This window comes from Tachyglossus aculeatus, chromosome 4, assembly GCF_015852505.1.
Source record: "Tachyglossus aculeatus isolate mTacAcu1 chromosome 4, mTacAcu1.pri, whole genome shotgun sequence".
Lineage (NCBI taxonomy): Eukaryota > Metazoa > Chordata > Mammalia > Monotremata > Tachyglossidae > Tachyglossus > Tachyglossus aculeatus.
The window spans coordinates 133,700,595-133,840,007 of NC_052069.1; the positions used below are offsets into that span (position 1 = coordinate 133,700,595).

Consider the following 139,413-nt stretch of genomic DNA (forward strand, 5'->3'; position numbering starts at 1 on the left):
TCCAGTTCAATTCGTCACCAAAGGGTAAAAAAATATCATCGGCAAGGGTCGAAAAGACTCAGGTCACACTGGGAGATGGCGATCTGAACCTTGATCTTGGCTATCTAGCCGACGACCTCTCGCCCACGGCTCGCCTCTGGCCTGGAATGCCCTCCCTCTTCATAGCCACACGACAATGACTCTCCCCACCTTCAAAACCTTATTAATCAATCGTATTTATTGAGCGCTTACCGTGTGCACAGCACTGTACTAAGCGCTCGGGAAGTACAAGCTGCCAACACCTAGAGACGGTCCCTACCCAACAGCGGGCCCACAGTCTAGAAGGGGGAGACGGACAACAAAACATATTAACGAAATAAATAAAATAAAATAAATAGAACAGATACGTACCAGTAAAATAAATAAATAAAATGAATAAATAAATAGAGTAATAAATACGTACAAACATATATACATATATACAGGCGCTGTGGGGAAGGGAAGGAGGTAAGGTTGTAATAATAATAACGACGATGGCATTTGTTAAGTGCTTACTATGTTCTCGAGGCCCTTACAGTCTCTTAATCAACGGTATTCATTCTATTCAATTGTATTTATCGAGCACATAATAATAATAATAATAATAATAATAATAATAATAATAGCAATGACATTTGTTAAGCGATTACTATGTGCAAAGCCCTGTTCTAAGCGCTGGGGAGGTTATGAGGTGATCTGAAGGCCCATCCCCTCCAAGGGGCCTTCCCGGACTAATCCCTCCTTTCCTCTTCTCCCGCTCCCTTCTGCGTCGCCCTGACTTGCCCCCTTTATTCACCACTCCCGCCCCAGCCCCACAGCACTTCTGTACAAAGCTTTACAAAACTTCCTTTCTATTAATGTCTGTCTCCTCCCCTAGACTGCAAGCTTGTTGCGGGTAGGGCGTGTGTCTCTTCTATCGTTGTGTTGTACTCTCCCCAGTGCTCAGTACAGGGTAAGCACTCAATAAATACAACTGATTGATAGAAAGCCACGAATCCTTTCCCCCTCCCCCTACTAGGTCCTAAGTCCTCGAGGAGAAGGCTCATGTCCGGCAACTCTAGGATGCTCTTCCCGGCAAACGGTACAGTACGTGCTTCACAGCAGGTGCTCAGTAAATGCCAAATGTCTTTCCCATCACTGTAGACAGTACCACCATCCTCCCCATCTCACAAGCCGGTAACCTTGGTGCTGTCCCGGTCTCATCTCTCACATTCAACCCACGGACCCAATCAATCCGTCACCAAATCCTGTGGGTTCTACCCTCACGGTTTCACTAAAATCCACCTTTCCTCTCCAACCCAAACGGCTGTTCCGCTGATCCAAGCACTTATCCCAACCTGCCCAGACTACTGCATCAGCCTCATTCATTCATTCAATCGTATTTATTGAGCACTTACTGTGTGCAGAGCACTGTACTAAGCGCTTGGGAAGTACAAGTTGGCAACTGTGCTGCCCGGCTCGTTTTCATCAAAAAATGTCCAGTCGGTGACTCCCCGTTAATAATGACGGTACTTGTTAAGCGTTTACTATGCGCAAAGCACTGTTCTAAGCGCTGGGGGGGATACAAGGTGATCAGGTTGTCCCACGTGGAGCTCACAGTCTTAATCCCCATTTTACAGGTGAGGGAACTGCGGCCCAGAGAAGTGAAGTGACTTGCCCAAAGTCACACAGCTGCCAAGTGACAGAGCCGGGATTAGAAGCCATCTCTGGGCACTTTAGGGGGCCCCAGAAAGCAGGCCCTTCTGCTCTGATGTGGGTACTTGGTGGACGCACTTGTCAGCCGTGTGACTTTGGGCAAGTCGCTTCACTTCTCTGGGCCTCAGTGACCTCCTCTGTAAAATGGGGATGAAGGCTGTGAGCCCCACGTGGGACAACCTGATCACCTTGTAAATTCCCCAGCGCTTAGAACAGTGCTTTGCACATAGTAAGCGCTTAATAAATGCCATCATCATTATTATTATTAGAACCCATGACCTCAGACTCCCAAACCCGTGCTCTTTCCACTGAGCCACGCTGCTTCTCTAAGACCATTCCTCAAGACCATCCAGTTCTTGCCTCACCTCTGCAACCAAGAGAAACTCTCCTTAGTATTGGCTTTTAACACGATCATCTCTCCGCCGTCCTAAAAGAACCACAACCCTCCTCTGACCACGAGACTCCTTCCAGTGATCGCCCCATCTCCCTCTTCCCATTCCTCTCCAAACTCCTTAAGCGGGCTGTCTACACTCAGTCATTCATTCATTCAATCGTATTTATTGATCACTTACTGTGTGCAGAGCACCGTGCTAAGCGCTTGGGAAGTACAAGTTGGCAACATATAGAGACGGTCCCTACCCAACAGTGGGTTCACAGTCTAAAAGGCTCCCAGTCTCTTTTGTGGGCTCCTCCTCTGCCTCCCACCCTTTAACTGTGGAGGATCCCTCAAGGTTCAGTTCTGGGTCCCCTGCTAATCTCCATCTACACCCACTCCCTTGGAGATCTCATTCGCTCCCAGGGTTTCAACTACCATCTCTATGCGGAGGATGCCCGAATCTACATCTCCGGCCCTGATCATCATCATCATCATCAATCGTATTTATTGAGCGCTTACTATGTGCAGAGCACTGTACTAAGCGCTTGGGAAGTACAAATTGGCAACACATAGAGACAGTCCCTACCCAACAGTGGGCTCACAGTCCTTCTCTGCAGCCTCGTGTTTCCTCCTGCCTTCGGGACTTCTCTACTGGAATGTCTCGCCGACACGGGAAGCTTAACAAAACAGAACTTCTCTTCCCACTCAAACCCTGTCCTCCCCCCGACATTCCCACCACAGCATCTAGCCCCACCACCCTTCCTGTCTCAAAAGCCCCGTAACCTTGGCGTTGTCCTTGACTCATCTCTCTCATTCAAACCGCGCATTCAATCTGTCACCAGATCCTTTGCGACATCAGAATCGGAATCAGAACGGAATCACTTCTTTTACGGTATTTGTTAATCATCATCATCATCAGTCGTATTTATTGAGCGCTTACTATGTGCAGAGCACTGTGCTAAGCGCTTGGGAAGTACAAATTGGCAACATATAGAGACGGTCCCTACCCAACAGTGGGCTCACAGTCTAAAGGGGGGTGGGGGGGAGTAAGTTAGTCACTTACTATGTGTACTAAGTGCCAGCTCATCAGGTTGGACCCAGTCCCTGACCTGCATAGGGCTCTCAGTCATAATACCCATTCTACAGAGGAGATAACTGAGGCACTGAGAAGTGCAGCGCCTTGCTCGAGGTCACCCGGCAGACAAGTGGCGGGGCCGGGATTAGAACCCAGACCCGCGCCCTCTCTCTCTCCACTAGGCCCCGCTGCTTCTCACGCTGCATCACTGAAATCCACCCCCTCCTCTCCATCCGCACTGCTACCACGTTAAATCCAAGCACTTATCCTCTCCCGCCTTGCTACTGACCTCCCTGCCTCCTGCCTCTCCCCGCTCCAGTCCAAACGTCACTCGGCTGCCCGGATCATTTTTCTAAAAAAACCACTCCGCCCCGCCGCGATCAAAGCACGGCGATTGATCCACGTGCGGTCAACTGGGGAGAGGCGGGGGGACTCCCAGTCCATAAAAATGGTATCTCCCCTCACGCCAGACGGCAACTGTCTGCTCGGAACGGAACCATCCTGGAGAAAAAGACGACACATATATACAACAGCTCCAGCTAATTTCCCCTCTAACACCCAGGTCATTTCCTGCCATCATCCCCAGACCCGGTTGATAGGAACCCCCCAAGAGACACAGGAAACTATTAATAACGAACGGTGGTATTTGTTCAGCGCTTACTATGGGCCAGGCACTGTACTGAGCGCTGGGGCAAATCGGGTTGCACACAGTCCCTGTCCCCCACGGGGCTCGCAGCCTTCATCCCCATTTTGCAGCTGAGATTTCCAAATGGAGGCACAGAGAAGTGAAATGACTTATCCCAGGTCACGTAGCAGACAACCGGTGGAGCCGGGAATTAGAATCAATCAATCAATCAATCAATCGGTCCTTCCGATTCCCAGGCCGGGGCTCTATCCGCTGTGCCACGCTGCTTTTCTTTAAGAACATGTTTCCCTCCTGTTCTTAAAATTAAACTCCTTCCACCTGTCCTCTCTAGATCTTTACCCTCTCACTTCTTTCTTCCCACCCTCCTTTCCTTCCTCCTTGCCATTTTCCACCTCTCACTCCCCGTGGCTCCTTCCCCAGTGACTCCCCCCTCTCTATTCAAAGCCTCATTGAAGGCCCACCTCCTCCAGGAGGCCTTCCCTGACTAAGCCCCCCATTCCTCTTCTCCCGCTCCCTTCTGCCTCGCCCTGACTTGCTCCCTTTGTTTTTCCCCACAGCACTTATGTCCGCGTCTGTCATTTATTTGTTTGTATTAATGTCTGTCTCCCCCAACTCCAGACTGTAAGCTCACTGTGGGCAGGGAATATATCTGTTTATTGTACTCTCCCAAGTGCTTAGTAGTCCGCACACAGTAAGCGCTCAATAAACACGATTGAATAGCTGAATGAATGAATGCCTTCAAGCATGCTCAAGTCTCCCTTCTTCTAAATAATCTTTCTGGAGACACCACGGCCCCTCCAGGTGTCACCCCGGATATCTATTCTATTTATTTTATTTTGTTAGTATGTTTGGTTTTGTTCTCTGTCTCCCCTTTTAGACTGGGAGCCCACTGTTGGGTAGGGACCGTATATGTTGCCACCCCAAACTCCTTTCACATCCAAATTTGGATTCTCTGCTCCCGCTGCCTTAATTTCCTTTCCATCGTCTCTCACGTTGACCAACTACTGTCGGGTTCTCACAAAATCAATCGTATTTATTGAGTGCTTACTGTGTGCAGAGCACTGTACTAAGCGCTTGGGAAGTACAAGTTGGAAACTTATAGTCCCTACCCAACAGTAGGCTCACAGTCTCACTCCCTTCAGTCTTTGTTTTTTTTTTTATGGTATTTGTTAAGTGCTTACTATGTAGGTACAAGCTAATCGGGTTGGACGCGGTCCCTGTCCCACGTGGGGCTTGCGGTCTTAATCCCCATTTTTCAGATGAGGGAACTGAGGCCCAGAGAAGTGAAGTGACTTGCCCAGGGTCACACAGCAGACAAGCGGCGGAGCCGGAATTAGAACCCAGGTCCTTCTGACTCCCAGCCTCCTCATCTATAAAGTAGGCTACAACACGAACGTACTCTCCAAGGTTCGGCCCTGCCCTAATCCTCCTTGACCTGATCGAAGGACTTGTTTGTTGCCTTCCCTCTTCACATCCAACAGATTCATTCATTCAATCGTATTTATTGAGCACTTACTGTGTGCAGAGCACTGTACTAAGCGCTTGGGAAGTACAAGTTGGCAACATATGGAGACGGTCCCTACCCGACAGTGGGCTCACAGTGTAGAAGATGATCACAGATGATCACTCTCCCCACCTTCAAAGCCTTAATGAAGGGCCGACTCCTCCAAGAGGCCTTCCCAGACTAAGCCCTCCTTTCCTCTTCTCCCACTCCCTTCTGCTTCGCCCTGACTCGCTCCCTTTATTCATCCCCGCTCCCAGCCCCGCACCGCTTATGCCCATGTCTGTCATTTATTTATATTTCTATTACCGTCGGTCTCCCCCTCTAGACTGTAAGCTCCTTGTGGGCAGAGAAGTTGCCTGTTATACTGTTACATTGTGCATTGAGCCCACTCTTTCCTCTCCCCCTCCCCATCCCCCCGCCTTACCTCCTTCCCCTCCCCACAACACCTGTATATATGTATATATGTTTGTACGTATTTATTACTCTATTTACTTGTACATATTTATTCTATTTATTTTATTTTGTTAATATGTTTTGTTTTGTTGTCTGTCTCCCCCTTCTATACTGTGAGCCCACTGTTGGGTAGGGACCATCTCTATATGTTGCCAACTTGTACTTCCCAAGCACTTAGTACAGTGCTCTGCACATAGTAAGCGCTCAATAAATACGATTGATGATGATGATGATGATGTATATATGTTTGTACGTATTTATTACTCTATTTACTTTACTTGTACATATTTATTCTATTTATTTTATTTTGTTAATAGGTTTTGTTGTCTGTCTCCCCCTTCTAGACTGTGAGCCCGCTGTTGGGTAGGGACCGTCTCTATATGTTGCCAGCTTGTACTTCCCAAGCGCTTAGTACAGTGCTCTGTACACAGTAAGCGCTCAATAAATACGATTGATTGATTGATTGATTGACCGTCTATGTTGCCAACTTGTACTTCCCAAGCGCTTAGTACAGTGCCCTGCACACAGGAAGCGCTCAATAGATACGACCGAATGAATGAATTGTCCTTTCTTAAGTGCTTAGTACAGGGCTCTGCATACAGGAAGTGTTCAATAAATACGACTGGTTGAAGGACTGATTGGTTCCCGAAACCAGGAGAAGGCAAATGACTTACCCAAGTTCACTTAGTCGGCAGGCAGGCCCCACGGCTCGCAGGCCCGAACTCTTCCCCGTAGGCGACACTCAACCAGGTGGAGGAGGACTGTGGCTCAGTGGCTGGGAGTCAGAAGGACCTGGGTTCTAATTCCAGCTCCGCCACATGCCTGCTGTGTGATCTTGGGCAAGTCACCTTCACTTCTCTGGGCCTCTGTTAACCCGTCTGTAAAATGGGGATGAAGACTGTAAGCTACAGTGAGAACAGACTACGGAGAAACAGATTGGTTTCCCATCAGTAAGGGAGTAAGACAAGGATCTTATCGCCTTAACGGTTCACCCTTCATGCCGAATGCCTAATGAGAGAAGACGGATTGGATGAAGACAAACGGGGAGTAAAGATCGGAAGAAGGAATATAAACAACCTTCGTTATGCTGTTGATACAACCCTAGTAGCAGAAAGTGAAGAAGATGTGAAGGGCCTATTATTAAAAGTTATGCCGTATGCCAAAGATGCCAAAAGACGTATGCCAAAGATTAATGTTCAGAAGACTTGCCCGGAAGAAGTCATGAGCTATAACAATGGCCACAAATCGTCAATTTTCTGGTGTTTCCAGTGACAACGGATGGGTCCGAAAGCTGATCAGTGAAAAGGCAGGATAGAAAGAACATCGATTCTTTTGAAATGTGGTGTTGCAGAAGGCTTTTGCGGATACCGCGGACTGCTCGAAAAACAAACAGATGGATTTTGGAGCATTCATTCATTCATTCATTCATTCAATCGCATTTATTGAGTGCCTACTGTGTGCAGAGCGCTTTACTAAGCGCTTGGAAAGCACAATTCGGAGCAAAGAAAGCCAAAGTGGTCTTCGGAAGGCCAAATGACTCGACACAGATTAGTGTGTTTTGGACACATCATCGGGAGGACTAATTCTCTGGAGAAGACACTAATGCTGGGAAAAGTCCGGGGAAAACGTGGAAGAGGCAGACCGACAGTTAGATGGACAGAGACCATAATAATGCTAATGGAACAATAATAATAATAATGGTATTTGGTAAGTGCTTCCTATGCGCCAAGCACTGTTCTAAGAGCTGGGGTAATAATAATAGTACTACTGATGGCATTTGTTAAGCGCTTACTAACTGCAAAACACTGTTCTAAGCGTTGGGGAGGATACAAGGTGATCAGATTGTCCTACATGGGGCTCACAGTCTCAATCAGCAATATACAGATGAGGGAACTGAGGCACAGAGAAGTGAAGTGACTTGCCCAAAGTCACACAGCCGACGATTGGCGGAGCCGCGATTAGAACCCGTGACCTCTGACTCCCGAACCCGTGCCACGCTGCTTCTATCAGATTGTCCCCCGCGGGGCTCCCAGTCTTAATGATAGCATTTATTGAGCACTTACTCTGTGCAAAGCACTGTTCTAAGCGCTGGGGGGGAATACAAGGTGATCAGGTTGTCCCACGTGGGGCTCACAGTCTTCATCCCCATTTTACAGATGAGGTAACTGAGGCAAAGAGAAGTTAAGTGACTTGCCCAAAGTCACACAGCTGGCAATTGGCAGAGCCGGGATTTGAACCCCTGACCTCTGACTCCAAAGCCCGGGCTCTTTCCGCTGGGCCACGCTGCTTCTCGTCATCCCCACTGCCCAGTCTTCATCCCCAATGCCCAGATGAGGAAACTGAGGCCTAGAGAAGTGAAGTGACTCACCCAAGGTCACACAGCTGAGAAGGGACTAGCGCCCAGCCCGTAAGAAAGTTTGGGAATTATGGCCGTTGTTGGGTCAGGACCGTCTCTATAAGCTGCCTAGTCCAGTGCTCTGTATATATGTTTGTACATATTTATTATTCTATTTATTTATTTTACTTGTACCTATCTATTCTATTTATTTTATTTTGTTAGTATGTTTGGTTTTGTTCCCTGTCTCCCCCTTTTAGACTGCGAGCCCATTGTTGGGTAGGGACTGTCTCTATATGTTGCCAACTTGGACTTCCCAAGCGCTTAGTACAGTGCTCTGCACACAGTAGGCGCTCAATAAATACGATTGATTGATTGCTCTGCACATAGTAGGCGCTCCATAAGTACGGCTGAATGAATGGCCGAGGACAGGACGTTCTGGCACTAATAATAATAATAAATAATAATTAATAATAATAATAATAACCCACCCCACGAAGGCGCTGGGCCAGACCCAACGTCTCCTCACAGGGCCGCGCATGCGCAACGACAGCTGGGGTTGCCGGGCGCGCGCCGGCGGGGGGCGTGGCCTAAACAGGGGGCGTGGCCTGCGCAAGGGGGCGCTGTACTTTCCCAAGCGCCTAGTACAGTGCTCTGCACACAGCAAGCGCTCAATAAATACGATTGATGATGATGATGAATGGGAAACGACTCGACGGCACTAATAATAATAATTAATAATAATTATTAATAATAATAATAATAATAATAATAACCCACCCCACGAAGGGGCTGGGCCAGAGCCAACGTCGCCTCACAGGGCCGCGCATGCGCAATGGCAGCTGGGGTTGCCCGGGCGCGCGCCGGCGGGGGTCGTGGCCTAAACAGGGGGCGTGGCCTGCGCTAGGGGGCGCTGTACTTCCCAAGCGCTTCGTACAGTGCTCTGCACACAGCGCTCAATAAATACGATTGATGATGATGACGAATGCGAAACGACTCGACGGCACTAATGATAATAATAATAATTAATAATAATTAATAATAATAATAATAACCCACCCCACGAAAGGGCTGGGCCAGAGCCAACGTCGCCTCACAGGGCCGCGCATGCGCAATGGCAGCTGGGGTTGCCCGGGCGCGCGCCGGCGGGGGGCGTGGCCTGAAAGGGGCGTGGCCTGCGCAAGGGGGCGCTGTACTTTCCTAAGCGCTTAGTACAGTGCTCTGCACACAGCAAGCGCTCAATAAATACGATTGATGATGATGATGATGAATGGGAAACGACTCGACAGCACTAATAATAATAATAAATAATAATAACCCACCCCACAAAGGCGCTGGGCCAGAGCCAACGTCGCCTCACAAGGCCGCGCATGCGCAATGGCAGCTGGGGTTGCCCGGGCGCGCGCCGGAGGGGGGCGTGGCCTAAACAGGGGGCGTAGCCTGCGCAAGGGGGCGTGGCCTGCGCAAGGGGGCGCTGTACTTTCCCAAGCGCTTAGTACAGTGCTCTGCACACAGCAAGCGCTCAATAAATACGATTGATGATGATGATGAATGGGAAACGACTCGACGGCACTAATAATAATAATAATGATTAATAATAATTAATAATAATAATAATAATAACCCACCCCACGAAAGGGCTGGGCCAGAGCCAACATCGCCTCACAGGGCCGCGCATGCGCAATGGCAGCTGGGGTTGCCCGGGCGCGCGCTGGTGGGGGGCGTGGCCTAAACAGGGGGCGTGGCCTGCGCTAGGGGGCGCTGTACTTCCCAAGCGCTTAGTACAGCGCTCTACGCACAGCAAGCGCTCCATAAATGAATGAATGAATGAATGGCCGAGTACAGGACGTTCTGGAGAGAGTGTGTCTGCGGAGTCGGTGTGAATCGGAAATGACTCGACGACACTAATAATAATAATAATAATAATACTAATAATAACCCACCGCACGAGGGCGCTGGACCAGATTCAACATCGTCTCACAGGCCCGCACATGCGCAATGGCAGCAGGGGTCCCAGGGGCGCGCGCCGGCGGAGGGGGCGTGGCCTAAGCAGGGGGCGTGGCCTGCGTAAGGGGGCGCTGTACTTCCCAAGCGCTTAGCACAGTGCTCTACGCACAGCAAGCTTTCCATAAACGAATGAATGAATGACCGAGTACAGGACGTTCTGGAGAGAGTGTGTCTGCGGAGTCGCTGTGAATCGGAAATGACGGCACTAATAATAATAATAATAATAATAATAATAATAATAATAATAATAATAATAATAACCCACCGCACGAGGGCGCTGGACCACATCCAACGGCGCCTCTCAGGTCCGCGCATGCGCAATGGCAGCAGGAGTCCCAGGGGCCGGTGGAGGGGCGTGGCCTAAACAGGGGGCGTGGCCTGCGTAAGGGGGCGTTGCAACAATAATAATAATAATGATGATGGTATTTGTTAAGCGCTTACTATGTTCCAAGCACTGTTCTAAGCGCTGGGTGGGGGGGAATACAAGGTAATCAAGGTTGTCCCACGTGGGGCTCACAGTCTTAATCCCCAGTTTGCAGATGAGGTAACTGAGGCACAGAGAAGTTAAGCGACTTGCCCAAAGTCACACAGCTGACAATTGACACCGATTCAGGATTTGAACCCATAATAAAGATGGTATTTGTTAAGAGCATACTATGTGCCAAGCACTGCTCTAAGCGCTGGGGAGGTCACAAGGTGATCAGGTTGTCCCATGGGGGGGCTCACAGTCTTAATCCCCAGGTTACAGATGAGGTAACTGAGGTACAGAGAAGTTAAGCGACTTGCCCAAAGTCACACAGCTGACAATTGGTGCCGATTCAGGATTTGAACCCATAATAAAAATGGTATTTGTTAAGAGCTTACTACGTGCCAAACACTGTTCTAAGCGCTGGGGAGGTTACAAGGTGATCAGGTTGTCCCACGGGGGGGCGGGGGGCTCACAGTTTTCATCCCCATTTTACAGATTAGGTCACTGAGGCCCAGAGACGTTAAGTGACTTGCCCAAAGTCACACAGCTGACAGTTGGCAGAGTCGGCATTTGAACCCATGACCTCTGACTCCAAAGCCCGGGCTCTTTCCACCGGGCCACGCTTCCCCAGTGAGTAGTCCAGTGCTCTGCACACAGTAAGTGCTCCAGAAATACGACTGAATGAATGAATGAATGGACAGGACGTTCTGGAGAGAGCGGATCCGTGGAGTCTTTGTGAATTGAAAACGACTCGACAGCACTGATAATAATTAATAATAATAATAATAATAATAATAATAATATAATAATAACCCACCGGTCTCTCACAGGGCCGCGCATGCGCAATGGCAGCTGGGTGGGTCCGGGTCGTGGCCTAAATAGGGGGCGTGGCCTGTGTACGGGGGGCACTGTACTTCCCAAGCGCTTAGTACAGTGCTCTGCAATCAATCAATCAATCAATCGTATTTATTGAGCGCTTACTTTGTGCAGAGCACTGTACTAAGCGCTTGGGAAGTCCAAGTTGGCAACATATAGAGACAGTCCCTACCCAACAGCGGGCTCACAGTCTAAAAGGGGGAGACAGAGAACAAAACCAAACATACTAACAAAATAAACTAAATAGAATAGATATGTACAAGTAAAATAAATAGAGTAATAAATATGTACAAACATATATACATATATACAGATGCTGTGGGGAAGGGAAGGAAGTAAGACGGGGGGATGGAGAGGGGGGCGAGGGGGAGAGGAAGGAAGGGGCTCAATCTGGGAAGGCCTCCTGGAGGCCTTCTGCACACAGTAAGCCCTCCATAAATACGACTGAATGAATGAATGAATGGCCGAGGACAGGACGTTCTGGGGAGAGTGAATCCGTGGAGTCGCTGTGAATCGGAAACAACTCGACGGCACCAATAATAATAATACATAATAATCCACAGACTTAATAACTCACAGTCTTCATCTCCATTTTACAGAGGAGGGAACTGAGGCCCAGAGAGGTGAAGTGACTTGCCCGAAGTCACCCAGCTGACAATTGGGGGAGCCGGAATTTGAACCTATGACCTCTGACTCCAAAGCCCGGGCTCTTTCCACAGAGTCACGCTGCTTCTAATCAATCAATCAATCAATCGTATTTATTGAGCGCTTACTGTGTGCAGAGCACTGTACTAAGCGCTTGGGAAGTCCAAGTTGGCAACATATAGAGACGGTCCCTACCCAACAACGGGCTCACAGTCTAGAAGGGGGAGACAGACAACAAAACAAAACGTGGAGACTATATGTTGCCAACTCGTACTTCCCAAGCGCTTAGTACAGTGCTCTCCACACAGTAAGCGCTCAATAAATACGATTGATTGATTGAGAAGCGGCGTGCCTGGTTCAGTGGAAAGAGCCCGGGCTTTGGAGTCAGAGGCCGTGGGTTCAAATCCCGTACCCGCCACTCGTTAGCTGTGTGACTTTGTGCGAGTCACTTCACTTCTCATTATTATTATTATTATTATCGTTATTATAAGTCACAACTTCTCTGGGCCTCAGTGACCTCATCTGCAAAATGAGGATGAAGACTGTGAGCCCCCCTTGGGACAACCTGATCACCTTGTCACCTCCTCCGCGCTTAGAACAGTGCTTGGCACATAGTGAGCGCTTAATAAATGCCATCATTATTATTATTATAAGTCACTTAACTTCTCTGTGCCTCAGTGACCTCATCTGGAAAACGGGGATGAAGACTGTGAGCCCCCCGGGGGACAACCTGATCACCTTGTGACCTCCCCAGCGCTTCAAACAGTGCTTTGCACATAGTGAGCGCTTAATAAATGCCATTATTATTAAGTCACTTAACTTCTCTGGGCCTCAGTGACCTCATCTGGAAAACGGGGATGAAGACTGTGAGCCCCCCGGGGGACAACCTGATCACCTTGTGACCTCCCCAGCGCTTAGAACAGTGCTTTGCACATAGTAAGCGCTTAAGAAATACCACTATTATTAGTATTATTATTATTAATTTCTCTGTGCCTCAGTGACCTCATCTGGAAAATGGGGATGGAGACTGTGAGCCCCCTGTGGGACAGCCTGATCACCTTGTGACCTCCCCAAGCGCTTAGAACAGTGCTTTGCACATAGTAAGCGCTTAACAAATACCACCACTATTATTATTAACTTCTCTGGGCCTCAGTGACCTCATCTGTAAAATGGGGATTAAGACTGTGACCCTCAAGTGGGGCAACCTCATCACCTTGTATCCTCCCCAGCGCTTAGAACAGTGCTTTGCACATAGTGAGCGCTTAACAAATGCCACCATCATCATTATTATTATTATTATTATTAATAAATAGGATTGAACGAATGAAGGGAGGAACGAAAGCGCAGGGCCGCAGTCGACGTCGCCTCAGAGGGCCGCGCATGCGCAATGGCAGCGCGGGGTCGGGGGGCGTGGCCTGCGCGGGGGGTTGCCCGGCTCCCTGCCGCAGTGACGTCACTTCCGGCCGCGAAGGCTTCTGGGGGAGCATGGCCACGCTGAGCAGGACCGGCGCGTTGGCTCGGGTGAGGCCCGGGGTCACGGCGGGGTCACGGGGGGGGCAATCAATCAATCGATCAATCGTACTTATTGAGCGCCTACTGTGTGCGCAGCACTGTACTGAGCGCTTGGGAAGGACGAGTCACAAGTGCTGACAGCTTGACCTTCCCAAGCGTTTAGTCCAGTGCTCTGCATCATCATCACCAATCGTATTTATTGAGCGCTTACTATGTGCAGAGCACTGGACTAAGCGCTTGGGAAGTCCTAGAGTAATACTGCACACAGTAAGCGCTCAATCATCATCATCAATCGTATTTACTGAGCGCTGACTGTGTGCAGAGCACTGGACTAAGCGCTTGGGAAGGACAAATTGGCAACGTATAGAGACAGTCCCTACCCACCAGTGGGCTCGCAGTCTAAAAGGGGGAGACAGAGAACAAAACCAAATATACTAACAAAATAAATAGGATAGCTATGTGCAAGTAAAATAAATAAATAAATAGAGTAATACTGCACACAGTAAGCGCTCAATCATCATCATCAATCGTATTTACTGAGCGCTGACTGTGTGCAGAGCACTGGACTAAGCGCTTGGGAAGGACAAATTGGCAACATATCGAGACAGTCCCTACCCACCAGTGGGCTCGCAGTCTAAAAGGGGGAGACAGAACAAAACCAAACATACTAACAAAATAAATACGATTTCTTACCTCCCTCCCTTCCCCACAGCACCTGTATATATGTGTATATGTTTGTACATATTTTTTTACTCTATTTATTTAATTTATTTGTACATATCTATTCTATTTATTTTATTTTGTTAGTATGTTTGGTCTCTGTCTCCCCCTTTTAGACTGTGAGCCCACTGTTGGGTAGGGACTGTCTCTATATGTTGCCAATTTGTACTTCCCAAGCGCTTAGTACAGTGCTCTGCACATAGTAAGCGCTCAATAAATACAATTGATGATGATGATTGATTGATTGATTGACAAGCCTGCCCCCCCCCCCCCCCTTTCTGCAGGCCTTCGTCGCCGCCCGGGGCTCCGGACTCGTTAGGGGGCTTTTCACCTCCGCCCCCACCGCACGGGCCTCCCCAAGAAACCAGGTCAGGAAATCCGGGGGGCTGCCTGGAGGAGGAGGAGGAAAAGGAGGAGGGCTCCCGGGGAAAGGAAAGAGCCAGGGGCCTGCTCACCTTCATCATCATCAGCAGCATAACGGCTTGTATTAAGCGCTTACCATGTGCAAACCACTGTTCTGAGCGCTGGGGAGGTGATCATAATAGCATGGATTAAGCGCTTAGGATGTGCAAAGCACTGTTCTAAGCGCTGGGGAGGTGACGAGGTGATAATAATAGCATTCAGGAAGCGCTTACTATGTGCAAAGCACTTCTAAGCGCTGGGGAGGTGACAAGGTGATAATAGCGTTTATTAATTGCTTACTATGTGCAAAGCACTGTTCTAAGTGCTGGGGAGGTGACAAGGTGATAATGGCCTTTGTTAGGCGCTTACTATGTGCAAAGCACTGTTCTAAGCGCTGGGGAGGTGACGAGATGATAATAGCATTCGTTAAGTGCTTACTATGTGCAAAGCACTTCTAAGCGCTGGGGAGGTGACAAGGTGGTACCATTTATCAAGCGCTTACTATGTGCAAAGCACTGTTCTAAGCGCTGGGGAGGTGACGAGGTGATAATAATAGTAACATTCGTTAAGCGCTTATTATGTGCAAAGCACTGTTCTAAGTGCTGGGGAGGTGACAAGGTAACAAGGTGACAAGGTAACATTTATCAGGCGCTTACTATGTGCAAAGCACTGTTCTAAGCGCTGGGGAGGTGACAATAATAGTAACATTCGTTAAGTGCTTACTATGTGCAAAGCACTGTTCTAAGCGCTGGGGAGGTGACAAGGTGATGATAATAGCATTTATTAAACACTATGTGCAAAGCACTGTTCTAAGCGCTGGGGAGGTGACAATAATAGCATTTGTTAGGCGCTCACTATGTTCAAAGCACTGTTCTAAGCGCAGGGGAGGTGACAAGATGACAATAATAGCATTCGGTAAGCGCTTACTATGTTCAAAGCACTGTTCTAAGCGCTGGGGAAGTGACAAGGTGATAATAATAGTAAGTGCTTACTGTGTGCAAAGCACTGTTCTAAGTGCTGGGGAGGTTACAGGGTGATATAATAATAATAGCATTTGTTAAGTGCTTACTATGTGCAAAGCACTGTTCTAAGCACGGTTGTCCCACGGGGGGCTCCCAGTCTTCATCCCCATTTTCCAGATGAGGGGACTGAGGCCCTGGGAATAATCATGACATTTATTAAGCGCTTACTACGTACAAAGCACTTGGGAGGTTATCCCACGGGGGGCTCACGGGCTTCACCCCCATTTTACAGATGAGGGAACTGAGGCCCAGAGAAGTGACTAGCCCAAAGTCACACCGGTGACAGGCGGCGGAGTTGAGATTTGAACCCATGACCTCCGACTCCTAAGCCCGGGCTTTTTTTCCACTGAGCCACGCGGGCTCTGTGACCTTGGGCAAGCTACTTCAATCAATCAATCGTATTTATTGAGCGCTTACTGTGTGCAGAGCACCGTACTAAGCACTGTACTTCACTTCTCCGGGCCTCCGTTGCCTCATCTGGAAAATGAGGATTAAGAGTGTGAGCCCCCCGTGGGACCACCTGCTGACCACCTGTTCCCCCCAGCGCTTAGAACAGTGCTTGGCACATAGTAAGCGCTTAATAAACGCCACCGTTATCATCACTGGGGTCGCTTCCCGCGCACCCAGGTGAAGCCACCCCGCCGAGGTAATCCGAGGGAGCTGCCCCCAGGAGAGGTCCCCCGCCGGGGCAATCCGGAGGGCTGCTCGGAGGAGGGGGGGGGCGGGGGCGTCCCTCCCATCCCGCCCTGTGTCCGCAGGCGGAGCCGGTGCAGGTGGAGGGGGCGTTCCCGGTGACCATGCTGCCCGGGGACGGCGTGGGACCCGAGCTCATGCACGCCGTCAAGGAGGTCTTCAAGGTCAGTAACCGAGGCCCTTCTTCAAGGTCATCATCATCATCATCAGTCGTATTTATTGAGCGCTTCCTGTGTGCAGAGCACTGTAGTAAGCGCTTGGGAAGTCCGAGTTGGCAACATATGGAGGCGGTCCGTACCCAACAGCGGGCTCACGGTCTAATCGAGGCCCTCCGTCCCGGGGCGGAGGAGGTCGGGTCTCTTGGGGGGGGTCTCGAACCCAACACTCGCTTCCTCCCCAGGCGGCCAACGTCCCCGTGGAGTTCCAGGAGCACCACCTGAGCGAGGTGCAGAACATGGCCTCCGAAGAGAAGCTGGAACAGGTCCTGGACTCCATGAAACAGAACAAGGTGGCCCTCATCGGTGCGTAGCCCTCATCGGTGTCGTCTTCGTGTGCCGGGCACCGTGCCCAGCGCCGGGGTGGACACGGGCACATGGGGTCGGACCCGGTCCCCGTCCCGGGGCGGGTCGGGGGGGAGGCACCCGCTCTTAATCCCCATTTTACAGATGAGAGAACCGAGGCCTAGCTCCGTGGGAAGAGCCCGGGCTTTGGAGTCCGAGGTCATGGGTTCAGATCGCCGCCTCTGCCAGCTGCGTGACCTTGGGCAAGTCACTTCTCTGGGCCTCAGTTCCCTCATCTGGAAAACGGGGGTGGAGACTGGGTTGCCCCCCCGTGGGGCAACCTGCTAATAATAATAATAATGACGATGGCATTTGTCAAGCGCTTACTATGCGCAAAGCACTGCTGTAAGCGCCGGGGGGGATACAAGGTGATCAGGTGGTCCCGCGTGGGGCTCACGGTCATCATCCCCATTTTACAGATGAGGTCACTGGGGCTCCGAGAAGTTAAGTGACTTGCCCAAGGCCACACGGCAGACGTGTGGCGGAGCCGGGATTCGAACCCGTGACCTCCGACTCCAAAGCCCGGGCTCTTTCCACCGAGCCACGGTGATCACCTCGTATCCCCCCGCCCCCGGCGCGGAGAGCAGCGCTCCGCACCTAGTAAGCGCTCCATAAACGTCATCACGAAGGGAAGTGACGTCCCCAAGGTCGCGCGACAGACGGTCGGCGGAGCGGGGATTTGAACCCGGGGCCCGTCCACTAGGTCAGGCTGCTTCCCGGGGCTCCCCTTTCCACAAGCTGCTTCAGAGGAGCAGCGTGGCTCAGTGGAAAGAGCCCGGGCTTTGGAGTCAGAGGGCATGGGTTCAAATGCCGACTCCACCACGTGCCTGCTGTGTGACCTTGGGCAAGTCACTTCACTTCTCTGAGCCTCAGTCACCTCATCTGTAAAACGGGGATGAAGACTGTGAGCCCCGTGTGGGACAACTTGATCACCTTGTATCCCCCCGGTGCTTAGAACAGTGCTCTGCCCATAGTAAGCGCTTAATAAATGCCATTATTATTATTATTATTATTATTATAAGCCCAGGAGCTCAGACTCCCACTCGCTGGGGCGGTGCCCGCGCCAATGCCCACGCGGTGCCCTCCGGCCTTGCCCCCAGGGAAGATCCACACGCCGATGGAGTACAAGGGAGAACTGGCTTCCTACGACATGCGGCTCAGGTAGGGCGGCTCGGGGGGCGGGGGGGCGAGGAGGGTCCCGTCTCCTCCCCCGGCTACCAACTGACCGCCCCCGCGGCCCCCCAGACGCAAGCTGGACCTGTTTGCCAACGTGGTGCACGTGAAGAGTCTGCCCGGGTACAAGACGCGGCACAACAACCTGGACCTGGTCATCATCCGCGAGCAGACGGAGGGCGAGTACAGCTCCCTGGAGCACGAGGTGCGGGGCCGCCGGGGAGGGCGGGGGGGTTATCGGTCAATCGGTCGTATTTAGTGAGCGCTCACTACGGGCAGAGCGCTGTGCCGAGCGCTTGGGAAGTACAGGTTGGCGACAGTTGTCGCCGGGGGGGGGCCCCCGATCGTCGCCACCCCCCGCCCCGCCTCCGTCCCCAGAGCGCCCGGGGCGTGATCGAGTGCCTGAAGATCGTCACGCGGGCCAAGTCGCAGCGCATCGCCAAGTTCGCCTTCGACTACGCCACCAAGCAGGGGCGCCGCAAGGTCACGGCCGTGCACAAGGCCAACATCATGTGAGCGGCGGCGGCGGCGGGGGGCCGGCGGGTGGGTGGGTGGGCCGCCCGTCCCATCCCGGCCCCCCCAACGCGGCCGTGCTCGTCCGCGCAGGAAGCTGGGGGACGGGCTGTTCCTGCAGTGCTGCGAGGAGGTGGCCGAGCTGTACCCCAAGGTCCGGTTCGAGACGATGATCATCGACAACTGCTGCATGCAGGTCAGGCGCCGCCCCCCGCCCCCCAACCGGGCTCCCCGCGTGGCCGCCCCAGCTCCTCCATCCCTCCCCTCCCCGCAGCTGGTCCAGAACCCGTACCAGTTCGACGTGCTGGTGATGCCCAACCTGTACGGCAACATCATCGACAACCTGGCAGCGGGGCTGGTCGGGGGCGCCGGCGTGGTCCCGGGCGAGAGCTACAGCGCCGAGTACGCCGTCTTTGAGACGGTGAGTCGCCCCGCGACCCCGGGCCTCCCTCGGCCTCGGTCGGCTCGCCTTTGAGATGGGAACGGGGACCGTGCCCGACCCGGCAAAACGCCCGCGAGCAGCGGAGCGTCCCACGTGTCCATCAACGGATGCGTCTGGAAGTGCCGAGGGAGGCGGGAATAAAGGGAGCAAATCCCCCTTGTAGACTGCGAGCCCACCGTTGGGTAGGGACCGTCTCTATATGTTGCCAAATTGTACTTCCCAAGCGCTTAGTACACAGTAAGCGCTCAATAAATACGATTTCTGATGATGATGATGATGAAATCCAAGCTGCCACACCCCAACTCCCCTCATTTTCAAAGCCTTACCAGAAATCCCTTCTCTCGAGGAAGCCTGCTCTGACTAATCGCCCCCCATTTCCCCTCCGTTCTGCATCGCTTTATATACTTGGGCCCAAACCATTTAAGTCTCCCCCTTTTAGACTGTGAGCCCACTGTTGGGTAGGGACCGCCTCTAGATGTTGCCAATTTGTACTTCCCAAGCGCTTAGTACAGTGCTCTGCACATAGTAAGTGCTCAATAAATACGATTGATGATGATGATGAAATCCAAGCTGCCACACCCCAACTCCCCTCATTTTCAAAGCCTTACCAGAAATCCCTTCTCTAGAGGAAGCCTGTTCTAATCGCCCCCCATTTCCCCTCCGTACTGCATCACTTTATATACTTGGGCCCAAGCCGTTTAAGTAGCCTGATATCATCATCATCAATCATATTGAGCGCTTACTATGTGCAGAGCACTGTACTAAGCGCTTGGGAAGTACAAATTGGCAACATAATTCATCCCAACCCCTGCATCCTTAGAGCTGGTTGCCTCTATTACCTGCAATTTTTTTGCTCCTTGTGGGCAGCGAGTGCATCTGTTATATTGTAATAATAATAATAATAATAGCATTTGTTAAGCGCTTACTATGTGCAGAGCACTGTTCTAAGCGCTGGGGGGGAGATACAAGCTGATCAAGTTGTCCCACGGGGGGCTCACAGTCTTAATCCCCATTTTACAGATGAGGGAACTGAGGCTCAGAGAAGTTAAGTGACTTGCCCATGTGGCGGAGCTGGGATTCGAACCCATGACCTCTGGCTCCAAAGCCCGGGCTCCTTCCACTGAGCCATGCTGCTTCCCCAACTGCGTAGTACTGTAAGCCCAGAGTGGGCGGGGATCATCTCTTGTCATTGCTGAATTGGACTTCCCAAGCGCTCAGTCCAGTGCTCTGCACACAGTAAGCGCTCAATAAATACGATTGAATGAGTGAATGAAGAGCGAGGCAGAAGGGAGTGGGAGAAGAGGGAAGGGAAGCCTTCTCAGAGGTGGCGTGCCTTCGGTAGCGCTTAGTACAGTGCTCTGCACATAGTAAGCGCTCAATAAATACGATTGATTGATTGATTGGGTAAGGCTCTGAAGGGGGTGGAGAGGGATGGGTCAGTGGCGGGGCCCTTTCCGAGCGGCGTCGCCCTGGCTTTCGCCCTCAGGGTGCCCGCCATCCCTTCGCCCAGGCCGTGGGCAGGAACATCGCCAACCCCACCGCCATGCTGCTCTCCGCCACCAACATGCTGCGGCATCTCAAGTAGGTGCCCGGCCCCGGGGGGCACCGGGAGGGGAGGCCGGGGACGGATCGGGCATTTTGAGCACCCTCTCCCCTTGGAGCCGGTAAGCTCCTTGTGGGCAGGGGCGGGCCTCTCCCAAGCGCCCAACAAATAACAACAGCGCATTTACCGCTCCCGCAGCCTGGAGTATCACTCAAACCTCATCTCTGATGCCGTGAAGAAGGTGATCAAAGTCGGAAAGGTGAGTGAAAGGACCTGGGGGGGGGGGGGGGGGGGGGTCCCTTCCCGCCCCCCAACTCAGCCGGCTGCATCCGTGGGCCTCCAGGTGCGGACGCGGGACATGGGCGGGTACAGCACCACCTCCGACTTCGTCAAATCCGTCATCGACCACCTGCACCCCCAGTTTGGGCTCTAATCCGGGGGGCCGCCGCCCCCCCCCCCCCCCCCCCCCCCAACAGCGGTTTGGAAAGCAACACATTCCCGCCTAACCCTAAACCCCCCCTCCCTCCACCTACTACATTCCTCAGCTGGCCCAGCGTCTGCTCAGTCTCAATAAACTTATTTTTGACCAAGATTGCCGCCTCTTTTTTGCACATCACACCTTGAGCGTGGTCACAATGTGAGCTGGGATCATCATCATCATCAATCGTATTTATTGAGCGCTTACTATGTGCAGAGCACTGTACCAAGCGCTTGGGAAGTACAAACTGGCAAAATATAGATGGCCCTCCAACTCCCAGCAAGCCATGCCCACCTTGTTTGTACATATTTATTACTCTTTATTTTACTCTACCCCTCCTCCCCCTCTCCATCCCCACCTTACCTTACCTCCTTCCCTTCCCCACAGCACCTGTATATATGTATATATGCTTGTACATATTTATTACTCTATTTTACTTGTACATATCTAGTATGTTTGGTTTTGTTCTCTGCCTCCCCCTTTTAGACTGTGAGCCCACTCTTGGGCAGGGACTGTCTCTAGATGCTGCCAACTTAGACTTCCCAAGCGCTTAGTACAGTGCTCTGCACACAGTGAGCGCTCAATAAATACGATCAAAACTCATCTGTAAACTCCTCTACCCTCCTACTTAGTACAGCAAAAGCTCACCTCCAGGAAGCCTTCCCGAACGAAGCTCTCCCTCCCCACCCCACAGCACTAAGCACAAGTATACTGTGAGCCCATTTTAGACTGTGAGCCCACTGTTGGGTAGGGACTGTCTCTATGTGTTGCCAATTTGTACTTCCCAAGCGCTTAGTACAGTGCTCTGCACATAGTAAGCGCTCAATAAATACGATTGATTGATTGATATACAAAAGTACATCTTCTCCTAGACTGTGAGCGCTTTGTGGGCAGGGATTGTCTATCTGTTGCTGCACTGTACCTCCCAAGCGCTTAGTACAGTGCTAAGCACTCAATAAAAATGAATGTTAAGCTAGTAGATGAATACTATTAGATGAATACTAAGCTAGTAGAGGGCGGAGCAGTAGTGGGGGCCCCCCCACAGCCCCTCCAACAGCCCTGTCGTTCCCCTCCCGCAGGTCCGCACCACCGACATGGGCGGCTACGCCACAGCCCAGGACTTCACCCAGGCCGTCGTCGCCAGCCTGCCTCTACTTCCCCCCAAGACCTGAGGCGGACCGGGCCGCTGGGCCAGCAGCAGAATTCCAATAAAAGGGGGCTCCGGCCCGCACGGCCTACAGACTCCGGCGTGGTTTATTGACGGAGGGGCACGGCGCGGGAGGCGGGGGGGGAAAACAAGTCCGGAGGCGGCGGCCGGCCTCTTAATCCTCTTCCGACTGGGCCCGGGCCTTTTTCTTTTTGCTCTTCTTAGGAGGGGGCGACTCCGGGTCTTCTGCGGGGGGTCCCGACTTCCTCTTCTTCTTGGGTTTGGGGGTCTGCGGTTCCTCCTCCTCCTCCTCCTCCTCCCCTTCCACTCCGTTCTCCTCGGCCTCCGACCGCCGCTTCTTTTTCTTCTTCCGTTTCTGCCCCGGCTCCTGGGGCCGGACGATCGGAGCAGGGGTTGCGGAGGGGCTCCCCGCCTTCGGCCACCCCCCGGGGGATCGGCGAGGCCCTGAGCTCACCTCGCCGTTGGCCTCGGGGCCGTCCGCGTCCCCTTCGGCCGCGGCGGCCTCGAGCTTCCGCCGCTTCTTCAGCCGCTTCTTCTCTTTCTTCGCCAGCTTCCTGCGCAGCTCGGCTGCCACCTCCCCGGCCTGAGCGAGGCGGGCGGGAGGACGACGCTGAGTGCCCGGGGAGCCCCCCCGGACCCCCCGGCTCGCCCCCAGCCAGGGTGGATCAGGCTCATTAAATCAGCTTTCGCCCTCACGCCGGATTCAGGACCGAGTCGCTCATCACCTCCACCCGGGTCCTCGCCCCTTACGCCCCCGCTGCCCGCTGACCTCCACCACGGCCTCCTTCATCACGTCCAGGTTCTTGCGGGGCGGCTCTCCCGTCTCGTAGAAGGACAGCCTCTCCTCCACCTGCTCACGCAGCTTCTCCCCGAACACGCTGGTGGGCACCTCTGCCGGGGGCCCCGGGGGGCAGGTGAGCTCGCCGGCCCCGCGGCCCCCTCCCCGCGCCCGGTCCCCGCCTCCGCTCAGACCCAGGCTTGTCAACACTCACGGGGTGAACTGCTGTTGACGAAAAATCATCCCATCACGGCGGAAGCCCCCCCGGCCGTCCCCGTCCCCCTCCGCCCGCCCCGGCCGCCCACCCGAGAAGCAGTCGATGCGGGCGGCGATGCTGCACTTGTTGGCCAGGTAGCGGGAGATGCGGCCTTTGTTCTTGGCGGCCGCCCGGCCGATGAAGGTCGAGTGGAAGATGAGCCCGTACTTGGGGGTGTTCCCCCGCGTCTTCAGGGCCCTGCGGGGGAAGCCGGGGGGCGGTCGGCGACCGGAGCGGGAGGGACGGAGCACCCGCCCCAGCCCTCTTTCCACCCCGGCCGGCCCCCTAACCTGCTGGGCGTCGGCTGGGGAAGCCCGGCCGTCCCCCTCCCCGGGCTGGGTGGTCGCTCAGTGGCCGGGCCGGCCCGTCACGCCCGCGGCCGGGGGCCGGGGGTCGGGGCCCGGCGGCCGCCATCACCGCGACCACGCTGCAGCCGTACCTGAACAAGGCCTTCTCGGCCCCCAGGATCTGCACCGTGGACGCGGGGTACTTGGCCAGGCTGGTCAGGCTGCCGGCGTGGGAGATGAGGCGGGCGCCCACCTAGGGGGGACGTGCACGGTCACCTACCGGACGCCCCTCTCGTCCACCCCGCCCCCGGGCCGGCAGAGATCAGCAGTGACGGGCGTGTCGTTCACGAGGTCTCAGAGGATTGACAGATTTCACTGGCACATCACGTCTCCGCCGCGGCCCCCGGGCCCCCGGCCCCGGGACTCACCACCTCGCCGATGAGGGCGGCCAGGCTGGGAGCCACCTGGTTCATCTTGGAGCACAGGTACCGCAGGAGGCCGAGCCGGTACTCGGACAGCGACACGACCCGCCGCGAGAAGCTCTCGATGTTGATGAGGTCGATGGGGGAGACGTCCATGCCTGCGGCCGAGGGAGCCCAGGTGAGCGGGCGGGGGAGACGCCGGCCCCCCCGCCCGCCGCCCGGCCCCGGCCCCGGGACGGACCCATGGAGGAACGGGAGGCGTCCAGGATGGCCTGGGCCTTGGCGCCGTCCATGGTCACCTCCTCCAGCGCCTCCAGCTTCTCCTCGCTGAGCTCCCGCCGGCAGCCGATCAGCTGGGCCAGGCGGCAGTAAGTCGTGCTGTCGCTGACGAGGCGCACCAGCTCGGGGAAGTGATAGCCGTACCACTCCCTGCGGGCGACGCCGAGGGGGTGCTCCTCAGGACCGGGCCGGGGGGCACCCGACCGCGCGCCCGCGGGGACGGGGCTGTCCCCCCGATCACAGTCCAGTCGGGGCACGGACTCCGCCGCCGGGGTGTATTCGGGGCTGCCTGCTCTGCCTCCTCTTTCTGTACAGTCGGCGGGGCCGCCGCCGCCTGCGGTAAGCGAGAGGAGGGACCACCACCACCCCCGCCTCGCCGCGCCTCCGTACCGGACGCGCATGGAGAAGGTGTTGATGTCCTTCTCCAGCTGGTCCAACAGGCTGATGGCCTGGATGATCATGTTGTCCACGCGGTTGACGTTGAACTTGACCTTGGAGCGGGAGTAGCTGTGGCCCAGGCCCAGCTGGGCCTTGGAGGCCGACGTGGCCGTCAGTCCCTTCACCAGGGAGGGGAAATGCAGCCGGACGCCTGCGGGGGGGACGGGCGGCTCAGCGTCTGGTCATCAGCTGGCCCCCCAAGCTCGCCCCCGGACCTCCACCTTCGACAGGCCCCCTCACCTCGGAGGATTTCAGCCACCACGCCCCCCGCCTGGCACGGATAACCCAGCTCCTCCTGGATCGCCGCTCCGATCTTGGGATCCCCGACTCCCAGCACCACTTTCTTCTTCTTGGCTGGCAGGTTGGTGTCCAGCAGCAGACGCAGGTCTTCGTGCACCACGCCTGGGGGGGGCCGGGGGAGGCCGCCGAGACCCATCAGGGCCCACGCGGGGACTCGTGGATCTGGCCCGCGGCTCTACGGTCTACGGTGAGCGCTCACTATGCGTCAAACGCTTCAAGCGGCGGGGTCGATACGGGCGATCAAGCCCTCCCACGCCGGGGCTCCCGATCTCAACGAGCGGGAGAATGGGGATCGAATCACCATTTTGCAGTTGGTGACCTCGGGCAAGCTGCTTAACTTCTCCGGGCCTCAGTAAATGGGGATTAAGAGCGCGAGCCCCACGTGGGACGGGGACTGCGTCCAAAACCCATCTTCCACCTATCCCAGGGATTAGCGTAGTTCAGTGCCTGACATGTAGCCCTTAAGCATTAAAAAAAGAAAATGAAACAGAGGCACCCAAGTTAAGCAGCTTGCCCAAGGTCACACGGCAAATGAGCGGCGGCTATTATCAGAACCCAGGTCCTCCGTCTGTGCTAAGCCACACTGCTTCTCTTGGTGCCCTTTGGGTTGACGCTGCAAACACCCATCAGCGGTATTTATCGAGGGTTTAGTCTGAAAATCACTTTCCTAAATGCACGGGACTATGGACTGGAATCGACCCGATCCTTGCCCTCAGGAGCTTGTGAAAAAGTCATGAAAATAAACTACAGAAAGAGGAAATCAAGGAATTTTAAAGGTCTGCAGATCACTTTCCAGCCCATAATCCCGTGCGTTTAGGAATTGATCCGATCCTTGCCCCCAGGAGCTTGTGAAAAAGTCATGAAAATAAACTACAGAAAGAGGAAACCAAGGAAGTTTAAAGGTCTGCAGATCACTTTCCTAAACACACGGGATTATGGACTGGAATCGATCCGATCCTTGCCCTCGGGAGCTCGTGAAAAAGTCATGAAAATAAACTACAGAAAGAGGAAACCAAGGAAGTTTAAAAGTCTGCAAATCACTTTCCTAAACACACGGGATTATGGACTGGAATCGATCCCATCGTTGCCCTCAGGAGCTTGTGAAAAAGTCACGAAAATAAACTACAAAAAGAGGAAACCAAGGAAGTTTAAAGGTCTGCAGATCACTTTCCTAAACGCACGGTATTATGGACTGGAATCGACCCGATCCTTGCCCCCGGGAGCTTGTGAAAAAGTCATGAAAATAAACTACAGAAAGAGGAAACCAAGGAAGTTTAAAGGTCTGCAGATCACTTTCCTAAACCCACGGGACCATGGACTGGAATCGATCCGATCCTTGCCCTCAGGAGCTTGTGAAAAAGTCATGAAAATAAACTACAGAAAGAGGAAACCAAGGAAGTTTAAAGGTCTGCAGATCACTTTCCTAAACGCACGGGATTATGGACTGGAATCGATCCGATCCTTGCCCTCGGGAGCTTGTGAAAAAGTCATGAAAATAAACTACAGAAAGAGGAAACCAAGGAAGTTTAAAGGTCTGCAGATCGCTTTCCTAAACGCACGGGATTATGGACTGGAATCGATCCCATCCTTGCCCCCGGGAGCTTGTGAAAAAGTCATGAAAATAAACTACAGAAAGAGGAAACCAAGGAAGTTTGAAGGTCTGCAGATCGCTTTCCTAAACGCATGGGATTATGGACTGGAATCGATCCGATCCTTGCCCCCTGGAGCTTGTGAAAAAGTCATGAAAATAAACTACAGAAAGAGGAAACCAAGGAAGTTTAACGGTCTGCAGATCACTTTCCTCAACGCACGGGATTATGGACTGGGATTGACCCCATCGTTGCCCTCAGGAGCTTGTGAAAAACTCATGAAAATAAACTACAGAAAGAGGAAACCAAGGAAGTTTAAAGGTCTGCAGATCACTTTCCTAAACGCACGGGATTAGGGACTGGAATCGATCTGATCCTTGCCCCTAGGAGCTTGTGAAAAAGTCATGAAAATAAACTACAGAAAGAGGAAACCAAGGAATTTTAAAGGTCTGCAGATCGCTTTCCTAAACGCACGGGACTATGGACTGGAATCGATCCGATCCTTGCCCTTGGGACCTTGTGAAAAAGTCACGAAAATAAACTACAGAAAGAGGAAACCAAGGAAGTTTAAAGGTCTGCAGATCACTTTCCTCAACGCACGGGATTATGGACTGGGATTGACCCCATCGTTGCCCTCAGGAGCTTGTAAAAAACTCATGAAAATAAACTACAGAAAGAGGAAACCAAGGAAGTTTAAAGGTCTGCAGATCACTTTCCTAAACGCACGGGATTAGGGACTGGAATCGATCTGATCCTTGCCCCTAGGAGCTTGTGAAAAAGTCATGAAAATAAACTACGGAAAGAGGAAACCAAGGAATTTTAAAGGTCTGCAGATCGCTTTCCTAAACGCACGGGACTATGGACTGGAATCGATCCGATCCTTGCCCCTGGGACCTTGTGAAAAAGTCACGAAAATAAACTACAGAAAGAGGAAACCAAGGAAGTTTAAAGGTCTGCAGATCACTTTCCTCAACGCACGGGATTATGGACTGGAATTGATCCCACCGTTGCCCTCGGGAGCTTGTGAAAAAGTCATGAAAATAAACTACAGAAAGAGGAAACCAAGGAATTTTAAAGGTCTGCAGATCGCTTTCCTAAACGCACGGGATTAGGGACTGGAATCGATCTGATCCTTGCCCCTAGGAGCTTGTGAAAAAGTCATGAAAATAAACTACAGAAAGAGGAAACCAAGGAAGTTTAAAGGTCTGCAGATCACTTTCCTAAATGCACGGGATTATGGACTGGAATCGATCCGATCCTTGCCCTCAGGAGCTTGTGAAAAAGTCATGAAAATAAACTACAGAAAGAGGAAACCAAGGAAGTTTAAAGGTCTGCACATCGCTTTCCTAAATGCACGGGATTATGGACTGGAATCGATCCGATCCTTGCCCTCAGGAGCTTGTGAAAAAGTCATGAAAATAAACTACAGAAAGAGGAAACCAAGGAAGTTTAAAGGTCTGCACATCGCTTTCCTAAACGCACGGGATTATGGACTGGAACCGATCCGATCCTTGCCCCGGGGAGCTCGTGAAAAAGTCACGAAAATAAACTACAGAAAGAGGAAACCAAGGAAGTTTAAAGGTCTGCACATCACTTTCCTAAACGCACGGGATTATGGACTGGAATCGATCCGATCCTTGCCCTCGGGAGCTCGTGAAAAAGTCATGAAAATAACTACAGAAAGAGGAAACCAAGGAAGTTTAAAGGTCTGCAGATCACTTTCCTAAATGCACGGGATTATGGACTGGAATCGATCCGATCCTTGCCCCCGGGAGCTCATGAAAGTCATGAAAATAAACTACAGAAACAGGAAACCAAGGAAGTTTAAAGGTCTGCAGATCATTTTCCTAAACGCACGGGATTATGGACTGGAATCGACCCGATCCTTGCCCTCAGGAGCTTGTGAAAAACTCATAAAAATAAACTACAGAAAGAGGAAACGAAGGAAATTTAAAAGTCTGCAGATCACTTTCCTAAATGCACGGGACTATGGACTTGAATCGATCCGAGCCTTGCCCTCAGGAGCTTGTGAAAAACTCATGAAAATAAACTACAGAAAGAGGAAACCAAGGAAGTTTAAAGGTCTGCAGATCACTTTCCTAAACGCATGGGATTATGGACTGGAATCGATCCGATCCTTGCCCCCAAGAGCTTGTGAAAAAGTCATGAAAATAAACTACAGAAAGAGGAAACCAAGGAAATTTAAAAGTCTGCAGATCACTTTCCTAAATGCACGGGACTATGGACTGGAATCGATCCGATCCTTGCCCTTGGGAGCTTGTGAAAAAGTCATGAAAATAAACTACAGAAAGAGGAAACCAAGGAAGTTTAAAGGTCTGCAGATCGCTTTCCTAAATGCACGGGATTACGGACTGGAATCGACCCGATCCTTGCCCCCAGGAGTTTGTGAAAAAGTCATGAAAATAAACTACAGAAAGAGGAAACCAAGGAAGTTTAAAGGCCCGCAGATCACTTTCCTAAACGCACGGGATTATGGACTGGAATCGATCCCATCGTTGCCCTCAGGAGCTTGTGAAAAAGTCAGGAAAATAAACTACAGAAAGAGGAAACCAAGAAAGTTTAAAGGTCTGCAGATCACTTTCCTAAACGCACGGGATTATGGACTGGAATCGATCCGATCCTTGCCCCCGGGAGCTCGTGAAAAAATCATGAAAATAAACTACAGAAAGAGGAAACCAAGGAAGTTTAAAGGTCTGCTGATCGCTTTCCTAAACGCACGGGATTATGGACTGGAATCGATCCGATCCTTGCCCTCGGGAGCTTGTGAAAAAGTTATGAAAATAAACTACAGAAAGAGGAAACCAAGGAATTTTAAAGGTACCCACAAGGGCTACCGATTGTTGCCCGCTGGAGGGTCACCTCTTTCCTTGGCCATCAATCGATGGCACTTAGGACACCTTTACTCTTCCACGCTCGGGAGCGTTCACCAGACTTAACGGATACGACCCCTGCCCTTGGGGGTTTAATCTCGTGGGAAAAACCAAAAGGAAAATAAATTAAGAGGGAACCAGCAGCGCTTCGCGATAGGTCCGTAAGCGCTGGGGGGGTGGGCAGAAGGTCACCACACGACCGCCAAGGAATCGGGGCCGAAATGGGTCCAGGCTCACCCTCGGAGATGGCATTGGCATTGTCCAGCGCGCTTTGGGCCGACGTGAAGGGCGAGAAGGCCACGAGGCGGACGAGGTTGTGGAACTTGCTCAGGTTCAGCACGGACTCCTCGACCTACGAGCAAAGGGAATGAAGCCTTAAGGACTGGACAAAGACCGTCTCCCCGCCGCCGCCGTCGCCGTCAAACCTTTCCTGAAGGCCCACCTCCTCCAAGAGGCCTCCCCTAAATCATTCATTCGGTTGTATTTGAGTGCTTACTGCCAACTTGTACTTCCCAGGCGCTTAGTACAGTGCTCTGCACACAGTAAGCGCTCAATAAATACGACTGATTGAGTGATTACCGTGTGCAGAGCACCGTACTGAGCACAAGCTGGCAACAGAGACGGCCCCTACCCAACAACAGGCTCACAGTCTAGAAGGGGGAGACAGACAAAACATGCGGACGGTGCTTTTGCACCCATCATCGACATCAATCGTATTGATTGAGCGCTTACTATGTGCAGAGCACTGTACTGAGCGCTTGGGAAGTACGAATTGGCAACATATAGAGACAGTCCCTACCCAACAGCGGGCTCACAGTCTAAAAGGGGGAGACAGAGAACAAAACCAAACATACTGACAAAATTAAATAAATAGAATAGCTATGTACAAGTACAATAGAGTAATAAATATGTACAAATCAATCAATCATATTTATTGAGCGCTTACTATGTGCAGAGCACTGTACTAAGCGCTTGGGAAGTCCAAGTTGGCAACATCTAGAGACGGTCCCTACCCAACAGCGGGCTCACAGTCTAGAAGGGGGAGACAGACAACGAAATAAAACATATTAACAGAATAAAATAAATAGAATAAATATGCACAAGTAAAATAAATAGAGTAATAAATATGTGCAAACGTATATACATATATACAGGTGCTGGGGGGAAGGGAAGGAGGTAAGATGGGGGGATGGAGAAGGGGACGAGGGGGAGAGGAAGGAAGGGGCTCAGTCTGGGAAGGCCTCCTGGAGGAGGTGGGCAGAGATTGTCTCTATTGTTGTACTTTCCCAAGTGCTAAGTACAGTGCTGCGCACTCACGAAGCGCTTAGTCTAGGGCTCTGCACACAGTAAGCGCTCAATCAATAGGACTGAATGAACTAAGCGCTCAATCAATACGACTGTACTTCCCAAGTTTATAGTTCAGTGCTCTGCACACAATGAGCGCTCAATACGACTGAACTAAGTGCTCAATCTATACGACTGTACTTCCCAAGAGCTTTGTCCTGTGCTCTGCACACAGTAAGCGCTCAATAATAATAATAATAACGGCATTTATTAAGCGCTTACTATGTGCAGAGCACTGTTCTAAGCATTGGGGAGGATAAGGTGATCAGGTTGTCCCACTGGGGGCTCGCAGTCTTCACCCCCATTTTCCAGATGAGGGAACTGAGGCACAGAGAAGTGAAGTGACTTGCCCAAAGTCACCCAGCTGACAGTTGGCGGAGCTGGAATTTGAACCCGTGACCACTGACTCCAAAGCCCAGGCTCTTTCCACTGAGCCACGCAGCTTCTCTGAATCAATCAATCACAGTATCAGTCAATACTGTGAGCCCACTGTTGGGTAGGGACCGCCTCTATATGTTGCCAACTTGTACTTCCCAAGCGCTTAGTACAGTGCTCTGCACACAGTAAGCGCTCAATAAATACGATTGAATGAATGAATACAAGTGTACTTCCCAAGCGCTTAGTACAGTGCTCTGCACACAGTAAGCGCTCAATACGATTGAATGAATACGAGTATACTTCCGAAGTGCTTAGTACAGTGCTCTGCACACAGTAAGCGCTCACTAAATACGACTGAATGAATGAATACGAGTATACTTTCCAAGCGCTTAGTACAGTGCTCTGCACACAGTAAGCGCTGAATACGATTGAATGTATGAATGAATACGAGTATACTTCCCAAGTTCTTAGTCCAGTGCTCTGCACACAGTAAGCGCTCACTAAATACGATTGAATGAATGAATGAGTGTACTTCCCAAGCGCTTAGTACAGTGCTCTGCACACAGTAAGCGCTCAATAAATACGAATGAATGAGTGAATATGAGTGTACTTCCCAAGCGCTTAGTACAGTGCTCTGCACACAGTAAGCACTCATTAAATATGATTGAATGAATATGAGTGTACTTCCCAAGCGCTTAGTACAGTGTTCTGCACAGTAAGTGCTCAATAAATACGATTGAATGAATGAATACGAGTGTACTTCCCAAGCGCTTAGTACAGTGCTCTGCACACGGTAAGCGCTCACTAAATACGATTGAATGAATGAATACGAGTGTACTTCCCAAGCGCTTAATACAGTGCTCTGCACACGGTAAGCACTCAATAAATACGATTGAATGAATGAATACGAGTACACTTCCCAAGCGCTTAGTACAGTGCTCTGCACACAGTAAGTGCTCAATAAATACGACTGAATGAATGAATGAATACAAGTATACTTCCCAAGCGCTTAGTACAGTGCTCTGCACACAGTAAGCACTCATTAAATACGATTGAATGAATGAATACGAGTGTACTTCCCAAACCCTTAGTACAGTGCTCTGCACACGGTAAGCGCTCAATAAATACGACTGAATGAATGAATACGAGTATACTTCCCAAGCGCTTAGTACAGTGCTCTGCACACAGTAAGCACTCATTAAATACGATTGAATGAATGAATGTACTTCCCAAGCGCTTAGTCCAGTGCTCTGCACACAGTAAGCGCTCAATAAATACGATTGGATGAATGAATACGAGTGTACTTCCCAAGCGCTTAGTACAGTGCTCTGCACACGGTAAGCGCTCCATAATTACGATTGAATGAATGACTAAGCAGGGGGGCGCGCGCATGCGCAGCCGTTCCCACGTGGCGGCCGCCATTACGCAGGCACTCCCGCGGGCCCGGGCGCGCACGCGCGCCAACCTGAGCATGCGCAAAGGAGACCCCGCGGACGCGCGCCACACCGAGCATGCGCAGAGGAGGCTCCGCGCGTGCGCACGCGGGCCGGAAGGCCTAGGCCGACACTCACCTGCGGCAGCAGCAGGCCGATCTCCTCCACCTCCTTCAGGGCCAGCAGGGCGTAGCCCGCCGCGTGCTCGAAGAGCAAGTGCAGCAGGACCTGGGGGAGAGCGCGCAAAGGATCACGGGACGGCGGGGGCCCCGCGCATGCGCGCCGCCACGTTGGGGGGGGGGGGGCAGCCAGGCCGCGGCCTACCACGTGCCACTTCCGCCCGAGGCCCTGCCGCCCGCTGTATTGGACTCCCCCCCGCCCGTCCAGTACAGTGCTCCGCGCGGAGAAAGCGCTCAGTTTCTTTATATTTATAAATAAATAACATTATAAATAAATATTAAAGATATTATATTATACATTAATATATCACACACCATTATATATTATCATACTATAAATATTATATTATAAATAAATGATATGATAAATAAATAACATTATAAATAACTATTAAAGATATTATATTATATATTAATTTATTATATATTATTGTGCTATAAATATTATATTATAAATAAATGATATTATAAATAATTATTTATTTATCTATTTATCTTATTTTGTTAGTATGTTTGGTTTTGTTCTGTCGCCCCCTTTTAGACTGTGAGCCCCCTGTTGGGTAGGGGCCGTCTCTAGATGTTGCCAACTTGGACTTCCCAAGCGCTTAGTACAGTGCTTGGCACACAGTAAGCGCTCAATAAATAAGATTGATTGATTACTACTGGTTGACTGTGGCCTGTCCCCCCCCCCCCCCCCCCCCGGTCGTCGTGGGCGAGCGCTTAGTACAGTGCTCTGCGCACAGTAAGCGCTCAATAAATACGATTGATTGATTACTGCTGGTTGACTGTGGCCTGTCCCCCCTGTCGTCGTGGGCGAGCGCTTAGTACAGTGCTCTGCACACAGTAAGCGCTCAATAAATACGATTGATTGATTACTACTGGTTGACTGTGGCCTGTCCCCCCCTGTCGTCGTGGGCGAGCGCTTAGTACAGTGCTCTGCACACAGTAAACGCTCAATAAAGACGACTGATTGATTACTACTGGTTGACTGTGGCCTGTCCCCCCTGTCGTCGTGGGCAAGCGCTTAGTCCAGTGCTCTGCACACAGTAAGCGCTTAATAAATACGATTGATTGATTACTACTGGTTGACTGTGGTCTGTCCCCCCTGTCGTCGTGGGCAAGCGCTTAGTACAGTGCTCCGCACACAGTAAGCGCTCAATCAATCAATCGTATTTATTGAGCGCTTACTGTGTGCAGAGCACTGTACTAAGCGCTTGGGAAGTACAACTTGGCAACATCTAGAGACAGTCCCTACCCAACAGTGGGCTCACTGTCTAAAATGGGGAGACAGAGAATAAAACCAAACATACTAACAAAATAAAATAAATAGGATACGTACAAATAAAATAAAGTAATAAATATGTACAAAATGGGCAGGGGGCTGTTGGATTGTACTCCCCTATTCGTTTAATAATAATAATGATGGCATTTGTTAAGCGCTGACGATGTGTTCTAAGCGCTGGGAGGGATACAGGGTGATCAGGTTGTCCCACGTGGGGCTCACTGACTTAATCCCCATTTTATAGATGAGAGAATTGAGGCACAGAGAAGGGATTAACCCAGAGTCACGCAGCAATCAATCAATCGTATTTACTGAGCGCTTACTGTGTGCAGAGCACTGTACTAAGCGCAGCAGACATGTGGGGTAGCTGGGATTCTTTCCATTCAGTCGTATTTATTGAACAATTACTGCGTGCAGAGCACTGTACTAAGCGCTTGGGAAGTCCAAGTTGGAAACATACAGAGACGGGCCCTACCCAACGGCGGGCTCACAGTCTAGAAGGGGATTCGAACCCATGCCTCCCGACTCCCAAGCCCGTGGTCTTTCCACTGCGCCACCACAGTGCTCTGCACATAGTAAGCGCTCAGTGAACACCGCCCCGTCTAGCTCATGCCATTGTGGGCAGGAAAGTACTGTACTGGACTCTCCCTCGCGCTTGGTACAGTGCTCCGCACATAGTAAGCACCACTTTGGCTATAAGCGGTCCCGTCTAGCCCACATGGTCGTGGGCAGGGAGCTGTGCGCTTAGTACAGTGCTCGGCACATAGTAAGCACGACTGATTGACTATGGCCTGTCCCGTCTAGCCCATGTCCTCGTGCGCAGGAACTGCTGTACTGGACTCCCTCATGCGCTTAGTACAGTGCTGTGCATGTAACACGCGCTCAAATTAACACCACATTTTTGTCTTACGACCGGTCCTCGTGGGCAGGCACCCTGTCCATAACCGTTATGTGGGCCTCTCCCAGGCGTCTAGTACAGTGGACTGCACATAACACGCGTCGAATAAATACCACTGGCTACAGCCCACCCCGACTATAAAGCCGTTAAGGACAGGGACCTGTTGCACTGGACTCCCCCAAACGCTCTGCACAAAAAAGGCGCTCAATAAACACCATTATTTGAGACAGAACGGCCCCGCTCCCCTTTACCCGGTTGTGGCTTGGGGGTCGGAGGTCGTGGGTTCTAATCCCGCCTCCTATACTTGTCTGCTGGGTGACCTTAGGCAAGTCACTTCATCAGCATCATCAATCGTATTTATTGAGCGCTTACTATGTGCAGAGCACTGTACTAAGCGCTTGGGAAGTACAAATTGGCAACATCTAGAGACAGTCCCTACCCAACAGTGGGCTCACAGTCTAAAAGGGGGAGACAGGGAACAAAACCAAACCTACTAACAAAATAAAATACTTCTCTGGGCCTCGTGGGTAAAATGGGGATTAAAAGTGAGCCCCAGGTGGGACAACCTGATTCCCTTGCATCCACCCCGGTGCTTAGAACAGTGCTTGGCACATAGTAAGCGCCTAACAAATATATTCATGATTATTATTACTACCATTTTGCGGCCTAGGCCTCCCGCGCATGCGCCCCTCGCCCACTCACCATGTTGTCGGCTCCGCTCCCCGGGACGCAGTGCGGCGCATGCGCGGGGCGCGCCTGATCCCTCTCGGCTGGCCCCGCCCCGCGACCGCGAATCCACCAATCAGAGACGTTGGGCTGTACCACTGCATGCCGGGAGGGGGGGAAGGTGACGACATGGTTTGGTCCAAGAGTGGGGGGAGCCGCCGTTAAAGGCCCGACGCGCGCCTCTTTCCCGCCTTTTCGCGCGAAGGGAATTGTAATCATCATAATAGTAATAATAATAATAATAATAATAATAATAATAATAATAATAATATCATAATATCAATAAAAATAACAGCAATAATACTAATACTAATGACTGCTATGTGTCAAGCACTGTGGCCCAGTGGAAAGAGCCCGGGCTTTGGAGTCAGAGGTCATGGGTTCAAATCCTGCTCTGCCAACTGTCAGCTGTGTGACTTTGGGCAAGTCACTTAATAATCATCATCATCATCATCATCAATCGTATTTATTGAGCGCTTACTGTGTGCAGAGCACTGGACTAAGTGCTTGGGAAGTACAAATTGGCAACATATAGAGACAGTCCCCGCCCAACAGTGGGCTCACAATAGTGATGGCAATAAGCGTTTTATTACTCTATTTTACTTGTACATATTTATTCTATTTATTTTACTTTGTTAATATGTTTTGTTTTGTTGTCTGTCTCCCCCTTCTAGACTGTGAACTCGCTGTTGGGTAGGGACCGTCTCTATATGTTGCCAACTTGGACTTCCCAAGCGCTTAGTACAGTGCTCTGCACACAGTAAGCGCTCAATAAATACAATTGATTGATTGATTGATTCTAGACTGTGAACCCACTGTTGGGTAGGGACCGTCTCTATATGCTGCCAACTTGGACTTCCCAAGCGCTTAGTACAGTGCTCTGCACACAGTAAGCCTCAACAAATACGATTGAATGAATGAATGAATGTGCAAAGCACAGTTCTAAGCGCCGAGGAGGACACAAGGTGATCGGGTTGTCCCACGTGGGGCTCACAGTCTTCATCCCCATTTTCCAGAGGAGGGAACTGAGGCCCAGAGAAGTGAAGTGATTTGCCCAAAGTCTCACAGCTGACAACCGGCAGAGCCGGCATTTGAACCCATGACCTCTGACTCCTAAGCCCGGGCTCTTTCCACTGAGCCACTTAATGTCTCCAGGCCTCAGTTCCCTCATCTGGAAAATGGGGATGAAAACTGTGAGCCCCCCCATGGGACAACCTGATCACTTTGTAACGTCCCCAGCGCTTAGAACAGTGCTTTGCACATAGTAAGCGCTTAACAAATACCATCATTATTAGTATTCTAAGCGCTGAGGTAGATACAAGCTAATTCAGGTTGGATCTGTCCCACATGAGGCTCACAACCTTCATCCCCAAGTGCTTAGTACAGTGCTCTGCACACAGTAAGCGCTCAATAAATACGATTGAATGAATGAATCCCCCTTTTACAGATTAATTAAGGTATTTGTTAAGCGCTTACTACGTGCCGAGCCCTGCTCTAAACGCTGGGGAGAGATACAAGGTTATCAGGTTGCCCCACGTGGGGCTCACAGTCTTCATCCCCAGCACGGCTCTTCACGGAAAGAGCCCGGGCTTGGGAGTCGGAGGTTGTGGGTTCTAATCCTTGCTCCTCCAACTGTCAGCTGTGTGGCCTTGGGCAAGCCACTTCACTTCTCTGTACCTCAGTTCCCTCATCTGTAAAACGGGGATCAAGACTGTGAGCCTCACATGGGACCACCTGATCACCTTGTATCCCCCACCCCGCGCTAACAGTGCTTCGCACATAGTAAGCTCTTAACAAACACCATCATTTTTATCCCCATTTTACAGATGAGGGCACTGAGGCCCAGAGAGGTGAAGTGACTTGCCCAAGGCCACACAGCAGACATACGGCGGATCCGGGCCTAGAGCCCAGGTCCTTCTGATTCCCAGGCCCGGGCTCTAGCCAGTAGGCCACCTAATAATAACAAGTGTGGTATTTCATCATCATCATCATCATCAATCGTATTTATTGAGCGCTTACTATGTGCAGAGCACTGTACTAAGCGCTTGGGAAGTACAAATTGGCAACATAATATTGCGGAGTGCTTACTATGTGCCAGGCACCGTACTGAGCACTGGGGTGAGTACAAGCAAATCAGGTTGGACACAGTCCCTGTCCCACTTGGGGGTTGCAGAGTACGTATTTATTACTCTATTTATTTATTTTTTACTTGTACATATCTATTCTATTTATTTTATTTTGTTAATATGTTTTGTTTTGTTCTCTGTCCCCCCCTTGGAGACTGTGAGCCCACTGTTGGGTAGGGACCGTCTCTATATGCTGCCGACTTGGACTATCCAAGCGCTTAGTACAGTGCTGTGCACACAGTAAGCACTCAATAAATACGATTGATTGATTCCCCACAGCACCTGTATATATGTATATATGTTGGTACATATTTATTACTGTATGTATGTATTTGTTTATTTTACTTGTACATATGTATTCTATTTATTTTATTTTGTTAATATGTTTTGTTTTGTTCTCTGTCTCCCCCTTCTAGACTGTGAGCCCACTGTCGGGTAGGGACTGTCTCTAGATGTTGCCAACTTGGACTTCCCAAGCGCTTAGTACAGTGCTCTGCGCACAGTAAGTGCTCAATAAATATGATTGATTGATTCCCCACAGCACCTGTATATATGTATGTACATATTTATTACTCTATTTATTTATTTATTTTACTTGTACATATCTATTCTATTTATTTTATTTTGTGAATATGTTTGGTTTTGTTCTCTGTCTCCCCCTTCTAGACTGTGAGCCCACTGTTGGGTAGGGACTGTCTATATGTTGCCAACTTGTACTTCCCAAGCACTTAGTACAGTGCTCTGCACACAGTAAGCGCTCAATAAATACGATTGATTCCCCACAGCACCTGTATATGTATATGTTTGCACATATTTATTACTGTATGTATTTATTTATTTTACTTGTACATATCTATTCTATTTATTTTATTTTGTTAATATGTTTGATTTTGTTGTCTGTCTCCCCCTTCTAGACTTTGAGCCCACTGCTGGGTAGGGACCGTCTCTATGTGTTGCCAACTTGGACTTCCCAAGCGCTTAGTACAGTGCTCTGCACACAGTAAGCGCTCAATAAATACGATTGATTGATTCCCCACAGCACCTGTATATATGTATATATATTTGTACATATTTATTACTCTATTTATTTTACTTGTACATATCTATTCTATTTATTTTATTTTGTTAGTATGTTTGGTTTTGTTGTCTGTCTCCCCCTTCTAGACTGTGAGCCCACTGTTGGGTAGGGACCGTCTCTACATGTTGCCAACTTGTACTTCCCAAGCGCTTAGTACAGTGCTCTGCACACAGTAAGCACCCAATAAATACGATTGATTGATTCCCCACAGCACCTGTATATATGTATATATGTTGGTACATATTTATTACTGTATGTATTTATTTATTTATTTTACTTGTACGTATCTATTCTATTTATTTTATTTTGTTAATATGTTTGGTTTTGTTCTCTGTCTCCCCCTTCTAGACTGTGAGCCCACTGTTGGGTAGGGACTGTCTCTATATGTTGCCAACTTGGACTTCCCAAGCGCTTAGTAGTGTTCTGCACACAGTAAGCGCTCAATAAATACGATTGATTGATTCCCCACGGCACCTGTATATATGTAGTTACATATTTATTACTGTATGTATGTATTTATTTATTTATTTTACTTGTACATATCTATTCTATTTATTTTAGTTTGTTAATATGTTTTGTTTTGTTCTCTGTCTCCCCCTCCTATACTGTGAGCCCACTGTTGGGTAGGGACCGTTTCTAGATGTTGCCAACTTGGACTTCCCAAGCGCTTAGTACAGTGCTCCGCGCACAGTAAGCGCTCAATAAACACAAATGATTGATTCCCCACAGCACCTGTATATGTATATGTTTGTACATATTTGTTATTCTATTTATTTTATTTTGTTAGTATGTTTGGTTTTGTTCTCTGTCTCCCCCTTTTAGACTGTGAGCCCACTGTCGGGTAGGGACCGTCTCTATACGTTACCGACTTGTACTTCCCAAGCGCTTAGTACAGTGCTCTGCACACAGTAAGCGCTCAATAAATACGATTGATTGATTCCCCACAGCACCTATATATATGTATATATGTTGGTACATACTTATTACTGTATGTATTTATTTATTTATTTTACTTGTACATATCTATTCTATTTATTTTATTCTGTTAGTATGTTTGGTTTTGTTCTCTGTCTCCCCCTTCTAGACTTTGAGCCCACTGTTGGGTAGGGACCATCTCTATATGTTGCCAACTTGTACTTCCCAAGCGCTTAATATATATATAATATATAATAATATAATATAATAATATTAATACTAATATAATCAATATAATTTAATATATAATTAATATTAACACTGATATTATAATTTAATATATAATTAATATATTAATATTAATACGCTAATATTATATATAATATACGTGATATATAATATAATATATAATGATGGCATTTATTAAGCGCTTACTATGTGCAAAGCATACACATAGTACGGTGCTTTGCACACGGTAAGCGCTCAATAAATACGATTGATTGATTCATCCCCATTTCACAGATGAGGGAACCGGGGCCCAGAGACGTGAAGTGACTTACCCGAAGTCACACAGCAGACAAGTGGCGGAGTGGGAATTAGAACCCGGGTCTCCCGACGTCCGGGCCCGTTCTTGAGCCACCAAGCCAAGCCGCTTCTTCATTTGATTCACAGCACCCCAAGTCCAAGTCCCAAGTACGGGGGAGCAGCGTGGCTCAGTGGAAAGAGCCCGGGCTTTGGAGTCAGAGGTCACGGGTTCAAATCCCTGCTCCGCCACTTGTCAGCTGGGTGACTTTGGGCGAGCCACTTTACTTCTCTGTGCCTCAGTTCCCTCGTCTGTCAAATGGGGATTCAGACCGTGAGCCCCCCGTGGGACAACCTGATCACCTTGTAAACTCCCCAGCGCTTAGTCTCTAGATGTTGCCAGCTTGTACTTCCCAAGCGCTTAGTACAGTGCTCTGCACATAGTAAGCGCTCAATAAATACGATTGATGATGATGCTTTGCACGGAGTAAGCGCTTAAGAAATGCCATCGAAAAAAAAAAGTCCATCGGCCTAACGACCCTCCCTTAAGACTTCGGGATTTTATCCCTATCCCGAGCATTCGTGACCAGACGCATCTTTTACTCATTTTTAATACTTATCCCTATCTTTATTCACTCCGCCCTCCGCCTCACAGCATTTATCTACAATCCATTTTATTTATAATAATAATAACAATGGCATTTATTAAGCGCTTACTACGTGCAAAGCACCGTTCTAAGCGCTGGGGAGGTTACAAGGTGATCAGGTTGTCCCACGGGGGGGGGGCTCACAGTCTTCATTCCCATTTTACAGATGAGGGAACTGAGGCCCAGAGACACCTCCGTACTGTAAGCTCCTTGTGGACAGGGAGTACGTCTACCAATTTTATTCTATTGCACTCTCCCAAGCGCTAAGCAAACACTGAATAAACACTGCCCTGCACACAGTAAGCGCTCAATAAATACGATTGATGAAATACGATTGATGAATAAATGCAGTGGATTAGCTGTACCTTCGGTTATTTGTTCAGCTGTGTAGCCCCGATGCGTCTTCTGTACCGCCTCTCGATGATACAATAATTGTGGTATTTGTTAAGTGCTTAATATGAGACACACAACGAGAAGCCCCGTGGCCTAGCGGCCTGGGAATCAAAGGACGTGGGTTCGAATCCCCGCTCCACCACTCGTTTATTGCGGGACCTTGGGCAAGTCGTTTGATTTTTCTGTGCCTCGGTTACCTCATCTGTAAATCGGGGATTCTATTTATTTTATTTTGTTAGTATGTTTGGTTTTGTTCTCTGTCTCCCCCTTTTAGAGCGTGAGCCCACTGTTGGGTAGGGACTGTCTCTATATGCTGCCAATTTGTACTTCCCAAGTGCTTAGTACAGTGCTCTGCACATAGTAAGTGCTCAATAAATACGATTGATGATGATGATGATCTTTAATTGCCATCTTCCCTTCCCTCTTCAAACACCGGGGTCTCCCCCATAAAAAGCCTTGCCGGGCCCTTTCTAAACTGTGAGCCCACTGTTGGGTAGGGACTGTCTCTATACGTTGCCGCCTTGTCCTTCCCAAGCGCTCAGTACAGTGCTCTGCACACAGTAAGCGCTCAATAAATACGATTGAATGAATGAATCTAGATATCTGGAGAAGCAGCATGGCTTAGCGGATAGAGCTCGGGCCTAGGAATCAGAAGGACCTGGGTCCCTGCATCCCTGCTGTGTGAGCCTCAGTTCCCGCATCTGTAAAATGGGGATTAAGATTGTGAGCCCCCCTGCGGGACAACCTGATCACCTTGTATCCCCCCGGCGCTCAGAACAGTGCTTCGCACATAGTAAGTGCTTAACAGATGCCATCCTTGTTATTCTAGACTGTGAGGTAACAAGGCTACTGTGTCACCTTGGGTCACTTCACTTCTCTGTGCCTCAGTTCCCTCGTCTGTCAAACGGGGATAATAATTCATTCTTTCATAATAATAATAATAATGGCATTTATTAAGCGCTTACTACGTGCAAAGCACTGTTCTAAGCGCTGGGGGGATACAAGGCGATCAGGTTGCCCCACGGGGGGCTCACAGTCAACCCCCATTTTACAGATGAGGGAACCGAGGCCCAGAGAAGTTAAGTGACTTGCTCAAGGTCACACAGCTGACAATCGGCAGAGCCGGGATTTGAACCCACGACCACAGACTCCAAAGCCCGGGCTCTTTCCACCGAGCCACGCCGCTTCTCTTATGAAGCAGAATTCCTTCCTTCCTTCATTCATTCAATCGTATTAATTGAGCGCTTACTGTGTGCAGAGCACTGTACTAAGCGCTTGGGAAGTACAAGCTGGCAACATCTGGAGACGGTCCCTACCCAACAGCGGGCTCACAGTCTAGAGCAATAATGACGGCATTTGTTAAGCACTTACTCTGCGCGAAGCACCGTTCTGAGCACTGGTGTGGGGGGGGATAGGAGGTGATCCGGTTGGCCCGCGTGGGGCTCACGATCTTCACCCCCCTTTTCCAGATGAGGGAACTGAGGCTCAGAGACGTGCAGTGACTTACCCAAGGTCACGCAGCGGACACGCGGCAGAGCCGGGATTCAAACCCGTGACCTCCGACTCCGAAGCCCGGGCTCCTTCCCCCGAGCCACGCTGCTCCTCGATGGAGAGGGAGCCCCACGTGGGACAGGGACTGGGCCCCCCCGGCGCTTAGGACAGCGCCCGGCCCAATCTCACCGTCACTTCTGCCTCTATTCCGTTCTAACCCCGCCAGACCGAGGCGACCGGGTGGAAATCCCTCCTCCGCTCCCCCCCGTCCCCAAGACCAGGACGACGACGGGGGGCGGGGGGGGACACGAAGCTTTATTAGGGGGTCGGGGACGGAGAGGGCGGCGGCTCCGGGGCCTAGCGCCGCGCCCGGACGGGCCCTGGGGTGGCGGGGAGAGCGGGTGGGCACCGGGGAGGGGGCCGGGGGGCTCCCCTAGGCGACCAGGCGGCCGTGCAGCCGGTACAGCTGGTCCGGGGTCAGGACGAGGTGGTGCCGCCGCTCGTGTCCGGCCGCACAGGGGAAGGTCACTTTGCCCACGTAGACGGCCTCCGCCAGCTGCTCCTCCCGGGCCTGGCCAGAGGGGTGGAAGATCCAGCGATCCGGCCCATCCCTCGCCCTTACTGAGCGCCTACTCGGGGCAGGGCGCTGGACTAAGCGCTCTCCCCCTTTGTCCGCTGTCGGGTAGGGACCGTCTCTATATGTCGCCAATTTGTACTTCCCAAGCGCTCAGTCATCATCATCATCATCATCATCGATCGTATTTATTGAGCGCTTACCATGTGCAGAGCACCGGACTAAGCGCTTGGGAAGTACAAGTTGGCAACATAATCCAGTCCAGTGCTCTGCACACAGTGAGCGCTCAATAAATACGACTGATTGACGAGGATGATGGGAGGGCGGTCGCGTTCCCTGCCCGCCAAGGGCTCAAGGTCCAGCGGGACCGTCCAGAGTCGGCTCACGGCGGGACAGCGTCGGTAGACGACGCCGAGGAACAGAGTTGGTGGGCACGTCCCCTGCTCACGAGGAGCTTACGGTCTAGAGCGGGAGACGTGAATATAAATCGATATTTGCGGAGAAGCGGCGTGGCTCAGTGGAAAGAGCCCGGGTTTGGGAGGCGGAGGTCGTGGGTTCACCTCAAATATCTAAGACAAGGTCTTGAGCTCCTCAGGTGGAGTAATTAACAAGAGGGGTTTCTGCGGGAAGCAGACCCCACCTTTCTCCCCCCAAATATACTCTTTTCAGGCCCTCGGGGAGGAGAAATGAAAGCAGATTCGGGGGCACGAAAGCGGCGCGGCTCAGTGGAAAGAGCCCGGGCTTGGGCGTCGGAGGTCGTGGGTTCTAATCCCGGCCCCGCCAACTGTCAGCTGGGTGACTCTGGGCAAGTCACTTCTCCGGGCCTCAGTAACCTCGTCTGTCAAATGGGGATGAAGTCTGTGAGCCCTACCTTGTATCCCCCGGCGCTTAGAACAGCGCTTCGCCCCTCGTAAGCGCTTAACAGACACCCTCACTATTATTATTAGGTGACGGATATGGACCTAAGTGCTGAGGGAGGGCTGGAGAAAGGGAGCAAATCTGAGCGCGAGGGCGACGCAGAAGGGAGTGGGAGAAGAGGAAATGAGGGCCTGAAGGCTTAGTTCGAGCGCTCAGTACAGCGCTCCGCACACAGCAAGCGCTCCGCAGATACGATTGACGGAATAAAGGAAGGCCTCTTGGAGGAGACGTGCCTTCAATAAGGCTCTGAAGGTGGGGAGAGCGGCTGCCGGGCGCGTGGGAGCCTGCTTAGTACAGTGCTCTGCACACAGTAAGCGCTCACTAAATACGATTGATGATGATGATGACAGGATGTCCCCTGGAGTCCCCCCCCCTCCGCGGCCCGGCACCCACCTTGAGGAAGGCCGTGGAGGGGAAAGTGGCGAAGTCGGTGGGGACGCTGGCTCCCGGGCGCCGAGCGACCGTCTCCTTCATCACGACGTCCTGCGGTGGGGGAGGGAGAGGGGGCGAGGGATGGCCTGGGGATGACCAGGGGAGCCCCGCTCCCCCCGAGCCCACCTCCGGCGCCCGGGGGCCGGGCCCGCGGCCGACGACTGACCTTGAGCTGGTCGACGGCCTCGCCGAGGGAGCGGAGCTGGGCCACGCGTTCCAGGAGCTGGGCCGAGGGGCTCTTGGCCGCTGGAGGTGGGGGGTGACAGGTCAGGGTGGGGCCGGCCCCCTTTATCCAGCGGCGATCGTGGGCCGGGCGCCGGGCCGGGCGCTTGGGGAGACGCCCGCACTCCCTGCCCGTGCCCGTTGTGGGCAGGGAACGCGTCCGCTTTTCGTTCCGCCGTATTCCCCCAAGCGCCCGGCACAACCCACACGACCGCCGGGCGGGTGACGGCAAGGGGAGGGAGGCCCGGGGGGGGGGGGGGGGGGGACGCTCACCGGGCGCGGAGCGGCTGATGTCCACCACGCGGGCGCAGGCGCTGAGGCCCTGCAGGGTGGCCAGGAGCTGGCTGGTCTTGCGGTAGAGCGTCCCCGCTGCCACGTCGCCCGCCAGGCCCTCGCCGGGGGGTAGCGTCAGCCTGGGCACGGTGAGCGGGGGCAGCGCCGACAGGGCCGCCTTCATGTGGGCTCCCTGCGGGGGCGAGGGCGGCTGTGAGCCCACTGTTGGGTAGGGACCGTCTCTATATGTTGCCGATTTGGACTTCCCAAGCGCTGCACACAGTAAGCGCTCAATAAATACGATTGATGAGGAGGAGGAGGAGGAGGAGGGCGGCCCCCCCAGCCCCCCGGGCCCGGCCTCACCTTCAGGGTGCTGTTCTCTCGCTGCAGCTGGCTCAGGGCCAGGCGCAAAGCCGAGATCTGCTGCAGCAGGAGGGGGGGAGTCCCTCACCACGCCGGGACCCCCGTTGCTTCCCCCAGCCTGCCCGAGGCCCCCACCTGCGGGACCGGGGGGACAAAATGGGGGTGCTGGGGTCACGGGACACCGATCCCCACCCCCGTCTCTCCCCCAACCCGCCCACGACGGGGGGCGACGGGCACGGACTTGGTACCTCTCTGCTGTTCCTCTGTGGAGCAGGCGTGAGGAGAGAAGGGAAAGGACGCGTGAGGGCAAGGAAAAGGGGCAGAAGAAACATAAGGTCGGGGGCGGGGGGGGGGGGTGTTTAGGCGCTCACTACGTGCCAAGCACCGTACTAAGCGCTGAGGGGGATACGAGTCCATCGGGTTGGACGCGGTCCCTGCCCCACGTGGGGCTCACAGTCTCCATCCCCGTTTTATTATTACTGTATTTATTACTTTATTTATTTATTATTCTATTTATTATTACTCTATTTATTTTACTTGTACTTATATATTTATTATTCTATTTATTACTACTCTATTTTACTTGTACATATTTTTTTTATTTTGTTAATACGTTTTGTTCTGCTGTCCGTCTATTTTACTTGTACATATTTATTTTATTTTGTTAATACGTTTTGTTCTGCTGTCCGTCTCCCCCTTCTAGACTGTGAGCCCGCTGTTGGGTGGGGACCGGCTCTAGACGTTGCCACCTTGGGCTTCCCAAGCGCTCCGTACAGTGCTCCGCGCACAGTAAGCGCTCAATAAATACGACTGAATGAATGAATGAGGTGATTGAGGCCCAGAAAAGCCAAGTGACTAAATAATAATGATGGTATTCGTTAAGTACTTACTATGTTCCAAGCGCTGGAGTAGTTAATAATAATGACGGCATTTATTAAGCGCTTACTATGTGCAAAGCACTGTTCTAAGCACCGGAGTAGTTAATAATAATGACGGCATTTATTAAGCGCTACTATGTGCAAAGCACTGTTCTAAGCACCGGAGTAGTTCATAATAATGATGGCATTTATCAAGCCCTTACTATGTGCAAAGCACTGTTCTAAACACCGGAGTAGTTCATAATAATGATGGCATTTATCAAGCGCTTACTATGTGCAAAGCACTATTCTAAGCGCTGGGGAGGTTACAAAGTGATCCGGTTGTCCCACGGGGGGCTCCCAGTCTTCCTCCCCATTTTCCAGATGAGGGAACCGAGGCCCAGAGAAGTGAAGCGACTTGCCCCAAGTCGCACAGCCGACGACTGGCGGAGCGGGGATTTGAACCCGTGACCTCTGACTCCAAAACCCGCGCTCTTTCCACTGAGCCACGCCGCTTCTCAAGCAGTTACCAAGGGCTAGTTCCTGGTAACTACACTGCGAGTTACCAAGTAATCAGGTTGGACACGGTCGCGGTCTCACGCGGGGCTCCCGATTTTACTCCCAATTTGACGGATGAGGTAACTGAGGCCCGGGGAAGAAGCGACTCGCCCCGGGTCACTCGGCAGGCGAACGGCGGAGCCGGGATTAGAACCCACGACCCCCTCCACTACGCCACGCTGCTTCTCCGGGCCTCAGTGACCTCATCTGTCAAACGGGGATGAAGACCGTGAGCCCCCCGTGGCGCAACCTGATCACCTTGTAACCTCCCCAGTGCTTCGCACATAGTAAGCGCTTAATAAATGCCATCATTATTATTATTATTATTATTCTCTCGCTGCCCAAGGTCGCGCATGCGGCAGACAAGGGGCGGAGTGGAATTAGAACCCAGGTCCCCTGATTCCCGGGGTCTTTCCACTAAGCCACGATGCTTCTCTACGGGAGCAGGGGGAGGGGGCCCCCCCCGGCGGCCGCCCCCCCCGGCCCCCCGCCCCCCGCCGCCCAGGCCCGGGCCGCTGACCGCCTGCGATGCCCGACACCAGGGTGGCGATGCCAGAGGGGGGGCCCCGCTGGCCGTCGGCGGCGCGCTTGGCCTGGCTGCTCAGCCGCTGCTTCAGCTCCAGCTTCTCGGCCTCCAGCTGGTCGATGTCGGCCTGGAGGGCGTCCATGGTCTCCTCGAACTCCCTGCGTGGGGGGCGACCCGTCAGCGAGGGTCCCCGAGGCCACCCCCGCACCCACGGCGCCCCGGGCAGGGCGGGCCACGGGCCACTCGGGGACCTAGACCGGTGCTCCGCACGCACCGGGCGCTCAATAAATACGACTGGCCGACCGCTCGACTGACTGAGAGCGGCGGTCGGGGGGTCGGAGGGGCCGGGGCTCACTTCTCCTTCTTGCGCAGCAGGGCCTGGGTCTCGTCCAGTCGGGTCTGCACCTTCTCCGTCCGCTCGTCGGCCTCCCTGGCCGCCCCGTCCAGCTTCTTCTCCAGCAGGCTCAGCCGCACGTTGGCCTCGCTCAGCTCCTCACCCTGGGGGCGGCGGAAGGCCCAGGGTGGGCGGACGGAGGCGGCTCCGGGGGCCCGGGTGTCCGCTCTCCCTTCCCCTTCCCCTCGCGCCGCCCCCCCCGCCGCCGCCCACCTTGATCTTGAGGGACTTCTTGAGCTCCTTGATGGCCGTCTCCCGGTCCTCCAGCTTCAGGCCCAGGCCCTCCGCGTCCGTGATCTCTGCCCGCAGGGCGGCCGCCCGCAGCTCGGCCGGAGGGGGCTGCTGGGTCGGAAGAAGCGAGGGGAGGCCGAGGCGAGGGAGGAAGGGAGGGGACGAGGGGAAAGGAGACGAGGGGGGAAGGCGGAGACGAGGGGGGAAGGGGGAGAATAGGAAAAGAGACGAGGGGAGGAGACGAGGGGAGAAGAAGAGGGGGGAAAGAGATGGGAAGAGACGAGGGAGTAGGAGATGTGGGGGGAAGGAGACGGGGTGGAAGGAGGAGATGAGGTGGGAGGGAGGAGAACAGGAAAAGAGATGGGAGGAGACAAGGGGAGAAGAAGACGGGGGAAAGAAATGGGAAGAGAAGAGAGAGTAGGAGATGGGGGGAAGGAGGCGGGGGGGAAAGAGGAGAATAGGAAAAGAGACGAGGGGAGGAGACGAGGGGAGAAGAAGAGGGGGGAAAGAGATGGGAAGAGACGAGGGAGTAGGAGATGTGGGGGGAAGGAGACGAGGTGGAAGGAGGAGACGAGGTGGGACGGAGGAGAATAGGAAAAGAGATGGGAGGAGACAAGGGGAGAAGAAGACGGGGGAAAGAAATGGGAAGAGACGAGGGAGTAGGAGATGTGGGGAAGGAGGCGGGGGGAAGGAGGAGACGAGGAGGGAGGGAGGAGAATAGGAAAAGAGATGACGGAAGGAGATGAAGGGAGAAGAAGATGGAAAGAGATGGGAAGAGATGGGAAAAGGAGATGGGGGAAGGAGATGGGGGAAGGAGACGGGGGAAAGGAGACGGGGGGAAAGGAGACGGGGGGAAAGGAGACGGGGGGAAAGGAGACGGGGGAAAGGAGACAGGGGAAAGGAGACGGGGAGAAAGGAGACGGGGGAAAGGGGACGGGGGGAAAGGGGACGGGGGGAAAGGACATGGGGGAAAAGGAGAGGGGGGAAAGGAGAGGGGGGAAGGAGACAGGGGGAAAGGAGATGGGGGAAAGGAGGCGAGGGAAGGAGACAGGGGAAAGGAGACAGAGGAAAGGAGACGGAGGAAAGGAGACGGGGGGGAGGAGACGGGGGAAAGTAGAAGAGGGGAGAAGGAGACAAGGGGAGAAGGAGACGATGGGAGGAGACAGGGAGGAGAAGGAGATGAGGGGGGAGAAGGAGACGGGAGAGAATGAGACGAGGAGGGAGAACGAGACAGGGGAGGAGGAGACGAGAGGAGAGAAGGAGACGAGTGGGGAGAAAGAGACAAACGGGGAAGAAAGAGAAAAAGTGTGTGAGTTGCCAGGGTGGGTGCGAGATGGGACGGCAACTGTACCCACCCCTTCCCCCCACCCCCTCGTCACGCTCCCCGCCCCTGCCACCCCCACACCCACCTTTCCGGGGGCGCGGTCGGCATCGTAGTCTCCCTCCTGCATGGCGGTGGCCATCCGGTTCATGGTGGCCATCAGCGTGCCGCAGGACTGGCGCAAGCATTCGTAGGGGCTGGCCCCCGGCACCCCGTAGATCTGAGGGGAGGGAGGCGGGGTCAAGGCGACCCCGGACGGCGCCCCTGGCCCCCGGCCCCGGCCGAGACCCCCGCCCCGGGTGCCCACCTGCTCCCCGGCCGTGCGGGCCAGCTCCTCCAACGTGGCGGCCGGAAGCCCCTCGGTCTCGGCCAGCGGGGCGATCAGCTGGGCTCCCGCCGCGGCCACCTCCTGCAGCAGCGCCACTGCCCACGTCAGGTGCTTGCGGCACTCCAGCAGGCTGTCCGCCACCTGGGGGGACCCGAGCAGGGGGCGCGTGGGGCCGGGGGGCGCCGGGGGAGGGGTGGGCCCCCGGCGCCGCCCCCCGCTCCCCTCCGCCCTCCCGCTGACCTGCGGGCCGAAGCCCAGGGCCGAGGGGATGCCGGGGGCGTCGGTGCCGGGCATCCGGCGGCGGATCTTCTTGCAGAACTGGCGGATGTCGCCGCAGGACGTGTCCAGGTCCCGGAGCAGGATGGCCAGGTCCGAGGCCTCCTGCCCGCCCTGCGGGTACGCGGACGGTGGGACGGAGGGAGCGGGGGGGGGGGGCCGGGGGCACTGCGGGACGCCCGGGCGCGGTCTCACCTGCAGGAAGGAGCGCAGGCGGCCCACCTCCACGCCCATGCAGTCCAAGGCACTCTGGGTGAACTGGAGGGGAGCGGGGGGGAGGGAGGGATGGACAGGACAAGAGTGACGGTCCGCCCAATCCCAGGAAATCCTGGGTCCCGGGACTCGGATCCGGGGATGCGGCCCCCAGGGGAGTCAGCTACCTAGGACGGGGCCGGCCGGCCTGGTCCTCCCCCTTCTCATTCATTCATTCATTCCATCTTATTTTTTTTTTAACTCTATTTATTTATTTTACTTGTCCATATCTATTCTATTTATTTTATTTTGTTAGTACGTTTGGTTTTGTTCTCTGTCTCCCCCTTTTAGACTGTGAGCCCGCTGTTGGGTAGGGACCGTCTCTAGATGTTGCCAACTTGTACTTCTCAAGTGCTTAGTCCAGCGCTCTGCACACAGCAGGCGCTCAATAAATACGATTGATGATGATGATGATGATTTATTGCACGCTTACTGTGTGCAGAGCGCTGTACTAAGCGCTTGGGAAGTCCAAGTCGGCAACATCTAGAGACGGTCCCGACCTAACAGCGGGCTCCCAGTCTAGAAGGGGGAGACAGACAACAAAACAAGACATGGAGACAGGACGCCCCACTCCTGCGGCCCCAGGACGCCCCTATTACGCTCTGGCTTGGGCCACCCCAACCTGTCTACTGCCGCCACCCTGCTCCTCCGACCCCTTTCTCTACACTCACCTCCACCCCCGCCCCACTGTCTTTCCCTCCCCTGCTTCTCCTCCGCCTCAGTTTACAACATTCGCTGTGCCCGGTTCTTTGACCGTCACCTGCAGCTCGAGGGTGAGATAGCTGACACAACGCCTCGTGAACTGCCGCTGATTTTGTCCCTATATTTTGTTTTTACGGCATTTACTGGACACTTGCCGCGTGCCGGGCACTGTCCCAAGCGCTGGGGCGGATATAAGCGAATCAGGGTTGGACACGGTCCGTGTCCCGCTTGAGGCTCGCGGCCTTGATCTCCGTTTTCCAGGCGAGGGAACCGAGGCCCGGAGAAGTGAAGCGACTCGGCCGGGGTCACGGGGCAGGCGGGTGGCGGAGCCGGGATGAGAAGCCGGGTCCTTCCGATCCCCCCGCCCGGGCTCGATCCCGCCGGGTCCCCGGCTGTCCCGTGGGAGCGGAGGGAAGGGCTCACCTTAATGTGATCGGCCAGTTGCGTGGTACAGTCCTCGGCTTCCTCCGAGAGATGGATGCTGTACAGGTGCTGGAGGGGAGGAAAAGGACGGGGAGGACGGCAGAGAGGAAAAAGGGACGGGGAGACATCGACCCCTCCTCCGAGGGACGGACTCCCGACTCCCGCCCGGGCCGGGAGCCCACCCGGGCCGAGCCGCCGAGGAGCGGTGTGGCCTAGCGGGTGGAGCCCGGGCCTGGGTTCTAGTCCCGGCTAGAACTTGGGGTGAACCCGGGCAGGTCACTTCCCTCCTCTGGGCCTCGGTTCCCTTGCGGAAAACGGGGGTGAAGACCGTGAGCCCCGCGTGGGACGTGGACCGTGTCCAACCCCACTCGCCCCAGGGCTTAGTACAGTGCCTGGCCCACAATACGCGCTTAGTGGACACTACGGTTGGTAATTTTTCTTAATGATGGTATTTGTTAAGCACTTACTACGTGCAAAGCACCGTTCTAAGCGCTGGGGAGGATACAAGGCGATCAGATTGTCCCACAGGGGGACTCACAGTCTTCATCCCCATTTTACAGATGAGGCAACTGAGGCTCAGAGAAGTGAAGTGACTTGCCCAAGGTCACACAGCAGACATGTGGCGGAGCCGGAATTCGAACCCATGACCTCTGACTCCAAAGCCCGGGCTCTTTCCGCTGAGCCACGCTGCTTCTCACAACGGCATTTGCTGAGCGCTCCCAATGTGCCGGGCGCTACCCGAAGCACCGGGGCGGATGCGAGGTTGGACGCAGTCCCCGTCCCACACGGGGCTCGCAGTCTTCATTCCCGATTTTCCCCACGACCGAGAGGAGCGACGCGACCACAACCCCACCCAGCAGACAAGAGGCGGTGCCGGGATTAGAAGCCGGGTCCGTCTGGCTCCCAGGCCTGTGCTCTAACCACGAGGCTACACCGCTTCTCCAGCTCTTTTATCATCATCATCATCAATCGTATTTATTGAGCGCTTACTGTGTGCAGAGCACTGGACTAAGCGCTCGGGAAGTCCAAGTTGGCAACATATAGAGACGGTCCCTACCCAACAGTGGGCTCACAGTCTAAAAGGGGGAGACAGAGAACAAAACCAAACATACTAACAGAATAAAATAAATAGAATAGATATGGACAAGTAAAATAAATAAATAGAGTAACAAACATATATACATGTGCTGTGGGGAAGGGAAGGAGGTAGGATGGGGGGGATGGAGAGGGGGACGAGGGGGAGAGGAAGGAAGGGGCTCAGTCTGGGAAGGCCTCCTGGAGGAGGTGAGCTCTCAGTAGGGCCTTGAAGGGAGGAAGAGAGCGAGCTTGGCGGATGGGCAGAGGGAGGGCATTCCGGGCCCGGGGGATGACGTGGTTCGGGGGTCGACGGCGGGACATTTGTCTAGTAGGTTTTCCGGCTTTGGCTGGGAAGCCCTTCATTCTTTTAGACTGTGAGCCCGCTGTTGGGTAGGGACCGTCTCTATACGTTGCCAACTCGGACTTCCCAAGCGCTTAGTCCAGTGCTCTGCGCACAGTAAGCGCTCAATCAATACGATTGACGATGATGATGATGAAGCAGCAAACTCCTCGCTCCTCGAGTCCACCCCTCTAAGAGCCCGCCGCCTGCGGCCCCGGCCCCGCGGCCCCTGACCTGGTAGTACTTGATGGCCTTGGTCAGCGGCTCCACGTTGACCGTCTCGTCCAGCTGGTCCTTGTGCAGCAGCTCGATGAGGAAGTCCAGGGATCGCTCGTGGGCGCTCATCTCGGGGTACAGCCCCCCGACCTTCCTGTACACGTCCACGGTACACTGCCCCAGCGCCCTGGACGGGGAAGGGAGGCGGCGGGGAAGCGGCCACGCACCCCGGGGGGGAACGGAGAGGAACAGGAGGAAGAGTAATAATAACAACGATGGCGTCTGTGAAGCGCTTACTACGTGCAAATCACAGTTCTGAGCGCTCTTCCTCCCTTCAAGGCCCTACTGAGAGCTCACTTCCTCCAGGAGGCCTTCCCAGACTGAGCCCCCCCTCAATCAATCGTATTCATTCATTCATTCAATCGTATTTATTGAGCGCACTGGACTAAGCGCTTGGGAAGTCCAAGTTGGCAACATCTAGAGACGGTCCCTACCCGACAGCGGGCTCACAGTCTAGAAGGGGGAGACGGAGAATAACACAAAACATATTCACAGAATAAAATGAATAGAATAATCCTAGTATTTAAGCGCTTACTCTGTGCCAAGCACTGTCCTAAGCGCCGGGGGAGATACCAGGGAGTTGGGTTGATCATTCATTCATTCATTCAATCGTATTTATTGAGCGCTTACTGTGTGCAGAGCACTGTATTTATTGAGCGCTTACTGTGTGCAGAGCACTGTATTTATTGAGCGCTTACTGTGTGCAGAGCACTGTACTAAGCCCTCCTTCCTCCCCCCCTCCACCCCCCTGCCTTACCTCCTTCCCTTCCCCACAGCACCTGTATATATGGATATATGTTTGTACATATTTATTACTCTGCTTATTTATTTTACTCGTACATATCTATTCCATTGATTTTATTTTGTTAATATGTTTGGTTTTGTTCTCTGTCCCCCCGCTTCTAGACTGTGAGCCCGCCGCCGGGTAGGGACCGTCTCTATATATTGCCAACTTGGACTTCCCAAGCGCTTAGTCCAGTGCTCTGCACGCAGTAGGCGCTCAGTAAACACGACTGATTGATTGATTACAAGGTAATCAGGTTGTCCCACGGGGGGGCTCACAGTTTCCATCCCCGTTTTACAGAGGAGGGAACTGAGGCCGAGAGGAGTTAGGTGACTCGCCCGAAGTCACACAGCCGACTCCAAAGCCCGGGCTCTTTCCACCGAGCCACGCTGCCTCTCCTGAGCGCTTATCACAGTGTTTCGCACGTACTATACGGCAGTACGGCCGAATGACCGAAGGAGGAGGGGGAGACTGTGAGCCCACTGTTGGGTAGGGACTGTCTCTACGTGTTGCCAATCTGTACTTCCCAAGCGCTTAGTACAGTGCTCTGCACATAGTAAGCGCTCAATAAATACGACTGATTGATCGACTGATTGAGGCGGGGAGGGAGGGAGAGGAACTCACTGGTCGTAGCGGTGCAGGGTGGCTTGCAGGAGGCTGAGGGAGTAGACGAGGCCCGCCGCGAAGCTCAGCTGCTCTCCCGCCGCCCCTCGCAGTCCCGTGCGGCGGCCCGAGCAGCCTTCGCTCAGCTCGAACTTCTCTTGCGCCTGCTTGCTGATCAGCTCCGCCTGGCCGGGGAGGGGTGGGGGGCACGGGCGGGTGAGCCCCCGGCTCGGGGGGCGCGGGGAGGGGGGCATAAAAAGGAGTCCGTGAGGGGCCCGGGGGGGAGCGGGGCACCTTGCAGACGAGGCGCGGGACGAGGAGCAGGACCAGCAGGCAGTCGTGATCGCCGCCGCGTCGCAGGAAGCTGTCGGGCATGAAGGCCGTGAGGAGGGCCACGTGTCGGTTGGCCTGGGCCACCTCCATCTGCCGCAGCTCCATCTCGATGGCCTGGGGGGAGCAGAGCGGGGGAGAGGAGAGAATTACGGGGGGGCGGCACCCCAAGGCGCCCTCGCGGGACCCCGGCCCCCTCACCTTGGCGTGAGCCTTGGTCTCCGCGAACTTGATCTTGAAGTCGAAGGTCTCCAGCGGCAGCTGCTGCTGCCGCTCCACGGAGGCCTCCTGCTGATTCGTCAGTTCCCGGTTCATCTCCTGGAAGCGGGGGGGGACGGGGCGGGGCGTGAGGGGGCGGATACCCCCCCCCCCCCCAAGCGCTCGGTACAGTGCTCCGCGCACAGTAAGCGCTCAGTAAATCATCCATCGTATTCATTGAGCGCTCACTGTGTGCGGAGCACTGGACTGAGCGCTTGGGAAGTCCAAGTTGGCAACATGGAGAGACGGTCCCTACCCGACAGTGGGCTCACAGTCTAAAAGATCGAATAAATAAATCATCATCATCATCATCATCATCATCAATCGTATTTATTGAGCGCTTACTCTGTGCAGAGCACTGTACTAAGCGCTTGGGAAGTACAAATTGGCAACATATAGAGACAGTCCCTACCCAACAGTGGGCTCACATAATACGATCGAATGAACCAACGAATGACCCCCAAGACCTCCCGCTCCGTACCCGACGGTCCGCCGCCCTCCAAATCCCTCCCCGAAGATCGCATCTCCTCCGAGAGGCCTTCCCTGACTGAGCTCTCGCTCCTCCCAGCTGACCTCCCCTCGCCGTCGACCCGGCTGTGTGCCCCTTAATAATAATAATAATAATAATAGTAATGGTATCTGTTAAGCACTTACTATGTGCCAAGCACTGTTCTAAGCGCTGGAATAGTAATGATCATCATCATCATCATCAATCGCATTTATTGAGCGCTTACTGTGTGCAGAGCACTGGACTGAGCGCTTGGGAAGTCCAAGCTGGCAACATATAGAGACGGTCCCTACCCGACAGTGGGCTCACAGTCTAAAAGATCAAATAAATAAATAAATACGATCGAATGAACCAACGAATGACCCCCAAGACCTCCCGCTCCGTACCCGACGGTCCACCGCCCTCCAAATCCCTCCCCGAAGATCGCATCTCCTCCGAGAGGCCTTCCCTGACTGAGCTCTCGCTTCTCCCAGCTGCCCTCCCCTCGCCGTCGACCCGGCTGTGTGCCCCTTAATAATATTAATGATAATAGTAATGGTATTTGTTAAGCACTTACTATGTGCCAAGCACTGTTCTAAGCGCTGGAATAGTAATACTCATCATCATCATCATCAATCGCATTTATTGAGCGCTTACTGTGTGCAGAGCACTGGACTGAGCGCTTGGGAAGTACAAACTGGCAACACAGAGAGACAGTCCCTATCCAACAGTGGGCTCACAGTCTAAAAGGGGGAGACAGAGAACAAAACCAAACATACTAACAAAATAAAATAAAATAAATAAATAAAATAAATAAATGATGGCATTTGCTAAGCGCTTACTATGGGCCAAGCACTGTTCTAAGCGCTGGAATAGTAACGATGGTATTTATTAAGCCTTTACTATGGGCCAAGCACTGGGGAGGTTACAAGGTGCTCAGGTTGTCCCACTGGGGGCTCACGGTTTTAATCCCCATTTCACAGATGAGGTCACTGAGGCACAGAGAAGTGAAGTGACTTGCCCAAAGCCACACAGCTGACGGTTGGCGGAGCCAGGATTCGAACCCATGACCTCTGACTCCAAAGCCTGGGCTCTTGCCACTGAGCCATGCCTTAAGCACCCTAAGCCCCCCAGACTGTAAGCTCCTTGTGGGCAGGGAATGTGTCTGCTGTTCTGTTGTCCTTTCCCAAGTGCCTAGTCCAGTGCTCCGCACACAGAAAGCGCTCAATAAATACCATCGACTAACTTTAATCCTCACCCCAGCCCTCCCTGTCATTTAACATCTGTCTCTCCCTGTAGACTGTAAGCTCCTTAATGACAATATTAATAACGATGGTGGCATTTATTAAGCGCTTATTATGAGCAAAGCACTGTTCTAGATGTTGCCGTCTCTATATGTTGCCAACTTGTACTTCCCAAGCGCTTAGTACAGTGCTCTGCACACAGTAAGTGCTCAATAAATACAATTGATTGATTGATTGATTGACTGTTGTAAGCGCTGGGGAGGTTACAAGGTGATCAGATCGTCCCACGGGGGGCTCACGGTCTTCATCCCCATTTGACAGATGAGGTCACTGAGGCCCGGAGAAGTGAAGTGACTTGCCCAAAGCCATATAGCTGACAACCAATCAATTGTACTTATTGAGCGCTTACTGTGTGCAGAGCACTGTACGAAGCACTTGGGAAGTACAAGTTGGCAACATATAGAGACGGTCCCTACTCAACAGTGGGCTCACAGTCTGGAAGTCTGACAAGTAGCAGAGCCGGGATTTGAACCCACGACTTCTGACTCCAAAGCCCGGGCTCTTTCCACCGCGCCACGCTGCTTCTCCTTGAGAGCAAGGACTGCACCTACCAACTCTACTCTGTTGAACTTTTTCCCCCAGTGCTCTGCACGCAGTAATCAATTAATCAATCGTATTTATTGAGCGCTTACTGCGTGCAGAGCACTGGACTAAGCGCTTGGGAAGTCCAAGATGGCAACATATAGAGACAGTCCTTACCCAACAGCGGGCTCACAGTCTAAAAGACTTCACTTCTCTGGGCCTCAGTCCCCTCACCTGCAAAATGGGGTTGAAGACCGTGAGCCCCCCGTGGGACAACCTGATCGCCTCGGAACCTCCCGGCACATAGTAAGCGCTTAATAAACACCATCATTACTATCAATCGCATTTATTGAGCGCTTACTGTGTGCAGAGCACTGTACTAAGCGCTTGGGAAGTACAAATTGGCAACATATAGAGACCGTCCCTACCCAACAGTGGGCTCACAGTCGAAAAGACTGTGATTATTATTATCGCTACGGACCGTGAGCTCGTGGCGGCCGTTCGTTGTCGCGTGGCACTTTCCCAAGCACCCGGTGCAGTGCTCTGCACACAATCGGCGCTCAACAAATAGGATCGAACGGACGGGCGGGCGGGCGGGCGGACCTGCAGGCGAGCCGTGAGCTGCCGGTACTTGGAGACGGTCTGCTGGTAGTCGGCCACGGTCTCCTGGGCGGCCTCGACCCTCTTCTCCGCCTCGCGGACGCGGCCCCCGGCCAGGTCCAGCTGCTCCCGCAGCTCCAGCTCCGTCTCCCGCGCGTTCTCCTGCAGCTCGTCGTTCATCTCGTTCATGGCCTCCTGCCGCGGGCCGGAGGGGGAGGGCGGAGCGGTGAGCGGCCAGCCCCCGGCCCCGGGCCCCCCCGCCCCTCCTGGACCCCCCCCCCCCCCCCCCGCCCCGGCTCACCAGGTCGCTCACGGTCTCCCTCAGCTCCCGCACTTTCTCCTCCAGGTTGAGGTTGCGATCCGTCAGGGTCTCCACCATCTCCTCGGCCCCCAGGGCCGCGTCCACCTGGAGCGGGGGGACGGGCCGGGCTCGGGGGGCCGCGCGGGCCGGGGCCCCCGTCCCCCCCGTCCCCCCCCCGCCCCGGCCCCGCCCCGGCACCTGGTCCTTGAGCTCGTCGATGGTGTGGTCGGCCTGGCCCAGCTGGGCCTGCAGTCGCTCCCGCTGCTGCCTCAGGGCCTCCAGCTCCGCGTTCTTCTTCTCCATGAGCTTCTGCAGCTTCACGTGCTCCTGCTTCTCCGAGGCCGACAGGTCCCGCATCCTAGGCGGCACCCCCGGGCCGGGTCAGGCGCGGGCCACCCCCGCCGAGGGTGGGGAGGGGACGGGGGCCGCGGGGCGGGGGCCGCACCTGACCAGAGCTTCCTTCAGCCGGGCGTTCTGCTCCTCCAGCTGTTTGACTTGGTAACTGGACGCCGCCCCATCGGAGCCTGGAGGGCGGGGAGGGCACAGAACCGTCGCGAACCACCGGCCCCCGCCCACGGTGCCCACGCCACCCCCTCCGACCTCCAGGGAAGGGGGCCGGTGGGACCGCCGTCTCGCCCGTCTCTCTCGCCCACATCCCGCCTCCGGCCTGGAAAGCCCTCCCTCCTCCGTGACTCTCCCCGCCTTCGAAGCCTTATCGACGGCCCATCTCCTCCCAGAGGCCTTCCCTGACTAAGCCCTCCTTCCCTCTTCTCCCGCTCCCTTCTGCGTTGCCGTGACTTGCTCCCTTTATTCCCAGCCCCACGGCCCTTAGGTCCAGATCCGTAACATTCACATATTTCTACCTCCCTCGGTCTCCCCCTCTAGACTGTAAGCCCACCGTGAGCACGAAATGCGTCTGTTTCATTGTCCCATCGTCCCCTCCCAGGCGCTTAGTACGGGGCTCTGCACACAGTGAGCGCTCTATAACTGACTGACAGGGCCAGGGGCAGCAGGCGGGCGAGGCTGGAGGAGTCAGGTCTGCCCCTGCTCCCTCTTAGCGGGGGGAAGATGAGCACGGGAGGCATCCTTCCCCGGCACCAGGCTGCTGTGGCTGCGTCCCGGACAGGCGCCAGCGGAGAGGGGACGGGGTTGGGGTTCACAGTACCGGGGAAGGGGTGTCGCCGCAGGGTGAGCCTGGCACCCGTGGCCCCCTCGGACCCCCAGCACCGAGGCCCACGAGCAGAACCTGAGCAGAAGGCAGGAGCCGAACCCGGGGCATCCGAAGACCCCGCCGCTCCCAGGGGAGTCTGGGAATATCCAGGTTCGTGCCGAGTAACGGTCGCGCGGGGAAAGCCGGGGGGGGGAAGGGTGGGCCTGCCACTAATCCCCGAGGAGGGCGGAGAAGCGGCATGGACTAGTGGTTAGAGCCCAGGCTGGGGAGCCTGAAAGACCCGGGTTCCGACGCCGGCTCCGCCACCCGTCGTCTGGGTGACTTTGGACAAGCCGCCTGAACCCCTCCGGGCCTTAGTTACCTCGCCTGCGAGCTCGCCGCGGGCAGGGAACGCGTCCGCTTACTGTCAAACGGCACCCTCCCAGGCGCTCAGTACAGCGCTCTGCACGCAGTCCGCTCTCAATAAACGGACAGACAGGAAATGGGGATGACGACTCGCGGGCCCCACGCGGGACACGGACGGTGTCCAATCCGATGATCTTCCATTTCAGGGCGCCCGGCCCCGCGGTAAGTGCTCAACGGTGAGCGTACCCTAACGGGCGCCAGGCTCCTCCCGGGGGTCCCGGGGGTGGGACCGGCCCCTCACCTTTCTCCTCGATTTCGTGCTTGAGGATCTCCAGGTCGGTGGTGAGGAACTCGACGCGCTCCCTCAGGGCCTCCACCTCCTGCTGCAGCGACTCGGCCCGCTCCTCGGCCATCTCCTTGTCCAGCGTGGCCATCTCGATGGCGTCCGCCGTGTCGGCCATCTCCTCCATGTAGCGCTCCTTGGCCTCCTGGGCCTCCTGGGCCTCCTGCCCGGGGCGAGGCAGGGGACGGGGGGGGGGGGTGAGGACGGTCCGGCCGGGGGGCGGCGGCGGGGGGGGGCGAGGGGGGCGGGGGGGCCGGGCTGACCTTGCGGGCCTCCTTGAGACGGCGCTGCAGGTCGGCCTGCTGCTCCTGCATCTTGCTCTTCCACTCGGTCACCTGCTCCAGCTGGATCTTATGTTTCTCCAGCTCCTTCAGCTTGGCCTTGTCCTCCGCCCGCTTCAGCCGGAGGGTCTCCAGCTTCTCCTCCAGGTCCCGCACCTGGGCCCGCAGGCCCTCCTCCTCCTGGGGGGCGGGAGGTGACGGATTCCGGCCGGGGGACCCCACCCCCCCCCCACCCACCGCCCCGGCCGCCGTCCCGGACTCACCTTGGAAGGGGACAGCAGCGGCGGGGCCGGGCCGGGGGAGACCAGCGAGGGCGCGGGGACCACGGGGGCCGCCAGCGGCGTCTGGGCCGGCGTGCTGGGCTCGCTGCTGCTCATCTCGCCGGCCGAGGCCGAGGCCGAGCCCGAGGCCCCCGCCGCGGTCCCGGGGGTGGCCGGGCCGGACGGCCGGGTGGGCTGCGTCCGGGGACACGGAGCGGAAGGAAGGAGGGAGGGCGTCGGTCCCCGGCCCCGCCAGCCCCGTCTGCGGAGAGGCCGTGCGGCCTAGGGGACGGAGCCCGGGCCTGGGGGGGGGGGGGGGGGTCACGGGTTTTAGACTGTGAGCCCGCTGTTGGGTACGGACTGTCTTTATATGTTGCCAACTTGCACTTCCCAAGCGCTTAGTACAGTGCCCTGCACACAGTAAGCGCTCAATACGATTGATGGATTGATTGATTGACCCGGGCTCTCAGCCTGGCTCCGGGTGACCCCGGGCGAGTCGCCGCTTCTCTGGGCCTCAGTTCCCTCAGCTGGAAAGTGGGGATGAAGTTGGGACGGGGGCTGTGTTCAACCCGATTGCCCCGTCTCTCCCCCAGCGCTTAGGACAGCGCCTGGCACACGGTAAGCGCTCGACGGACACCGTTTTAAAAAAAAATCAATCAATCCCCCCACCACGTTTCGGCCCCCCGACTCACCCGGCGCAGGATTTCATCTCTCACGGTGTCACCGTGTCCCGGTGGCCCTTCTGGCCCCCCACCCTCGGGACCCCCCGATACCCCTGCCTCTCCCCTCTCCCTCCCGGTCTTTTCGCCCCGAGCCCCGCTGGGGCCTGCTGGCGTTTCCAACGGTGCGACTCCCTGGGGAAACCGGCGGCGAACTGTACCTTCCGAGCGCTTAGTACAGTGCTCTGCGCACAGTAAGCACTCAATAAATACGACTGACTGAATGAATGAGTGCTGGGGGAAGGGCAGGGTTCCTTGGGTTTGGTTAGACACTCTCACCCTCCCTCTTATTCGTTTCAATCGCGTTTATTGAGCGCTCACCGTGTACAGGGCCCTGTCCTAAGCGCTTGGGAGCATCCAATAAAACAATAATCGGACACATCCCCTGCCCACAATGAGCTAACGGTCTAGAGACGATCTTTATATCAAGAGCGGGCCAGGGAGAAGGGATGGCAACTCTCAGCTTAGGCCACCCCCCGTCTTGCCTTTTTCTTTTAACGACACGTATTAAGCTCTTGCTATGTGCCAGGCACTGTACTGAGCGCTGGGGTAGAGCCCCTATGCTCCTTGTAGGCGGGGATGAGGTCATTCGCTCGTCTTTGTACTGACCGAGAGCTTAAAACAGCAGGTTGCCTCCTGGGGGGGCTCAGTAAATCATCATCATCATCATCAATCGGATTTATTGAGCGCTTACTATGTGCAGAGCACTGTACTAAGCACTTGGGAAGTACAAATCGGCAGCATATGGAGACAGTCCCTACCCAACAGTGGGCTCACAGTAAATAACATCACCACTGCTACCCGCTACGCTGCAAGCTCGTTACGGGCGGAGAACGGATCAGTTATTGTTCTGTCGTACTCTCTCGAGTGCTCAGTACAGCGTTCTGCATATAGTAGACGCTCAGTACAGTGGAACTGAATAAACGAATACCGACCAATCAAGGGTGGAACGGGGTTCCTCTGCCCAGCAAAGGGACGGAGAGGCCGTGGTGAGACGGGGCTACTTGTTTGATGCCCTAAGGCTGTTTGCCCTGGGCCCCCTATCTGCCCCCCACCCTCAGGATCAGCCCTCCCCTTAGGACCCCCACCCACTCGTCCAGAAAATAGCCAAAGGCTCCCAAATAGCCCCAACGCCTCCGTCAATCCATCGGGGCTATTTACCGAGCGCTCACTGTGGACGCCATCCTAACCCCTTGGGAAAGGACGACACAACGGAGTCGGCCGACACGCTCCCTGCCCACGACACGCTTACGGTCTATAGGGACGGTCTGGAGCCTGTCCATCCAGCAGTGGTATTTACTGAGCGCTTACAGTGGGCAGAGCGTGGACTAAGCGCTTGGGAGAGTCCAATACGGCAGAGTCGGAGGACACGTTCCCTGCCCGGAATAAAACTGGCGGTCTAGAGGGACGGTCTGCCGTCAATCAATCCGTGGTATTTACTGAGCGCTCGCAGTGGCAGAGCGCTGTACTAAGCACTCGGGGGAGGACGATGCAACGCAGTTGGTATTCACACTCCCTGCCCACAGTGAGCTGACAGTCCAGAGGGACGGGCTCGAGTCGACCGACCCACGGCGTTTATTGAGCGCTTCCAGTGTGCAGAGCACTGTGCTGAGCGCTAGGGAGAGGACGCTGCGCCCGACTTGGTGGTTGCGTCCCCTGCCCACCATGAGCTTACGGGGTCTCCTAACATCTCTGGCGTCTCCTCCTCTGACTCCCACCCCCTTAACTGTGGGGGTCCCTCAGGGCTCAGTCCTGGGTCCCCCCCTCTTCTCCATCTACTCCCACAACTTCAACTGCTTTTTTATTTTTATGGTACTTACTAAGCGCTTACTAGTACCAGACGCTATACTAAGCGCCGAGGGCAGCCCCGACACGATTACCATCACACGAACAAGTTTGGCTGTTAGTTTCAGAGCCGATGGGGTCTGAAATCTTAAGTTGATTGGGAACGCTTATGTGCGCCAATTTGTTTAAATTCAAGTCTGTCGCCTCCTCCAGACTGTAAGCTCACTGTGGGCGGGGGATGTGTCTCTCAGCACACAGCGAGCGCTCAAAAAATACGACGGCTGAGTATTCCCGGGAGCCGGAAGGTCACGGGTTCTAATCCCGGCTCGGCCGCCTGTCTGCTGTGTGGCCTGGGGCGAGTCACTTCACTTCGGGAGCCTCGCTGACCTTTATTTATAAAACGAGCCTGAGCCCTTTGTGGCCTCCAACCTGACTAGTCTCCCCACCGGTGCTGGGAACAGCACTTGGCGCAGAGTGAGCGCTTAGCGAGTACCGTGATTATTAACATTAACAACAAGAGCTTCTCTGGCACCGCAATCCAGGGCCCCCTCCGAACACCCCCCGATTCCCCGCCGCGGACACCCGATCTTGACGGGGGGGAGGCCGAGAGAGGACGGGGGAGGAGAAGGCGGAAGCGAGAAGCGGCGTGGCTCAGTGGAAAGAGCCCGGGCTGTGGGGTCGGAGGTCACGGGTTCAAATCCCGGCTCCGCCAACTGTCAGCTGCGGGACTGTGGGCGAGTCGCTTCGCTTCTCCGGGCCCCCGTTTCCTCCTCTGTAAAACGGGGATGAAGGCTGGGAGCCCCCCGTGGGACAACCTGATCACCCTGTAGCCTCCCCGGCGCTTAGAATGGCGCTGTGACGTAGTAAGCGCTTAATAAATGCCGTCGTCGTCACGCCAGGTTTCCTCCTCTCCGGCCACGGTCTCAGAGTCCTCGGCTCGGCCCCCCCACAAGGTCCCCTGCGGCCACCGAAAGGGGACGGGGGAAGAGACCACCCCCCCCAGCCACCCGGCCCGCTCACCTTGACCCGCCGGGTGGTAGTCTGGAAGGTGGCAGGAGCAGAGACAGAGGAGAAAGGAGAGACGGGAGCAGAGACGGACGGCATCGAGGGGTGGGTGAGGGTGGGGAGGGGGGCGGTTGGAGAAGGACAGAGACAGGGCCGCCGTCAGGCTGCCTCCCCACCTCCCGGTCGCCCACCCCCTCCCCAGACTGCTGGGCATCTTTCTCCCGGGAGTTTCCCTTGAGCACCCTCTCCCCAGAGGACTCGGGGGATGGGGAGGGCGGCACGGGGGGCCCGGCGGGCAGCTGCTGCCCACCCCCGGTCCCTGCCCAAGGCCAGATCTGAGGTCCGGTGGGGCCAGCGCCCCGGATCCCGCCCCTCCAGGGGACGACGGGGGTCTGACTGGACGTTGCCAGGCCGGGAGAGGATGGGATGGAGGGGGCACGTCGTGAGCCCAAACCCTGGGCCCCCTCTCTCTGCTGCCTTACGGGGAGGGGAGAGGGAGTGTCCGGGAAGGGAGGATTGGGAAAGGCAAGGCGTGTGGCCGGAGGCCCTTCTGGGCCCGGACAGATGGCCGGGGGTCGGACCCCTGGCGAGCGAACAGCTGGGGTGGCAGAGGGTGGGCAGTCGTCTGCCACCCAGCCGCTCCCGGGAGCCCTGAGCTTGCCAACCGGGCCTCGCTCGGGGGACCGGGGCAGGTGCACAGTGGATCCCAGAGGCTTTCTTGGGGCGGGGAGAAGAGACAGGCACACAACACAGGGGACTCAGGGAGAGACACACACACACACAAACACGCACCGGAGAGGAGGTTGTGGGAAATACGTGGGACCCTGGGGGGAATGGGATGCACAGGCTGGGAGAGAGACGCCCAGGCAACAGGGTGGGGGAGACGCACATATGGAGCACGGGGGTGGGGGGCAAGAGAAACACACACACACACACACACAAGCAGCAGAGATGGGGGGGACACAAGCAGAAATGGGGGCCCTCAAACACTGGTGGGGAGGGGCTGGACATCTGGGGACCCAGCCGAGAAGGCCTCAGGATGGGGAGGGGGGAGGAGGGGGGGCAGGGAAGGGATGCTGCATTGACAAGGGTGGGGATGCTTACAACAGTGCTTGGCATGTAGTAACAGCCTCCCAAGGGCCATCCCACTATGGGCAGCCCGGACGCTCAAGGCCCAGCCCCGTCCCTCGGGAGAGGCGAGGGGTGGGGATGGGGAAGGGGATGGGGGAGCGGGTTATGGTCCAGCCCGGAGGGAACGTTACCGAGGCAACCCCCGCCGCCCCCTGCCCCCGCCACCAAGCCCCGGCCAGGCGTGTACCTTGCGGGGAGCCGGGGCCTGTCTCATCATGGTGGCGAGCCCCAAACGGACGGAAGGAGGGAGGTGAAGGGAATGAGGGGGATGATGGAGATGGAGGGAGGTGAGGGGAATGAGGGAGATGAGGGGAATAAGGGAGATGAGGGGGATGAGGGAGATGAGGGGGATGAGGGAGATGAGGGGGATGAGGGGGATGAGGGGGATGAGGGGGATGAGGGGGATGATGAGGGAAATTTGGGAGATGAGGGGAATGAGGGAGATGAGAATAAGGGAGATGAGAATGAGAGGGATGAGGGAGATGGAGGGAAATGAGGGAGATGAGGGAGATTGAGGGAGATGGAGGGGGATGAGGGAGATGGAGGGAAATGAAAGCAGATGGAGGGAGATGGAGGGGGATGGAGGGGGATGGAGGGAGATGAGGGAGATGGAGGGAGATTGAGGGAGGGGAGGGAGATGAAGGGGAGGGAGATGGAGATGAGGGAGACGATGGAGGTGAGGGGGGTGATGGAAAGGGATGAGGGAGATGAGGGAAATGACAGAGGGGGATGGAGGAAAATGATGGAGGTGAGGACGATGAAGGGGATGAGGGAGATGAGAGAGATGGAGGGAAATGATGGAGGTGAGGAGGATGAAAGGAGATGATAGAGACGGAAGGAGAGAGGCGGGAAAGAGGCGAGGCGAGGCGGCAGGAGGAGGAGAAGAGACAGAGCCGGTGAGCGGGTCCCGGGGCAGCGGGGACCTCCGCCACCGCCGCCACCGCCCGCTCCCCTCAGGCCCGGAGCCGCGTGACGTCACCGCGCCGGCCCCGCCCCGACCACCGCCCCTGACGTCACCGCGCAGGCCCCGCCCCGCCGCCCCGTGACGTCACGGCGCCGGGCGGGGCCGGCTCCCCCGTCACCTAGCAACGGGCCTCCGGTCCATCGCGGTCGTGGAGAAAGAGGCCGGGCTCGGGAGGCTGAGGGCCTGGGTTCTAATCCCGCCTCCTCCGCTTGTCTGCTGTGTGACCTGGGGCAAGTCACTTAACTTCTCTGTGCCTCAGTGACCTCCTCTGTCAAATGGGGATGAAGACTGGGAGCCCCACGGGGGACAACCTGATCACCTTGTAACCACCCCAGCGCTTGGATAATAATAATGATGGCATTTATTAGGCGCTTACTAGGTGCCAAGCACTGTTCTAAGCGCTGGGGAGGTTACAAGGCGATCCGGTTGTCCCACGGGGGGCTCACGGTCTTCATCCCCATTTTACAGATGAGGGAACTGAGGCCCAGAGAAGTGAAGGGACTCGCCCAAAGTCACCCAGCTGACAATTAGCGGAGCTGGGATCAGTGCTTTGCACCTAGTAAGCGCTTAATAAATGCCATTAATAATAATAATAATTTTGGCATTTGTTAAGCGCTTTCACCCCAGCACTTGGAACAGTGCTTTGCACCTAGTAAGCGCTTAATAAATGCCATTAATAATAAGAATAGTTTTGGTATTTGTTAAGCGCTTTCACCCCAGCACTTGGAACAGTGCTTTGCACCTAGTAAGCGCTTAATAAATGCCATGAATAATAATAATAATTTGGTATTTGTTAAGCGCTTTCACCCCAGCACTTAGAACAGTGCTCTGCATCTAGTAAGCGCTTAATAAATGCCATTAATAATAATAATAATCATTTTGGTATTTAAGCCCTTTCACCCCAGCACTTAGAACAGTGCTCTGCACCTAGTAAGCGCTTAATAAATGCCATTAATAATAATAATAATTTTGGCATTTGTTAAGCGCTTTCACCCCAGCACTTGGAACAGCGCTTTGCACCTAGTAAGCGCTTAATAAATGCCATGAATAATAATAATCATTTTGGTATTTGTTAAGCGCTTTCACCCCAGCACTTAGAACAGTGCTTTGCACCTAGTAAGCGCTTAATAAATGCCATTAATAATAAGAATAATTTTGTTATTTGTTAAGCGCTTTCACCCCAGCACTTGGAACAGTGCTTTGCACCTAGTAAGCGCTTAATAAATGCCATTAATAATAAGAATAGTTTTGGTATTTGTTAAGCGCTTTCACCCCAGCACTTGGAACAGTGCTTTGCACCTAGTAAGCGCTTAATAAATGCCATGAATAATAATAATAATTTGGTATTTGTTAAGCGCTTTCACCCCAGCACTTAGAACAGTGCTCTGCATCTAGTAAGCGCTTAATAAATGCCATTAATAATAATAATAATTTTGGTATTTGTTAAGCGCTTTCACCCCAGCACTTAGAACAGTGCTCTGCACCTAGTAAGCGCTTAATAAATGCCATTAATAATAATAATAATTTCGGTATTTGTTAAGCGCTTTCACCCCAGCACTTAGAACAGTGCTTTGCACCTAGTAAGCGCTTAATAAATGTCATTAATAATAATAATGATAATTTTGGGATTTGTTAAGCGCTTACTAGGTGCAAAGCACTGTTCTAAGCACTGGGGAGGATACAAGGTGATCAGGTTGTCCCATGTGGGGCATTACTATTATTAACTGCGATTATGGAGAAAGAGGCCGGACTTGGGAGTCAGAGGCCGTGGGTTCTAATCCCGACTCTGCCACTTGTCTGCTGTGCGACTCTGGGCAAGCCGCTTCGCTTCTCTGGGCCTCAGTTACCTCCTCTGTCAAATGGGGATGAAGACTGGGAGACCCCCGTGGGACCCCCAATCACCTTGTAACCTCCCAGGCGCCTAGAATAATGCTTTGCACATAGTAAGTGCTTAATAAGTGCCATTATTATGATTATTATTAATTGCATTTATGGATAAAGAACCCGGGCTTGGGGGTCAGAGGCCGTGGGTTCTAATTCCGACTCCGCCACTTGTCTGCTGTGTGACTTTGGGCAAGCCGCTTCACTTCTCTGGGCCTCAGTTACTTCCTCTGTCACATGGGGATGAAAACTGGGAGCCCCCCGTGGGACCCCCTGATCACCCTGTAACCTCCCAGGCGCTTAGAACAGTGCTTTGCACATAGTAAGCGCTTAACAAATGCCATCATTATTATTAATCGCGTTTATGGAGAAAGAGCCCGGGTTTGGGGTTCTAATCCCCACTCTGCCACCTGTCAGCGGTGGGACTTTGGGCAAGTCGCTTCACTGGGCCTCACATGGGGATGAAGACTGGTAGCCCCACAGGGGCATGTATCCACTTCAGTGCTTCGAACGGTGCTTGGCACATAGTTAGCGCTTAACAAATGCCACCGTTATTATTATTATTATTATTACTGTGTGCCCAGCACTATACTAAGCGCTCGGGAGGTACAATTCAGCAACAAATAGAAGCCCACAACGGGCTCCCGGCAGGGAAAGGGTCCTGGAGCCCAGTTGGGGAGTCGGGGGGAACGGAGGGGCGATGGGTTGCCCCCCGCCCCGATGCTGCAGTCACCTCATACACACGCGCGCCCACGTGCATTCACACCTTGCCACCCCCCAAATCCCCCATCGGTCCCCTAGCCCGGCCCACCCGCGCAGGGTGGGCAACTGGACCTCAGAAGACAGCGGCCCGACGCGGTCAGGCCCGGCCCCCCCCGTAACGGAGTCCTCCTTGTGGCCCCGGAGGGCCCTCCCCACCCCCCCAAGTCGGGGGGCGAGGTCAGAGGTCACCATCGGCACCCGCCCTCTCCTCCAATCACACGTTGGCCCGGACGGGCGGCGGGGGGGGCGGATGAGCAGATGGCGGGGCTCCCGGGGGAGTTGGGGGGTCAGCCCGGCGAGCAGATGGGGCAAGGGGAGGGGGGAGCCGACCCCCGCTTTCAGGGACCTCCTCCCTGGGCGGGCACGGGAGAGGAGACCCCGGGATCGACGAGCCAGGCCGGGAAAAGGACCCCGGCCCAGTTGGGGCAAGGAGCGCATGCAGGTCAGAGCGTGCGGTGGCAAGGCGGGCGAGGGCAAGGCGGAGGGGGGCAGAAGGGGTGCGCTCAGGGAGGGGATGGGATGAGCTGTGCCCTCAGAGCAGGGCCCCGGAGGCTGCCAACGCCCCGGGCAGCGAGCACGCACGGGCAGCCGCCCCGGACGGGCAGGCCCGGCTCAGGAGGAGCCAGGGTAGAGTCAGGTTGCGCCTCGCCCACCCCGGCAGGCAGTCGAAACACGCGTGTGCATGCGACAGCGGGCAGACATGCGGGAGCCCGGAGTCGGGGGCCCGGCCGGCCCGCCCGCCCCCGCCCCGGACACCGAGTCGGAGCAAGCAAGACGCACCGCCTTCCTGGGTTTCGCTCCTCGCTGCGTGAAGGGGCAAAGAGTGGTGGTTAGAGGGGGGCTAGGACGGGCCAGGCCCGGGTGGCTAGGAAAGAAGGTAGAGGGTGGCCGAGGCTACGGCGGAGGTTAGAGGGTGGCCGGAACTGACCGGGCCCCAGCGGCTAGGGCAGAGGGAGCCCAGAACTGACCGGGTGCAGGTGGCGAAAAAGGAACGGAGAGGTTGGCCAGGTCCGGGTGGCTAGGACAGAGGTTAGAGAGTGGCCAGGTCCGGGTGGCTACAGTGGAGGGTGGCCAGAACTGACCAGGCCCAGGTGGCTAGGATGGAGGGTAGAGGATGGCCAGAACTGACTTGGCCCTGGGGGCTAGGGCGGGGGCCAGAACCGACCAGGCCCAGGTGGCTAGGACGGAGGGCAGAGGATGGCCAGAACTGACTAAGCCCCGGGGGCTAGGGCGGTGGCCAGAACTGACCAGGCCCAGGTGGCTAGGACGGAGGGTAGAGGATGGCCAGAACTGACTAGGCCCCGGGGGCTAGGGCGGTGGCCAGAACTGACCAGGCCCAGGTGGCTAGGACGGAGGGTAGAGGATGGCCAGAACTGACTAGGCCCCGGGGGCCAGGGCGGTGGCCAGAACCGACCAGGCCCAGGTGGCTAGGACGGAGGGTAGAGGATGGCCAGAACTGACTTGGCCCCGGGGGCCAGGGCGGTGGCCAGAACCGACCAGGCCCAGGTGGCTAGGACGGAGGGTAGAGGATGGCCAGAACTGACTAGGCCCCGGGGGCTAGGGCGGTGGCCAGAACTGACCAGGCCCAGGTGGCTACAAAGAAGAGTAGACGGTGGCCAGGTTCAGGTGGCTAGGACAGAGGTTAGAGGGCGGCCTGTTCCCAGTGGCTAGGAAGTGGCTACAGCCCAAGCGTGAGAAATTAGAAGTCAACACCCCACCCCAGGCCCGGCGACCGCCCCAGATTCCCGGCCCTGGGCTCTCTTCTCCCGGTGGGGTCCCACCCTAGCCCTCAGCCCGCAATCATGATTACAATGGTATTTGTTAGGCGCTTACTGGGCGCCAAGGCACTGTGCTAAGCACTGGGGTAGATACAAGCTCATCAGGTGGGGCACAGTCCCTGTCCCACGGGGGGGGCTCAGGGTCTTTATCTCCATTTTACAGATGAGGGAACGGAGGGCCAGAAGTGAAGTGACCGGAGCGAGGTCACCCAGCGGATGAGGGACGGAGCCAGGATCGGAACCCGGGTCATCCCGACGCCCGGACTCTGTCCGCTCTGTGTCTTGGGGTCCGGCCACAGGAGGCTTATTTGGCCAGGCTGGGGGGAGAGGGGGTTGTTCTCCTCGGCCCCGGACCGGGTACAGACGGGCAAGTGACCCGCGGGGCCCTGCCGCCCCATACCCTGGGCCTGGGAGTTGTCGGATGGAGCTGGGTTCTGATCCCAGGTCTGCCCCTTCTCACCTGGGTGACCTCGGGCAAGTCACTTCTCTGGGCTTCAGTTCCCCCATCCTGCCCCCAATATGGGGCAGGCACCATGCCCACCCTTATACCTACGCTTATTATGTGCTTCACCGATACCGTAAATAAAAAAAAGTCACCTCACTTCTCCGGGCCTCAGTTCCCTCATCCAGAGAACGGGGATTCAAGAGCGCGAGCCCCCCGTGGGACGGGGATTGGGTCCAACCTGATGAGCTGGAATCTACCCCGGCGCTTAGTACGGGGCCTGGCACATCGTCGGCACTTAAAGACCGCACACACAAAAAAAATTACAAGGGGCCGGGGCCCAGAGGCGATGGGGCTGGCAGGCTGGCACCCCCGAGACAACGGCTGTACCCCGGGGGAGAGGACAAGCTGCCGTCCAGTTGGGGGGCCGGGTTCCGCCCGCGGGGTCCACCGGTGCCCGGACCCTGCTACCCCCTGCCCAAGCTGGGGCAGGCCCTGCCTCCTGCCGCCCCATCCGGCTAGGGAGGGCACCCCGGAGGTGGCCAACGGTCCAGGGGCACGCCCCGGCTGGCCGCGGCCCCCCATCACACACCCCTTCCCAGACCCCGACAGCAAGGCGACGAGGTCCCTCGCCCCGCGGGGAGGGACCCCCACCTTCCCTCAGCCCAAGGGTCGAGGGATTCAGCAGCGGCGGGCACCCGGCGGCATCCCACCAGGCCCACGTAACTGTAACTTTTAGACTGTGAGCCCACTGTTGGGTAGGGACTGTCTCTATATGTTGCCAACTTGGACTTCCCAAGCGCTTAGTACAGTGCTCTGCACATAGTAAGCGCTCAATAAATACGATTGATGATGATGATGTAACGGGGCGGATTTAAACGGAGCCGCCTCACACGCCCAAACCCCGGGAGCCGCCAGGATCTGTGTTCCAATCCCGGCTCCGCCACTTGGCTGGGGCTCCGTTCCCTCCTCCGTAAAACGGGGCTTAAGGCGGCGGGCTCCATGGGGGGGACACGATCCGCGGCCCACCCGTTTCGCTTCCAGCTCCCCCGGCGCTCGGTACGGTGCCCGGCCCACGGTAGGGGCTTAACGGACACCACGGCGAAACGAAGCGACCACCCGCATCGTCGAGGGAACGGATTTGGGGTGGGCGGCGGCCGCGAGGCAGACGTCCACCCCGCGCCCCCCATTTCTCTGCCCGGCCGGCCCCCGACGTACTCACCAGTTTGCTGGCTTTGCCCGCGGACTCCGTCGACTCTGCGAAGGGAGCGGAGAGGCGGTCGGGGAGGGGGCCGCCACCCGGGGAGGGGGCATCGGGTCTCCGGTCACCCCCGCTCTCCCACCCCCCCGGTCGGGGCTCGGGCCGCTCCCCAAAACCCGGCGGGTACCTCGCTTGGGGACTCTGGAGGAAGTCGAGTCGGGGGTCTCGGGGGACGTGGTGTCCGCTCCATCTTCGAACACCTGGATCTGAGGAGGCAGGAGGGAGAGGCGACCGACAGCCTGGGGTCAGGGCCTGGCCCGGGACCCCCCAGCCCCCCGATTCCACCCACCGCCAGTGGGATTTATTGAGCGCTTACTGGGTTCAGAGCCCTGGGTTGAGCGTTGGGGAGAGGATGACACTACAGAGTTGGCAGATGCGACCAACTGACAGTCTAGGGTCAATCCATGGTGTTCATTCAATCTTATTTATTGAGCGCTTACTGTGTGCAGAGCACTGTACTAAGCGCTTGGGAAGTACAAGTGGGCAACATATAGAGATGGTCCCTACCCAGTCGTATTTATTGAGCGCTTACTGTGTGCAGAGCACTGGACTAAGCGCTGGGGAGAGGATGAGACTACAGAGTTGGCAGATGTGACCAACTGACAGTCTAGGGTCAATCCATGGTGTTCATTCAATCGTATTTATTGAGCGCTTACTGTGTGCAGAGCACTGTACTAAGCGCTTGGGAAGTACAAGTGGGCAACATATACAGATGGTCCCTACCCAATCAATCGTATTTATTGAGCACTTACTGTGTGCAGAGCACTGGACTAAGCGCTGGGGAAGTACAAGTTGGCAACAACGGTGCAGAGCATTGAGGCCTTCCCAGACTGAGCCCCCTCCTTCCTCTCCCCCTCCTCCCCCTCTCCATACCTCCTTCCCTTCCCACAGCACCTGTATATTTGTATATGTGTTTGTACAGACTTATTACTCTATTTATTTATTTATTTTACTTGTACATATTTATTCTATTTATTTTATTCTGTTAATTTGTTTTGTTCTCTGTCTCCCCCTTCTAGACTGTGAGCCCACTGTTGGGTAGGGACTGTCTCTATATGTTGCCAACTTGTAATTCCCAAGCGCTTAGTACAGTGCTCTGCACACAGTAAGTGCTCAATACATACAACTGATTGATTGATTGATTGTATGGATTTATTACTCTATTTATTTTACTTGTACATATTTATTCTATTTATTTTATTCTATTAATATGTTTTGTTCTCTGTCTCCCCCTTCTAGACTGTGAGCCTGTTGTTGGGGAGGGACTGTCTCTCTATGTTGCCAACTTGGACTTCCCAAGCGCTTACTATAGTGCTCTGCACACAGTAAGCGCTCAATAAATATGATTGATTGATTGTACGGACTTATTACTCCATTTATTTATTTATTTTACTTGTACATATTTATTCTATTTATTTTATTCTGTTAATATGTTTCGTTTTGTTCTCTGTCTCCCCCTTCTAGACTGTGAGCCCGCTGTTGGGTAGGGACCGTCTCTATATGTTGCCAACTTGGACTTCCCAAGCCCTTAGTTCAGTGCTCTGCACAAAGTAAGCGCCCAATAAATACGATTGAATGAATGAATGAATGAATGTACTAAGCGCTTGGGAGAGGGCAATACGACAGGGTTGGTGGCCACGTTCCCGGCCCACAGCAAGCTTCCAATCGAGAGGAACAATCTATAGTCAATCATCCACGGTGTTTATTGAGCGCTTACTGAGTGCACAGCACTGTACTAAACAATCACTTCACTTCTCTGGGCCTCAGTTACCTCATCTGCAAAATGGGGATTCAAAGCGTGAGCCCCATGTGGGAAAACCTGATGGCCCTGCATCTACCCCACAGCTTAGAACAGTGCTTGGCACCTAATAAGCGCTTAACAAATACCATTATTATTTAGAAGCAGCGTGGCTCTGTGGAAAGAGCCCAGGCTTGGGAGCCAGAGGTCGTGGGTTCTAATCCCGGCTCCACTGCTTGTCAGCTGTGTGACTTCGGGCGAGTCACTTCACTTCTCCAGGCCTCAGTTCCCTCATCCGGAAAATGGGGACAAAGACTGTGAGCCCCACGTGGGCCAACCTGATCACCTTACAGGCCCCCTCAGCGTTTAGAAGAGCGCTTCGCACGTAGCAGGCGCTTAATAAATGCCATTATTATATTATTATTATTACTAAACGCTTGGGAGAGGGAGGTACAGAGTTGGTCGCCGTGTTCCCTGCCCAGAACCAACTGAGAGTCTAGAGGGACGGGCTATAATCAAACCGATCGATCCGCGGTGTTGACTGAGTGCTTACAGTGGGCAGAGCACTGTGCTAAGCGCCAGGGAGATAATAATAATAATAATAATAATAATAATAATGGCATTTATTAAGCGCTTACTATGTGCAAAGCAACTGTTCTAAGCGCTGGGGAGGTTACAAGGTGATCAGGTTGTCCCACGGGGGGCTCACAGTCTTCATCCCCATTTTACAGATGAGGGAACTGAGGCCCGGAGAAGTGAAGTGACTTGCCCAAAGTCACACATGTGACAAGTGGTGGAGCCGGGATTCGAACCCATGACCTGTGGCTCCAAAGCCCGGGCTCTTTCCACTGAGCCACGCTGCTTCTCTAGACCATTGTTATTATTAGTATTGGAGTGCTCTGCACCTAGCAATAATATTAGTTTATAATAATTATGGTATTTGTTAGGCCCTTCCTACGTGCCGGGCACTGTACTGAGCGCCGGGGAAGACACGAGCGAGTCGGGTTGGATACGGTCCCTGTCCCAACCCCCATTTTACAGATGGGGCCCAGAGACGTGAAGCGACTTGCCCAAGGCCACCCAGCCGACAGGCGGCAGGATTAGAACCCGTGACCTCCCAGCTCCCAGGCTCCACCCACTTTGCCATGCCGCTTCCCGGTAAGCGCTCCATAATAATAGTAATAATGATGATGGCATTTATTAAGCGCTTACTATGTGCCAAGCGCTGTTCTAAGTGCTGGGGAGGTTCCAAGGTGACCAGGTTGTCCCACGGGGGGCTCACAGTCTTCATCCCCATTTTCCAGATGAGGGAACTGAGGCCCAGAGAAGCGAAGCGACTCGCCCAAAGTCACCCAGCTGGCAGTTGGCGGGGCCAGGATTTGAACCCAGGACGCCCCCGACTCCAAAGCCCGGGCTCTTTCCACTGAGCCACGCTGCTTCTCTATTTGTACATATTTATTACTCTATTTATTTTACTTGTACATATCTATTCTATTGATTTTATTTTGTTAGTACGTTTGGTTTTGTTCTCTGTCTCCCCCTTTTAGACTGTGAGCCCACTATTGGGTAGGGACCGTCTCTAGATGTTGCCAACTTGGACTTCCCAAGCGCTCAGTCCAGTGCTCTGCACACAGTAAGCGCTCAATAAATACGATTGATGATGATGATGATGACTGTCTCTATATGTTGCCAACTTGGACTTCCCAAGCGCTTAGTCCAGTGCTCCGCACACAGTAAGCGCTCAACAAATACGATTGATGATGCTGATTTTGTTAGTATGTTTGGTTTTGTTCTCTGTCTCCCCCTTTTAGACTGTGAGCCCACTGTAGGGTGGGGACCGTCTCTAGATGGGGCCAACTTGGACTTCCCAAGCGCTCAGTCCACTGCTCTGCACACAGTAAGTGCTCAATAAATACGATTGATGATGCTGATTTTGTTAGTATGTTTGGTTTTGTTCTCTGTCTCCCCCTTTTAGACTGTGAGCCCACTGTTGGGTAGGGACCGTCTCTAGATGTTGCCAACTTGGACTTCCCAAGCACTCCGTCCAGTGCTCTGCACACAGTAAGCGCTCAATAAATACGATTGATGATGATGATGATGACCGTCTCTATATGTTGCCAACTTGGACTTCCCAAGCGCTCAGTCCACTGCTCTGCACACAGTAAGTGCTCAATAAATACGATTGATGATGCTGATTTTGTTAGTATGTTTGGTTTTGTTCTCTGTCTCCCCCTTTTAGACTGTGACCCCACTATTGGGTAGGGACAGTGTCTAGATGTTGCCAACTTGGACTTCCCAAGCGCTTAGTACAGTGCTCTGCACACAGTAAGCGCTCAATAAATACGATTGATGATGATCTAACCGGTTGCCGGAGGGATTTGGGCCCCGTACCTGGGACTGGCGCACGAAGATGCCCCGTCCGTCCTCGCAGGTGAAGTAGCGGCGGCCTTGCACGGTGCCGTCGTTCTTGCCCTTGGCCTCGTCCAGGATGACGCCCACCCACTTGCCGGTGGCGAAGAGGGTGGCGCCCACGTAGGCCACGGTGCCCCGGTGCCCCTTGCCGATCACCTCCACCCGGGAGCCCACCTTCAGGGGCCGGCTGCCGGCCTCCGCGCTCATCCTGCCGCCGGGCGAGGCCTGCGGACACAGCCACGGGAGCCCCTCTTAGGGCTGCGCTTCGGGGCCCTCCCCGGCGCTCCGTCCGCTGCTTTGCACACGGTAAGCGCTCAATAAATACGATTAATTGAATAAATACCAGCGGATGAGCGGACGAGCGCCGTCACGGGCCCGGGGTCGATCCGGGCCGGGCATCGGTAACAATAATCATAACGACAACAGCATGTGTTAAGCGCTTACTACGTGCCAAGCACTGTTCTTTGGAAACGTACATATTACATTTACATACACGCATTATAATAATAAGAAGAATGGCATTTATTAAGCGCTTGCTGTGTGCAGAACTCTGTTCTAAGCGCTGGGGAATTTACAAGGTGATCAGGTCGGCCCACATGGCGCTCACAGTCTTCATCCCCATTTTACAGGTGAGGGAACGGAGGGCCAGAGAGGTTAAGTGACTTGCCCAAAGTCCCACAGCTGACAGGTGGCGGAGCCGGGATTTGAACCCGTGACCTCTGACTCCAAAGCCCGGGCTTTTTCCACTGAGCCACGCTGCTTCTCTAACATGCATCTTACCTCCTTCCCTTCCCCACAGCACCTGTATATATGTTTGTACATATTTATTACTCTATTTATTTTACTTGTACATATCTATTCTATTTATTTTATTTGGTTAGTATGTTTGGTTTAGTTCTCTGTCTCCGCCTTTTAGACTGTGAGCCCGCTGTTGGGTAGGGACCATCTCTCTGTGTTGCCACCTTGTACTTCCCAAGCGCTTAGTCCAGTGCTCTGCACACAGTAAGCGCTCAATAAATACGATTGATGATGATGATGATGTTCTAAGCGCTGGGGTGGGATGCAGGGTGATCAATCAATCAATCGTATTTATTGAGCGCTTACTGTGTGCAGAGCACTGTACTAAGCGCTTGGGAAGTCCAAGTTGGCAACATCTAGAGACAGTCCCTACCCAACAGTGGGCTCACAGTCTAAAAGGGGAAGACAGACAACAAAACCAAACATACCAACAAAATAAGATAAATAGAATAGATATGTACAAGTAAAATAAATAGAGTAATAAATATGTACAAACATAACATCATCATCAATCGTATTTATTGAGCGCTTACTGTGTGCAGAGCACTGGACTAAGCGCTTGGGAAGTCCGAGTTGGCAACATATAGAGACGGTCCCTACCCAACAGTGGGCTCACAGTCTAAAAGGGGGAGACAGAGAACAAAACCAAACATACTAACAAAATAAAATAAATAGAATAGACATGTACAAGTAAAATAAATATAGAGTAATAAATATGTACAAACATATCATCATCATCAATTGTATTTATTGAGCGCTTACTGTGTGCAGAGCACTGTACTAAGCGCTTGGGAAGTCCGAGTTGGCAACATATAGAGACGGTTCCTACCCAACAGTGGGCTCACAGTCTAAAAGGGGGAGACAGAGAACAAAACCAAACATACTAACAAAATAAAATAAATAGAATAGATATGTACAAGTAAAATAAATAGAGTAATAAATCCGTACAAACATATATACAGGTGCTGTGGGGAAGGGAAGGAGGTAAGATGGGGGATGGAGAGGGGGATGAGGGGGAGAGGTTGTCCCCCATGGGGCTCACAGTCTTCATCCCCGTTTGACAGATGTGGTCACTGAGGCTCAGAGAAGTGAAGTGACTTGCCCAAGTTCACACGGCAGACGTGGGGCGGAGCCGGGATTAGAACCCACGACCTCTGACTCCCAAGCCTGGGCTCTTTCCACTGAGCCTCGCTGCTTCTCTGGTATTTGTTAAGTGCTTAAGGATATGGGTTCTAATAATAATAATAATAATGGCATTTATTAAGCGCTTACTATGTGCAAAGCACCGTTCTAAGCGCTGGGGAGGTTACAAGGGGATGAGGTTGTCCCACGGGGGGCTCACGGTCTTCATCCCCATTTTACAGATGAGGGAACTGAGGCCCAGAGAAGTGAAGTGACTCGCCCAAAGTCACACAGCTGACAATCCCGGCTCCCTCGGACGTCTGCCGCGTGAACACGGACGAGTCACGTCCCTTCTCGACTGTGAGCCCACTACTGGGTAGGGACCGTCTCTAGACGTTGCCAACTTGTACTTCCCAAGCGCTTAGTACAGTGCTCTGCACGCAGTAAGCGCTCAATACGATTGATTGATTCTCTAGGCCTCGGTGACTTCATCAATTCCACGGGGACGAAGACTGTGAGCCCCACGTTCGTTCGGTCGTATTTATTGAGCGCCTGCTGCGTGCGGAGCACTGTACTGAGCGCTTGGGACGTATAAGTCGTATAAGACGGTCCCTGCCCAACAACGGGCTCACAGTGTAGGACGGGAGACAGACAACAAGACAAAAAACATGAAGACAGGTGTCAAAATCGTCAGAACAAACAGAATTAAACATCATTAACAAAATAGAGTAGTATACGTGGGACAGGGACTGTGTCCAACCCGATTTGCTTGTATCTGCCCCAGTGCTTAGGACAGCGCTAGGCACATAGTAAGCCCTTATGATTATTATCATCTTCCAGGCACTGTACTAAGCGCCGGGGGCGGATACGTTTGGTTTCGTCCTCCGCCTCCCCCTTTTAGACTGTGAGCCCACTGTTGGGTAGGGACTGTCTCTCTATGTTGCCGATTTGGACTTCCCAAGTGCTTAGTACAGTGCTCTGCACATAGTAAGCGCTCAATAAATAGGATTGATTGATACAAGCAAATCAAGTCGCACACACCCTCGCGCCCTCTGCCCTGGTCCACCAATCAGGCTAAGGAACGATAACAATTATCACTATTATTTGTTAAGCGCTTCCTGTGCGCCAGGCGCCGTACTGAGGTGCGGTGCAAGCCGGTCGGGTTGGCCCCATTTTACAGATGAGGGCACTGAGGCCCAGAGAAGTGAAGTGACATCTCTTCACCCCCCCGTTTTCCAGATGAGGCCCAGAGAAGTGAAGTGAAGGGGGTGAAGGCCGGGAGCGCCACGTGGGGCCCGGACTGGGTCCCGGCTGATGGGCTTGGCTCTGCCCCAGCGCTCAGTACAGTGCCTGGCGCTAGACTGTAGGCTCACTGTGGCCAGGCCACGTGGCTGCTTTATTCATTCAGTCGGATTTATTGAGCGCTTACTGTGTGCAGAGCCCACGGTTCTGCACAGTTTATCGTTCTAACATCCTCTCCCAAGCACCGAGTACAGTGCTCTGCACGCAGTAGGCGCTCAATAAATACGACTGAATGAATTTATTCTAATATGGTACTTGCTAAGCACCCCCGATGTGCCAGGCACTATACTAAGCACCGGGGGAGATACAGGCTAATCCAGTTGGACACAGTCCCTGTCCCCCGTGGGGCTCACAGTCTTCATCCCCGTTTTATAGTTGAGGGAAATGAGGCGGAGAGAAGTTAGGTATCCAAAACCCTCCTAATAATAATACTACTATTACTACTAATAATAATACTATTACTAATAATAATAATAATTGTGGTATTTGTTAAGCGCTTACTATGTGCCAGGCACCGTACTAAGCATTGGGGAGGACACAAGATCATCAGGTTGGACACGGTTCCTGCCCCACAGGGGGTTCCCGGTCTTTACCCCCACTTTACAGTTGAGGGAACCGAGGCGCAGAAAAGTAGCCAAACTGCCTAATAACAACAATAATAACTGTTCAATCCATCAATCAATCGTACTTATTGAGCGCTTACTGCGTGCAGAGCACTGTACTAAGTGCTTGGGAAGTACAAGTTGGCAACATAAAGAGATGGTCCCTACCCAACAGTGGGCTCACAGTCTAGAAGACTTACTAAGCGCTTACTATCATCAATCGCATTTATTGAGTGCTTACTATGTGCAGAGCACTGTACTAAGCGCTTACTACGTGCCAAGCACTGTAATAAGGACTAGGGTGGGTACAAGCAAATCAGTTGGATCCAGTCCCTGTCCCCTGTGGGGCTCACAGTCTCCGTCTCCATTTTACAGTTGAGGGGACTGAGGCCCAGAGAATAATAATAATAATAACAACAATAATAATAATAATAATAATAATAGTAAGAATAATCTGGTATTTGTTAAAATGCATCTACAGTGCCAGGCACTAGACTAAGTGTTGGAGTAGACATAAGCTAATCAAGTTGGACACAGGCCCTGTCCCACATGGGGCTCACAGTCTTCGTCCCCATTCTACAGTTGAGGGAACTGAGGCCTAAATAATAATAATAATAATAATAATAAATAATAATAATAATAGTAAGAATAATACTGGTATTTGTTAAAATGCATCTACTGTGCCAGGCACTACACTAAGTGTTGGAGTAGACATATGCTAGTCAGGTTGGACACAGGCCCTGTCTCACATGGGGCTCACAGTCTTCGTCCCCATTTTACAGTTGAGGGAACTGAGGCCCAAATAATAATAATAATAATAATAATAATAATAATAAATAATAATAATAATAATAATAATAAATAATAGTAAGAATAATACTGGTATTTGTTAAAACGCATCTACAGTGCCAGGCACTAGACTAAGCGTTGGAGTAGACATAAGCTAGTCAGGTTGGACACAGGCCCTGTCCTACATGGGGCTCACAGTCTTTGTCCCCATTTTACAGTTGAGGGAACTGAGGCCCTAATAATAATAATAATAATAATAACAACAACAATAATAATAGTAAGAATAATACTGGTATTCGTTAAAATGCATCTACTGTGCCAGGCACTAGACTAAGTGTTAGAGTAGATATAAGCTAGTCAGGTTGGACACAGGCCCTGTCCCACGTAGGGCTCACAGTCTTCGTCCCCATTTTACAGTTGAGGGAACTGAGGCCTAAATAATAATAATAATAATAATAAATAATAATAATAATAGTAAGAATAATACTGGTATTTGTTAAAATGCATCTACTGTGCCAGGCACTAGACTAAGCATTGAAGTAGACGTAAGCTAGTCAGGTTGGACACAGGCCCTGTCCCACATGGGGCTCACAGTCTTTGTCCCCTTTACAGTTGAGGGAACTGAGGCCCTAATAATAATAATAATAGTAATAATAATAATAAAACAATAATAATAGTAAGAATAATACTGGTATTTGTTAAAATGCATCTACTGTGCCAGGCACTAGACTAAGCATTGGAGTAGACATAAGCTAGTCAGGTTGATCACAGGCCCTGTCCCACATGGGGCTCACAGTCTTCGTCCCCATTTTACAGTTGAGGGAACTGAGGCCTAAATAATAATAATAATAATAATAATAATAACAATAGTAAGAATAATACTGGTATTTGTTAAAACGCATCTACTGGGCCAGGCACTAGACTAAGTGTTGGAGTAGACATAAGCTAGTCAGGTTGGACACAGGCCCTGTCCTACATGGGGCTTACAGTCTACATCCCCATTTTACAGTTGAGGGAACTGAGGCCTAAATAATAATAATAATAATAAATAATAATAATAATAGTAAGAATAATACTGGTATTTGTTAAAACGCATCTACTGTGCCAGGCACTAGACTAAGCATTGAAGTAGACGTAAGCTAGTCAGGTTGGACACAGGCCCTGTCCCACGTAGGGCTCACAGTCTTCGTCCCCATTTTACAGTTGAGGGAACTGAGGCCTAAATAATAATAATAATAATAATAATAATAATAATAATAACAATAATAATAATAGTAAGAATAATACTGGTATTTGTTAAAATGCATCTACTGGGCCAGGCACTAGACTAAGCATTGGAGTGGACATAAGCTAGTCAGGTTGGACACAGGCCCTGTCCCACATGGGGCTCACAGTCTTTGTCCCCATTTTACAGTTGAGGGAACTGAGGCCCAAATAATAATAATAATAATAATAATAATAATAACAATAATAAGAATAATGCTGGTATTTGTTAAAAAGCATCTACTATGCCAGGCACTAGACTGAGCGTTGGAGTAGACATAAGCTAGTCAGGTTGGACACAGGCCCTGTCCCACATGGGGCCCACTGTCTTCGTCCCCATTTTACAGTTGAGGGAACTGAGGCCTAAATAATAATAATAGTAAGAATAATACTGGTACTTGTTAAAACGCATCTACAGTGCCAGGCACTAGACTAAGTGTTGGAGTAGACATAAGCTAGTCAGGTTGGACACAGGCCCTGTCCCACATGGGGCTCACAGTCTTTGCCCCCATTTTACAGTTGAGGGAACTGAGGCCTTAATAATAATAATAATAAGAATAAGAATAAGAATAAGAATAATACTGGTATTTGTTAAAACGCATCTACTGTGCCAGGCACTAGACTAAGCATTGGAGTAGACATAAGCTAGTCAGGTTGGACACAGGCCCTGTCCCACACGGGGCTCACAGTCTTTGTCCCCATTTTGCAGTTGAGGGAACTGAGGCCCTAATAATAATAATAATAATAATAATAATAATAATAGTAAGAATAATACTGGTATTTGTTAAAACGCATCTACTGTGCCAGGCACTAGACTAAGCGTTGGAGTAGACATAAGCTAGTCAGGTTGGACACAGGCCCTGTCCCACATGGGGCTCACAGTCTTTGTCCCCATTTTGCAGTTGAGGGAACTGAGGCCCTAATAATAATAATAATAATAATAGTAGTAGTAAGAATAATACTGGTATTTGTTAAAACGCATCTACTGTGCCAGGCACTAGACTAAGCGTTGGAGTAGACATAAGCTAGTCAGGTTGGACACAGGCCCTGTACCACATGGGGCTCACAGTCTTCGTCCCCCTTTTACAGTTGAGGGAACTGAGGCCCAAATAATAATAATAATAAAAATAATAATGGTATTTGTTAATCTGCACACAAGTGTGCCTCTCCCGGGGCTGATCCCCCTCTCCATCCCCCCCATCTTACCTCCTTCCCTTCCCCACAGCACCTGTACATATGTATATATGTTTGTACATATTTATTACTGTATTTATTTATTTTATTAGTGCATATCTATTCTATTTATTTTATTCTGTTAGTATGTTTGGTTTTGTTCTCTGTCTCCCCCTTTTAGACTGTGAGCCCACTGTTGGGTAGGGACCGTCTCTATATGTTGCCAACTTGGACTTCCCAAGCGCTTAGTACAGTGCTCTGCACACAGTAAGTGCTCAATAAATACGATTGATTGATTGATTGATATTGATTAACTGGCGGGGGGCAAGAAACCCCTGCAGTGACCCAAAATACCGATCCATCCATCCCATCGTGTTTGTTTGATGCAGCGCTTACTGTGTGCGGAGCACTGACCTAAGCGCTCGAGAGAGGATGGTACAACTGGGTGGGCAGATCAATCAATCAATCGTATTTATTGAGTGCTTACTGTGTGCAGAGCACTGTACTAAGCGCTTGGGAATTACAAGTTGGCAACATCTAGAGACAGTCCCTACCCAACAGTGGGCTCACAGTCGAAAAGATGTGACCCCGGCCCGCAGGGAGGGTCCGGTCTATAGCGGAGGAACTTCTGGGACCCCCACCCCCAACCATGGGCCCCGGGGGAGGGGACGGGGAGGGGGCAGTCAGCGCTTAAAACAGTGCTTTGCACATAGTAAGCGCTTAACAAATGCCATCATCATCGTCATCAGTAACTGTCACTGCAGGCCGGCTCCTTTCGCCTCCATCTTTACTGTGACCGGGGTGGGGGGGGGGGTCCCCTGCAGTAATCAATCAATCAATCGTATTTACTGAGCGCTTACTGTGTGCAGAGCACTGTACTAAGCGCTTGGGAAGTACAAGTTGGCAACAGTAGAGTGGGGACCCCTGAAATCTCTGAGGCCTTGCCCACCGCCGGGGCCCAGTGGGGGAGAGGCACGAGGACGCCCGTCCCCCGGCTTTCCGCGCCGGGGCCCGGAGCTGGGGCACCACTGGGGTTGGGGGGCACCAAGAGGGAAGACCCCCAGGGAGCAGATGGTCGGCTGGGGTTGGGGGGGTGCAGAAGGGCCAAGGTGAGGGGCCTGATCTGCCCTGCGGGGAGAAGCGGGCCGGGCCCCGACCCATGGGTGATGGACCCATGGACCGACGGATGGATGGATGGAAGGAAGGAAGGAAGGAAAGAAGGGGTGACCCCCTCCCCAATGCGGCGTGAGGGAGGAGGGGACTGAGGGGAAAAGGGGAGGGGGCGGGGGATGCAGGATGTGGTGGTCTGGAGGACAAGGGAGAGTGGGGGGCTGGAGGATTGCGGGGCTTTGGATGACAAGGGGGAGGGGAGCTGGAGGACAAGGGGGAGGAGGGGAGCTGGAGGATAATAATAATGGCATTTATTGAGCGCTTACTATGTGCAAAGCACTGTTCTAAGCGCTGGCACTGAGGATGGGGGGGTTTGGAGGACAAGGGGGAAATGGGAATGGAGGACAAGGGGGAGAGGGGGAGGGAGGATGGGGGGGGCTGGAGGACAAGGGGGAGGGAGGATGGAGGATGGGGGGCTGGAGGACCAGGGGGAGAGGGGGCTGGAGAACCAGGGGGAGAGGGGGATTGAGGATGGGGGGCTGGAGGATGGGGGGCTGGAGGACCGGGGGGAGGGGGGGATGGAGGATGGGGGGCTGGAGGGCCAGGGGGAGGTGGGGATGGAGGACCAGGGGGAGAGGGGGATGGAGGATGGGGGGCTGGAGGACCAGGGGGGAGAGGGGGAATGGAGGATGGGGGCTGGAGGACCAGAGGGAGGTGGGGAATGGAGGAGGGGGGGCTGGAGGACCAGAGGGAGGTGGGGAATGGAGGATGGGGGGCTGGAGGACCAGACGGAGGGGGGATGGAGGATGGGGGGCTGGAGGACAAAAGAGGGGTGGTGAGGACCAGGGGGCCCCCCTTGCCCGCCCCCTCCCCGGCTTACCCGACCGTACAGGTGCCTCCGGCTCTGGGCCATGGTTCCGGGGGTCACCATGGAGGACTGGGCCCCTCCCCACCCCCGGGCTCCGTCCGCTCCTGTCCGCTCCTGTCCAGTCTGGTCCTGTCCGGTCCTGTCCAGTCCGGTCCTGTCCGGTCCAGGGGTCCCGGCTGGCCCCCGGGCTGGGCCCGCAAGGACTGCGCGCTGCGCTACAAGCGGGGGCCCAGGCCCCAGCCCGGCCACCGGGTCCTAGCGCCTGGCACCCCCGCACCCCCTCCCCTGGGGGAGGAGGAGGAGGAGCGGGGGGGGGGCCCACACTGCACTGAGCGCTCCAGGCACCGCCCGCCTGATGCCCACCCAAGCCTCACCCCAGAAACTGCCAGCCCATCACTGCCCCTCACTCAGCTCTTCATGGGGTGGGGGATGCAGACTACTGCACTGACAACAATAACAACTGTCATTGTGCTACGTACTGAGCGCTTACTGGGGATGCAGAGCATGACGCTAACAATAATAACAATAATAATAATAATAACTGTGCCGTTAAGCGCTTACTGGGGGTGCAAAGCATTGGACTGAAGATAATTATGCTGTTTGTTAAGTGCTCAGTGAGGGTGCAGGGCACTGGACTGATAACCCAAGCACTTAGGACAGTGCCCTGCAATCAATCGGTCGTATTTATTGAGCGCTTACTGTGTGCAGAGCACTGGACTAAGCGCTTGGGAAGTCCAAGTTGGCAACATATAGAGACAGTCCCTACCCAACAGTGGGCTCACAGTCTAAAAGGGGGAGACAGAGAACAAAACCAAACATACTAACAAAATAAAATAAATAGAATAGATATGTACAAGTACAATAAATAGAGTGATAAATACGTACAAACATATATACAGGTGCTGTGGGGAAGAGAAGGAGGTAAGATGGGGGGGATGGAGAGGGGGACGAGGGGGAGAGGAAGGAAGGGGCTCAGTCTGGGAAGGCCTCCTGGTATTTATTTTATTTTGTTAGTATGTTTGGCTTTGTTCTCTGCCTCCCCCTTTTAGACTGTGAGCCCACCATTGGCTAGGGACTGTCTCTATATGTTGCCAAATTGTACTTCCCAAGCGCTTAGTACAGTGCTCTGCACACAGTAAGCGCTCAATAAATACGACTGATGATGATGATGAGGTGACAGAGTTAATAATAACTGTGCCGTTAAGCGCTTACTGGGGGTGCAAAGCATTGGACTAAAAATAATTATGCTGTTTGTTAAGTGCTCAGTGAGGGTGCAGGGCACTGGACTGATAGCCCAAGCACTTAGGACAGTGCCCTGCAATCAATCAATCAATCAGTCGTATTTATTGAGCGCTTACCGTGTGCAGAGCACTGGACTAAGCGCTTGGGAAGTACAAGTTGGCAACATATAGAGACAGTTCCTACCCTACAGTGGGCTCACATGCAGTAAGCGCTCAATAAAGACGATCGAATGAATGGATAATATTAATAATTATTAATTATTGTTAATAATTAATTACTAATTGTGGCGGGTCCCCACATCCGCCAAGCTAGCTGTCTTCCTCCCTTCAAGGCCCTACTGAGAGCTCACCTCCTCCAGGAGGCCTTCCCAGACTGAGCTCCTTCCTTCCTCTCCCCCTCGTCCCCCTCTCCATCCCCCCATCTTTCCTCCTTCCCTTCCCCACAGCACCTGTATATATGTATATATGTTTGTACATATTTATTACTCTATTTATATATTTATTTATTCTACTTGTACATATCTGTTCTATTTATTTGATTTTGTTAGTATGTTTGGCTTTGTTCTCTGTCTCCCCCTTTTAGACTGTGAGCCCACTGTTGGGTAGGGACTGTCTCTATAGGTTGCCAAGCGCTTAGTACACTGCTCTGCACATAGTAAGTGCCCAATAAATACGATTGATGATGATATGCCCGGTTGTTGTTGCATCAGTCAATCAATCAATCGTATTTATTGAGCGCTTACTGTGTGCAGAGCACTGTACTAAGCGCTTGGGAAGTCCAAGTTGGCAACACATAGAGCCGGTCCCTACCCAACAGTGGGCTCACAGTCTAAAAGGGGGAGACAGAGAAGAAAACCAAACAGACTAACAAAATAAAATAAATAGAATAGATACGTACAAGTAAAATAGAGTAATAAATATGTACAAACATATATACATCGTATTTATTGAGCGCTTACTGTGTGCAGAGCACTGTACTAAGCGCTTGGGAAGTCCAAGTTGGCAACACATAGAGCCAACAGTGGGCTCACAGTCTAGAAGGGGGAGACAGACAACAAAACATATTAACAAAATAAATAAAATAAAATCAATAGAATAGATATGTACAAGTAAAATAAATAAAATGAATAAATAGAGTAATAAATACGTACAAACATGTATACATACATACAGGTGCTGTGGGGAAGGGAAGGATGTAAGGCTGTAATAATAATAACGATGATGGCATTTGTTAATCAATCTATCAATCGGATTTATTGAGCGCTTACTGTGTGCAGAGCACTGTACTAAGTGCTTGGGAAGTACAAGTTGGCAACACATAGAGACGTCCCTACCCAACAGTGGGCTCACAGTCTAGAAGAGGGAGACAGACAACAAAACATATTAACAAAATAAAATAAAATCAATAGAATCGATATGTACAAGTAAAATAAGTAAATAAAATGAATAAATAAATAGAGTAATAAATATGTACAAACATATATACATATATACAGGCGCTGTGGGGAAGGGAAGGAGGTAAGGTTGTAATAATAATAACGACGATGGCATTGGTTAAGTGCTTACTATGTTCTCAAGACCCTTACACAGTCTCTTAATCAACGGTATTCATTCTATTCAATCGTATTTATCGAGTACTTAATAATAATAATAATAATGGCATTTGTTAAGTGCTTACTATGTTCTCAAGGCCCTTACACAGTCTCTTAATCAACGGTATTCATTCTATTCAATCGTATTTATCGAGTACTTAATAATAATAGTAATAATAATAATAATAATGGCATTTGTTAAGTGCTTACTATGTTCTCAAGGCCCTTACACAGTCTTTTAATCAACGGTATTCATTCTATTCAATCGCATTTATCGAGCACTTAATAATGATAATAATAATAATGATGGTATTTGTTAATTTGTTAAGCGCTTACTATGTGCAAAGCACTGTTCAAAGTGCTGGGGAGGTTACGAGGTGATCAGGTTGTCCCACGGGGGGCTCCCAGTCCTAATCCCCATTTTACAGACGAGGCCACTGAGGCCCAGAGAAGTGAAGTGACTTGCCCGAGGTCACCCCGCAGACACGTGGCGGAGGCGGGATTGGAACCCACGACCTCGGACTCCCAAGCCTGGGCTCTTTCCACTGAGCCACGCTGCTTCTCCCAAGCGCTTAGTACAATGCTCTGCACGCAGGAAGCGCTCAGTAAATATGACAATGAATGAACTACGCACTTCCTTTCTCTGCAATAGTAATAAACACTTAAGTGCCATAAAAATCTCAACTAAAAGCGCAATTTCCCCCAGCACTTGGTACACTGCCTGGCACTAGTAAGCGCCTAAAACTTTAAAAAAATAAAAAAACACCCAACCCCAGCCCTTAGTATAGTGCCTGCCACGTAGTAAGCGCTTAACATTGCCACACAAAAAAAAGAAGATAAAAGAAACCATCTCCTCCAGCGCTTAGTACAGTCCCCAGCGCTTAGAACAGTGCTTTGCACATAGTAAGCGCTTAACAAATGCCGTCGTTATTATTATTAATTAATAATTAGTGCCTAACAGGTGCTACTAAAAAAAAAAAAAAATCAACTAAAGGAAACCAAGTACCCCAGCGCTTAGTGTAGTACCTGGCACATAGTAAGCGCTTAACGTTACATAAAAAAAAATAAAACTAAAAAACCATCTCCACCAGCGCTTAGAACAGTGCTTTGCACATAGTAAGCGCTTAACAAATGCCGTCGTTATTATTATTATTACAGTGCCTGGCACATAGTAAGTGCCTAACAGGTGCTAATAAAAAAAAAATCAACTAAAGAAAACCAACTACTCCGGCGCTTAGTGTAGTACCTGGCACATAGTAAGCGCTTAACGTTACCATAAAAAAAAAAAAAACTAAAAAACCATCTCCACCAGCGCTTAGCGCAGTGCTTGGGAGCAGCAGCGTGGCTCAGGAGTCCGAGGTCATGGGTTCTAATCCCCACCTGTCAGCTGTGTGACCTTGGGCCAGCCACTTCACTTCTCTGGGCCTCAGTTCCCTCATCTGGAAAATGGGGATTAGGACTGTGAGCCCCCCGTGGGACGACCCGATCGCCTTGTCACCTCCCCAGCGCTTAGAACAGTGCTTTGCACATAATACCATCATTATTATTATTACTATTATCATTATTATTATTACTATTATCATTATTATTATTATTACCATTACCTGGTAGAGAGTCTAGTAAACACCTAACACGTACCACAAAAAAAAACTAAATTAAAATTAAATAAAAAAAAATCTACGGCTGCACTTAGTGTAATACCTGGCACAAAGTGCTTAACGTTGACATAAAAAAAAAAACACCCACCTCCCCCAGCGCTTAGTGCCTGGCACCTACCTAGTAAGCGCCTAACAGGTACCATAAAAACCTCAACTTATATATAAAAAAAAAAATCTACCCCAGCGCTTAGTACAGCACCTGGCACATAGTAAGCACTTAACTGCCATTAAAAAAAAAAAACCTAAAAACAAAGTCTTCCCCTGCTTTGTCAGCTGTGTGACCTTGGGCAAATCACTTATCTTCCTAAGCGCTTAGTACAGCGCTCTGCACACAGTCAGCGCTCAATAAATACGATTGATTGATTATCTTCTCTGTGCCTCAGTTCCCTCATCTGCAAAATGGGGATTAAAACCGTGAGCCCCAGGTGGGACAACCTGATAATAATAATAATAATAATGACAGCATTTATGAAGCGCTTACTATGTGCCAAGCACTGTTCTAAGCGCCGGGGAGGTTACAAGGTGATCAGGCTTTCCCACAGGGAGCGCACAGTCTTCATCCCCATTTTACAGAGGAGGGAACTGAGGCCCAGAGAAGTGAGTTGCCCAAAGTCACACAGCTGACGGTTGGCAGGGCCGGGATTTGAACCCATGACCTCGGACTCCAAAGCCCGGGCTCTTTTCACTGAGCCACGCTGATCACCTTGTATCGACCCCGGTGCTTAGAACAGTGCTTGGCACATAATAAGCGCTTAACCGATATCATTATTATTATTATTATTATTATAGTTTCCTGTACCTAGTAAGTTCTTGACACTTGTCATAAAAATAAGTAAAAAAAAAACCATTTCCCCCAGCACTTAGTACAGTGCTTGGAACCTAGTAAGCGCCTAACAGGTGCCATAAAAAAACTGAACTTAAGCAGCATGGCTCAACGGAAAGAGCCCGGGCTTTGGAGTCAGAGGTCATGGGTTCAAATCCCGCCTCTGCCAACTGTCGGCTGTGTGACTTTGGGCAAGTCACTTCACTTCTCTGGGCCTCGGTTCCCTCATCTGGAAAATGGGGATGGAGACTGTGAGCCCCCCGTGGGACAGCCTGATCACCTTCTAACCTCCCCAGCGCTTAGAACAGTGCTTGGCACATAGTAAGCGCTTCATAAATGCCATTATTATTATTATTATTATTATTGTTATTATTATTATTATTATCCCAGCGCTCAGTATAGTACCTGGCACATAGTACCCGCTTAGCTGGCATTTTAAAAAGTCAACTAAAAACAGTCTCCCCCATTGCTTCGTACAGTGCTTGGCACATAGTAAGCGCCTAACAACTGCCAATAAAAAAAATGAAAAACAAAGTCTCCCTCGGCGCTTAGTACAGTGCCAGGCATCTAGTAAGGGCTTAACTACTGCCGTTAAAAAAGTAAACCACAAACAGTCACCCCCAGCACATAGTACAGTGCCTGGTACATAGTAAGCGCCTAACAGGCATTAAAAAAAAGTAAACTAAAAACAAAGTCTCCTCCAGCGCTTAGTACAGTGCCTGGCACCTGGTAGGCGCTTAACAACTGGCATTTAAAAAAGTAAACTAAAAACAAAGTCTCCTTCTGCGCTCAGTACAGTACCTGGTACGTAGTAGGCGCTTAACAACTGCCGTTAAAAAAAAGTAAACTAAAAACAAAGTCTCCTCCAGCGCTCAGTACAGTGCCTGGCATATAGTAAGTGTTTACTGGCATTAAAAAAAAGCAAACTAAAAATAAAGTCATCTCCCCCAGCGCTCAGTACAGTGCCTCGGAACTAGTAAGCGCTTAACAACTTGCCATTTAAAAAAGTAAACTAAAAACAAAGTCTTCCCCAGCGCTCAGTACAGTACCTGGCACGTAATAAGCGCTTAAAGGGCATTAAAAAAGTCAACTAAAAACAAAGTCTCCCCCAGCGCTCAATACAGTATCTGGTACCGAGTAAGCGCTTAACAACTGTCACTAAAAAAAGTAAACTATAAACAAAGTCTCCCCAAGCGCTCAGTACAGTGCCTGGGACCTAGTAAGTGCTTAACTGTCATTTAAAAAAGTAAACTAAAAACAATGTCTCCCCTAGCACTCAGTACAGTGCCTGGGACCTAGTAAGCGCTTAACTGTCATTTAAAAAAGTAAACTAAAAACAATGTCTCCCCCAGCGTTCAGTACAGTGCCTGGCATCTAGTAAGCGCTTAACAACTGTCATTAAAAAAGTAAACTAAAAGCAGTCTTCCCCCAGCGCTCAGTACAGTACCTGGCACATAGTAAGCGCTTAAATGGCATTAAAAAAGTAAACTAAAAACAGTCTCCCCCAACATTCAGTACAGTGCCCAGCATCTAGTAAGCGCTTAACAACTGTCATTTAAAAAAGTAAAATAAAAACAATGTCTCCCCCAGCGCTCAGTACAGTGCCTGGCATCTAGTAAGCGCTTAACAACTGTCATTAAAAAAGTAAACAAAAAGCAAAGTCTCCCCCGGCACTCAGTACAGTACCTGGCACATAGTAAGCACTTAAATGGCATTAAAAAAGTAAACTGAAAACAAAGTTCCCCCCAACGCTCAGTACAGTGCCTGGCATCTGGTAAGCGCTTAACAACGGTCATTAAAAAAAGTAAACTAAAAATAAAGTCTCCCCCAGCGCTCAGTACAGTGCCTGGGACCTAGTAAGCGCTTAACAACTGTCATTAAAAAAAGTAAACTAAAAATAAAGTCTCCCCCAGCGCTCAGTACAGTACCTGGCACATTGTAAGCGCTTAAATGGCATTAAAAAGTGCTTAGTACAGTGCTCTGCACATAGTAAGAGCTCAATAAATACGATTGATGATGATTAAAGAAGTAAACTAAAATCAAAGTCTCCCCCAGCGCTTAGTACAATGCCAGGCATATAGTAAGCACTTAACAACTGTCATTTAAAAAAGTAAACTAAAAGCAAAGTCTCCCCCAGCGCTCAGTACAGTACCTGGCACATTGTAAGCGCTTAAATGGCATTAAAAAAGTAAACTAAAATCAAAGTCTCCCCCAACGCTCAGTACAGTGCCTGACATCTAGTAAGCGCTTAACAACTGTCATTTAGAAAAGTAAAATAAAAACAATGTCTCCCCCAGCGCTCAGTACAGTGCCTGGCATGTAGTAAGCGCTTAACAACTGTCATTTAAAAAAGTAAACTAAAAGCAAAGTCTCCCCCAGCGCTCAGTACAGTGCCTGGGACCTAGTAAGCGCTTAACTGTCATTAAAAAAAGTAAACTAAAAACAATGTCTCCCCCAGCGCTCAGTACAGTGCCTGGGACCTACTTAACTGTCATTAAAAAAAGTAAACTAAGAATAAAGTCTCCCCCAGCGCTCAGTACAGTGCCTGGGATGTAGTAAGCACTTAACTGTCATTAAAAAAAGTAAACTAAAAACAAAGTCTCCCCCAGCGCTCAGTACAGTGCCTGGCATGTAGTAAGCGCTTATCAACTGTCATTTTAAAAAGTAAACTAAAAACAAAGTCTCCCCCAGCGCTTAGTACAGTGCCCGGCATAGAGTAAGCGCTTACTGGCATTAAAAAAAAAGGCAAACTAACAACAAAGTCCCCCGCCCAGCGCTCAGTACAGTGCCTGGCACCTAGTAAGCGCTTAACTGCCATTAAGTAAACGGAAAGCAGCCCCCGCCCAGCGACTAGTACAGTGCCTGGCACGTAGTAAGCGCTTAAATGCCATTTAAAAAGTAAACTAAAGTGGGCGCCCAGCGCTTAGTACAGTGCCTGGTACTTAGTAAGCGCTTAACAACTGTCATTGACAAAAGTTAACTAAAGAGAAAGTCCCCGCCCAGCGCTTAGTACAGTGGCAGGCATGTAGTAAGCGCCTAACGACCGCCCTCCCCCAAAACCTACGTGCCTGGCACGTAGTAGACGCCTACCAGCGCTTAGCACGGTGGCAGGCACGTAGTAGGCGCCCAACAAGTAGCTGGGGGGCGGGGATCCCCTGGGTCACCCCTCCCCCGGCAGACTCACCCCCAAAGGATCGCCTTCCGAGTCGTCGGGCCGCGGACGCTCACTACAGTGCCGCCTGCGGGCTACTTAATAGCCTCCCCTCGTTAGGGGCGGGGCCGCACGGGGGGAGGGGCGAGCCACGCCCTGGAGGGCGCGGCGCGTGCGCAGAAGGAGCCCGAGCCGGGGAGGAGGGAGGGGGCGAGGCGCATGCGCGGTCGGAGCGCGCCGAGAGGGGGGAGGAGGGAGCCCCGCCCTGGAGCGCGCGGAGCATGCGCAGTCCGAGCGCGCCGGGAGGGGGGGAGGAGGTAGGCCCGTCGTGGAGGGCTCGGCGCAAGCGCAGTCGAAGCCCGGGAAGGGGGGGGAGAAGGGAGGGAGCGCGGCGCATGCGCGTTCTGAGCCCGGGGGGGTGGAGGAGGAGAGAGAAGCGCATGCGCAATTGGAGCCTCGTCGAGAGGAGGGGGCCCCGCCCTGGAGATGGCGGAGCATGCGCAGTCCGAGAGCGCCCCGGGGGGGGGGGGGAGGCCGGAGAGCTCGGCGCATGCGCGGCCGTAACCCGGGCAGGGGGAGAAAGGAGGGAGCACGGCGCATGCGCAATCGGAGCCTCGGCGAGGGGATGAGGGGGCCCCGCCCTGGAGCGCGCGGAACATGCGCAGTCGGAGCGCGCCGGGAGGGGGGAGGAGGGAGGCCCGTCGTGGAGGGCTCGGCGCAAGCGCAGTCGAAGCCCGGGAAGGGGGGGAGAAGGGAGGGAGCGCGGCGCATGCGCGTTCTGAGCCCCGGGGGGGTGGGGGGGAGCGCATGAGCAGTCGGAGCCCGGGCGAGGGGAGGAGGGGGCCCCGCCCTGGAGGGGGCGGAGCATGCGCAGTCGGAGTGCGCCCCGATGGGGGGAGGGAGGCCCGTCATGGAGGGCTCGGCGCAGGCGCAGTCGAAGCACGGGAAGGGGGGAGAAGGGAGGGAGCGCGGCGCATGCGCGTTCGGAGCACGAGCGGGGAGGCGGAGAGGCGCATGCGCAATAGGAGCCTCATTGAGGGGAGGAGGGAGCCCCGCCCTGGAGCACGAGGAGCATGCGCAGTCGGAGTGCGTCCCGAGGGGGGGAGGAGGGAGGCCCGTCGTGGAGGGCTCGGCGCAGGCGCAGTCGAAACACGGGAAGGGGGGAGAAGGGAGGGAGCGCGGCGCATGCGCGTTCGGAGCCCGGGGGGTGGAGGCGGAGAGAGGCGCATGCGCAATCGGAGCATCGCTGAGGGGAGGAGGGAGCCCCGCCCTGGAGAGGGCGGAGCATACGCAGTCGGAGTGCGCGCCGGGAGGGGGAAGGAGGGAGGCCCGTCGTGGAGGGCTCGGCGCAAGCGCAGTCGAAGGCCGGGAAGGGGGGAGAAGGGAGGGAGCGCGGCGCATGCGCGTTCGGAGCCCAGGGGGTGGAGGGGGAGAGAGAGAGAGAGAGAGAGAGGCGCATGCGCAATCGGAGCCTCGGCGGGGGAGGCGGGAGCCCCGCCCTGGAGCACGCAGAGCATGCGCAGTCGGAGTGCGCCGGGGGGGGGGGGGGAGGAAGGCCCGTCGTGGAGAGCTCGGCGCATGCGCGGTCGTAACCCGGGCAGGGGGAGAAGGGGGACCCGCCCTACAGAGCGGAGCGCAGCGCATGCGCACTCGGAGCACGCGCGGGGACCCACCCACCCACCCGCCTCAGGAGGGAGGCCCGCCCTGGAGGGCAGGCCGCATGCGCGGTCGGAGTCCGGGCGGGGGGAGAAGGGAGCCCCCGGCCTGGAGTGCGCAGCGCATGCGCAGTCAGAGCCAGGGCGGGGGGGGGGAGAAGGGAGGCCGACCTAGAGAGTGCGGCGCATGCGCATTCAGAGCAAGCCCGGGGGGGGAGAGGGAGGCCCATCCTGGAGGGTTGGCGCATGCGCAGTCGGAGCGCGGCTCGGTGGGGGGGGCGCTACGCATGCACAGTCAAGGCCGGGCGGGAGGGGAAGGGGGGCCCAACCGGGAGAGCTCGGCGCATGCGCAGTCTCAGCGCGCCCGCGCTTACTATGTACGAAGCTTACTGTGTTGCCAACTTGTAATAATAATAATAATAATGATGGCATTTATTAAACGCTTACTATGTGCAAATCACTGTTCCAAAAGCTGGAGAATTTACAAGGTGATCAGGTTGTCCCACGTGGGGCTCACAGTCTTCATCCCCATTTTACGGAGGAGGTAACTGAGGCCCAGGGAAGTGAAATGACTTGCCCAAAGTCACACAGCCGACAAGCGGCAGAGCCGGGATTTGAACCGATGACCTCTGACCTCAAAGCCCGGGCTCTTTCCGCTGAGCCACGCTGCTTTCCTCGAATTCCTCAACGCCAACACTCTCCTCGACCCCCTCCAGTCTGGCTCCCGTCCCCTACATTCCACCGAAACTGCCCTCTCAAAGGTCACCGATGACCTCCTGCTTGCCAAATCCGACGGCTCCTACTCTGTCCTAATCCTCCTCGACCTCTCAGCTGCCTGCGACACTGTGGCCCACCCCCTTCTCCTCAACACGCTATCCGACCTTGGCTTCACAGACTCCGTCGTCCTCTCCTGGTTCTCCTTTTATCTCTCTGGTCGTTCATTCTCAGTCTCTTTTGAGGGCTCCTCCTCCTCCTCCCATCATCCCCTTACTGTAGGGGTTCCTTAAGGTTCAGTGCTTGGTCCCCTTCTGTTCTCGATCTACACTCGCTCCCTTGGTGACCTCATTCGCTCTCATGGCTTCAATTATCATCTCTATGCTGATGACACCCAGATCTCCATCTCTGCCCCTGCTCTCTCCCCCTCTCTCCAGGCTCGCATCTCCTCCTGCCTTCAGGACATCTCCATCCGGATGTGTGCCCGCCACCTAAAGCTCAACATGTCCAAGACTGAACTCCTTGTCTTCCCTCCCAAACCCTGCCCTCTCCCTGACTTTCCCATCACTGTTGACGGCACTACCATCCTTCCCGTCTCACAAGCCCGCAACCTTGGTGTCATCCTCGACCCCGCTCTCTCGTTCACCCCTCACATCCAAGCCCTCACCAACACCTGCCGGTCTCAGCTCTGCAACATTGAAAAGATCCGCCCTTTCCATCCAAACCGCTACCCTGCTCGTTCAAGCTCTCATCCTATCCCATCTGGATTACTGTATCAGCCTCCTCTCCGATCTCCCATCCTCCAGTCTCTCCCCTCTTCAATCCATACTTCACGCCGCTGCCCGGGTTGTCTTTGTCCAGAAACGCTCTGGGCATGTTACTCCCCTCCTCAAAAATCTCCAGTGGCTACCGATCAACCTACGCATCAGGCAGAAACTCCTCACCCTGGGCTTCAAGGCTGTCCATCCCCTGGCCCCCTCCTACCTCACCTCCCTTCTCTCCTTCTCCAGCCCAGCCCGCACCCTCCGTTCCTCCGCCGCTAATCTCCTCACCATACCTCGTTCTCGCCTGTCCCGCCGTCGACCCCAGGCCCGCGTCATCCCCCGGGCCTGGAATGCCCCCAATCCCTCTGCCCATCCGCCAAGCTAGCTCTCTTCCTCCCTTCAAGGCCCTGCTGAGAGCTCACCTTCTCCAGGAGGCCTTCCCAGACTGAGCCCCCTCCTTCCTCTCCCCCTCCCCCCCCCATCCCCCCGCCTTACCTCCTTCCCCTTCCCACAGCACCTGTATATATGTATATATGTTTGTACATATTTATTACTCTATTTATTTATTTATTTTACTTGTACATATCTATTCTATTTATTCTATTTTGTTAATATGTTTGGTTTTGTTGTCTGTCTCCCCCTTCTAGACCGTGAGCCCACTGTTGGGTAGGGACTGTCTCTATATGTTGCCAACTTGGACTTCCCAAGCGCTTAGTACAGTGCTCTGCACACAGTAAGCGCTCAATAAATGCGACAGAATGAATGAATAAATACGACAGAATGAATGAATGCTTCACTGTTCTAAGCGCTGGGGGGGTTACAAGGTGATCAGGTTGCCCCCCACGGCGCTCACAGTCTTCATCCCCATTTTACAGATGGAACTGAGGCCCAGAGAAGTGAAGTGACTCGCCCAAGGTCACACAGCTGACGAGCGGTGGAGCCGGGATTTGAACCCCTGACCTCTGACCGCAAAGCCTGGGCTCTTGCCACTGGGCCACACTGCTTCTCTATACTGGACTATACTATGCTGTAATAGACTATATACTATCCTATTCCCAAGCGCTTAGTACAGTGCTCTACACACAGTAAGCGCTCACGCGAGCCCCAGGTGGGACAGGGACTGTGTCCGTCCTGATTAGCTTCTACCTACCCCGGCGCTCACGGCAGTGTTTGGCACGTCTTAAATGCGTAATGAACATAATTATTATCATTGTTATCATTATTTATTGCCCCCGCGGGTGCCAGGGTGGGCAATTCCAGGAAGGGTGCTCTTCTTTCTTACTCTGCTCCTTTGTGGGGTTCCAAGGGTGGGCCAGGGGAGCCGGGGGGGCTGTCCCATCGAGACGGCGGGGGGGCTGAGGCCCGTGAGGCGGCAGGAGGCCGTCCAGACGCTGCGGGCGAGGACGGGGTCGCGGGCGGGGGCAGCGGGCTGCTGCAGGGTACAGTTGTTGCCGAAGAATTTGCCTGTCACCCCCTCGACCTCCTGGGCCAAGCAGCAGTACAGGATGCTCCGGGCGCCCTGGGCGGGACTCTGCCGGGGGGGACACACAGGGAGACAGGATGGTTGGTGGGCCGGCCACACCGGGGGACTGATGGGGGCCACCGGGGGATCTGGTCGTTGCCGGGGGTCACGGGGGCCTGGTCACCACCCGGGGCCGGGGACCAGAGCGGGCACGGGGGGCATCTCTCCCCCGAGCAGGGGATCGGGGCCCCGGGAGCACACTGACTTTGAAGAAGGGTCTCAGCAGATACAAAAGGAGCTTCCAGGTCCTGCCAAGGTTCCGCGTGATGTTGGTCACCACCAGGCCCGGGTCCGCTGCGTTCACCGTCACGCCTGAGGGGGAAGGCACGCGTCACCGGGGACCGGACGGCCGGGGGGACCAGCGGGAGGAGGACGAGGAGGACGAAGAAGAGAAGAAGGAGGGGGGAGGAGGAGGAGAAGAAGGGAGAAGGAAGAGAAGATGGGAGGAGGAGAAGGGAGGAAGAAGAGGAGAGAGGAGGAGGAGGAGGAGGACAAGGATGATGAGGTGGAGGAGGAGAAGGAGGAGGAGAAGGAAGAAAAGGAAGTGGAGGAGGAGGAGGGAGGAGGAAAAGGGAGGAGGAAAAGGGAGGAGGAAGAGAAGGGAGGAGGAGGAAGGAGAAGGAGGGAGGAAGAGGAGAAGAAGGGAGGAGGAAGAGAAGAAGGGAGAAGGAGGTGAAGGGATGAGGAAGGAAAGAAGGTAGGAGGAGGAGGAGAAGGGAGGAGGAGGAGAAAGGAGGAGGAAGAGGAAAAGGGAGGAGGAAGAGAAGAGGGGAGGAGGAGAAATGAGGAGGAAGAGGGAAAGGGAGGAGGAAGAGAAGAGGGGAGGAGGAAGAGAAGGGCGGAGGAAGAGAAGAAGGTAGGAGAGGAGAAGGGTGGAGGGAAGAGAAGAAGGAAGGAGAGGAGAAGGGTGGAGGAAGAGAAGAAGGGGAGAGGAGGACGAGGACAAGGAGGAGGACGAAGAAGAGAAGAAGGGGGGAGGAGGAGGAGAAGGGAGAAGGAAGAGAAGATGGGAGGAGGAGAAGGGAGGAAGAAGAGAAGAGAGGAGGAGGAGGAGGAGGAGGAGGTGGTGGAGGAGGAGAAGGACGAGGAGAAGGAAGAAAAGGAAGTGGAGGAGGAGGAAGGAGGAGGAAAAGAAGGGAGGAGGAAGAGAAGGGGGGAGGAGTAGAAAGGAGGAGGAAGGAGAAGGCGGGAGGAAGAGGAGAAGAAGGGAGGAGGAAGAGAAGAAGGGAGAAGGAGGTGAGGGGATGAGGAAGAGAAGAAGGTAGGAGGAGGAGGAGGAGGGAGGAGGAGGAGAAAGGAGGAGGAAGAGGAAAAGGGAGGAGGAAGAGGAGAGGGGAGGAGGAAGAGAAGAGGGGGGAGGAGAAAGGAGGAGGAAGAGGAAAAGGGAGGAGGAAGAGAAGAAAGGAGGAGGAAGAGAAGAGAGGAGACAGAAGAAGGAAGGAGAGGAGAAGGGTGGTGGAAGAGATGAAGGGAGGAGGAAGAGAAGGGAGCAGGAAGAGAAGAAGGGAGGAGAGGAGGACGAGGACAAGGAGGAGGATGAAGAGAGGGACGGAGGAGGAGAAAGAGGAGAAGAAGGAAGGCTGGACATGTGGGGCAGGGGCTGCTGGAAGCCACAGCACAGGGAGGAGCTCTGTCTGTAGCCGCTAGGGCAGCAGTACGGCCTAGCGGATAGAGCCCGGGGATCAGAAGGACCTGGGTTCCAATCCTGGCTCCGCCACTCGCCTACCCCTTGATCCCGGGCGAGGCACTTCCCAGTGAGGGCAGGGAGCGGAGCCTACCAACTCGGTGGCACTGGACTCTTCCGAGTACTCGGGCGCGCTGCAGTCATGCATTCTTTCGATCGGATTTATTGAGCGCTTACTGTGTGCAGAGCACTGGACTAAGCGCTTGGGACTAAGCGCCCCCGCGGGTTGACGGGCGGGGGTCGGGGGGGGTGGCCGGACCTGTGCCCTGCAGGTGCCGGGCGAGTTGGGAAGTGAAAGCGAGCAGGAGCAGCTTGCTGCAGTCGTAGGACTGTTGTGGCGTCAGGCGGACGCCTCCCCCGCTCAGGTACCCCTCGTCTATGAAGCCGAACTTTTCCCGGAAGGAGGACACGTTGACGATGCGGGCGCGGTCCGCCCGCCGCAGACCCTCTGCAACGACCAAAACCGGGATTCGGAGCGGCCCGCGCGGCCCCCGTCCCCTCTGTCCCCTGGGCCGCGTGGCCTTCCCACGCTCGGGACGGGCGGCGGGGCCTAGTGGCTGGAGCCCGGGGGCCCGGGGGCCCCTCCGGCCTCTGCCGCTCGCCTGCCGGGTGACCCCGGGCCAGTCAATCAATCAATCAATCGTATTTATTGAGCGCTTACTATGTGCACAGCACTGGACTAAGCGCTTGGGAAGTCCAAATTGGCAACACATAGAGACGGTCCCTACCCAACAGTGGGCTCCCAGTCTAAAAGGGGGAGACGGAGAACAGAACCAAACATACCAACAAAATAAAATAAGTAGGATAGAAATGTACAAGTAAAATAAATAGAGTAATAAATATGTACAACCATATATACATATATACAGGTGCTGTGGCCCGGGCTCTGGAGTCAGAGGTCACGGGTTCAAATCCCGGCTCCGCCGCTGTGGGCGAGTCACTTCGCTTCTCCGGGCCTCAGTGACCTCATCTGGAAAACGGGGATGAAGACCGTGAGCCCCACCGTGGGACAACCTGATCACCTTGTCGCCTCCCCAGCGCTTAACAAATGCCATTATTATTATTATTATTAATATTATGAGAAGCAGCGTGGCTCAGTGGAAAGAGCACGGGCTTTGGAGTCAGAGGTCGTGGGTTCGAATGCCGACTCCGCCACATGCCTGCTGTGTGACCTTGGGCAAGTCGCTTCACTTCTCTGAGCCTCAGTTCCCTCATCTGTAAAATGGGGATTAAGACTGTGAGCCCCGCGTGGGACAACCTAATCACCTTGTATCCCCCCAGCGCTTAGAACAGTGCTTTGCACATAGTAAGCGCTTAACAAATGCCATTATTATTATTATTATTAATTATTATTATTATTATTATTATTATTAAAGAGCCCAGGCTCGGGAGTCAGAGGTCACGGGTTCAAATCCCGGCTCCGCCGCTGTGGGCGAGTCACTTCATTTCTCCGGGCCTCAGTGACCTCATCTGTCAAACGGGGATGAAGCCTGTGAGCCCCCCCGTGGGACAACCTGATCACCTTGTCGCCTCCCCAGCGCTTAGAACGGTGCTTGGCACATAGTAAGCGCTTAATAAATGGATTGTTATTGAGAAGCAGCGTGGCTCGGTGGAAAGAGCCCGGGCTTGGGAGTCAGAGGTCATGGGTTCAAATCCCGGCTCCACCGCTTGTCAGCTGTGTGACTTGGGGCAAGTCACTTCATTTCACTTCACTTCTTCTAGACTGTGAGCTCACTGTTGGGTAGGGACCGTCTCTACATGTTGCCAACTTGTACTTCCCAAGCGCTTAGTACAGTGCTGTGCACACAGTAAGTGCTCAATAAATACGATTGATTGATTCTTTGGGCCTCAGTTACCTCATCTGTAAAATGGGGGTTAAGACTGTGAGCCCCATATGGGACAACCTGATCACCCTGGATCCCCCCCAGTGCTTAGAACAGTGCTTTGCACATAGTAAGCGCTCAATAAATACGACTGATGGATTGATTGATTCTCTGGGCCTCAGTGACCTCATCTGTAAAATGGGGATTAAGACTGTGAGCCCCATATGGGACAACGTGATCACCCTGTATCATCCCCAGCGCTTAGAACAGCGCTTTGCACATAGTAAGCGCTTAACAAATACCAAAATTATTATTATTGTCATTATTATTACAGGTGACCACACCTGTAAAATGGGATTAAGACTTCGGGCCCCACGGGGTACATGGAGTGTCTCCAACCCGATGGCCTTGTATCTATCCCAGCGCTTAATACGGTTCCTGTGTATATATATATATGTATATATGTTTGTACATATTTATTACTCTATTTATTTATTTTACTTGTACCTATCTATTCTATTTATTTTATTTTGTTAGTATGTTTGGTTTTGTTCTCTGCCTCCCCCTTCTAGACTGTGAGCCCACTGTTGGGTAGGGACCGTCTCTACATGTTGCCAGCTGGTACTTCCCAAGCGCTCAGTACAGTGCTCTGCACACAGTAAGCGCTCAATAAATACGATTGATTGATTGATTGATTCCTGGGACATACTGAGCGCTTAACCGGCGCCACAAAAAAAATAGCCGCTCACCGTCATCCCGGCTATTATTCCTAAACGCCAACCCTGGAGCCTGCGTTGAATCCGAGGCTTGGAGGGGCAGGAAGGATGGGGGAGGTTGGGAGGTCCTAGGGAGCCCACTGTTGGGTAGGGACCGTCTCTAGATGTTGCCAACATGTACTTCCCAAGCGCTTAGTACAGTGCTCTGCACACAGTAAGCGCTCAATAAATACGATTGATGATGATGAGGTCGGGGGTGATGGATGGGGGTCGGGGGGATGATGGGGGGGATAGATGGGTGGTCAGGAGGGAGGATGGGGCATCAGGAAGATCTTACCCAGTGCTTAGAACAGTGCTTTGCACATAGTAAGCGCTTAATAAATGCCATTATTATTATTATTATTATTATTATTATTATTATTACCCAGCAGCAGGTTGGTAAGGAGAAATGGACCCAAGTAGTTAGTGGCTATGGTGAGATTCAGGCCATCCGGGCTCTTGGCGACGAGTCCTGCGGGAGGAGGAGGAGAGGACAGGTCAGAGGGGAAGGAGGCGGCTAGTACAGTGCTCTGCACATAGTAAGCGCTCAATAAACACGATTGATGATGATGAGGCGGGATTGGGGGGCCGAGGATCCTGGCTGTCCGAGGGCCCCAAGCCCATGGGTTATTTATTTATATTAATATTACATTATTTATAGCATGTACCGAGTTCTAGTACTGTCTGTCTCCCCTCTCGAGTGTCGGCTCGCTGTGGGCCAGGAGTGAGTCTTTTTTCGTTCTGTGGTCCTCTCCCAAGCGCCCAGTACAGTGCTCTGCCCCCACTGAGTGCTCATTAAACACAACTGACCGAGACGCCCTGACTGCGAGCCCACTGTTGGGTAGGGACTGTCTCTCTATGTTGCCAATTTGTACTTCCCAAGCGCTTAGTACAGTGCTCTGCACATAGTAAGCGCTCAATAAATACGATTGATGATGATGACTGCGAGGTGGCTGTGGGCGGGGAGTGGGTCCGTTCGCTGCTGTGTTGCCACCCCTGGGTGCTTAGTACAGTGCTCTGCACACAGCAGGCGCTCAGCCCCGGCCCGGGGGTCTAATCCCGGTTCCGCCGCTCGTCTGCTGGGTGACCTTGGGTAGGTCACTTCACTTCTCTGGGCCTCAGTTCCCTCATCTGTCAAATGGAGACGGCGAGCCCCACGTGGGACAGGGACCGTGTCCAACCCGATTTGCCGGTGTCCGCCCCAGCGCTCAGTACAGTGCCAGGCAAATAGCACGCGCTTACAAAAACCATTATCCCGCTGTTGGGTGGGGACCGCGTCTATCTGTTGCCGAATTGTCCTTGCCAAGCGCTTAGTACAGTGCTCTGCACACAGTAAGCGCTCAATAAATACGACTGACTGAATGAATAAATGGTAATAATGATAAAAATTAATAAAATTGATGTGAGCCCTTCATGGGACAGGTACTGTGTCCAACCCAATTTGCTTGTATCCACCTCGGCGCTTAGTACAGTTCTTGGCACATAGTAAGCACATAACAGATACCACAGTTATTATTATTATTAGCTGGAATCCACCCCAGCACTTAGCGCAGTGCCTGGCACATAGTAGACACGTCACAAATACCACCATAATTACTATTACTGTCACTATTATTAATAACAAATATGCTTGATGTGAGTCCCACGTGGGACAGGGACTCGTGGCTCAGCAGAAAGAGCCCGGGCTTTGGAGTCAGAGGTCATGGGTTCAAATCCCAGCTCCGCCAACTGTCAGCTGTGTGACTTTGGGCAAGTCGCTTCACTTCTCTGCGCCTCAGTTCCCTCCTCTGTAAAATGGGGATGAAAACTGTGAGCCCCCCGTGGGACAACCTGATCTCCTTGTAACCTCCCCAGCGCTTAGAACGGTGCTTTGCACATAGTAAGCGCTTAATAAATGCCATCATCATTATTATAATTATAATCTGAAAAATGGGGATGAAGACTGTGAGCCCCCCGTGGGACAACCTGATCTCCTTGTAACCTCCCCAGCGCTTAGAACGGTGCTTTGCACATAGTAAGCGCTTAATAAATGCCATCATCATCATTATTATTATTATTATTATTATTATAATCTGAAAAATGGGGGTGAAGACTGTGAGCCCCACGTGGGACCACCCCATGCCCCTGCGTCTCTCCCAGCGCTTCGATCGGTGCTTGGCGCATAGTAAGCGCTTCACAGACGCCGTCACTACTATTATTATTACTGGATCCGCCCCATCACTTAGTACGGGCACGTAATAAGCGCTCAACTGATACCGCAAGTATCGGGATCAGTAGATCGCAACCACACCGGCGCTTAGTCCAGTAGCAAGTGGTGAGAAGCAGCGTGGCTCAGTGACAAGAGCCCGGGCTTTGGAGTCAGAGGTCATGGGTTCGAATCCCGCCTCCGCCACGTCTGCTGTGTGACTTAAATTCTCACAGCCTCAGTTCCCCCATCTGTAAAATGGGGATGAAGACTGGGAGCCCCACGTGGGACGCCTTGATCACCTTGTATCCCCCCCAGCGCTTGGGACAGGGCTTCGCACATCGTAAGCGCTTAACCGATACCGTCGTCGTCATCCCGGTTTATCGACTGACTCCGGAAGGTATCCGATAACGGACGCCAGGGTTATTCCGAATTAAATGCGACTGGCTGAGCGAGCGGGTGGGTTCGCACCGTAGACGCCGGCGTTGTTGACGAGCAGGTGGATCTGGGGCAACTCGGCGAGGAGGCGGGCGGCGAAGGCCCGGACGGAGGCCAGGGAGCCGAGGTCCACCTCCCGGAGGAGCAGCCGCCGGGGTCCGCACCCCGTGGCCGCCCGGATCTCGTCCAGGGCCTCCTGGCCCCGGGTCAGGTCCCGGCAAGCCAGGACCACCCGGGCCCCCCTTTGGGCCAGCTCCAGGGCCACCTGCTTCCCGATTCCTGGGGGCGACGGCCGTTAGCGGAGAGGACCCCCCACCCTCACCCCCTCGGGACCACCCCGGCTTTAGAAGAGGCCGCCCTCCCCTATCGACCAATCAATCAATCAATCAACCGGGCCCGGTGCCCCCTGAACTCCAACAGGCCTCTCCCCGCGTGAGCTCACTATCGGAGAGGCGGCGTGACTCGGTGGAAAGAGCCCGGGCTTTGGAGCCAGAAGTCACGGGTTCGTATCCCGGCCCCGCCGACTTGTCAGCTGTGTGACTTTGGCCGAGTCGCTTCTCCGGGCCTCGGTTACCTCGTCCCTAAAACGGGGATTAATGTGAGCCCCCCACCGCTGCGGGACAACCTGATCACCTTGTCACAGCCCCGGCGCTCAGAACAGTGCTTTGCACGGCGTAAGCGCCATCATTATTTTGTTGTTCCACGTCCCGCACAGGGTGAGCGCTCCGTAAATACGATCGCCTGACTGCGAGTGCCGGACTCCGACCTCACGGGCGTTTGACCTTCCCCTCCAGGCCGTCAGCTCGTTACGGAGCAGGGAACAGGTCTGTTAAATATTATTATTATGGCATTTATTAAGCACTTATCGCGTGCCAGGCACTCTATTAAGCACTGGGGTGGCTACAAACTACGGTGCCTGGCACATGGTAGGTGCTTAAAATGTACTACGTTCTTCTTCTTCTTAGTTTCTAGACTGTGTGCCCGTTGTCGGGTAGGGACCGTCTCTATCTGTTGCCGACTTCTCCTTCCCAAGCGCTCAGTACGGTGCTCGGCACACACTGAGCGCTCAATAAATACGAATGAATCAGTTGGGACACGGTCCCTGTCCCGCATAAGTCTCGCCGTCTTCATTCCCACTTTCCAGATGAGATAACCTGTCTCTAAATGTTACCAATTAGTACTTCCCAAGCGCTTAGTACGGTGCTCTGCACATAGTAAGCGCTCAATAAATACGATTGATGATGATGATGATGATGATAACCGAGGCCCGGGGAAGCCAAGTGAGTCGCCCAAGGTCACCCCGCAGACGAGTGGCGGGGCTGGGATTAGAACCCATGACCCCCCGGCTCCCAGCGGCCCGTGCTCGGGTCGTCCTCTCCCAAAGCGCTCGGTCCGGTGCTCTGCCCCCGGTAAGGAGCGTGGATTGACGACGGATCGATTTCCGGCCCGGCCAGACCCCCGATCCCTCCATCCCCGGAGGTCAGCGCTGCGGGGCCCGCGCCCCCCACCCCGAAAGGGACAAACCGGGGGTGGCTTCTGGTCAGCGTCTCACCCGAGGTGGCCCCGGTGACGACGGCGGTCATGCCGGTCAGCGTGGTGGGGCAGCTCTGGGGGTCCCAGGACGAGGGCCTATGGGCCCAGCAATGATGGAGCAAGATCCAGACCGCCTGGAGGACGTTCCTGCCCCTCCAGAGGTACAGCCACAGCCTGAACGGCGCCAGCAGAAGCCCCCAAATCGCCCCCCGGCCCGCCGGCCTCAACTCCCGCCACCGCTCCATGGGGCCGCCCCGCTCGCTCTCTCCGGGCACGCGGCGGGACGGGTCGCTCACCCCGTCTCCTCCCCCTGTGTCCACCCACGCTCTTTCAGTGGGAGGTGGCGATTGGGTGATCCCAGGTGACCTGATCACACCCCTCAGGAGGTGTGCGTGTGTGTGTGTGTGCCGCCCAGTTCCTTACATAAGCCTCGAATTCCTCAACAACAACCTGTCCTCGACCCCCTCCAGTCTGGCTTCTGTCCCCTACATTCCACGGAAACTGCCCTCTCAAAGGTCACCAATGACCTGCTTGCCAAATCCAACGGCTCCTACTCTGTCCTAATCCTCCTCGACCTCTCAGCTGCCTTTGACACTGTGGACCACCCCCTTCTCCTCAACACGCTATCCGACCTCGGCTTCACAGACTCCGTCCTCTCCTGGTTCTCCTCTTATCTCTCTGGTCGTTCTTTCTCAGTCTCTTTGGCAGGCTCCTCCTCCCCCTCCCATCCCCTTACTGTGGGGGTTCCCCAAGGTTCAGTGCTTGGTCCCCTTCTGTTCTCGATCTACACTCGCTCCCTTGGTGACCTCATTCACTCCCACGGCTTCAACTATCATCTCTACGCTGATGACACCCAGATCTACATCTCTGCCCCTGCTCTCTCCCCCTCCCTCCAGGCTCGCATCTCCTCCTGCCTTCAGGACATCTCCATCTGGATGTCTGCCTGCCACCTAAAGCTCAACATGTCCAAGACTGAACTCCTTGTCTTCCCTCCCAAACCTTGTCCTCTCCCTGACTTTCCCATCTCTGTTGACGGCACTACCATCCTTCCCGTCTCACAGGCCCGCAACCTCGGTGTCATCCTCGACTCCGCTCTCTCATTCACCCCTCACACCCAAGCCGTGACCAAAACCTGCCGGTCTCAGCTCCGCAACATTGCCAAGATCCGCCCTTTCCTCTCCATCCCAACCGCTACCCTGCTCGTTCAAGCTCTCATCCTATCCCATCTGGACTACTGCATCAGCCTTCTCTCTGATCTCCCATCCTCGTGTCTCTCTCCACTTCAATCCATACTTCATGCTGCTGCCCGGATTATCTTTGTCCAGAAACGCTCGGGGCATATTTCTTCCCTCCTCAATAATCTCCAGTGGCTACCAATCAATCTGCGCATCAGGCAGAAACTCCTCACCCTGGGCTTCAAGGCTGTCCATCCCCTGGCCCCCTCCTACCTCACCTCCCTTCTCTCCTTCTCCAGCCCAGCCCGCACCCTCCGCTCCTCCGCCGCTGATCTCCTCACCGTACCTCGCTCTCGCCTGTCCCGCCATCGACCCCCGGCCCACGTCCTCCCCCGGGCCTGGAATGCCCTCCCTCTGCCCATCCGCCAAGCTAGCTCTCTTCCTCCCTTCAAGGCCCTGCTGAGAGCTCACCTCCTCCAGGAGGCCTTCCCAGACTGAGCCCCTTCCTTCCTCTCCCCCTCGTCCCCCTCTCCATCCCCCCCATCTTACCTCCTTCCCTTCCCCACAGCACCTGCATATATGTACATATTTATTACTCTATTTATTTTATTTGTACATATCTATTCTATTTATTTTATTTTGTTAGTATGTTTGGTTTTGTTCTCTGTCTCCCCCTTTTACACTGTGAGCCCACTGTTGGGTAGGGACTGTCTCTAGATGTTGCCAATTTGTACTTCCCAAACGCTTAGTACAGTGCTCTGCACATAGTAAGCGCTCAATAAATACGATTGATGATGATAAGCCTGCGTCTGTGGTTCCAAAGTAAAACCCGCACCTGTAAGCGCTCCTGGAGTTTGTTAAGCGCTTACTTTGTGCCAGGCATCGTCCCAAGTGCCGGGGTGGAGACGAGCTAAATGGGTTGGACACGGTCCCTGGCCCACATGGGGCTCCTACCCTCGATCCCCATTTTTCCAGATGGGGCAACTGAGGTCTAGAGAAGTGACGTGACTTGCCCAGGGTCACCCGGCAGACAAGTGGAGGAGCCGGGATTAGAACCCATGACCTTCCGACTCCCGGGCCCGTGATCTAGCTGCTTCTACGTGTGTATCGTCTGGTTCCCTATATGTGCCTGCAGCTCTGTGTGTGTGCTGTGTGTTGTCCGGCTCCATATAATAATTGTGGCATCTGTTAAGCGCTTACTATGTGCCAAGCACTGGACTGAGCCCAGGGGTGGATCCAAGCAAATCGGGTTGGATGCAGTCCCTGTCCCTCTTGGGGCTCTAGACTGTCCTCTAGACAGTCCTCTAGGCTGTGAGCCCATCATAAAAATAATAATAATAATAATAATAATGGCATTTATTAAGCGCTTACTATGGGCAAAGCACTGATCTAAGCGCTGGGGAGGTTACCAGGTGAGATGAGAGGGAATGAAATAGAGAATCGGGTAGGGACCGGCTCTATCTGTTACCGACTTGTACTTCCCGAGCGCTTAGTACGGCGCTCTGCAAACCCTAAGCCCTCGATAAATACGACTGAATGAACGAATGGAATGACTAATCCCCGTTTTAGAGATGAGGGAACTGAGGCCCGGAGAAGCGCAGTGACTTTCCCGAGGCCGCACGGCAGACGAGCGGTGGAGCCGGGATCGTGTATCTTGAGCGCTTACTGTGTGCAAAGCACTGTACTGAGCGCTCGAAAAGGAGAGTTCGGCGCCAAATAGGGACCGTCCCTACCTCGCGACCTTCTGACGCCCAGGCTCGGGCTCCATCCGCTACACCAAGCTGCTCGGGGGTCTCCCACCTCCACCCCCCGGGAAGCCACCGGAAGGAACGGTCCCCCGTGGCGGGGAAGGCTGTCTACTTTTTGGCCGGGTGGTCCACCCTGTCCCCCCGGGGGCGACCGGGTGGGCCGAGGGGGTGGCACCGGAGGTCACGGGCCTGGACGGGCGAACGGCCTCGGGTTTATTACCGAAATGGCAGGGGGCGGCGGGCGAGGGTCCTGTCGTCACGAGGGTCCGAGGGGCTGGTAGGGGAAGGCCAGCGGAGGCAGCGGCCACACTTGGGGCGGGGGTCCGGCCAGGAGCCGGGCCACGGCCAGGCGGGGCTGGGGGACGAGGGGCCGCACGGGCCGCAGGCGGGGGTCGGGGCCCACGGGCCCGTCGAGCGGGGCCGGGCGGGCGCGGCTGGCCCCCGTGGCGGGGTCCCGGACGGCCACGCCGTCGGCCAGCTCCACAGACTGCAGCAGGATGCTGGGCTTCCAGGGCAGCGGGCTGTCGGAGGCCAGGACGCGAGGCCCGGGGCCGGCTCCGGCCACGTGCCCCGAGGGCCCCGAGGGCCCCGGGCCCCGGCCCCCGGCCCTCGGCCCCCGCCGCAGCCCCGCCAGCTCCTCCACTTCCTGCGGCCACTTGGACCGGGACCCGTCAGGGCCGGGCCTCGGGACCCTGGGGCGGCAGGGGACCGTCTTGGGGGAGCCGGGCGGCCCCGGGCCCTTGTCCGGTCCCCGCCGCCCAAGGTCGGGGTCAAGGACCTCGGCCAGCGGGCGCTGCAGGTGGCGGGGGAGCCGGGCGGGGTCCAGCCGAGGCAAGGCCCCAGATTTGAGGGTGGGTCCCGCCGTGCCCGGCGGCCTGGGGCCGGGCTGCGGCCGGGAGGGGCCGGCGGGCGCGTCCCGGGACGGGGCCGGGACCCCGAGGCCGCGGGGGGCCCGACCGCCCGACTCCCTCTCGCCGGAGCGGGGGGCTCGCGCCGTCGGGGGGCTGGGGCCTGGGCCGGGCCCGGAGCCGGACTCGGACGACACGGGAGAGCTCCTGGGGGTCTCGGGAGGCTCTCGGAAAGCCGGGCACGAGTCCGGGGTCTCCGGGGTCCGCGGGGTCGTGCCGGCCGCGCTCCTGGCCTCCTGGAGATAGAGGGGACGGGTGGACGGTCAGGGAGAGTCCACTCTCGGGGACGGAGGGAAAGGAACCGAGGAGCGGTGCGGCCTAGCGGACAGGGCCCAGGCCTGATGATGACGATGATGGCGTTTGTTAAGCGTTTACTATGTGCCAAGCACTGTTCTAAGCGCTGGGGGGGGGATACATGTTGATCAGGCTGTCCCTCGTGGGGCTCAGAGTCTTAATCCCCATTTTACAGAGGAGGTAGCTGAGGCCCAGAGAAGTGAAGTGACTTCCCCGAAGTCGCGCAGCCGGGATTAGAACCCGTGACCTCTGACTCCCGAGCCCGGGCTCTTTCCACTGAGCCACGCTGCTTCTCTGGGAGCCTGGGAGTCGGAAGGGCTCCGCAAATCGTCCTCTGTGCGACCGCTTGGCATCGCCAGGCCTCAGTTACCTCCTCTGCCCCGTGAGCCCCAAGTGGGACGTGGACTGTGTCCAACCCCACTGGCTCATATATATTTTGAGACTGTGATCCCACTGTTGGGTAGGGACTGTCTCTATATGTTGCCAATTTGTACTTCCCAAGCGCTTAGTACAGTGCTCTGCACATAGTAAGCGCTCAATAAATACGATTGATGATGATGATCTCCTCCAGCATTCAGTACAATGCCTGGCACCGAATAAGCGCTTAAGAAATAACTTTAAAAAAAAAAATAAGGACAGCGTGCCCCAGTTGGACTGCTTGGTCGCGTCTGCCTCGTCAGACTGTCGACTCCCCGAGGGTGGGAACGATAACAGTGATAATTGGGATATTGGTGACACGCTTACTATGGACCAAGCCGTGTACTGAGCGCTGGGCACAAGAGCAACAGGCCCCACACGGGACTCACAGTCTAGGAAGGAGAGGGAATGGATTTTCAACCTCTTCTTGCCAGGGGCCCAGAGAAGCCAGGTGACCTGCCAAGGTCACCCAGCAGATAAGGGGCGGCAGGGCCAGGACGAGATCCCGGACCCTCTGACGTCCAGGCACGGGGCTGCGTCCGATAGGTGACGGACAAGCAAACACAACACGCCTCCCCGTCGGGTCTTCCCCACCTCGGCCTCTCGGCCCCGAGAGGGTAAAGGCCGGCCTCCCCTCTCACCCTCCCCCAGCTCTCTGGCAGAGGGCCCGGTACACAGAGGCAGCAGGAGTCAAGACAGAAAGAGACAGAGACGAAGCGAGACTAGGAGAGAGAGACAGAGAGGGAGACAAAGTCAGAGAGACAGAGAGTCAGAGAGAAAGAGAGACAAAGACAGACCCAGAGAGAGAAACCGAGGTAGAGGCAGAGTCAGGAGGTATGGAGACAGAGGGAGAAAGAGAGAGTGTGTGCGAGTGAAAAGTTGGACTCTGTTGTGGCCGGAAGGGATGAGGAGGTTGTGGGTGATGGGCTGGATACCTGGTCCTGGGGTGAGAGGGTGCCAGGGCTAGCCAGGACGGGCACAGCGCCCTGGGCCCAGGCGTCAGTGGCACAGGTGCGTGGCTCTTCGTCCTCCTCCCAGCCGGGGCCCAGCGCGGGTGTCCCCCCGCCGTGCGCGGCCGTCTCCCCCTCGTCCCGGGCCAGGAAGCGCCACTCGACCATCTGGAGCAGGGCCTCCTGCGCCTGGCTCACCGTGAAAGGGACGCGCTGCAGAGGGAGGCAGGAGGGCAGGCGGCGGACCGCTCGCCCCGAGCGGCCCGGGTCACCGCGGGGGCTTGGGCGATCCCCCGCTGCCCGCCACGGAGGGAGGAAGGGGGCCCGCTCCCACCGCAGAGCCCCCTTTCCCTGCAGCCCCCTCGCCCTCTTGGGAAGAAGAACTCGAACCCACCCGCCGGGTCATCTCCTCGGCCTCTGAGGTGGGAGCCGGGACAGGGATCCCCGGATGGATTTGGGGAGGCATCTCCTGAAGGCCGTCGAGGGCCAGAGGAGGCCGGATCCCGTCGATAAGAAAAATGGAGGATTGGGAGAGGGTGAGGAAGGAAGGAAGGAAGGAAGGAAGGAAGGAAGGAAGGAAGGAAGGAAGGAAGGAAGAGAGAGAGACAAGGAGGGAGACAAGGAGGGAGACAAGGAGGCAAGGAGGTAGAGAGAGAGGGAGAGGGAGACGGAGGGAGAGAGAGACAAATAGGGAGAGAAGGAGAGAGAGACAGATAGGGAGGAAGGCAGGGAGGGAGAGGGAGAGACAGGAAGAGGGAGAGCGAGAGAGGCAGGGAGGAAGAGCGAGAGAGACAGGGAGGGAGGGAGATGGAGGGAGAGGGAGATAGGAGGGAGAGAGGGATGGAGGGAGAGAAATGGGAGGAGGGGGGTAGGCTGAGGGAGGGAGAGGGAGACGGAGGGAGAGAGAAAGGAGACAGAGAGGGAGAGAGAGGGAGACGGTGGGGGGAGACAGGGATAGAAGGAGGGAGACAGGGAAGGAGGCAGAGGGAGAGAGGGAGGGAGGGAGATGGAGGGAGGGAGACTGGGAAGGAGGGAAAGAGATGGAGGGAGGGAGAGGGAGACAGGGAGGGAGAGAAAAATAGGGAGACAGAGAGGGAGGGAGACGAAAGGAGGAGAGGGAGACTGGCCAGGGAAAGACAGGGAAGGAGAGAGGGAGACAGGGAAGGAGGGAGGGAGATGGAGGGAGACAGGGAGGGGGAGAAAGAAGGTGACAGAGAGGGAGGAAGAGGGAGACGGGCGAGGGGAGACAGGGATAGAGGGAGGGAGACAAGGAAGGAGGGAGGGAGACAGGGAGGGAGGGAGACAGACAGAGAAGGAAGGAGACAGACAGTGAAGGAGGGAGGGAGATGGAGGGAGACGGAGGGAGAGAGAAAGAAGGTGACAGAGAGGGAGGGAGACGAAGGGAGGAGAGGGAGACAGGCAGGGGGAGACAGGGATAGAGGGAGGGAGAAAGGGAAGGAGGGAGAGAGGGAGACAGACAGAGAAGGAGGGAGGGAGATGGAAAGAAGGAGACAGAGAGGGAGGGAGAGGGAGATGGGCGGGGGGAGACAGGGAAGGAGGGAAGGAGATGGAGGGAGAGAGTGGGAGACGGAGGGAGAGAAAAATAGGGAGACAGAGAGGGAGGGAGACGAAGGGAGGAGAAGGAGATGAGCTGGGGGGGAGACAGACAGGGAAGGAGGGAGGAAGATGGAGAGAGCCGGGGAAGCCAGGGAGGAAGGGAAAGAGGGGGACAGAGAGAGGGGGCAGTGGGATTACCTGGCGCCTGAGGTAGAGCTGGAAGGCGTCCTCGGTGACCCGATGGAGCAGTTGGGCCAACAGGTCGCCCACGGCATCCTCTCCTTCCTCCTTCTGCACCAGGCCCACCCAGTCGGCTTCGCTCAGCCGGCCGGGGACCACGTCCACGTGGGGCACCGAGGCCACGGGAGGCCGCCCCTTCTCCGCCCGGGACCGGCTCTGCCCGATCCGGTCCCGGGATAACCTCTGGGGGAGAAAGGAGAGCAGGGAACGTCAAAAGGCCGTCGATGGCTTGGCGGGAAAGGAGCGTGGGACCCCTCTGGGCCTGGGCCTACCTCCGTCGCGTTCGATCGCGTCTGTTCGATCCATCGTGAGAAGCAGCGTGGCTCAGTGGAAAGAGCCCAGGGTTCAGGGGGCGGAGGAACTGGGTTCTAATCCCGGCCCCGTCGCCTGTCTGCTGGGGCCTGGGCCTACCTCTGGTGCATTCGATCGCGCCTATTCGATCCATCGTGAGAAGCAGTGGGGCCTGGGCCTACCTCCGTCTCCTTCGATCGCGTCTATTCGATCCATCGCGAGAAGCAGCGTGGCTTAGTGGAAAGAGCCCAGGTTGGGGGGTCGGAGGACCTGGGTTCTAATCCCGGCCCCGCCGCCTGTCTGCTGGGTGACCCTGGGCCAGCCGCTTAACTTCTCTGGGCCTCAGTCCCCTCACCTGGAAGATGGGGGTGGAGACCGTGAGCCCCACAGGGGACAAGCGGATGACCCTGTATCGACCTCAGCGCTTAGAGCAGGGCTTGGCGCACAGTAAGCGCTTAACAAATACCGTCATTGTTACTGGAGAAGCAGCGTGGCTCAGTGGAAAGGGCCCGGGCTTTGGAGGCAGAGGGCATGGGTTCAAATCCCGGCTCTGCCAATTGTCAGCTGGGTGACTTTGGGCAAGTCACTTCACTTCTCTGGGCCTCAGTTCCCTCCTCTGGAAAATGGGGATTAAGACTGTGAGCCCCCCGTGGGACAACCTGATCACCTTGTATCCCCCCAGTGCTTAGAACAGTGATTTGCACATAGTAAGCGCTTAACAAATACCATTATTATTATTATTATTATTATTATTATTATTATTCTCTGGGCCTCAGTTCCCTCATCTGTAAAATGGGGATTAAGACTGTGAGCCCCCCGTGGGACAACCTGATCACCTTGTATCCCCCAGTGCTTAGAATAGTGCTTTGCACATAGTAAGCGCTTAACAAATACCATTATTATCATTATTATTATTATTATTATTATTATTATTATTATTATTCTCCGGGCCTCAGTTCCCTCATCTGTAAAACGGGGATTAAGACTGTGAGCCCCCCCGTGGGACAACCTGATTACCTTGCATCTATCCCAGCGCTTAGGATAGTGCTTGGCACATAGTAAGCGCTTAACAAATACCATCATTACTATCATTATTCTCCGGGCCTCAGTTCCCTCATCTGTAAAACGGGGATTAAGACTGTGAGCCCCCGTGGGACAATCTGACCACTCTGTAACCTCCCCAGCGCTTAGAACAGTGCTTTGCACATAGTAAGCGCTTAACAAATGCTATTATTATTCATTCCATCATATTTCTTGTAAAAATTCCCAGTTTTAGAGCCAGTGTTTTTATGAAGCACCTACCGAAAATTTACTGCGCTGTCCTAAGCACATGGGAAGGCATAACGAGGCAAAAAACAAGAGTCTGTTTTTAAAATCTCAAAGGGGAAAAAGTAATGGTTTCTTATTTCAAATTTTAAGAAGAACTTTTCTTGAGGTTTTTAAGTGGCTTTTCTCTGGCATGACGGACAGACTATCTTGACCGGCTAAATCAAGCCTCCGAGCAGAGGCAGATCTTTGGAAGCAGTCCATATTTCCTAAAATATTCTGTATTTTACTAAGCAGTGACACAGACTGTATATATGTATATATTTATTACTCTATTTATTTATTTATTTATTTATTTTATTTGTACATCTCTATTCTATTTATTTTATTTTGTTAGTATGTTTGGTTTGTTCTCTGTCTCCCCCTTTTAGACTGTGAGCCCACTGTTGGGTAGGGACTGTCTCTAGATGTTGCCAATTTGTACTTCCCAAGCGCTTAGTACAGTGCTCTGCACATAGTAAGCGCTCAATAAATACGATTGATGATGATGATGGTGACTGCCTGCAGCCGCGTCGTTGATCCCTTCAGGATTTACAAGCCCAGCCACTGAGGATCAGCTCTTCCGGCTAGTGAAGTACCATAAAAATGAAGATAAATTGCACAAAGACCTTGTAAAGCTAACCAAGTGGATTGAAAAACGGCCGATAAACTTCAATATTCACAGAGTACCTACTGGTTCCAGAGCACTGTACTAAGCGCCTGGGAACGTACAATAGAGATAAGACACAGTCTCGGCCTTCAAGGAGTTTGTTCTGCAATGGAGGCGATTGACACCCATTTGTTGATGGATTTGAGGAATAAAAGAAAGGAAATTCAGTAAGTGAATAAATAAGTGTTTAAGGAGAATGCCTACATTGCTATGTGTGTGGATGGGAGTGCACAGGTGCTGCGGCGATAACGCCTAGAGGGAAGAAAATTATTGAGGGAATGACTAGACTGTGAGCCCACTGTTGGGTAGGGACTGTCTTTATATGTTGCCAATTTGGACTTCCCAAGCGCTTAGTCCAGTGCTCTGCACACAGTAAGCGCTCAATAAATACGACTGATGATGATGACGACCACTGGAGTTGCGGGATTTTTGAAGGGTTTTGAAGCTACGGAGAGCTACGACCCCTTCGGAAGGGAGAGGGAAGACTTGGGGAAGGAGCCGAAGGCCACGGAAGGAAAAGGGAAGAGCGCAGAGCATGGGCTGGGGTGACGGGGACCGTCGGTTGACAGATTGCTCAGGGTGACAGAGGGCAGTCATCATCATCATCATCAGTCGTATTTATTGAGCGCTTACTATGTGCAGAGCACTGGACTAAGCGCTGGGGAAGTACAAATTGGCAACATAGAGAGACGGTCCCTGCCCAACAGTGGGCTCACAGTCTAAAAGGGGGAGACAGAGAACAAAACAAAACATATTAACAAAATAAAATAAATAGAGTAATAAAGTATAAATAGAGTAATAGAGACCTCTGCTACATCACATTCTGCAGACTTCATTATTATTATTATGGTGTTTGTTAAAGCGCTCACTATTTGCCAAGCACTGTTCTAAGCATTGGGGTAGATATCAAGCGCTTAGTAAGGTACTGTGCACACAGTAAGCGCTCAATCATCATCATCATCATCAATCGTATTTATTGAGCGCTTGCTATGTGCAGAGCACTGGACTAAGCGCTGGGGAAGTACAAATTGGCAACATATAGAGACAGTCCCTGCCCAACAGTGGGCTCACAGTCGAAAAGGGGGAGACAGAGAACAAAACAAAACATATTAACAAAATTAAATAAATAGAATAAATACATACAAATAAAATAAATAGAGTAATAAAGTATAAATAGAGTAATAGAGACCTCTGCTACATCACATTCTGCAGACTTCATTATTATTATTATGGTGTTTGTTAAAGCGCTTACTATTTGCCAAGCACTGTTCAAAGCATTGGGGTAGATATCAAGTGCTTAGTACAGTACTGTGCACACAGTAAGCGCTCAATCATCATCATCATCGTCAATCGCATTTATTGAGCGCTTACTATGTGCAGAGCACTGGACTAAGCGCTGGGGAAGTACAAATTGGCAACATAGAGAGACGGTCCCTGCCCAATGGTGGGCTCACAGTCTAAAAGGGGGAGACAGAGAACAAAACAAAACATATTAACAAAATTAAATAAATAGAATAAATACATACAAATAAAATAGAGTAATAAAGTATAAATAGAGTAATAGAGACCTCTGCTACATCACATTCTGCAGACTTCATTATTATTATTATGGTGTTTGTTAAAGCGCTCACTATTTGCCAAGCACTGTTCTAAGCATTGGGGTAGATATCAAGCGCTTAGTACAGTACTGTGCACACAGTAAGCGCGCAATCATCATCATCATCATCAATCCTATTTATTGAGCGCTTACTATGTGCAGAGCACTGGACTAAGCGCTGGGGAAGTACAAATTGGCAACATAGAGAGACGGTCCCTACCCAACAGTGGGCTCACAGTCTAAAAGGGGGAGACAGAGAACAAAACAAAACATATTAACAAAATTAAATAAATAGAATAAATACATACAAATAAAATAGAGTAATAAAGTATAAATAGAGTAATAGAGACCTCTGCTACATCACATTCTGCAGACTTCATTATTATTATTATGGTGTTTGTTAAAGCGCTCACTATTTGCCAAGCACTGTTCTAAGCATTGGGGTAGATATCAAGCGCTTAGTACAGTACTGTGCACACAGTAAGCGCGCAATCATCATCATCATCATCAATCCTATTTATTGAGCGCTTACTATGTGCAGAGCACTGGACTAAGCGCTTGGGAAGTACAAATTGGCAACATAGAGAGACGGTCCCTGCCCAACAGTGGGCTCACGGTCTAAGAACAATTTGTACTTCCCAAGCGCTTAGTACAGTGTTCCGCACATAGTATGCGCTCAATAAATACGATTGATGATGATGATGATGATGGTGGAGAGCTTTGAGGTTCACAGCCGGGAGCTTCACTTGACTCAAAGGGAAATGGATGGCCTTTGGAGGTTTTGAAAGCAGGGAGAGGTGTGAGCAGAGAGCTCACTGAGGAAGACGATTAGGTCTCCAGCACAGCCTGGGGAGTCAGAGGTCGTGGATTCTAATCCCGCCTCCGCCACTTGCCCGCTCTGTGGCCTTGGGCAAGTCGCTTAACTTCTCTGCGCCGCCTCAGTTCCCTCTTCTGCAAAATGGGGACTGAGACTGTAAGCCCCACGTGAGACAGGGACGGCGTACAACCTGATTACCTTGTATTCACTCCATCATATTTATTGAGCGCTTACTGGGTGCACAGTACTGTACTAAGCGCTTGATATCGCTCTTCCTCCCTTCGAGGCCCTGCTGAGAGCTCACCTCCTCCAGGAGGCCTTCCCAGACTGAGCCCCTTCCTTCCTCTCCCCCTCGTCCCCCTCTCCATCCCCCCATCTTACCTCCTTCCCCTCCCCACAGCGCCTGTATATATGTATATATGTTTGTACATATTTATTACTCTATTTATTTATTTTACTTGTACATATCATCAATCGTATTTATTGAGCGCTTATTGTGTGCAGAGCACTGTCCTAAGCGCTTGGGAAGTACAAATTGGCAACATATAGAGACAGTCCCTACCCAACAGTGGGCTCATTCTATTTATTTTATTTTGTTAGTATGTTTGGTTTTCTTCTCCGTCTCCCCCTTTTAGACTGTGAGCCCACTGTTGGGTAGGGACGGTCTCTATATGTTGCCAATTTGTACTTCCCAAGCGCTTAGTCCAGTGCTCTGCACATAGTAAGCGCTCAATAAATACGATTGATGATGATGATGATGATCTACCCCAATGCTTAGAACAGTGCTTGGCAAATACTGAGCGCTTTAACAAACACCATAATAATAATAATGAAGCCTGCAGAATATGATGTAGCAGAGGTCTCTATTACTCTATTCATACTTTATTACTCTATTTATTTATTTATTTTATTTGTTTGTATTTATTCTATTTATTTTATTTTGTTAATATGTTTTGTTTTGTTCTCTGTCTCCCCCTTCTAGACTGTGAGCCCACTGTTGGGTAGGGGACTGTCTCTATACGTTGCCAATTTGTATTTCCCAAGCACTTAGTACAGTGCTCTGCACACAGTAAGCGCTCAATAAATACGATTGAATGAATGAATGAATTTCTTGAGTACTCATTGTGTGCAGAGCACTGTACTAAGCGCTTGGAAAGTACCATTCGGCAACAGCTAGAGACAGTCCCCACCCAACAACGGGCTCACAGTCTAGAACAGTGCTTGGCACACAGTAAGCGCTTAACAAGTACCAGACTAGAATGTAAGCTCGCTGTGGGCAGGAAATGTGTCTGTTTATTGCGTCACAGGAAGCGCTCAATAAATTGGATTTATTTATTATAAATTATTATTTAAATTATAAATGTATTATTTATTTATAATTTATTAAGGGAGAAAGTACAGGAAGCGCTCAATAAATTGGATTTATTTATTATAAATTATCATTTAAATTATGAATCTATTATTTATTTATTATTTATTAAGGGAGAAAGTATAGGAAGCGCTCAATAAATTGGATTTATTTATTATAAATTATTATTTAAATTATAAATGTATTATTTATTTATTATTTATTAAGGGAGAAAGTATAGCTTAGTGGAAAGAGGACGGTCATAGGTTCTAATCCCGGCTCTACCACTGGTCAGCTGTGTGACCTTGGGCAAGTCACTTAACTTCTCTGGGCCTCAGTTACCTCATCTGTAAAGTGGGGATTAAGACTGCGAGCCCCACACGGGACAACCAGATGACCTTGTATCTACCCCAGTGCTTAGAGCAGTGCTCGGCACATAGTAAGCGCCTAACAAAAACCATCATTATCATTTTTATTCTTCTCTGGGCCTCAGTGACCTCATCTGTAAAATGGGGATGAAGACTGTGAGCCCCACGTGGGACAATCTGATCACCTTATATCTACCCCAGCGCTCAGAACAGTGCTCGGCATATAGTAAGCATCCACCTTTATTTCTATTTATTCTGATGACTTGACACCTGTCCACATTTTGTTTTGTTGTCTGTCTCCCCCTTCTAGACTGTGAGCCCATTGTTGGGTAGGGACCGTCTCTATCTGTTGCCCACTTGGACTTCCCAAGCGCTTAGTACAGTGCTCTGCACACAGTAAGCGCTCAATAAATACAATGGAATGAATGAATGAATGAATGAATGAATGAACAAAACCCATCATTATCATTATTATTATTCTCTGGGCCTCAATGACCTCACCTGTAAAGTGGGGATGAAGACTGTGAGCCCCCCGTGGGACAACCTGATCACCTTGTATCCCCCGCCAGCGCTTAGAACAGTGCTTGGCACATAGTAAGCGCTTAACAAAAGCCATCATTATTGTTATTATTATTCTCTGTACCTCAGTTCCCTCATCTGTAAAATGGGGATGAAGACTGCGAGCCCCACGTGGGACAACCCGATCACCTTGTGTCCCCCGCCAGCGCTTAGAACAGTGCTTGGCGCATAGTAAGCGCTTAACCGCAACCATCATTATTGTTATTATTATTCTCTGTGCCTCAGTTCCCTCATCTGGAAAATGGGGATGAAGACTGCGAGCCCCACGTGGGACAACCTGATCACCTTTTATCCCCTGCCAGCGCTTAGAACAGTGCTTGGCGCATAGTAAGCGCTTAACCAAAACCATCATTACTGTTATTATTATTCTCTGTGCCTCAGTTCCCTCATCTGTAAAGTGGGGATGAAGACTGTGAGCCCCTCATGGGACAACCTGATAGCCTTGTATCTCCCCCAGTGCTTGGCGCATAGTAAGCATTTAACAAAAGCCATCATTATTGTTATCATTATTCTCTGTACCTCAGTTTCCTCATCTGTAAAACGGGGATGAAGACTGTGAGCCCCACGGGGGACAACCTGATAGCCTTGTATCTCCCCCGGCACTTAGAACAGTGCTTGGCGCATAGTAAACGCTTAACCAAAACCATCATTATTGTTATTATTATTCTCTGTGCCTCAGTTCCCTCATCTGTAAAGTGGGGATGAAGACTGTGAGCCCCTCATGGGACAACCTGATAGCCTTGTATCTCCCCCAGTGCTTGGCGCATAGTAAGCATTTAACAAAAGCCATCATTATTGTTATCATTATTCTCTGTACCTCAGTTTCCTCATCTGTAAAACGGGGATGAAGACTGCGAGCCCCACGTGGGACAACCTGATCACCTTTTATCCCCCGCCAGCGCTTAGAACAGTGCTTGGCACATAGTAAGCGCTTAACAAAAGCCATCATTACTGTTATTATTATTCTCTGTGCCTCAGTTCCCTCATCTGTAAAATGGGGATGAAGACTATGAGCCCCACGGGGGACAACCTGATAGCCTTGTATCTCACCCAGCGCTTAGAACAGTGCTTGGCACATAGTAAGCACTTAACAAAAGCCATCATTATTGTTATCATTATTCTCTGTACCTCAGTTCCCTCATCTGTAAAATGGGGATGAAGACTGCGAGCCCCACGTGGGACAACCTGATCACCTTTTATCCCCCGCCAGTGCTTAGAACAGTGCTTGGCACATAGTAAGCGCTTAACAAAAGCCATCATTATTGTTATTATTATTATTCTCTGTGCCTCACTTGGCACATAGTAAGCGCTTAACCAAAACCATCATTATTGTTATGATTATTCTCCGTGCCTCAGTTCCCTCATCTGTAAAACGGGGGTGAAGACTATGAGCCCCACGGGGGACAACCCGATAGCCTTGTATCTCCCCCGGCACTTAGAACAGTGCTTGGCGCATAGTAAGCGCTTAACAAAAGCCATCATTATTGTTATTATTATTATTCTCTGTGCCTCACTTGGCACATAGTAAGCGCTTAACAAAAGCCATCATTATTGTTATTATTATTCTCTGTACCTCAGTTCCCTCATCTGTAAAACGGGGATGAAGACTATGAGCCCCACGGGGGACAACCCGATAGCCTTGTATCTCCCCCGGCACTTAGAACAGCGCTCGGCGCGTAGTAAGCGCTTAACCAAAGCCATCATTATTGTTATTATTATTATTCTCTGTGCCTCACTTGGCACATAGTAAGTGCTTAACAAAAGCCATCATTATTGTTATTATTATTCTCCGTACCTCAGTTCCCTCATCTGTAAAATGGGGATGAAGACTGTGAGCCCCCTGTGGGACAACCCGATAGCCTTGTATCTCCCCCGGCGCTTAGAACAGCGCTCGGCGCATAGTAAGCGCTTAACCAAAACCATCATTATTGTTATTATTATTATTCTCTATGCCTCACTTGGCACATGGTAAGCGCTTAACCAAAACCATCATTATTGTTATTATTATTCTCTGTACCTCAGTTTCCTCATCTGTAAAACGGGGATGAAGACTATGAGCCCCACGGGGGACAACCTGATAGCCTTGTATCTCCCCCGGCACTTAGAACAGTGCTTGGCGCATAGTAAGCGCTTAACAAAAGCCATCATTATTGTTATTATTATTATTCTCTGTGCCTCACTTGGCACATAGTAAGCGCTTAACAAAAGCCATCATTATTGTTATTATTATTCTCTGTACCTCAGTTCCCTCATCTGTAAAATGGGGATGAAGACTGTGAGCCCCCTGTGGGACAACCTGATAGCCTTGTATCTCCCCCGGCGCTTAGAACAGCGCTTGGCACACAGTAAGCGCTTAACAAAAGCCATCATTATTGTTATTATTATTATTCTCTGTGCCTCACTTGGCACATGGTAAGCGCTTAACCAAAACCATCATTATTGTTATGATTATTCTCTGTACCTCAGTTCCCTCATCTGTAAAACGGGGATGAAGACTATGAGCCCCACGGGGGACAACCCGATAGCCTTGTATCTCCCCCGGCACTTAGAACAGCGCTCGGCGCGTAGTAAGCGCTTAACCAAAGCCATCATTATTGTTATTATTATTATTCTCTGTGCCTCACTTGGCACATAGTAAGCGCTTAACCAAAACCATCATTATTGTTATGATTATTCTCCGTGCCTCAGTTCCCTCATCTGTAAAATGGGGATGAAGACTGTGAGCCCCCTGTGGGACAACCCGATAGCCTTGTATCTCCCCCGGCGCTTAGAACAGCGCTCGGCGCATAGTAAGCGCTTAACCAAAACCATCATTATTGTTATTATTATTATTCTCTATGCCTCACTTGGCACATGGTAAGCGCTTAACCAAAACCATCATTATCGTTATGATTATTCTCCGTGCCTCAGTTCCCTCATCTGTAAAATGGGGATGAAGACTGTGAGCCCCCTGTGGGACAACCCGATAGCCTTGTATCTCCCCCGGCGCTTAGAACAGCGCTCGGCGCATAGTAAGCGCTTAACCAAAACCATCATTATTGTTATTATTATTATTCTCTATGCCTCACTTGGCACATGGTAAGCGCTTAACCAAAACCATCATTATCGTTATGATTATTCTCCGTGCCTCAGTTCCCTCATCTGTAAAATGGGGATGAAGACTGTGAGCCCCCTGTGGGACAACCCGATAGCCTTGTATCTCCCCCGGCGCTTAGAACAGCGCTCGGCGCATAGTAAGCGCTTAACCAAAACCATCATTATTGTTATTATTATTATTCTCTATGCCTCACTTGGCACATGGTAAGCGCTTAACCAAAACCATCATTATCGTTATGATTATTCTCCGTGCCTCAGTTCCCTCATCTGTAAAATGGGGATGAAGACTGTGAGCCCCCTGTGGGACAACCCGATAGCCTTGTATCTCCCCCGGCGCTTAGAACAGCGCTCGGCGCATAGTAAGCGCTTAACCAAAACCATCATTATTGTTATGATTATTCTCCGTGCCTCAGTTCCCTCATCTGTAAAATGGGGATGAAGACTGTGAGCCCCCTGTGGGACAACCTGATAGCCTTGTATCTCCCCCGGCGCTTAGAACAGCGCTCGGCGCATAGTAAGCGCTTAACCAAAACCATCATTATTGTTATTATTATTATTCTCTGTGCCTCACTTGGCACACAGTAAGCGCTTAACCAAAACCATCATTATCGTTATGATTATTCTCCGTGCCTCAGCTCCCTCATCTGTAAAATGGGGATTGCGGCAGACCTGACATCCGGGCCTAGGTAGTAAGCCGGGCCACCGGGCCTCCTGTGCTCACAGGGAGACCGACAAGGAGCAATGAAGGAAGTCGGGCTGCCAGATGAATAACTGGACGCCGTTCCGAGAATGGGAACGCGCGGATCGAGGCATGAGTTCAGCCTTGCTGATAAGCTTAGCCTTGGTGATGAGCTCAATCTTGCCAATTAATTCAGTCTTGCTGACAAACTCAGCCTTGCTGATCCGCTTGCGGTCACCCGCTTGTCCCCTGACTCCGTCGAGGCTCCTCATGTATAAAATCCTCCACGGTGTGCCGAATGAACAGTCTCCTTGTCCACCTTGAGACTCGCCTGGCCCGCGTTCTTCCATTGCGAGTGCCCGTCTCCCCGCTGCGCCGGACGCGTGGAGGCGGGCGGCAACAGGGGATGAAGACTACGAGCCCCACGGGGGGCCAACCTGATAGCCCTGTATCTCCCCCCGCGCTTAGAACAGTGCTTGGCGCGTAGTAAGCGCTTAACAAAAGTCATCATTATTCTTATTATTATTCTCTGGGCCTCAGTTCCCTCATCTGTAAAATGGGGGATGAAGACTGTGACCCTCACGTGGGACAACCTGATAGCCTTGTATCTCCCCCAGTGCTTGGCGCATAGTAAGCATTTAACAAAAGCCATCATTATTGTTATTATTCTTCTCTGGGCCTCAGTTCCCTCATCTGTAAAATGGGGGATGAAGACTGCGACCCTCACGTGGGACAACCTGATAGCCTTGTATCTCCCCCAGTGCTTGGCGCATAGTAAGCATTTAACAAAAGCCATCATTATTGTTATTATTCTTCTCTGGGCCTCAGTTCCCTCATCTGTAAAGTGGAGATGAAGACAGTGAGCCCCACGGGGGACAACCTGATAGCCTTGTATCTCCCCCGGCGCTTAGAACAGTGCTTGGCGCATAGTAAGCGCTTAACCAAAACCATCACTATTGTTATTATTGTTCTCTGTCCCTCAGTTCCCTCATCTGTAAAATGGGGATGAAGACTGCGAGCCCCACGTGGGACAACCTGACCACCTTATGTCCCCCGCCAGCGCTTAGAACAGTGCTTGGTGCATAGTAAGTGCTTAACCCAAACCATCATTATTGTTATTATTAGTCTCTGTGCCTCAGTTCCCTCATCTGTAAAATGGGGATGAAGACTGCGAGCCCCACGTGGGACAACCTGATCACCTTATGTCCCCCACCAGCGCTTAGAACAGTGCTTGGTGCATAGTAAGCGCTTAACCAAAACCATCATTATTGTTATGATTATTCTCTGTGCCTCAGTTCCCTCATTTGTAAAATGGGGATGAAGACTGCGAGCCCCACGTGGGACAACCTGATCACCTTATGTCCCCCACCAGCGCTTAGAACAGTGCTTGGTGCATAGTAAGCGCTTAACCAAAACCATCATTATTGTTATGATTATTCTCTGTGCCTCAGTTCCCTCATTTGTAAAATGGGGATGAAGACTGCGAGCCCCACGTGGGACAACCCGATCACCTTGTATCCCCCGCCAGCGCTTAGAACAGTGCTTGGTGCACTGTAAGCGCTTAACCAAAACCATCATTATTGTTATTATTGTTCACTGTGCCTCAGTTCCCTCATCTATAAAATGGGGATGAAGACTATGAGCCCCCCGTGGGGCAACCTGATAGCCTTGTATCTCCTCCAGCGCTTAGAACGGTGCTTGGCGCATAGTAAGCGCTTCACAAATGCCATTATTATTATTATTATTATTGTTATTATAGTGAACGCTTAACAAATGCCATCATCATCATCATTATCATCATCTCCAGGCCCCTCCAAGTCCTCAACCCCAGGACTGCTGGGCCTGAGGCCTCGACATTGACCCCCCCGTCCCGGGGTCACGCCCTCTGACCCCCCAGTGACCCCCCCCGCCACTGACCCGCTGCATGGACTCGTGGGTCTCCAGCCAGCGCCGGGCTCTTCCCCTTGACCCCGGCGCTAACCCCGCCTTGACCCTTGACCCTTGACCCCGGGGGTCCCCGCTCACCGATCCCTCGTGCGCCAGAGCCGCCCCCCGCTCCCGTCACGCCGGACGATGCTCTCCGTTCCCATGGCAACGGAAGCCGCTGTTCCCACGGCAACGGAAGCCGCCGGGCCCCAATGCGCAGGCGCGGGGGCTCCCAGGCGGGGAGGGGACGAGGCCCCAACGCGCAGGCGCGGAGGCTCCGGCCTCGCAGGCGGCGAGGGAGCGGGGGCCCAACGCGCAGGCGCGGGGAGGGAGCGAGCGCCCAGTGCGCAGGCGCGGGGGCCTCCGGCCCGAAGCCCGAACGCGCAGGCGCGGGGGCTCCGAGGCGGGGAGGGAGCGAGGGCCGAATGCGCAGGCGCGAGGGCTCCGAGGAGAGGGAGCGAGGGCCCAACGCGCAGGCGCAGGAAGGGAGCGAGGGCCCAACGCGCAGGCGCGGGAGCTCCGAAGCGGGGAGGGAGCCCGGGCCCAACGCGCAGGCGCGAGGGCTCCGGCCCGAGGGCCGAACGCGCAGGCGCGGGGGCTCCGAGGCGAGGAGGGAGCGAGGGCCAAACGCGCAGGCGCGGGAAGGGAGCGAGGGCCGAACGCGCAGGCGCGAGGGCTCCGGCCCGAGGGCCGAACGCTCAGGCGCGAGAGCTTCGAAGCGGGGAGGGAGCGAGGGCCAAACGCGCAGGCGCGGGGGCTCCGGCCCGAGGCCCGAACGCGCAGGCGCGGAGGTTCCGGCCTCCCACGCGGCGAGGGAGCGGGGGCCCAACGCGCAGGCGCGGGGAGGGAGCGAGGGCCCCATGCGCAGGCGCAGGGGCTCCGGGGAGGGGGAGGGCGAGGGGCCGGGGCAGCGCGGTGACGTCACATGCGTGCGTGGTTTCCATGGCTGCGGCGGATGCGGTGGGGCCGGCCGGACCGTGAGGCCTGGGCGGGAGGGGGTTACGTGACCTCTGACCCCGGGGTGGGGGATCAATCAATCGTATTTATTGGGCGCTTCCTGTGTGCAGAGCACTGGACTAAGCGCTTAGGAAGTACAATCAATCAATCAATTGTATTTAGTGAGCGCTTACTGTGTGCAGAGCACTGGACTAAGCGCTTGGGAAGGACAATCAATCAATCAATCGTATTTACTGAGCGCTTACTGTGTGCAGAGCACTGGACTAAGCGCTTGGGAAGGACAATCAATCCATCAATCGTATTTATTGAGCGCTTACTGTGTGCAGAGCACTGGACTAAGCGCTTGGGAAGTACAATCAATCAATCAATCGTATTTACTGAGCGCTTACTGTGTGCAGAGCACTGGACTAAGCGCTTGGGAAGTACAATCAATCAATCAATCGTATTTATTGAGCGCCTACTGTGTGCAGAGCACTGGACTAAGCGCTTGGGAAGGACAATCAATCAATCAATCGTATTTATTGAGCGCTTACTGTGTGCAGAGCACTGTGCTAAGCGCTTGGGAAGTACAATCAATCAATCAATCGTATTTACTGAGCGCTTACTGTGTGCAGAGCACTGTGCTAAGCGCTTGGGAAGTACAAGTTGGCAACATAGAGAGACGGTCCCTACCCAACAGTGGGCTCACAGTCTAAACTGCAAGGGGGCTCGGGGGGGGGGGGCGCTGAGGAAGAAAAGTGGGGGTCCAGGGGGGCTGAGGAAGAAAAGTGGGGGTCCAGGGGGGCTGAGGAAGTGGAGTGGGGGTCGAGGGGGGCTGAGGAAGAAAAGTGGGGGTCCAGGGGGGCTGAGGAAGTGGAGTGGGGGTCGAGGGGGGCAGAAGAAGAGTGGGGGCCGAGGAAGCAAAGTGGGGGTCGAGGGGGGCTGAGGAAGCAAAGTGGGGGTCGAGGTGGGGGGCTGAGGAACCCGACTCGGGGTCTAGGGGGGCTGAGGGAGGCGGGTGGCCTAAGGGGGTGGAGTGGGAGTCGAGGGGAGCAGAGTGGTTGGGGGGCTAAGGAAGCTGAGTTGGGGGGTCAGGGAGAGGGGGGGGCTAAGGAAACAGAGTGGGGGTCTGAGGGGGACCGGAACCAGCAGGTGGTCCGTGCCCGCGGCCCCCGGCATGTACCGCCGAGAGCGCTCGGTGGCCCTGGCCGCCGGCCCGTCGGCCCTCTACAACAACCTGAGCGTCCTGGCCTTGCCCGCCCGCGGCCTGACCTGCTACGGCGTCGTGCACGGCCCCGCCGCCCAGCTGCTCAGCACCACCCCGGACGGGCAGCCCCTGTGCCAGCGCCAGCTCACGGCCAAGGACGGGGCCGCCGCCGCCGCCGCCATCGGCCTCAGCCCCTCCCTCGTCACGCAGGTCTCCCCGCCACCTTCGCCCCCGAATCCAGCTCGCCGTGGGCGGGGAGTGCGGTCATCGCTAGTAATCGTGGCGCCAGAGAAGCAGCGTGGCTCGGCGGAAAGAGCCCGGGCTTTGGGGTCAGAGGTCACGGGTTCTAAATCCCGGCTCCTCCAGCCGTCACTTCACTTCTCTGGGCCTCAGTTCCCTCATCTGGAAAATGGGGATTAAGATTGTGAGCCCCAAGTGGGACAACCTGATCACCTGGTATCCCCCCAGCGCTCAGAACGGTGCTTTGCACACAGTAAGCGCTCAACAAATACCATCATTAGTATTTGTTGAGCGCTTACTGCGTACCAGGCACTGTCCTAAGCGCTGGGGTAGATAGGAGGAAATTGGGGTGAACGCCATCCCTGCCCCGTGTGGGGCTCACGGCCTCGAACCCCATTTTCCAGGAGAGGGAACCGAGGCCCAGAGAAATGAGGTGACTTGCCCGAGGTCACCCCAGCAGACCCGTGGCGGGGCCGGGATTAGAACCCAGGTCCTCTGATTCCCAGGCCCGGGCTCCTCACACTTGGCCACGCTGATCAGATCTGGGGCGAGAGATGGGCATTAGAGGGCTGGGGGAGGGACAGGGAGCACTTCAACCCTTTCATTTATTCACTCAGTCCTATTTATTGAGCGGTTAGTGCAGAGCAGTGGACTGAGCGCTTGGGAGAGGACACTAGAACAATAAAACAGACACATTCCCTGCCCACAACTTGCTGACAGTCTAGAGGGAAAGGGGCAGGAGTTCCCTCTCGCCTAATCTGAACCTTCCCATCAGCGCCTTCCTTCCCTCGTACCGCCAGTTGTCTCCTCATCTCCTGGTCAGAACAGCTCTGGAAGGGAAGGTTGACACAAGACAGGGTTGGTTTCCTTTTCAATCAGTCCATCATACTTACTGAGCGCTTACTGCGTGCAGAGCACCGTATTGAGCGCTCGGGAGAGTGTGTTATAACAATACCGTTATATTGTCATATTGTTTACCGGACAACAATACTGTCCTCTGCGCTTGCCCAGCAGTGCCCCAGTGGGGGACGGGGAGCGGGGAGTTGGGTCAGAGGGCATCCGAGGTGCACAGCGGCAGAAGGGAAGGTGCCTCATGCCTCCTTTTGAGAAGGGAAGGAAGGGGAGAGGTGGGGTGGGGAGAGAGAGACAGGGGTGAGAGGGAAGAGAAGAAGAGAGGAGATATAGGAGAGAGGAAAGAGAGAGGTAAAGAGGGAGGGGGGAGAGGTGAGAGGGAAGTGTTAGGAGAGAGAGGAGATAAAGGAGAGAAGAAGAAAGTGGAGAGGAAAGGTGGAGGGGGGAGAGAGAGACGGGTGAGGGAAGAGGAGAAAGAGGAGATATAGCAGAGAGGAAAGAGAGGTAAAGAGGGAGGAGGGAGAAATAGGAGAAAGAGATAAAGGGGAGAGAAGAAGAAAGTGTAGAGGAAAGGTGGGGGGAGAGAGAGAGGTGAAGGAAGAGAAGAGAGGAGAAAGCAGAGATAAAGGGAGGGGAGAGGGAGAGGGGGGAGAGATAGAGGGGCGAGGAAACAAGATATAGGAGAGAAGAAGAAAGTGGAGAGGAAAGACGTGGGGAGAGGGGAGAGATAGAGGTGAGAGGGAAGAGAGAGGAGATATGGGAGAGAGAAGAAAGTGGAGAGGAAAGAGGTGGGGAGAGGGTGAGAAAGGAGAAAGAGGTGAGGGAAGAGGAGAAAGTGGAGTGAGAGGAGAGGTAGGGGAGGGGGAGGGATAGAGGTGAAAGGGAAGAGAAGAGAAAGACGAGATATAGGAAAGAGAAGAAAGTGGAGCGGAAAGAGGTGGGGAGAGGATGAGAGTGGAAAGAAAGGAGGAGAGAGAGGTGAGGGAAGAGAAGAGGAGAAAGTGGAGATAGAGGAGAGGAAAGAGGTAGGGGAGAGAGGAGAGATAGAGGTGAGAGGGAAGAGAGAAGAAAGAGGAGATATGGGAGAGAAAAGAAGAAAGTGGAGAGGAAAGAGGTGGGGAGAGGGTGAGAGAGGAGAAAGAGAGGTGAGGGAAGAGAAGGTGGAGTTAGAGGAGAGGAGAGAGGTAGGGGAGGGGGAGAGATGGAGGTGAAAGGGAAGAGAGGAGAAAGATGAGATATAGGAAAGAGAAGAAAGTGGAGCGGAAAGAGGCGGGGAGAGGATGAGAGAGGAAAGAAAGGAGAAGAGAGAGGTGAGGGAAGAGAAGAGGAGAAAGTGGAGATAGAGGAGAGGAGAGGAAAGAGGTAGGGGAGAGACGAGAGACAGAGGTGAGAGGGAAGAGAGGAGAAAGACGAGATATAGGAGAGAGAGAAGAAGAAGTGGAGAGGAAAGAGAGAGAGAGAGAGAGGTGGGGGAGGTAAAGGTGGGCCCTGCTGATGCCATGCACTGATTTCTGTCCAGGTTGACTGGTGTGCCCTGCCCAGCCGCCTGTTGTTGGTGCTGACGTCCCAGAGAGGGATCCAGGTATGTAGTCTTTTCCACAGCCCCATTCAATCCTTCGATGCTCTTTATTGAGTGCTTACTGTGTGCAGAGCACTGGATTGAACGCTTAGGACATTCCCCACCTCCGTCCCTTTCCTCACAGCCCCTGTTCCTGTTTCTCACTGTCTCCCGCCTCCAGCCCCTGCCTCTCTTTTGGTTTTTTAATCGTATTTGTTAAGCTACGTGCCTGGCACAGTACCAAGCGCCGGGGTAGATTCCAGCTAGTTAGGGTGGGCACAGTCCATGTCCCACGGTCTTAATCATCACTTTCCAGATGAGGGAACTGAGGCCCAGAGAAGCCGAGTGGTCGGCCCAAGGCGGCCCAGCCCGACATCCTACTCCCCCCTCCTTAGTCGGTGAGCCCCACGCGGGACAGGAACCGTGTCCAAACTGATCATCATCAATCGTATTTATTGAGCGCTTACTATGTGCAGAGCACTGTACTAAGCGCTTGAGACTGATCACCTTGTATCTAGTATCTTGTATCTTATGCTTAGGAGAAGCAGCGTGGCTCAGTGGAAAGAGCCCAGGCTTTGGAGTCCGAGGTCATGGGTTCAAATCCCAGCTCTGCCAGTCGTCAGCTGTGTGACCCTGGGCAAGTCACTTCACTTCTCTGGGCCTCATTTACCTCATCTGTAAAATGGGGATGAAGACTGTGAGCGCCCCATGGGACAACCTTGTAACTTCTCCAGCGCTAAGAACGGTGCTTTGCACATAGTAAGCGCTTAATAAATGCCATTATTATTTATCCCATGGCTCAGAACAGTGCTTGGCACATTAATAAGTGCCAAACCAGTTCTATTATTCTTATTTATGTGGGGAATGGGAATTAGAACCCAGATTCCTCGACTCCCGACCCTTGGGTCACGCAGCTTCCCAAGGTGGCCTTTCACGCCGTTCCCCAAACCTCCCCCCGCCTCGCCTTGGTTCCCCCCGACATGGGCGTCCTCGCCAGTTTAGGGATCTGCTCCGTGCTGCATTTTCCAGGACCCTTTCCTCCTCCCACCAGATCTACGAGACCGATGGGTCCATCATGGTCTACTGGCACGCGCTAGACCCTGGAGAGAGCCCTCCAGGTACCCCCGGGCACCGGGGCGGGGGAAAACGGCGACGACTTGGCACTTCGCGTGTCGAGGTCGGACGCCGACGGCCCGGAGCGGCCGTGGAATGGGATGCTGGGGCCGGGGGAAGCCCGGCGTGGGCGGGGATCGTCTCTCTGTACTGCCGGATAAGCGCTCCGCACACAGCGAGCGCTCAATAAATAACGACTGAATGAACGAACGGGCCGGAACGGGGGTCCCAACTCTCCTTTCTCGCCCCCCCCCCCCCCCCGAAGGCCACTCTACGTTTGCCCGAGGAATCGCCGCCCGCGGTCACTTCATCTGCGTGGGTGAGGAGGGGGGCCGGGGACTCGTCCGGAAAAGCGTCCCCCGAAAGAGCGCGGGGGGCCGGGGGACGCCGCGAGGGACGGAGCTCTGTTGTGGGGGGTCGGGGGGAGGCCCCCGGGGTACCCAACTGGGGGTGCCGCCCCGGTGACGGGCCACTGGGCCACACAGGGACGGGCTCCGGCCGGGTGCTGGTCTTTGACGTGCCCCCCAAAGGGCCCAACGTCACGCTGAGCGAGGAGCTCCTGGAGCACCGGGTCCCGGTCACCGACATCGCAGCCGAGGCCGGCCCCGGACAGGTCGGTCGCTGGGAGTCGCGACGTCCCGGGTCAATCAATCGATCAATCAGTCGTATTTATTGAGCGCTTACTATGTGCAGAGCACTGTACTAGGCGCTTGGGAAGTACAAATTGGCAACGTATAGAGACAGTCCCTACCCAACAGTGGGCTCACAGTCTAAAAGACTGTCTAAAGGGTCCTAATCCCTGCTCTATTTATCTATCTATCTATATCTATCTATAGCTATCTATCATCTATCTATTTTACTTGTACATATCTATTCTATTTATTTTATCTTGTTAGTATGGTTGGTTTTGTTCTCTTTCTCCCCCTTTTAGACTGTGAGCCCACTGGTGGGTAGGGACCGTCTCTCTATGTTGCCAACTTGGACTTCCCAAGCGCTTAGCACAGTGCTCTGCACACCACAAGCGCTCAATAAGTACGGTTGATTGATTGATGGACTGCTCCGCCGCTTGTCCGCTGTATGACCCCGGACAAGTCACTTCACTTGGGGGCCTCAGTTCCCCCGTCTCTCAAATGGGGATTGAGGCCGCGAGCCCCACGGGGGATGGACTGTGTCCAACCCGATTGGCTTGGATCCACCCCAGCGCTCAGTACAGTGCCTGCCACGTAGTAAGCGCTTAACAGATACCCTCATCATCATTATTATTAATAATAGTCAATACCTCTGATTTGATTGAGACTAGCCAAGCTCCCTAGGGGACAAACACGAGGGAGGGAGGTTAGTTGGAGGAGTTGGGCGGTGACTGGTCCCCCCTCCCCGTCCCCCAGGCCCAGGGCGACGCTGCCGACGTGGTGACCGCAGATGACGACGGGCAGCTGTGCGTCTGGAAGTCAGGCCCGGAGTTCCAGCTGCTGACGCGGATTCCAGGCTGGGGGTCCGCCACGGCGTCCCGGGGGCCGGGCGGACAGGGTTCCCCGCCGGGGGAAAGGGGCACGGGGGCCGTTGTTGGGTGGGGACCGTCTCTGTCCGTTGCCAACTTGGACTTCCCAAGCGCTCAGTCCGGTGCTCCGCGCCCAGCAAGCGCTTAGTAAATCTGAGTGACCTCAGCGCCCCCGTTGCCCTCCCGCAGGTGCCCGTGCCCGTCAGTGCGGCTGTGGCGCGGTGTGGTAGCGGCCGGCTTCGGGGACGGGCAGATCCGCGTCCACGAAGCGGCCACGGGCGCCCTCCGCGTCCAGATAGACGCCCACGCCCGGGGCCTGTGCGCCCTCGACCTGGCCCCTGAGGCCGGCAAGGTGAGGCCTGCCCCATCCCAGCCCCGCTAGAGCCTTCCTCCTCCCCGGGCACGGACTCCCCCTGCCCTCACCAGCCCTCCTCTTCCTCCCGCCCCCACGCAGCTGCTGTCCGCGGCCGAGGATTCCTTCGTGCACGTCTGGCAGCTGAGCCGAACCCAGGACGGCGGCACAGAGGTGCGAGGCCCGGGGGCGGTGGCGGGCAGGGGGGCCCCTGGGGACCCAGTGGTGGACGCCCCCGTCCCCTCGCCCCCCTCCGCAGGTGCAGCACTGCCACTCGGAGCGTGTGACGGACACGCAGGTGTGCGGTGCCCGCTTCTGCGACCCCGCGGGGAGCTCCTTCGCCGTGGCCGGCTACGACCTGGGCGAGATCCTCCGCTACGGGCCCAACTGACCCGCTTGGCCTCAGGCCGGGGTGACCCGTCGCCCCCCCTCCCCGCCGGATCCGGGAATAAAACCTCTCCTCCGCCCCCGGGCTTCGAGTGCTGGACGCCGTGGGGGCGGACCCCGACCCGCGGCGCTCCGCCAAGACGTCGATGAGGCGGTGCTGGGTTAGTTGTCGTTTAATAAGCGGACGCCCCCCCCCGGGGGGCACGGTCCGGCCCCGGCCCACGGGGCGACCCCAGCGGGGTCCTCCGGCCCGGGACGAGTGGCGGAGCGGGTCAGCGCGGGGGAGAGAGGGCGGGCAAGGCCAGGAGCCATTCCAGTTTTTCTCCCAGGGAAAATCGTCCCGCGCCCCCGCCCGCCCCCGCTCGCCATGGCAACGGCCTTTCGCCTCAAAGGACGGCTTCATCGCCCACCCCGGCCGGGCACCGGGGAGCCTGGCGTCCGGGCCCCCGGCCCCGCCGCACCCAGTCGAGGCTGGGAGCCCGGCAAGGCCCCACCCGGGGCGGGAGGCCTTGCCCGTGACATCGTGGCGGACGCCTCCCGGGGAGGCGGTCGGGCCCCGTCCCGCCAGGCGTCACCCCGGGGACCCCCCCCCTCCGCCGCCCCGGCCCACCCCCCTCACACCGGGGACTGCAGCCGGGGCCCGGGCCCCAGTTTCTCGCGGAGGCCGGGCGGGCCGCGAGGAGGCGGGGGCCGCTGAGGCCGGGAGGCCGGGGGGCGGCCCCGGGAGGCGTCGTCCAGCGAGAGCGTGCGGGGCCGGCCCCAGGGCGGCGGGCCCGAGCCGGGGGGCGCCAGGGACGAGCTGCGGGGAGGGCGGCCCCCCGGATCCAACAGCGCCAGCCAGGCCGCGGGCAGGTCCGCCCGCCGCGGGCCCTCGCGCTGCGCCAGGATGTCCGTCACCGCCGCAATGTCGTCCAGGGGCTCGATGGCTGCGGGACGGGGTCGGGGGGGGGGGGGGTGAGCGCAAAGGTCAAGGGGCGTGAGGGGGAGCCACCGGAAAGGGGTCGGGGGGGCGCAAAAGGGAGGGAGAGCCCGCCCCCTTCCCTTACCCATCTCGTGGTACAAGGAGCCCTGCTTGGGCAGCGGGACGGGCGGCTTGCGCGGGGCGGGCGCCTCGATCCTCATCAGCTCGTCACAGCACTGTCTCCACTGGCCTGGGGGCGGACCGGGGATAGAGTAGCCGCCCCCACCCCCGTCTCCCCCCGGGGTGGAAGGCCCACGGCTCCGTAAAACCGGGCAGCCGCCGGCCTCCCGCCCGTCCCGCCCAGCCCGCGCACGCACGCGGGCCCTACTCATGTCATGGAAGAGCTGCCAGAAGGCCTCCATCCAGGGCTGCAGGGCGGCCCGGCCTTCCTCTTCCTCCTCCTCCTCCTCCTCCTCCTTGTGGGCCCGGAGGACGTAGGTGACGTCGCCTCCCGCGCAGCGGTTGCTGATGCTCAGCCAGCGCGGGCCGCCCGGGCCCCCGGCCCGCTCCCCGGTCCGGATGCGGGTCTCCTGAGGGCGGGGAGGGCAGCCATCCTTGCGGGTGGGAGCGGTGGGTCCCGCCCGCCCGGTCCCTCCGGCCTCTTGGGCAACGACAACGTGCACGCTTCCTCCAGGAAGCCTTCCCTGACTGCGCCCTCCTTTCCTCTTCTCCCGCTCCCTTCGGCGTCGCCCCGACTCGCTCCCTTTCTTCATTCCCCCCTCTCGGCCCCAAGGCCGGTCATTTATTTATCTGTATTGATGTCTGCCTCCCCCTCTACACTGTAAGCTCCATCGTCCTCTACGGTCCAGTGCTCCGCACATCGATCAATCATATTTATTGAGCGCTTACTGTGTGCAGAGCACTGGACTGAGCGCTTGGGAAGTCCAAGTTGGCAACGTATAGAGACGGTCCCTACCCAACAGTGGGCTCACAGTCTAAAAGACTGCGACATAGGAAGCGCCCAATAAATAGGACTGAACAAAAGACCGAATGAACGAAGTGGGCGGTGACGCCTACAAGGCCCCCCCACCCCGGACGGATTCTCACCCACGCTCCTCAGTTCACTCCGCTCTCTTCGCCAAGCGGAGCGAAAGGAAGGGGAAAAGGAGAGACGGAGTCAGGGGAGACGGACGCGGAGAGGCGGAGACGCGCAGAAGCGGAGACCCGAGGCGGTAGGGACAGACGTGGAGAAACAGTCCTATTTACTGAGCGCTTACTCTGTGCAGCACACCGGACTGAGCGCTTGGGAGAGACAGTGGAATGATAAACAGAGACGTTCCCCGCCCGCATCATCACCATCGTCATCAATCGTATTTATTGAGCGCTTACTGTGTGCAGAGCACTGTACTAAGCGCTTGGGAAGTACAAGTTGGCAACGTATAGAGACGGTCCCTACCCAACAGCGGGCTCACAGTCTCACAGCCCGCAGAGAGCGAGAGGGGGAGACGGACGTTAATATGTATCAATAAATGACAGAGACGGACATCGGTGATGTGGGGCTGGGAGGGGGGACAATAATAATAATAATGACGGCATTTATTAAGCGCTTACTATGTGCAAGGCACTGTTCTAAGCGCTGGGGAGGTTACAAGGTGATCAGGCGGTCCCAAGGCGGGGCTCACAGTCTTCAGCCCCATTTTACAGATGAGGGAACTGAGGCGCAGAGAAGTGAAGTGACTTGCCCAGAGTCACCCAGACTGAGCCCCTTCCTTCCTCTCCCCCTCGTCCCCCTCTCCATCCCCCCCATCTTACCTCCTTCCCTTCCCCACAGCACCTGTATATATGTATATGTTTGTACATATTTGTTACTCTATTTTACTTGTACATATCTATTCTATTTTATTTTGTTAGTGTGTTTGGTTTTGTTCTCTGTCTCCCCCTTTTAGACTGTGAGCCCACTGTTGGGTAGGGACCGTCTCTCTACGTTGCCAACTTGGACTTCCCAAGCGCTTAGTACAGTGCTCTGCACACAGTAAGCGCTCAATAAATACGATTGACGATGATGATGACAACCGGCGGAGCCGGGATTTGAACCCGTGACCTCTGACTCCAAAGCCCGGGCTCTTTCCACTGAGCCACGCTGCGGAAAGGGAGCGAGTCAGGGCGTCGCAGAAGGGAGTGGGAGAAGAGGAAAGGCGGGGCTTAGTCGGGGAAGGCCTCTTGGAGGAGGTGGGCCTTCAGTAAGGCTTTGAAGTGCTGGGGTGGACACAGTCCCTGTCCCACATGGGGTTCCCAGGCTTCCCATTTTACAGATGAGGTCACTGAGGCTCAGGGAAGTGAAGTGGCTTACCCAAGGTCACACAGCTGACAAACGGCCGAGCCGGGATTCACTGTACGAACACCTCAGGAGAGCCAATACGACACAGTTGGCAGACACGATCCCTCCCTGTCGCTTAGAATAAGCCCTTAACAGTACCATTATTTTAAAAAAGATGATTTTCTGCAGGGTCTTGCCGGAGAGCGCAAAAGAGCCTGTGAATTTACGGATGCAACCCTGCAAACGGAGCTAGCCCGAAGTGTTAAATGGAGGCTCTCTCCCCCTCCCGTTCCAAACCAACGGAAACTGCATTTTGGGTTTGAACCTCCATTTTTTGAACCCAGAACTTCCTCCCGTTTCACACCTCCCTCCCAAACTGCAAAGCCTTCTATAAAAGCACATCTCCTCCGAGAGGCCTTCCTCCGCTAAACGCTCGTTTCCTCTTCTAGACCGTGAGCCCGCTGTCGGGCAGGGACCGTCTCTATATGTTGCCAACTTGGACTTCCCAAGCGCTCAGTACAGTGCTCTGCGCGCAGTAAAGCGCTTAATAAATACGATTGAATGAATGAATGAATGAATAAGAGGCGGCGGGACAATGGGGTATTCATTCAGTCATCCGTTCGATCGTAACCGTCCTCTCCCCGGCGCTCAGCCCAGTGCTCTGCGCGCGGGAGGCGCTCAGTAAATGGCAGCGGGGGATTGATGGCCGGGGCAGTCACCTTATTGATGGGAATG

General features: G+C 53.9%; 7 protein-coding genes, 3 non-coding genes and 1 pseudogene across 14 annotated transcripts in view; 3 read left to right on the plus strand and 8 right to left on the minus strand.

The window, feature by feature from the left end:
* The first annotated feature begins 13,553 nt into the window (after positions 1-13,553).
* IDH3B (isocitrate dehydrogenase (NAD(+)) 3 non-catalytic subunit beta) lies at positions 13,554-22,393 on the plus strand. Of its 2 annotated transcripts, none has more exons than XM_038744517.1 (12): positions 13,554-13,620; positions 14,616-14,699; positions 16,514-16,612; positions 16,849-16,969; positions 18,109-18,169; positions 18,254-18,386; positions 18,560-18,693; positions 18,788-18,890; positions 18,969-19,115; positions 20,623-20,717; positions 20,878-20,938; positions 22,237-22,393. In XM_038744517.1, exons 1-12 carry the CDS (start codon positions 13,585-13,587, stop codon positions 22,327-22,329), a joined length of 1,167 nt encoding a protein of 388 aa, XP_038600445.1. In that variant the 5' UTR covers positions 13,554-13,584; the 3' UTR covers positions 22,330-22,393. The 2 variants fall into 2 exon arrangements, with proteins under 2 accessions (XP_038600445.1, XP_038600446.1); XM_038744518.1 differs by lacking the exon at positions 22,237-22,393 and adding an exon at positions 21,023-21,137.
* Positions 22,392-41,509, minus strand: NOP56 (NOP56 ribonucleoprotein). The gene is made up of 13 exons (XM_038744514.1): positions 41,459-41,509; positions 35,782-35,903; positions 32,859-32,948; positions 29,803-29,917; positions 25,026-25,187; positions 24,738-24,936; positions 24,310-24,497; positions 24,075-24,226; positions 23,799-23,899; positions 23,409-23,557; positions 23,095-23,216; positions 22,780-22,908; positions 22,392-22,692 (listed from the first exon to the last, which is right to left on the minus strand). The coding sequence occupies exons 2-13, from the start codon at positions 35,782-35,784 to the stop codon at positions 22,480-22,482; spliced, it is 1,623 nt and encodes a 540-aa protein (XP_038600442.1). The 5' UTR covers positions 35,785-35,903; positions 41,459-41,509; the 3' UTR covers positions 22,392-22,479.
* Positions 22,988-23,055, minus strand: LOC119927584. Its single transcript, XR_005450574.1, has one exon. It is a non-coding gene; the product is annotated as a small nucleolar RNA SNORD57 (small nucleolar RNA).
* On the minus strand, positions 23,288-23,359 carry LOC119927592. Its single transcript, XR_005450579.1, has one exon. It is a non-coding gene; the product is annotated as a small nucleolar RNA SNORD56 (small nucleolar RNA).
* Positions 24,571-24,703, minus strand: LOC119927567. The gene has a single exon (XR_005450559.1). It is a non-coding gene; the product is annotated as a small nucleolar RNA SNORA51 (small nucleolar RNA).
* Positions 41,510-43,310: 1,801 nt separating the features above from the next.
* DCTN1 (dynactin subunit 1) lies at positions 43,311-85,859 on the minus strand. The gene is given in 33 exon segments (XM_038744501.1): positions 43,311-43,548; positions 44,863-44,952; positions 45,068-45,147; positions 45,397-45,589; positions 45,760-45,834; positions 45,836-45,894; positions 46,008-46,022; positions 47,695-47,858; positions 48,056-48,198; positions 48,308-48,433; positions 49,735-49,866; positions 49,954-50,115; positions 50,215-50,364; positions 50,446-50,508; positions 51,628-51,696; positions 53,279-53,447; positions 54,729-54,892; positions 55,002-55,154; positions 55,239-55,355; positions 58,212-58,403; positions 58,510-58,614; positions 58,708-58,867; positions 58,955-59,033; positions 60,327-60,531; positions 60,632-60,829; positions 60,913-61,104; positions 64,434-64,454; positions 65,737-65,754; positions 69,937-69,960; positions 72,599-72,633; positions 72,765-72,843; positions 76,767-77,012; positions 85,827-85,859. Coding segments are annotated over 33 exon segments (3,849 nt in total). The 3' UTR covers positions 43,311-43,410.
* Positions 53,024-53,064, plus strand: LOC119927468 (annotated as a pseudogene).
* A 12,757-nt stretch (positions 85,860-98,616) lies between the features above and the next one.
* LOC119926506 (retinol dehydrogenase 12-like) lies at positions 98,617-107,698 on the minus strand. Of its 2 annotated transcripts, XM_038744519.1 has the most exons (6): positions 107,372-107,692; positions 105,853-106,098; positions 103,582-103,668; positions 100,878-101,066; positions 99,140-99,246; positions 98,617-98,943 (listed from the first exon to the last, which is right to left on the minus strand). In XM_038744519.1, the coding sequence occupies exons 1-6, from the start codon at positions 107,595-107,597 to the stop codon at positions 98,632-98,634; spliced, it is 1,167 nt and encodes a 388-aa protein (XP_038600447.1). In that variant the 5' UTR covers positions 107,598-107,692; the 3' UTR covers positions 98,617-98,631. The 2 variants fall into 2 exon arrangements, with proteins under 2 accessions (XP_038600447.1, XP_038600448.1); XM_038744520.1 differs by lacking the exon at positions 100,878-101,066 and having other exon boundaries at positions 107,372-107,698.
* A 2,833-nt stretch (positions 107,699-110,531) lies between these two features.
* Positions 110,532-127,357, minus strand: C4H2orf81 (chromosome 4 C2orf81 homolog). Its single transcript, XM_038745717.1, has 4 exons — positions 127,309-127,357; positions 114,600-114,824; positions 112,830-113,057; positions 110,532-111,419 (listed from the first exon to the last, which is right to left on the minus strand). Exons 1-4 carry the CDS (start codon positions 127,315-127,317, stop codon positions 110,532-110,534), a joined length of 1,350 nt encoding a protein of 449 aa, XP_038601645.1. The 5' UTR covers positions 127,318-127,357.
* Positions 127,358-128,266: 909 nt separating this feature from the next.
* WDR54 (WD repeat domain 54) lies at positions 128,267-135,538 on the plus strand. Of its 2 annotated transcripts, none has more exons than XM_038744523.1 (10): positions 128,267-128,294; positions 129,406-129,670; positions 132,072-132,134; positions 133,162-133,228; positions 133,489-133,542; positions 133,709-133,836; positions 134,609-134,715; positions 134,911-135,073; positions 135,176-135,247; positions 135,333-135,538. In XM_038744523.1, exons 2-10 carry the CDS (start codon positions 129,431-129,433, stop codon positions 135,462-135,464), a joined length of 1,026 nt encoding a protein of 341 aa, XP_038600451.1. In that variant the 5' UTR covers positions 128,267-128,294; positions 129,406-129,430; the 3' UTR covers positions 135,465-135,538. The 2 variants fall into 2 exon arrangements, with proteins under 2 accessions (XP_038600451.1, XP_038600452.1); XM_038744524.1 differs by having other exon boundaries at positions 128,286-128,294; positions 129,403-129,670.
* Positions 135,539-136,065: 527 nt separating this feature from the next.
* Positions 136,066-139,413, minus strand: part of RTKN (rhotekin) — a 23,173-nt gene continuing 19,825 nt past the window's right edge. The window contains exons 9-12 of one of the 2 annotated variants that reach the window (XM_038744506.1): positions 139,398-139,413; positions 136,750-136,951; positions 136,507-136,611; positions 136,066-136,386 (exon numbers count right to left, since the gene is read on the minus strand). The exon at positions 139,398-139,413 is cut by the window's right edge and continues 119 nt beyond it. In XM_038744506.1, coding sequence (XP_038600434.1) covers positions 136,076-136,386; positions 136,507-136,611; positions 136,750-136,951; positions 139,398-139,413 — 634 coding nt within the window. In that variant the 3' untranslated portion in view covers positions 136,066-136,075. The remainder of the gene's footprint in view (positions 136,387-136,506; positions 136,612-136,749; positions 136,952-139,397) is intronic. The other variant, XM_038744507.1, reaches the window with a different exon arrangement.

Bases quoted from the DNA above. Each gene is read 5' to 3' on its own strand.
- IDH3B (XM_038744517.1), top strand. From the start codon at position 13,585: ATGGCCACGCTGAGCAGGACCGGCGCGTTGGCTCGG. The intron at 16,613-16,848 runs GTCAGTAACCGA...CTTCCTCCCCAG, and splicing joins CCGTCAAGGAGGTCTTCAAG to GCGGCCAACGTCCCCGTGGA. The intron at 16,970-18,108 runs GTGCGTAGCCCT...CCTTGCCCCCAG, and splicing joins GAACAAGGTGGCCCTCATCG to GGAAGATCCACACGCCGATG.
- NOP56 (XM_038744514.1), bottom strand. The intron at 24,227-24,309 runs GTCCGTCCCGGG...CCTCGGCCGCAG, and splicing joins CGCCTCCCGTTCCTCCATGG to GCATGGACGTCTCCCCCATC. The intron at 23,217-23,408 runs GTGGGCGGCCGG...GGCCCCCGGCAG, and splicing joins CCGCATCGACTGCTTCTCGG to AGGTGCCCACCAGCGTGTTC.
- LOC119926506 (XM_038744519.1), bottom strand. From the start codon at position 107,597: ATGGAGCGGTGGCGGGAGTTGAGGCCGGCGGGCCGGGGGGCGATTTGG. The intron at 103,669-105,852 runs GTGCGAACCCAC...CTCCTCCCGCAG, and splicing joins CAACAACGCCGGCGTCTACG to GACTCGTCGCCAAGAGCCCG. The intron at 99,247-100,877 runs GTCCGGCCACCC...CTTCCCCCTCAG, and splicing joins CCGGCACCTGCAGGGCACAG to GCGTGACGGTGAACGCAGCG.
- C4H2orf81 (XM_038745717.1), bottom strand. The intron at 113,058-114,599 runs GTAATCCCACTG...CTCCCTCTGCAG, and splicing joins AGCTCTACCTCAGGCGCCAG to CGCGTCCCTTTCACGGTGAG. The intron at 111,420-112,829 runs GTATCCAGCCCA...CTCTATCTCCAG, and splicing joins CCCTCTCACCCCAGGACCAG to GAGGCCAGGAGCGCGGCCGG.
- WDR54 (XM_038744523.1), top strand. From the start codon at position 129,431: ATGTACCGCCGAGAGCGCTCGGTGGCCCTGGCCGCCGGCCCGTCGGCC. The intron at 132,135-133,161 runs GTATGTAGTCTT...TCCTCCCACCAG, and splicing joins CGTCCCAGAGAGGGATCCAG to ATCTACGAGACCGATGGGTC. The intron at 133,837-134,608 runs GTCGGTCGCTGG...CCCGTCCCCCAG, and splicing joins CCGAGGCCGGCCCCGGACAG to GCCCAGGGCGACGCTGCCGA.